General features: G+C 42.4%; 1 protein-coding gene across 5 annotated transcripts; it reads left to right on the top strand.

Annotated features, from left to right (window-relative positions):
• Nucleotides 1-60,503: 60,503 nt before the first annotated feature.
• On the top strand, nucleotides 60,504-143,023 carry NCALD (neurocalcin delta). Of its 5 annotated transcripts, none has more exons than XM_061604573.1 (4): nucleotides 60,504-60,834; nucleotides 130,799-131,195; nucleotides 140,605-140,710; nucleotides 142,912-143,023. In XM_061604573.1, exons 2-4 carry the CDS (start codon nucleotides 130,818-130,820, stop codon nucleotides 143,007-143,009), a joined length of 582 nt encoding a protein of 193 aa, XP_061460557.1. In that variant the 5' UTR covers nucleotides 60,504-60,834; nucleotides 130,799-130,817; the 3' UTR covers nucleotides 143,010-143,023. The 5 variants fall into 5 exon arrangements, with proteins under 5 accessions (XP_061460557.1, XP_061460556.1, XP_061460560.1 ...); XM_061604572.1 differs by having other exon boundaries at nucleotides 60,505-60,811; XM_061604576.1 differs by lacking the exon at nucleotides 60,504-60,834 and adding an exon at nucleotides 115,186-115,265.
• The last annotated feature ends 1,156 nt before the right edge of the window (nucleotides 143,024-144,179 follow it).

Raw genomic sequence — 144,179 nt, 5'->3', positions numbered from 1 at the left:
ACTAGGCAATAAAAAGGCATAAACAAGGGCTATCAAGGTGTTCTAATGTCATGCCACTGAAAATGATCAGTACATATTGGCTACATTTGGGCCTCACGATAAAGCATGAATGATAACAACAGGAACAAGAGTAGGTGAACTCTTGTGTACTCCCCTCTTCTGTCATGGTGCGAGGAGTTTGGAAGTTTTCACTCAATTTTTTAATTAACCATTGCTTGTTCTTTGTGTCTGAACTGAACAAACAGCTGTTCATCTTAACTATAGTTTGTTTGAAACAAGTGACCTTCAAACCATGGTTTATGAAGCTGGCTTATTTCAACAAACTACAGTTAGGTTTCAGATGTAACACTAAATTGAATTTGATAAAAAAAATGGAATTGAAAGCTTCCAATATTCTTGCAGCCAAAAAAGGAGAGAGGAGGCAGGGAGTGTGCAAAATGAGGCTCACCTAGACTTGCTCCCATCATGATAACTAGTTAATTGTGACATCCAAATGCAGCCAGAGTTTCTACTCATGATTAATTTGTAATGAAACAAACCATAAAGGTTGGCTCACATGTAATGCCAAGACAGCTGCTCTGTAGTTTGTTTTCCCATTCTAGAAAGGGAAGAGCAAAGCTGGGTGTGTACCAGCATGTAGCTTATGCACAGGCTAATTTGCCTTACTATGGTTTATGGTCAGTGTTATGTGCAAACACGGCCACTGTATCAGAATGTCTTTCTCATTCTATGTATTCAAAGAAATAGCAGGGATTCTGCTGGAAACTACATTCTTGTCACTGAATGATTTAGTTGATACAGTCCCAACCTCATATGGTTTCATTTGAGAATCTGAAGTGTATACAAAGTATATTCTCATTTTATTCTTTGGATTGCTGTCCAAAGATCCTGGGTGGAGTCATTGATCCGTCTATGTTTACCTGCATGTTCAAACAACAGAAGAAGCCAACAGTAAAGTTAGTTGCAAAGTTAGTTGCAAACTGAAGAAAAGTAATTCACTGATGATGAGTTTGTGGTCATATATAACGTTCAAGCATCAAGCTCAGACGTGTTCAGGAAAGAAGTGAGAAAGAAACTTCTGAATTTCTGATGAAAGTTGGAAAGTTTTTTGCCTTAAGGAAACAACTGATCTCTCAGTTGCTTCCCACTGATTGTTGTAGTTACTGTTTTGGAACTGGTCTATCTAAGCGTAACAATATCTGCAGAGCTGTTGTTTAGATTTATATCCCACAACTTCCTCCAAAGAAGCCCAGGGCAGCAAACATATCAGTACTAAAACAATACAATTAAAACTTCTTAAAAACAGTTAAAAACAGCCTTCTAAAAACAATGAAAAGCAATCTTTTAAAAACAAACACTCTTAAAAGAAATCACCTACTCTCAAACTAATAATTCCAGAGTTGCCAGGGATAAGACTTTCAGCTATCAAATGCCTGGGTAAACAAGATTGTTTTTAAACTTTTCCAAAAGTTAGTAGTGAGGGAGACTGATGCACCTCACTAAGGAGGGAATCCCACAAAAAGGGGACCACCACCAAAAAGGCCCTGTCACTGGTCACTGCCAGCTGGACAGCACCCAGTGGCATGAGGGCTTTCTCTGCTGATTTTAGGGGCCAAGATGGTTAATAGGGACATTAAGTAAGGTGCTCTTTTATTTACTTAGGTCCTAAGCCATCTAGAGCTTTGTATGCTAGTACTAATACTTTGAATTGAGCCCAATAGCTTACTGGCAGCCAGTACAGTGGTCTCAGGACTGGTGAAACATGGACCCAATGAGCTGCCCCACTTACAATCCCTGCAGTCTCATTCTGTACTAGCTACAGCTTCTGGATCGTCTCCAAGGGCAGCCCCACATAGAGCATAAGAACATAAGAAGAGCCTGCTGGATCAGGCCAGTGGCCCATCTAGTCCAGCATCCTGTTCTCACAGTGGCCAACCAGGTGCCTGGGGGAAGCCTGCAAGCAGGACCCGAGTGCAAGAACACTCTCCCCTCCTGAGGCTTCCGGCAACTGGTTTTCAGAAGCATGCTTCCTCTGACTAGGGTGGCAGAGCACAGCCATCACGGCTAGTAGCCATTGATAGCCCTGTCCTCCATGAATTTGTCTAATCTTCTTTTAAAGCCATCCAAGCTGGTGGCCATTACTGCATCTTGTGGGAGCAAATTCCATAGTTTAACTATGCGCTGAGTAAAGAAGTACTTCCTTTTGTCTGTCCTGAATCTTCCAACATTCAGCTTCTTTGAATGTCCATGAGTTCTAGTATTATGAGAGAGGGAGAAGAACTTTTCTCTATCCACTTTCTCAATGCCATGCATAATTTTATACACTTCTATCATGACTCCTCTGACCCGTCTTTTCTCTAAACTAAAAAGCCCCAAATGCTGCAACCTTTCCTTGTAAGGGAGTCGCTCCATCCCCTTGATCATTCTGGTTGCCCTCTTCTGAACCTTTTCCAACTCTAGAATATCCTTTTTGAGATGAGGCGACCAGAACTGTACACAGTATTCCAAATGCGGCCGCACCATAGATTTATACAACGGCATTATGATATCGGCTGTTTTATTTTCAATGCCTTTCCTAATTATCGCTAGCATGGAATTTGCCTTTTTCACAGCTGCCGCACACTGGGTCGACATTTTCATCGTGCTGTCCACTACAAACCCGAGGTCTCTCTCCTGGTCGGTCACCGCCAGTTCAGACCCCATGAGCGTATATGTGAAATGAAGATTTTTTGCTCCAATATGCATAATTTTACACTTGTTTATATTGAATTGCATTTGCCATTTTTCCGCCCATTCACTCAGTTTGGAGAGGTCTTCTTGGAGCTCTTCGCAATCCCTTTTTGTTTTAACAACCCTGAACAATTTAGTGTCGTCAGCAAACTTGGCCACTTCACTGCTCACTCCTAATTCTAGGTCATTAATGAACAAGTTGAAAAGTACAGGTCCCAATACCGATCCTTGAGGGACTCCACTTTCTACAGCCCTCCATTGGGAGAACTGTCCGTTTATTCCTACTCTCTGCTTTCTGCTTCTTAACCAATTCCTTATCCACAAGAGGACTGTGAGGCGTCCTTCCCTGGCTCTCCCTGTCAGGTTCCTACCTGCGCGTGGCTACTGCCTGTCACTAGGCACCACCAGGGACTCCACCAGTCCGGACTGTCCTTTTTTATTGTTTCTCTCCCCGCTCTAGCACAGATCTCAACAGATCCCCCTGCTAGGCAACCACCAGTCACGTCCTAATACTAGTATTCCCAGAGACTCTGAATACTGGTATTGTTATTCTCTTCACCGCTGCCACCATTTGTTACAGTTTCCCTTCAGCCTTGGTCATTACCTTACCCTCCCTTCTGGTCTGTGAAACCCCAGCCAAGGATCAGGCCTTTGGTAAACCAAATTAAGTATTTATTAAAGATAACAAAGCTAACAAGATTAACAAGATTTCTTCTTAAGGCACATAAGCATATGGTTTTACTCAATACTAATCCGAACTCCACCCCCCTCCTTCTCCACTCTCTCCTGGCAAACCACTCTCTCAAACCCACCAAACAACCCACTCTTTCTCTTCTCCCCCCAGATTCCACTCTCACTCTTCCTTTTATACGTTCAGCCATTTTAAACACTCAGCCAATCATCTAGCATTCTACTGCCCATTCACTCCCCCTCCTCTTTCACTCCACTTACCATGTATCTTCTAAACAACAACACTTACCATATATACATTAATATAGGAACATCACATTCCCCCCCCTTAAAACAACGGCAGAGTATTATTCCTGTTCCAGGATTTATACGTCGCGTTAACAATATAAACAAGTCTCTATGGGGAAAATGTCTTTCTTTGTTCCTCAGTCTGGTCACGTCACTGCAGTCCCGGCCACTTGCCTGGAAAGTCCATCGGCCAGTACATTGTCCTTGCCTTTTATGAACTGGAAGTCCACTTGATAGTCCTGTAGGGCCCAGGACCACCTCTGCAGCATAGTGTTATGGTTTTCCATAGTCTGCAACCATAACAAGGCCCGATGATCCGTAGTCACTGTGAATCTTCGTCCCCACACGTATGGGCGCAACTTGTTCAGTCCCCACACGACCGCTAGGCACTCCTTCTGGACCGACGAATAGTTTTTCTCCCTCGGCGTCAGCTTGCGACTCAGGTACGCCACTGGATGTCTGGTGCCTTCTCTCTCCTGCAGCAAGACGACTCCCAGTGCCAGGTCCGATGCATCTGTAGCCATGATGAATGGTTTCTCATAGTCTGGTGCTATTAATATGGGTCCTTGGCACAAGGCTTGCTTCAGTAGATCAAAAGCCTTCTGACATTCATCCGTCCATACCACACGCTCAGAACACTTCTTCTTTGTTAATTCATGCAAGGGGATAGGCCACAATTGCACTGCCTCTACCTTGCTCCATAAGGGGGTGATTTTCCCACTCCCCACCCCATGTCCTACACAGATTACTTCACTCACAACTTTCCCATTCACACAGCACGGTACAGATCTGACTGGGGCATGCTCTCCAGTATCAATGGAATATATAACTATACTGGTTCGGCCAGGTTTATTACTAAAGAGATTCCTATAGGTTTTCAAAACTCTCAGAATCTCTTCTTTTACTTCTTCCTTCACCTCCTCTGACCATTCCACTTGATCTACCCCTCCTTTGTCTTTGCTTTCCTGTACCAAATCTGGAAGTTCAGGCCCACTTCCCTCAGGGAATAAGGTAACTTGCAACACCTGTACATCCCTGGTATGGTAAGGCTTCAACATATTTACATGAACCACTTTGCTTTTGTTTAATTGGTCTGTGGTGATTACATACATCACTGTGTCAAGCCTTTCTCTGATGGTATATGGTCCTTCCAAGTTAGCCTGCAATTTGTCATGTTTCCTGGGTATGAACGCCATAACCATATCTCCCACATCATACACACGTTCCCTGGCTGTTCTGTCATACCAGTAACTTTGCTTCTGCTGAGCTTGACTGAGATTCTCTTTCACCACTTCCATCATTGATGTTAATTTATTGAGGAATTCCAATACAAAATCTACTACAGATGTTTTGTACTCTCCCAGGGTTCCTTCCCATGAATTTTTTAATAGTTCCAAAGGTCCCCTCACTTTTCTAGTGAACATGAGTTCAAAGGGTGAGAAGCCTGTTGACTCTTGAGGGACTTCTCTATATGCAAATAAGAAGCATCCCAAACGTTCATCCCAGTCTTGTGGGGGATCTTGAACATAGCTTCTGATCATGCCCTTCAAAACGCCATTGAATCTCTCTGTTAACCCATTAGTGGCGGGATGGTAAGTAGTGATCTTTAGATGTTTTAGACCACAACATTTCCACATACATTGCATCACTTCTCCCATGAATACACTGCCTTGATCCGTCAGCACTTCATGAGGGAAACCCAGCCTCATAAAGATTTTTAATAAAGCCTCTGCCACTACAGGGGCTTCTACAGATCTTAGTGCTTCTGCGTCTGGGTACCTGGTGGCAAAATCCACCACCACCACTAGATATTTCTTGCCATGCCTTGTGGGTTTGGAAAAAGGGCCCACCAAATCTATTCCCACTCTATAAAAGGGTTGTCCAATTATAGGAAGGGGCTTTAAGGGTGCCTTAGTCTTTACTCCACTTTTTCCCACCTTTTGGCATATTCCACAAGATAGACAATGTTGTTTTACATCTTTGGAGATGTTTGGCCAATAATAGTGTGCTGCCAATCTCCTCTTGGTCTTTTTTATTCCCAGATGTCCTGCACATGGGACATCATGGGCTACCTCTAGCAATCTGGTTCTGTATTTGCTAGGTACTATCAATTGCTTCACTGGTTCACATTCATCCTTTCTCTCAGCGGGCATCCACAGTCTATATAAAATCCCATTCTCACACACAACTTGATTCCTCAGTTTGTCAGTGAAAGGAATCTGTTGGGTCAGAGCTTGTTCCTTTATCTGCTTCAAACTGATATCTTTATGCAGCTCTTCCCTGAATTGCTCTGCTTCTTTCTTATCAGAGACCACTTGATACAGTTTGTCTCCTTCAGCAGGCCTACTAGTGGTTGCTATGGTGACCTGAGGCTGGTTAACAGATTCCACCCTGTTTGTTTCAGCCCCCCTTAATATGGCTTCTTTTTCTCTGCCAATTTGCTGTCTGGTCACTACATATATCTTTCCTTGGGCTCCCATTACATCTCTTCCCAGTATTACTGGTTCTTGTTGCTGGGCATTAATGCCTACTTTATATCAGCCCTCTCGGCCTCTCCAAGTCATTTCCACCAGGGCCACAGGCAAACTTTCTGGTTGACCCCTCGGATAGTCACAGTTTCCTGAGGTAATATTACCTCAGATTTTATTAAATCTGGCCTCAGTAATGTCTGAGTGGCACCAGTATCAAGCAATGCCCAATAATTTGCCCCTTGTACACTCACTTCCTCTCTCAGACTTGAATCAAGGTCTGTTACTTCTGTCCAGTTTATCTGGCAGAACTGAACCTTTTTCGCTGTTTCTAAAGCCTTGGGCTCTGTTTTCACTGCCCTTGTCTGAGCAGGATTACTAATGGGGTTGGCAACCTCACATTGAAAACGTAGGTGCCCCGGTCTACCACATTTGTAGCATAATTTCTCCTCACTTTTAGGGTACACAGATCCACTCTGGGGTGTCCTGTGCCCTTCAGATTTTACTGGAGGACTCACTCGCTGTCGCACCACATCCCTTCTGCCAGCATTATATGGTCTGGGTTTAAACTCTCTTGATGTTTTCCCCACCCAGCCAGTTCTATTGGAGGCGAAGTGATCCGCCATCTCTGCGGCCTCCTGCACAGATGTAGGGGAACGGTCTTTGACCAGGAGCATTATTTCTGGTGGTAACTGATGGTATAATTGATCCAATATCATGAGGTTTTTCACCTCCTCCACAGACTGAGCTTTTGCACTTGTCAGCCATTTCCCAAATATGTCCATCAGTTTTGCCCCCAGCTCCACGAAAGACCTCCCTATCTGTATCTGGCAGTTTCTGAAAAGCTTTCTAAAATAATCAGGCCCCAGTCTGAATCTTTTAAACACTGCTTCTTTGAATTCAGCATAGGTGACGGGCCTGTCTGAGGGGAAATATTGATATACCTCTGCCAATTCCCCTTTAATCAGGTTTGATAAATACTGCATGTATTTATCTTCAGGTAGCCCCCACAATTGAGCTGCCTTTTCAAAGGTTGTGAGATAGATTTGAGGATCTTGACCAGGCTCATAGACAGCAAAGTCCTTTGGAGTAATTTTTATTTTTGCTCCATCTCTGTCTTTCCTTGTCTCCGCAGAGCGAAATTTCTCTCTATCCAATTTTAATTTTTCTGCCTGCAATTCCGCATCCACTCTCATTTTCTCAGTTTCCATCCTCAATCTCTCAGTTTCCAACTCCCTCTGCTTATCTTTCTCAGCTGTTTCAAAGACCTGCTGTTTATCTTTTTTCTCAGCCTCCCAAGATACTCAATATAAGCGGGATTGCTTAAGTATCCTTCTGGGGTCTCTTCCCTGACAGGTTGTTTTTGCTGGGCAGTTGCAAATCCTATAAGTGCTACCCTCAATTCATCTACCCCTTTACCCTCGTGAGGTAAATTGAAGGTTATGCACTTCTCCACCAGCCCCTCTCTTTTCATTTTTATGTATTCAGCCATGGTGTTTGAGTTCACTCACTCTTTGCCACACACTCTTTGCCAGTCACTCTCACAAATAATCTTGTTTTGTTATTTCTGTTTGCCACACCACTGTTAGGGATTCTCTAGTGTTCGTATCTCACTGCTACAGCCAACACCTGTGACATAGTCTCCTTTGTTCATATCTGGATTCTCTGTTGTTCGTATCCCACCACTACTGACACCACGTGTGAGGCGTCCTTCCCTAGCTCTCCCTGTCAGGTTCCTACCTGCACGTGGCTACTGCCTGTCACTAGGCACCACCAGGGACTCCACCAGTCCGGACTGTCCTTTTTTATTGTTTCTCTCCCCGCTCTAGCACAGATCTCAACAGATCCCCCTGCTAGGCAACCACCAGTCACGTCCTAATACTAGTATTCCCAGAGACTCTGAATACTGGTATTGTTATTCTCTTCACCGCTACCACCATTTGTTACAGTTTCCCTTCAGCCTTGGTCATTACCTTACCCTCCCTTCTGGTCTGTGAAACCCCAGCCAAGGATCAGGCCTTTGGTAAACCAAATTAAGTATTTATTAAAGATAACAAAGCTAACAAGATTAACAAGATTTCTTCTTAAGGCACATAAGCATATGGTTTTACTCAATACTAATCCGAACTCCACCCCCCTCCTTCTCCACTCTCTCCTGGCAAACCACTCTCTCAAACCCACCAAACAACCCACTCTTTCTCTTCTCCCCCCAGATTCCACTCTCACTCTTCCTTTTATACGTTCAGCCATTTTAAACACTCAGCCAATCATCTAGCATTCTACTGCCCATTCACTCCCCCTCCTCTTTCACTCCACTTACCATGTATCTTCTAAACAACAACACTTACCATATATACATTAATATAGGAACATCACAAGGACCTCTCCTCTTATTCCATGAAGGCTAAGCTTCTTCAGAAGTCTTTGGTGAGGTACCTTGTCAAACACTTTTTGAAAGTCTAAGTACACTATGTCCACTGGATCACCTCTATCTATATGCTTGTTGACACTCTCAAAGAATTCTAATAGGTTACTGAGACAGGACTTTCCCTTGCAGAAGCCATGCTGGCTCTGCTTCAGCAAGGCTTGTTCTTCTATGTGCTTAGTTAATCTAGCTTTAATAATACTTTCTACCAGTTTTCCAGGGACAGAAGTTAAGCTAACTGGCCTGTAATTTCCGGGATCCCCTCTGGATCCCTTTTTGAAGATTGGCGTTACATTTGCCACTTTCCAGTCCTCAGGCACGGAGGAGGACCCGAGGGACAAGTTACATATTTTAGTTAGCAGATCAGCAATTTCATATTTGAGTTCTTTGAGAACTCTCGGGTGGATGCCATCCGGGCCCGGTGATTTGTCAGTTTTTATATTGTCCATTAAGCTTAGAACTTCCTCTCTCGTTACCACTATTTGTCTCAGTTCCTCAGAATCCCTTCCTGCAAATGTTAGTTCAGGTTCAGGGATCTGCCCTATATCTTCCACTGTGAAGACAGAATTCATTTAGCTTCTCTGCAATCTCCTTATCGTTCTTTAGTACACCTTTGACTCCCTTATCATCCAAGGGTCCAATCGCCTCCCTAGATGGTCTCCTGCTTTGCATGTATTTATAGAATTTTTTGTTGTTGGTTTTTATGTTCTTAGCAATGTGCTCCTCAAATTCTTTTTTAGCATCCCTTATTGTCTTCTTGCATTTCTTTTGCCAGAGTTTGTGTTCTTTTTTATTTTCTTCATTCGGACAAGACTTCCATTTTCTGAAGGAAGACTTTTTGCCTCTAAGAGCTTCCTTGACTTTGCTCGTTAACCATGCTGGCATCTTCTTGGCCCTGGCGGTACCTTTTCTGATCTGCGGTATGCACTCCAGTTGAGCTTCTAATATAGTGTTTTTAAACAACTTCCAAGCATTTTCGAGTGATGTGACCCTCTGGACTTTGTTTTTCAGCTTTCTTTTTACCAATTCCCTCATTTTTGTGAAGTTTCCTCTTTTGAAGTCAAATGTGACCGTGTTGGATTTTCTTGGCAATTGGCCAGTTACATGTATGTTTAATTTAATAGCACTGTGGTCACTGCTCCCAATCGGTACAACAACACTTACATCTCGCACCAGGTCCCGGTCCCCACTGAGGATTAAGTCCAGGGTTGCCGTCCCTCTGGTCGGTTCCATGACCAACTGGTCTAGGGAATAGTCATTGCAATACTCCAAGTAGGAGGTCACCAGAGCATGAACAACTGAGTTGCAGTGACACTAGCATGCAAGCTTGGGACAACCAAGGTGACTTTCCCAAACTTAATATACATTCATGCCTACAATCAAATGATGTCATTTTCTAATTTCCCATCTCCTCAACATCCCTAGGGAACTGAGGCAAGTATTGTAGCTACTTATACATCACCAAAAAAGAGGAAACAGGTTTGCATTAAATTTACATATGCTAATGTTTATGTATATATGCAAATTAAGAAAGAATTACTAAAATTTAAATAGAAATATAATACGTTTCACCCAGGTAGGGAAGACTGTGACCAGGTGATCTGTGTGCCTGCTCAGTCTGCAGTTCAGACACAAACTGTTGATGGGCAACTTCAAGCCTTCATGTGGTTCTGTACAGTAGGGCCCCGCTTATCAGCGTTCCGTTTTGCACCGTTCCGCTGATGCGGTGGCTTTCAATTCGGGGAAATTCCCCGTTTTAAAGCCGATTTTGCGACATTTTCGCGTCATTTTTGCGCGACGCAGCCCATTATAGTCAATGGGTTCCACTTTACGGTGATTTCTGCTTTACGGTGGGGGCCTGGTCCCTAACCCGCCATATAAACGGTGCCCTACTGTATCTTTAAACCAGGCATGGCCCAGACAGCCCTTCAAATAGAGGACTATCCTCTATAAAGTAGGACACATAGGAAGCTGCCTTATACTGAGTCAGACCTTTGATCCTACTAGCTCACTATTGGTGACACTGACTGGCAGTAGTTTTCCAAGATGTCAGGCAGGGGTCCCTCCCAGCCCTTCCTTGAAACGCCATGGATTGAACATGGGATCTGTTGCATGCAAAGTAGATGCTGTACCACTGAGCCTTGCCCTGCATGTCCAAGAGAGAGGTTGACAGTCCAGTCTAATTCCCTCCTGAGCAAAGCAGGTGCCTCAGTGAATAGCTTCCATCTTGTGGCTGCTCTTGGCTAGTGCATAGCTACACTAATGTTAGAGCTCAGGGTGGGACCACTCTGGTAGCCCTTTAAAGCAAAAATGGGGAAACCCGTGGTTCTCCAGATGTTGTTGCATCACAACTCCCCTCAACCCCAAAAAGCCTGGCCAGTGGTCAGGGATGAGGGGAATTGTAGGACATTTGCAACATCTGAAGGGTAACATGTTCCCCACTCTCTAGACCAGCCTTTTTCAACCAGTATGCCTCCAGATGTTGTTGGACCACAACTCCCATCAGCCTCGGCCAGAATTGCCAATGGTCAGGAAAGATGGGAGTTGTGGTCCAACAACATCTGGAGGCACACTGGTTGGGAAAGGCTGCTCTAGACTCTAATACGAAGTATATTTATATAGTTGAGTTCTGTTGAAATGTATGAGGCCAACTACCAAAGAGATGTATATCTACAATTAGGGAGCAGCAGTAGTTCTTCCTTTCCGCCACATCTTTTGTCCCAATAAATTCCCTTGGGCAAGTTCCCCAGGGCAAGTTCCAGGCTTTGTTGTGGCTGGGAACTTTTACAGAGCACATTGAGGCCAGGAATTGATCATGCCAACATAGTGCCTTATAGTTTGGGGGAAGGGCCATGGCTTAGTGATGATGTGGGTGCTTTGAATGCAGAAGGGTCTAAATTCAATCCTTGGCAGCTCCAGTTACAAAGGGTCCATGGTACTACTAACAGGAGGAGAAAAGACAGTCCTTTCTGCCAGAGATGCTGAGGAGCTGCTGCCAGACCTCCACTTACTCCAAGGAGTTCAGGGCACCACATGCTGGATCTCCCCAAGGACCTTCTGAGGTAGGTCCATCTTCTCAGCCATTTTTTATCATCCTGGCTAAGAAAGTTGAAAGTTTTTATTATTTAAATTAAGGTTTATTAAAGATGCATGTCAAGAAATACAAATAATAGGAACATAGGAAGCTGCCTTATACTGAGTCAGACCATTGGTCCATCTAGTTCAATATTGTCTACTCTGCCTGGCAGTGGCGCTCCAGGATTTCAGACCAAGGTCTCTCCCAGCCCTACCTGGAGATGCTGGAGATTGAACCTGGGGCCTTTGGCATGTAAAGCAGATGCTCTCCCACTGAGCCAATGCAAGTGAGGGGAAAGCATTCAAACATAAAAACATAAGAAGACCCTGCTGGATTAGACCAATGGCTCATCCAGTCCAGTATCCTGTTTTCACAGTGGCCAGCCAGATGCCCATGGGAAGCCCACAAGCAGGACCTGAGCACAAGAGCACTCTCCCCTAGGGTTGCCAGGTTCAGGGCCTGAGACTGATCCTGTATCTTTAGGAGAAGAGAAAGTCAGCCAAGTGCAGGTGTTCTTGCAACTCTGTAATGGGAAAAACCACAAGGTGGAATTCTCCCTTCCCCCTGCACAACATTTGAAGATACAGAAGACCTTTTGGAGGCTGGGCCTGGCAACCAAGAGGTCTTCTGTATCTTTAAAAGTTGTGCAGGGGAGAGGAAGAATTCCACCTTGTGGTTTTTCCCATTACAGTGTTGCTAGACCACCTGTACTTGGCTGACTTTCTCTTCTCCTAAAGATACAGGATAGTCTCATGCCCTGAGCCTGGCAACCCTACTCTCCCCTCCTGCAGTCTCTTGTATGCTGGTATTCAGAAAGCATACTGCCTCTGACCATGGAGACAGAGCATAGCTACTGTGGCATGAAAGGTCTTTGCATGCCCCTCCCCCCAGTTCCAGGCACGTTTTGCTCCAAGTAATGCAATCCTTCCCTTGTATTCAAGAGTTGGACAATAATTTTGTGAAGAATTGTGCATTCATTTCCACAGGCACTGAACCAGTATCTTTAAATGTAGCTGTGATATCAGTCTCCCCGCTCCCTGCTATTATCTCACCCTTTCTGTCAATATTTCAAGAGAGGAGCAGATGTTAGGTTCTTCACATTATTAAGTGTCTGAACTGTCATCTGTCAGGAAAACCTTTCTTTTCTTCCCTTCTGGCATCTTATTTGTGCTGACCTCAGGTCAGCTGGGTGCCTCCTTTGACATTTGGGCTTTGAGGAGCTTTGCTTTGAATAAGTTCCTCTCCTCCGTTTGTTCCATGCCCGTTTCAGGGGGGTAGGGGAGTGATTAAGTACAACACTTAGAAGTCCTGCCCTCTCTCAGGTTGGGCCCCCTTTGAAGAGGAAGAGATCATCTGCACTCTGAGACTCCATTTTCACTCGTTAGCAGTACAAAGAGATATCTTTGATGTACATCAGTAGAATTTTTGTATTGTTGCAATATATCTTCTCTCAGCGGATATTTGGAGCACATTGTCCAGCAAATGAAAAATATTTCCTGGAGCTGTTGCGTACTTGTGTTTTGTTTTCATAAGGTCCCTAAAAGTGACAGTCAATAATATACTACCATTTTTGCTACCTAATAAATCCCTCTCTGTCTCTCTCCCCATCCACTCTTGGGCCTAGTTCTTCTCACAAACAGCGGAGTCTTATTTGAATGTTACTGCTTCAGAGTAAACAACACTTGGCCGGATAGATAAATAGCCTGACTTGGTATCAGATGCCTTCCTATATTTCTAACTCTCCCAGCACAATCCTGTGCGTATTTTGAAGGAAGTCCTAATTTCTTCCCAGGTATGCGTGCATAGAATTGCCCCACTATAATGGGTAGGGTTGCCATATTCCAGTTCCACAAATCCGGGCAGGTTAATTTGCATATTATGCAAATTATTTGCATATTATTTGCATATTAATATTTGGATTGTCCAGTTGTTTTGTTTTTGTGCCTAGGAATTACCACCAAAAACTGGGGAAAGATGTGAGAAATCTTTTTTTTTAAAGCAACATTTTCAGCCTTAAATGCCTAGACTCTAGTTTCCAACACTATGGAGTATTTATTGATTGATTAAGAGAATTTATATCCTGCCCTTTTGCTGTTAAAAACAGAGCTCAGCACAGCTTACAAATATAATAAAAACAATAAAAATACACAATCAATATAAAAACATAATAAAAACACAAAATAGCAACAAACAAAGTAAGTCAGGGCAGCAGCACGGTTAACCATAACATATACAATATATTTCAGGGATGTGGTGGGTGGAGAAAAACAAGCCAAAACGTTAGGAAAAGGAGTCTTTCACACCACATGCTCAGTTCTAAATACTGTTGCAGCAAGTTTTACAAGTTCCTCCAGTATTCCACTGGTGCAGGCACTCAGACATTCAAAGTATCTGTATGTTTCTTAGGTTTTATAAAAGCAGAGCTTTGCTTAACTCAAAATTTCTCAACCACATCTACACAGGTTTCACCTCCATACTCAAAATGAAACTGGGCCTGGAAGTGTGCAACAACCCCACACATACCTTGCTAATTAGATTACCAATGCCAGGATGTCTGTCTTATCAACTACTCTCCTGCTCCCCCCCCCCACACCTTACGGCATCATGAAAGACCCAGTCCTGGGCTCAGAAAGAAAATAAATATCTGGTCCTCTTCAAAGTACTGATAAGCCTCTTGTTTTAATTGAAATAATAATTATACATTCTTGTTCTTATCACTATTGGGAGTTAATTATCTTGCATATGCTGCTGTTGCTTCTATGGCTGTAACGGAGTGAGGTTAAAGATAAGTGAAATGCAAATAGGAAAAAAAAAACACAGAAGGCAGTAACACTTTCCTAAATGTAATACCATACCAACCACAACAAGATTCCTATGAGTAAGGCAAAAAACTAAGCATCTCACAACCAGTCAGGATTCCTAACCAAAAACCAAAAATATGATAAATGAAGAAATATGTATATAAGCATGACTATCAAATATATTTATTATTTACACAAACTGTAAAGATATTTATAGTACAATCCTAAGTTTATTTATTCAGAAGCAAGTCCCAGCGTATTCAGTGGGGCTTACTCAAACAGGGACAGAACTGCAACCTCAAGTGATAAGCAACTTCATTCACACAACCCAAAATTCCGAATCATGCCACTTTACGCTGTTTTGCAACTGTTTATACTTGTTTTATGGTCATTGGATTTTAAACGGCTTTATTTCTTGTTGTGAGCTGCATTGGTTTCCAACCCTACCTCACAGGGGTGTTGGAAAGACTCCATACACGCACACGCACACACTGCAGATGTATAAATAAATACAGCCCATATAATAGTTTACTGTCAAACCAGTTGGTCATTGCAGAAAAATCAGTATTAGTTTTTAAAAAATCAGTATTACTTTCCTACAGAATAAAAACTGTAATACCTAAGTAAGCCCTGCCTACTTGCTTTAAAATTGGACTGGAGACAGAAAGAGTTAGAACACAAACATAATTCTTTTTCACATTCACTCCAAAGTCCCATTGATTTTCAGCACATTCATAACCATGTCTACTCAAAGTAAGTCCTATTGAATTAAATGGGATTTACTTTGGGCATATGGGATTAGCATTGCTTTTACAAAAAGCAAGTATTGGGAAGGTTTTCAAAACGCTGCCCAAGCTCTGACTCCTGCACACAAGAGGAAAAAAAACTGAAATGTATATACTTACCCAGTTTATGAGATTTTCAGATAAACGGGTGTGTGTGTGTGTGTGAAACCACCATTTTGTTTTCTAGACACTGCCTGAGGTCAATGAAACTGAAACACAATCCCTGATTGGCTGCAATGCTGAACGGGCGGGGTTAAAGCTGCAAAGTGCTATAGTACAGTACTGTTTAAAGAAAGATTTAACAGTCGAGGGGGGTGGCTGATGTTTTTATGTATATCTCGAGAACCGGACCACCTAGAAACTTAATTTTTAAAAAAAATTAAAGCTGAGAATCCGGGCCACGTAAGGGGCTAGCCGGGCGCCGGGTGGCATGCATAGAATCCGGGTAAAACCCGGCTATCCAGGCAATATGGCAACCCTAATAATGGGGCTTACTCCCAGGTATGTGCATAGGATATCCGCCTCAGCTATTAACAGAAGACGTTTCCAGATGGTTACTTTGGCAGTAGAAAATGTCTACAAGTAAGATTATTTAGTAGTATTTCACACTTGTTAATGCTGGCCAGTTGCCGTGAGTTTTTCTTCCTGTGGAAGGACACTCTGTTAGGTCACTGCCTGACAAAATAAAAGACATCTTTTATCAGGTTTGTTAGTTACAGCCATTCCTGGTTAGGGGATAGTCTCATCACTGGTACTCTCCGGAATAGACTACTGTAGTGTGCCTTATATGGTGCTGCTCTTGAAGATAGCCCAGAAGCTACAGCTTGTGCAAAATGTGGCTTCTAGATTATTGAATAGATGGGCATAGGGACGGTATAACACTGGTCCTAAAGGCCTTTGCTACTGGGCCAGATGTAAAGGTTCTGAAGTTAGTTTATAAAACCCTAAGCAATGTGAGACCTGAACACTTAAAGGAGCACCTTCTCCCTCATTGACCTGATGATAGGGATGGGGGAGAATATCCACTAAATTAGATTTAGTACCAGATTCTGACTGAACTTGACAGTCTGCCATCTTTTTGGACCAGCACTGATTTCTTGCGATGAGCTGCTGCTGTAATCAGCTCAGATTCTTTTCTGAATTTCCCCCCGATTTTACGTAATTATCTTCGTAATTTCATCTAAGTTGATGCATTTGTAACAGCGTGTAGGTGTGATAAATAGGAAAAAATAAACCACACGGAACACCGTGATCATTTACATAGGCATTTACATTAAAAATTACGCAATTTTTTTACATAACCCCCCCCCCCAAAATAATAGTGGATTTAATTGGCAAATTCCAAAACAAGTGGGAACAAAAAAAAGGGCGGATCATGATGGAACAATGGACTATCAGAATATAAGCGGTTTGGAACTGGACAGTGAACCCCATCCCTACTTGCTGCTGAGTTAAATTATGGCAGGGAGGCTGTCCAGGTTGTTCCAGAGCTTTTTTACAGGAACCTGGAAGGGGGCTTTCCCTGTTGTTCCTGTTAGCAGGATCATGTCTTCCTCCTGGCTGCCATTTTCAGCAGCTCTTGTAGCCACATCCATGCCGCACATTTAAAGCACTCTTGTACCACTTTAAAAGTCATGGCTTCCTGCAAAGGATCCTGGGAACTGTAGTTTGTCAAGGTTGCTGGGAACTGTAGCTCTAACAAGCAGCCAACACCCTTAACAAACTACAGTTCCCAGGATTCTTTGGGGGAAGCCATGATTTTTAAAGTGGTACAAGAGTGCAGTTCAGTCTTCAGCGGGGCTTGTGTAGGGGGATTCGAAACTGAATTCCAGTTAGCATGAGTGACTTCTGTTACATATTTACCCACAGAATAAGACCTCTAGATTTCAGCAAGATTGCAGTTTAAACCTTCAAGTCTTAAAGGGAAGCAAAACAAAATACCAAATGCTATAAGGCTTGCAGTAACATTTAGAGACTTGGCAACATAAAAGCAGCATTAAAATCCAGACAGAAACTCATGGGAATCCTTCCCAGAAGAACTGCCTAGGAGAGGTCCTGGATCAAGTCTTTCACTTGTCAGAGAGAAATGTTCCCCCCCCTCATTTCTTCTGTAACATAGCAACCTTCAGCCTTAATTTGTCAAAGTGCTATGCCTTCCTGTCAAAATCAATGAAAGTTAAAGCATCTTTCAAGAGCAGGTTCTTACAGAATGGGGACTATCGAAGTTATGCAGAAACAAAGTTTTCTCCAAACAGTATTCCATTCAGGCCCAGCCACATTGCTTATCTGGCTATTTGAAAATAAAGATCCAGCATTTGTTTCAACCAGGGAAATGTAGGAGAGATGTTGCAAGCATGTCTCTAAGAGCAGGGCCGGTGCCAGACATGCCAGGGCACTTGGGCACCAGCTTGCCCTGGGCCCTGGCACGCATGTGCGCACGCACACATACACACATGAGCGCGCCCAGGGCCAGCCCCAGACACAGTGGAGCCCTTGGGCAAAAGCCTGCCCCAGGCCTCAGCACTCCCCTTCTGCGATCCGCACATGGCTAGAGCTTCAGGACTCAGCCATTCCCTCGCTGAACTTACCTTGTTCTGCAGTTGTGCATGCAGCGGTACCCTTAAGAAAGATGGCAGCTGAGGTTTCCCCAAGGAGCTGAAGCCTCTGCCACCATCTTGGTTCATGACAGGGATGTGAGTGCGCAGCACGCATGCGTGCAATCAGCCAAGATGGTGGCAGAGGCTTCAGCCCCTTAGAAAAACCTAAGCCGCCATCTTTCTTAAGGGCACTGCTGTGTGCGCAACCGCAGAAAAAGGTAAGTTAAGCAAGGGAATGGTGGAGCCCCAAAGCTCTCGCTGTGCGATCCGTGGCAGCGATCCTGCCACGAATTGCGGAAGGGGAGCAGAGGGGTCCCTCAGGGGCTCCTGTAGCCTCAAGGGCCCTCGGGCCAGTGCCCCACCTGGCTGCCCCTTGGAACCAGCCCTGTCTAAAAGGATTCACATGACCCTTTTAATATGTGGAGGGTTCATGTGAATCCCCTCTATGCAAATACTTCTGTATGCAAGTAGAATTCCTGATGTAATTTGAAAATGCAACCATCAGGAGAGCATGGCAGCAGCCTATGGCATTTGAATCCTAGAATCCTAGAATCCTAGAATCCTAGAGTTGGAAGGGGCCTTGTAGGCCATCGAGTCCAACCCCCTGCTCACAGCAGGAAATCCACAGCTAGAGCATCTCCCGCAGATAGCTGTCCAGCCTCTGCTTGAAGACATCCAGCGAAGGGGATCCCACCACCTCCCTAGGCAGTCGGTTCCATTGCCGAACTGCCCTTACTGTCAAGAAGTTCCTTCTAATGTCCAATCTGAATCTACGCTCCTGCAACTTAAAACCATTAGACCTAGTCCTACCCTCTGGGGCAGCAGAGAACAAATCTGTACCCTTCTCTATGTGACAGCCCTTCAGGTACTTAAAGAGTGCAATCATGTCACCCCTCAGCCTTCTCTTCACCAGACTGAACATGCCAAGTTCCTTCAACCTTTCCTCATAAGACTTGTTCTCCATACCGGCTATCATCCTCGTCGACTTCTTCTGAACCCGCTCTAACTTGTCTATATCTTTCTTAAAATGAGGCGCCCAGAACTGAACACAGTATTCCAGATGAGGCCTGACTAATGCAGAATATAGTGGGACTATTAGTTCCCTCGACCTGGAAACTATAGCTCTGTTTATGCATCCCAAAACCGCGTTTGCCTTTTTTGCCTCAGCATCACACTGCTGGGTCATGTTCAACTTGTGATCCACTACAATTCCAAGGTCCTTCTCACACGCACTACTGCTAAGCCGGGTATTTCCCATCCTGTACCCGTGCATTTTGTTTTCGTGGCCTAAATGCAGAATCTTGCATTTGTCTTTATTGAATTTCATTTTATTAATTTCAGCCCAATTTTCTAGTCTATCCAGGTCCCTTTGGATTTTATTCCTGTCTTCCATTGTGTTAGCTATCCCTCCCAGTTTCGTATCATCCGCAAACTTCATAAGGCTTCCCTCCACCCCGTCATCTAAGTCATTGATAAAAATGTTGAAGAGTATCGGCCCCAGAACAGAGCCCTGTGGCACTCCACTTGAAACCTCCTTCCAGTCCGAAGCAGAGCCACCGACGACCACTCTTTGAGTACGGTTTTCCAACCAGTTGTGAATCCATCTGACAGTATTTCCATCCTGTCCGCATTTGACCAGTTTGCTAATCAAAAGGTCGTGGGGGACTTTGTCAAATGCTTTGCTGAAATCTAGATAGATGACATCTACAGCATTTCCACCATCTACTAAGCTAGTGACCCGATCAAAAAAAGAGATGAGATTAGTTTGACAGGATTTTTTCTTGACAAACCCATGACAAACCCATTTGGGGTTAGGGCTTGCCCATGCAGCCTCTTCATGACTCCTTCTACACCTTCCTTCAATGTGTGGAAGTGGTTGTGTGAACTCCCCCACAATGACACCAGAAATAAATGAAAACACAGAAAGTTTGTCTCACTCAATGCATTGTAGCACCTTTAACATTTACACAGTATTAAACCTAGAATTTCTGAAAAAAGTTATATCACTCATACTCTGGTGCATGTTACTACCAGGAAGATGAGAATGAGCCAGATAAATTAACTACCTGAATTCCAGGGCTGCAGTTTCTGAAAGAAAAATGTTAAATTTCACACAGGATTAGGGTGTTATCATGCAAATTATCATGCAAATTATCATGCAAATTATGGACAGTTCAGCCAAATACTGCCTCAGTGGAAAGTAGGGATGGGCGAATATGTCAGGTTTGGTTTCTCTTGGTTTCTCATTTTTCCAATTTTAAATTCAGTTTTCCACATTTCCACACCAGTTTGCATTTAAAAAAATGACTCCTATTGGGAGAAAGGGCAGGATATAAATCAAATAAATAAATAAATAAATAAATAAATAAATAAATAAATAAATAAAAAGCCCTTTGGAAAATTAATCAGCATCTGAATATACAGAATTTTCTATGCAATTCTGCCTAATATACACATTTTTCTATGCAATTTTGCAAACCAATTTTCTCCAGTAGAATGAATGTTTGTATATTATTTTCATTAACTGTATGCATTTTTATGCATACTGTATCTAGTATATGCATTTTTCTACACACTAATTGGGTGGAGAACTGTGTTGCAAAATTCAGAGAAGTACGAATTTTGAAGGATGGCTGTGTTTTGGTTTACACATTGTTTCAGAAAGTGTAAATTAGGTAGGTTCACCTATAAATGCAACTTGGATTGAATTTCTCCCCCAAATTATCATGGGTCTTATTTTGACCACAGAATAAAAAGATATATCTAATCACATTGTTTACGTGTTTATATTGTGCCTGTATTCCAGGAATAAGAAACCTGTTGGCTGCTTACAGCTCCCATTATCCCTAACCAGTGGGCTTATGGGAGTTTGATTCTAACCACATCACAGGTTCCAATGAGCTCAGGGTGGAATACGTATCACTCGCCCTAACCTCACAACAAACCTGAAAGTTAGAGTGATCTGGAATAGAGTGACTGGCCTAAAGTCTGCCAGAAAATGTTATGACCAAGCAGGTCAGAAGATAGCAACCCAGTGTGTGGCAGCTGTAATCCATGCTAGGGATCATTAGGAAAGATATTGAAAATAAAACTGCTGATACCATAATGCCATTTAGGGATTTGGTACTGAATTTTCCAGTTGCTTATTCTCTATCATTGCAGATCTGTAGCAATTTTCCATGGCTATTTTTGAGAATTAATTTTTTTAAACAAAAAAATCCACCTCTAAAATATTGATTTGTATATTAGGCAGAATTGTATTTTGTATTTTGAAAGGAAATATCAATACAATTATTGTTCTTGATATTAGATATTTCCTTTTAAATTATTGATACTTCTTTTTAAAATATCAATATTAATATCAATATTTTTTGCATGGGGGGAAAGGGGATCAATAAAAGCAGCAGCTAGTGGCCAAAAGATGAGCTCGAATGGATACCAGGCTGATAGGTCGACGGAAAGCTTTCAAACAGGCACTGGCCAATGGCTCCCATCCCTAATATAAATCTATGCTGCAGCCGCATTTGGAATACTGTGTATAGTTCTGGTCACCTTACCTCAAAAAAAATATTATAGAGCTGGAAAAGATTCAGAAAAGGGCAACCAAAATTATCAAGGGAATGAAGCAGCTATCCTATGAGGAAAGATTGAAGCATTTGGGGCTTTTTAGTTTAGAGAAAAGGCAAGTCAGAAGTGACATGATAGAAGTGCATAAAATTATGTTTGGCATTGAGAAAGTGGATGGAGAGGAGTTTTTCTCCCGCTCTCATAACACTAGAACTTGTGGACATTCAGTGAGGCTGAATGTTGGAAGATTCAGGACAGACAAAAGAAAATACTTCTACACACAGAGCATAGTTAAACTATAGAATTTGCTCCCACAAGAGGCAGTGATAGCTGCCAACTTAAATGGCTTTAAAAGAGGATTAGACAAATTCATGAAAATGAGGCTATCAGTGGCTGCTAGCCATGATGGCTCTGCTATGCCTCCATAGTCGGAGGTGGTATGCTTCTGAATACCAGTTGCTGGAAACTGCAGGAGGGGAGAGTGCTCTTGCAGTCGGGTCCCGCTTGCAGGCTTCCCTTGGGCATCTGGTTGGCCACTGTGTGAGCCTGATGCAGCAGGCTCTTCTTATGTTCTTAGGGCTTTGAAAATGGGTCTCTACAGTTCTAGTCCAACCTGCTAAGCACTCCACTCCACTGGCTCTCAAAATGTTTTCATTATTTAATATGGAGGAACATTTCCCTGTCGGACAGTATTGCATCAAAATGGCATTAAGTCAATGGTGATGAGGACTGAACTATATTACAACATGTAGATTAATTTAAGCTGCAATACAATACACGATTTTGTTGAAGTAAGTCCCACTGAACTAAGTAGGCCTTGCTTCCAAATAAACATGCAAAGAATAAGGCTGCACATCTATCAAAGTGGTAAATGCATAATCAGTAATTTGTCATTCATGTAAAATGTGCACTTAATATGTCATTATAAGAAACAACTAGTACAATAACAAAAATATGGGCAAATTCTGTGGATAACAAGGTTTGAGCTCCCAAAATATGAACCATCCATAACAATTATGAACAAGCAGCAGCCATATTCAGAGCACCTCTGACCTGGCACTTCTTAGCACATTCTAAAAACTGTGACAAAATCAGCTTCTATGAATGAACCCTTTAGGGAAATACCAGGTTATTTGCTTTCAACTATACAGAACTAAATGGAATTATCTGCTCCTGTCCTATCAATGCATTGGACAGGAATGTAAAATATGGTGTTACAGCGGTTAGAGTGTTGGACTACGACCTGGGAGAACAGGGTTCGAATCCCCACATAGCCATGAAGCTCACTGGGTGACCTTGGGCCAGTCACTGCCTCTCACCTTCAGAGGAAGGCAATGGTAAGCCATCTCTGAATACCGTTTACCATGAAAACCCTGTTCATAGGGTTGCCATAAGTTGGAATCAACTTGAAGGCCATTCATTTCATTTTTTTTCAACTGTAGCTACTACTTTGAAGTAAACTACCATACATGTTTTAAATGGGGAGCTGGCATTTTCAAGGCCTCTGGAAAACGTCACTGTCTTTCATCCTGAAAAAAAAATGCTTAAAATATATATATATAAAAACCTTAAATGTCACTTGGTCATCTTTTCTATGGAAAGTGTTGAAAAGGAATAAAAAAGAATAGTATGGTGGGTTTGATGGGGGGGGCAGGAGAACAGAAAAATCTTCTGTTCTTTGATGAGTTTGCACCTGTCAGGAGTTGCTGAATCTGTGAGCAACTACCCCAAGTGGTGAGCCACTGAACAGCAGGAGGCCACTTCTCAGTGAAGTACCTTCAGGCCCTGGACTCACTCAGGCTATTCAGACTGGCCACAGGAAGGAGTATAAGAGGGTTTCCTGTTCAATTTAAGCCTTGCTTGAGCTACAAGGTCGTCCTGAGTTCTGGTCTGTTCCTCTGTCCTTGGCTATTATTTACCTCATTGTGTGGCTTATTCCTTAATCCTGCTTCCTGGTTTGTGCACTGGTTCTGACTTGCTCTTTGGTCCTGATTTCTGGTTTGTCCCTTGACTTATTTCTAGGGATGGGGAGAAATTTGATTCAGTTTGCATTTAAAGGCGAACCTTCCTAATTTGCACTTTCCAAAACAATACAAGAACCAAAACTAAGCCATTCTCCAATTTTTGCAGTGATGTTTTGCAAAATTGCATACTAACATCTGCACTAAATTTGCACTAAAATGCTGATGAATTTTCATGAAGACTTTTTTTAAAAAAATCAAAAACTGATATGGAAATGTGGAGAAGTGAATTTAAGACCGGAGAAATGAGAATCTGAGCGAAACCCAAATCGACAGATTTGCCCATCGCTACTTATCTCAGGTCACTGTCTAGTAGCAGAATCTCTGATTCCAGCACAGGCTGCATGTCTTCTGTTCATTGAACACCTTTCCTGCAATGTCATTGCATCTTAAAACTGGTATCATCCTCAAAACCGGACTGATGCATTTAAAAACAATAACAAATGTATCTCATTGAATTAGGATTGCCACGTTTCCCAAAACATAAAAAGCTGGTGTTGCTAATCAGAATACATTTACATGTGCCAATTTATACAAAATTATTAGGAATGTAGGATGTTGACTTATACCAGATGAGACAATTTGTCCATTCGGCTAGGGTTGTCTACTCTGACTTACCACAGCTTTCCAGGGCGTTGGCCAAAGAGTAGTCTTTTACATCACCTGCCACCTGATTGGAGATCACTGGAGAAGTGAGGGATTGAACTTGGGACCTTCTGCACGCAAAGTGTATGTGGGGAATGATTTTAGTTAGGGCTATGACACAAGGGGGGGAAGGTTATTGTCCCTCTTCCTGTGTACTGCAGTTTTGATTCTGATCTGGAGTCCTGAGATTGCTCTTTAAAAAACAAACACATAGAGACATTAAAGGAAGCCATGCATTTAATGTAACATGCAGTTTAGCCCTCAGTTCTGGGGATTTCTTTAACAGCAATCCCTAAGAGGAACACTTGGCAAATAATGTGCATACACACAAACTCACATGACCAGTAAGCATTTTTTTTAAATTTTGTATAGTGCTAAGTAGATGGTTCCATCAGTGCTAGGATTTCTCCTTGCGCAATGGAATGATCTCCTCCTTTCCTCCCCCCTCACCTTCTAGAGCACATTTGAAGACAGTGCGGGGCACACGGAGGGCGAAGAGAGGGGAAATCCAGTTGTGCTAGCACTAGCTCTTGCACTAGTGCAACTTTTTAGTCAAATACCACCACCACATATCCACATATCAAATATACCGTTGTTCTTTCTCTTCTGCGGATGATGAAACTGCTCAAAGCAATCTTTTAATTTTTCAGAGCTGCAACATCATGTTTTGGTAAATGGCATTGCCTATTCAAATGTCTCCTAAAGCTTCATTGTAGTTATTTATATAGGCTGACAAGGTCAGTGAGGAAATGCATGCACATTTGCAAAGCTCTGTCCCTCATGAGCAGAATGACAATATCATCTCAAAGAGTTTGAAGGAACTGTGCCAACAACTACCTTCCCATGGCACATCCTTCAAGGTACAACACAGAGAATCCCTATGGTGATTACATTTGCCAATTCAAAATGCCCCCCTTTAACCCTCCCACTCACACACATGCCTTTAAACCTTGTGATAATTTTTATCATAAACAAGTTGAAAATAAGGAGGAAAAAACCCCCAAGTTTACATAAGAAATTACTACAATGGCACTAGGGGAATATACTATGAAATCTGAGTTCAGCAATGTGGTAAGGAACAATTATCTGAGTGTGATGACAGATGCAATGTAAAAAAGTGCAGGCATAGCAGGTTCGTCTCCTGCAGCAGGAGCCAAAACTCTTATTACAGATGTACTTATGCATGAATTGAATGCTTGTTTAACCATCCGTCTTACCCCATCATGTTTCAGAAGGACTCTTTTTAATTCTCTCTCCCCACCCTTTTTTTTTTAATACAAGCAACTAAATAGACATAAACCTGACATCAGAAATGGCAATATCTAGAAACCAGCCAGAGAGCATTTCAGCCTTCTAGGGTATACTCTGTAACTGGCCTTTAGGTGGCCATATTTGAACAAAGGACCTTTGAAGGGAAACTGCAGTAGGACACTGCTGAATTCTCAGGCTCAGGACTGGCCTTACCCACTCAAGGCAGGGATGGGGTTTGCTGCCTAGTTCTGATCCACTTGTATTCCGATAGTCCGCCGTTCCATCCCAGTCTGCCCTTTTTTTGTTCCCACTTGCTTTGGTACTTGCCAATTCAATCTGCTGGGGTTTTTTTAGCTGCGAAAAAAATTACATAATTTTTAACGTAAATGCCTTTGTAAATGATCAGTGTTCCACATGGTTTATTTTTCCTATTTATCGCACCTACACACTGTTACAAATGCATCAACTTAGATGAAATTACGAAGATAATTATATAAAATCGAGGGGGGAAATTGGAGAAAAAACCAGTGCTGATTACAGCCATAGCCCACTGCAAGAAATCAGTGCCAGTCTGAAAAAATACCAGACTGACGAATTTAGTTGGAATCCGGTACTAAGTCTGATTTAGCTGATATTCTTCCCTATCCAACTCAAGGTGGTCCATTGGGGCTGCCTAAATAGGAGGGACTGCAAAAGATTTCCTGTTTGGGCTGAAACTGCCTGAGCAAAATGTCCTTCCTGGCTCTGATGTGTTCTTTAGCCCTGATCCTGGCACAGCTTCTGAGACCCTGGTCCCCTCTAGCAGCTGTTTATTGCTCAGCTCTGACATTCACCAATATGTATACACATGTGCAAACCAGCAAACATTATTTAGTTTATTTATTATTTATTAAATTTATATTATTATTATTATTATTATTATCATCATCATTATTGTTGTTGTTGTTGTTGTTAGATTTATATCCCACCCTTTCTCCTCACTGGAGCCCAGGAGCAAACAAAGGGACTAAAAACACTTTACCACATCATTAAAACAGACGTTAAAATATGTTAAAATAAAACAACCATAAAAAACATATTAAAACAAAACATCTTTAAAAACATTTTTTTTAAAAGCTTTAAAAACATCTATTTTTTAAAAAAAGGTTTTAAAACATATTAAAAAGCAATTCCAACACAGACACAGACTGGTATAAAGCCACCAAGACATTGAGTAAGAATAACAGGGTCGCATTCCCCCTGTCCTTCTCCCAATAAAGGTCACCCATTAGGGCGACCTAGGCTGATTCACTCCCATAACCAAGCCTGAACCCAGACTAAAATGGGTCAAGATAATCTGTTTCATCCAAGAGAAGCTGCAATTGCTGTGCCACAACCCTCTCAATCACCTTCCCTAAGAAAGGGGTATTTGCGACCAGGCAGTAGTTGTCGCAAACTAATGCATCTAGGGTGGGTTTTTCAGGAGTGGTGGGATCACCACCTCTTTCAGGGTGGCTGGAACCACTCCCTCCCACAGCTATGCATTGACCATGCACTGGATCCACTTGGTCAAACCCCCTCTGCAGGCTTTAATAAGCCAAGAAGGGCAAGGGTCGAGAAGACATGTTGCTGGCTTCAGCATCACAAGCACCTTGTCCATGTCATCAGGCTGCATCAACTGAAACCGTTCCCAAGAAGTTTCAGTAGACGTTACACTGGACATCTCACTGGGGACTACAGTAGATGTGGATGAGGCATCAAGATTGCTATGAAGGTGAGCAACTTTACCTCAAAGTGCCTTGCAAACAATTCACAGTGAGCCTCTGAAGGGTCTAAAACTCCATTTCCTGGAGTTGGTGTCAACAGATCCCTGACAATACAGAGAAGCTCCAGTGGATGGCTACTTGAGGATGCAATGGTGGCAGAGAAGTGGGCCTTCTTCACCGCCCTCACCACTGCACAGTACACACAGTTATGATGCATTATTCATGCCTGATCAGCCTCACAGCACGTCTTTTGCCACTTGCACTCTAGCCGTCATCCAGCCTGTTTCATTGCCCTTAGCTCACTAGTGTATCAAAGTGCAAAGCGGGTTCCACAATGCCAGAGAGGGCGCTCAGCATCAACCATGTCAAAGCCCAATGCGCCTCGTTGTTCCACACCGTGACAAGGGTTTCAGCAGGGTCACCTGCTTTATCTACTGGGAACTCGCCCAGGACATTCAGAAATCCAGTGGATTACATTAATCTCCAGGGTGGACCATCTTAATCTGTCCACCAATCCTGCAAGGGAGGATCAGAACCATAAGTCTAAACTTCACCAGGAAGTGGTCTGCCATGACAACGGGGTGACATCCACCCCCCTTTCTCTAGACCACCCCTTCCTCCATCTGGAGCAAAAACAAAGTCAAGGGTGTGCCCTGCCCTATGCGTCAGGCCATTGACCACTTGAGACAGCCCCATGGTCGCCATGGAGGCCATGAAGTCCTGAACTGGAACACTAGAGGCAGCCTCAGCATGGACACTGAAATCACCCAGGACTATTGTTCTGAGCTCCTGTAAAACCACAGCCGAGACAGCCTCCACCAGTTCAGTCAGAGAAGCTGCCAGGCAGCAGGGTGGATGGTACACCAGCAACAACCCTAGTTTACTGTCTCCTTGGCCCGACACCAGGTGCAGGCTCTCATGGTCAGCTCCAAGATGGAGTAATTTCCTGGTGACAGTGATGGAGATTCTGTAGACCACAGCGACTCCTCCCCCCTTCCCTGCAGCCTGTGTTGGTGTTACACTGAGTATCCAGGTGGGCAAAACTGGGTCAGATCAACTCCTCCCAGCTCACCCACCCAGGTCTCAGTAATGCACACCAAATTGGCACCTTCATCCATGATCAAATCATGGATGAGTGTGGTCTTATTGTGTACAGATCTGGCGTTAAACAACAGCACACACATGCCAGTGGGCATAGCAGATGAGCAATGAGGAACCTGTCCATGAGAGGAGTAGCAGTGAGGAACAAGGCATAGATAGCCCTGCCCTGTCTTCTATGGTAGTTCACCACCTCTCCATGGCTAAACCGCCCTCCACCAGTGATCACTGAAATTGGGGTGGCATCACCCATGTTCCTCCTTACTAAGGCTCCTCCTAAACACCTCCTATGGACCCAACAAGAGCCCACCAACAAATCCTACCTGAGCCAATTATCCCAGTAGGCCTGTCTGTTTTAAATCTGTTTTTAATGTGTGTTTTATATCCCACCCTTCCTCCCAGAAGGAGCCCATATTTAAAACATATTTAACATATTTAACAAGAGTTGAAAGTTGCTTTTGTGATTGGGGGTGAGGGTGGGCTCATGACAGCAGAGGAGTAGAGGCTGGTTGATTAGGCTGGTTGAACAGGCCACCACCTCATCAACCTCAGTCTACCTGCCTTCTTACTTACAAGTAGTCCAGGGGGTGGCGCTAACTGTCCCTTCCTCCTTATACTCACTGTTGTACTTGTAGAACTGAACAGGGAAGAGGATGGGTACAGAAACAGAATTAGTTTGCCCTTCAAGCTGAATCTCCCAAATCTGCACTTTCTGAAAGAACATGAGGACCAAAGCACAGCCATCCTTCGAAATTTGCACATATTCAAATTTTGCAATGCAGTTCACCAACCGAATAGTGTTTACAAAACTGCATATCTTAGGGGAAAGTGTGCATAAAAACAAATATATGTGAAAATAACGTGCAAAAATGCATTATATGATAAGAAACGGTTTATGAAAATGTGTACATTAGCCAAAACTGCCAACAAAAATGTGTTTATTAGGAGGAAATAGCAATAAAATGCTGGTGATTTTTTGTGACGATTTTTTTTTAAAGAAAAGTTTGCAAATTGCTGTAGAAATGCAGAGAAGTGAGTTTAAGATTAGAAAAATGAGAAACTGAGAAAATCAAAATGGACGGATCATTCAATCCCTGGCTCGCTCACTCTGTTGTTGGCTCTGGCTCCACCTACTGTTGGTCTCCCTGCAGCATAGCACTAGCCAATGAGTATCCTCACACAATGAGTATCCTTAATACTACAGAATTGCTTTTTTAAAGAGCTGAAGACGTACTTGTGTTTACAGAGCAGCAAAAGGGCCTTTTCAAGATTGCATTTGTCAACTTACTTAAAGAGTTCATGGCATGATGTGCCTGCACATACATAAATGTATAGTACAAATGTATAGCACATGCATGTACACACACATACTTATTTTTAACATCGGCTTTACAGCAGAATTAGGCATGACTAAATCCCATTGCATTGCTTTTATTGGGGCTTAGTTGTAGCTAGTTTTTGCTGCAGTATGCCCTTGGGGTTTGCAAGGGATGGGCGTATTATTGAAAATGTCCAAATTCATCATAATGTTGAAGCACTTTTACCCCTTTCTTCAGCCAAAAAGGGTCCCAGAGTGACTTACAGAAGGTCTGTTAAAACCATCATTGCCTGCAAGCTTGCAATCTATTTATTATTTATTATTATTTATTTATTACATTTATACTCCACCTTTCTTTTCATGATAGAAACCCCAGGCGGCTTACATATGGTTCCCAGGCAGTCTTCCATCCAGGCACTGACCAGACCTGACCCTGCTGTCTTGTTTGCCTTCAGACCATAGCCTGGGACCAGTCTAAAGGCTACAACACAAAAGGAGAGAGGAAAAAGGAAAGCCAGCCACCAGTCCCTAAAGTGACATGGTTCTTAATAATGACCAGCTGGAAATGGCACAGTTCAGGAAAAGGAGAAGCAGGGCCTGCACCAGAATGCAGGGGCTCTCAAAGGCGGTGGCGATGGTAGCAACACAGTGGCACTACTACCACCACCAGGGGCTTAAATAGGCCCAGCCACATTAGTGTGTTAGCACGCTGTGTGTGCGTGCCTGCCATCATATTTTGATGCTCCCGCTGCCATCTTAGACGATAACAAGCATGCACGCCTAGTGCGCTTGTGACACTGAATTCTGTTTGTTTGACTGTTTAAATTAATAACATATTTTGTTCAATTAAGCTTTCTTTGCATAGTCAAAGTAAAAAGGAGTATTAGGCCTGTTTTGCCTGTTTTGAATTCATAGTAGAAATGAATTGAGAATCACATTGCTTGTGCTAAAATGCTGACGGTTAATTTACTTGTGTGTGTGTAAAGGGAAATGCTAGTTTGCTGAATTGCAGAACCATTGTTTGTTTAAAGCTGTGTCTGCAAAATAGATAACTGTATTCTCACAGGCTTTTAGTTGCAAATGCACCTGTGTCGAAGAAAGTATCAGACTATGTTGCAAACTATGTTGCACATGTACAAGGTCAATATGAACATAACAAGTGTGAAAAACAATCTCCTAATATGGTTACCAGGAGGAAATGGGCATGGATTAATGATGTAGTTATGATGTAGATGTGATAAGAACATAAGAACATAAGAAGAGCCTGCTGGATCAGGCCAGTGGCCCATCTAGTCCAGCATCCTGTTCTCACAGTGGCCAACCAGGTGCCTGGGGGAAGCCCGCAAGCAGGACCCGAGTGCAAGAACACTCTCCCCTCCTGAGGCTTCCAGCAACTGGTTTTCAGAAGCATGCTGCCTCTGACTAGGGTGGCAGAGCACAGCCATCACGGCTAGTAGCCATTGATAGCCCTGTCCTCCATGAATTTGTCTAATCTTCTTTTAAAGCCATCCAAGCTGGTGGCCATTACTGCATCTTGTGGGAGCAAATTCCATAGTTTAACTATGCGCTGAGTAAAGCAGTACTTCCTTTTGTCTGTCCTGAATCTTCCAACATTCAGCTTCTTTGAATGTCCACGAGTTCTAGTATTATGAGAGAGGGAGAAGAACTTTTCTCTATCCACTTTCTCAATGCCATGCATAATTTTATACACTTCTATCGTGTCTCCTCTGACCCGCCTTTTCTCTAAACTAAAAAGCCCCAAATGCTGCAACCTTTCCTCGTAAGGGAGTCGCTCCATCCCCTTGATCATTCTGGTTGCCCTCTTCTGAACCTTTTCCAACTCTAGAATATCCTTTTTGAGATGAGGCGACCAGAACTGTACACAGTATTCCAAATGCGGCCGCACCATAGATTTATACAACGGCATTATGATATCGGCTGTTTTATTTTCAATACCTTTCCTAATTATCGCTAGCATGGAATTTGCCTTTTTCATAGCTGCCGCACACTGGGTCGACATTTTCATCGTGCTGTCCACTACAACCCCGAGGTCTCTCTCCTGGTCGGTCACCGCCAGTTCAGACCCCATGAGCGTATATGTGAAATGAAGATTTTTTGCTCCAATATGCATAATTTTACACTTGTTTATATTGAATTGCATTTGCCATTTTTCCGCCCATTCACTCAGTTTGGAGAGGTCTTTTTGGAGCTCTTCGCAATCCCTTTTTGTTTTAACAACCCTGAACAATTTAGTGTCGTCAGCAAACTTGGCCACTTCACTGCTCACTCCTAATTCTAGGTCATTAATGAACAAGTTGAAAAGTACAGGTCCCAATACCGATCCTTGAGGGACTCCACTTTCATGATGAAATTGATGCATGAATAATTAGTAAAATAAAGCTTATAAAAAGGCCAGCACAACAGAGTTTGTCAGAACTGGCTTGGCCCTTCTCCACGTGCACATGTTAGAAATAAATATACTCTATCCTCCATCTTGTTTCGTTCGTTCTTGAACTCTATTGGGTGAGTATTTGGGAGCGAATCCTCAGCCACTAGGACCCTAAAAGGGACTAGGGCGTATTGTTTATAACAATTTGGCGACTCCGCCGGGACATCATCTTGTTGGCATTCCTCTTTGCCTTGGACGTGGTCCCTGCAGGGGGTTGGGGAGAGCGCTCCAGGCTATATTCAGCCTGCCCAAGCCTGTGGGAGCGGATTGGGGCGACGAGGTATTGCCATGATGACTCCCTTTTAAATCGAAACAAGGTTGGAGAGGATTGGAGAAGAGCAGGGGGTTTCAACGTTCCAACGTCTCTTCGAAAGGGGTAAGAGCCTACTGGGCTTAAGTGTGAAGAGAGTGGTGTGTGAAAGTGTGTGCATGAGACAGGGCTTATCCGCAGCGGTTTACCCTGAAGCGAGTGAGGACCGTGAGTAGCGCGTTTCCCTACCTCCGCGAGGAGAAGGGCCGCGAAAACCGGGAAGCGAGTGTTGTACGTCATTTGTCCGTTGTTTCGTTTTAGACATCTCCCCTGGTAGACAGAGAGGCTACCCGAGTGTCGTCTGAACACGGGAGAGGGGAAGGGTGCATCGGAACGTTATCTGTCTGTTGTTTTGTCTCAGACACTCCCCAGGTTAGACAGAGAGGCTACCCCCGGAGTCGTACGTCATCTGCAGAGGGCAGATAGGACTGGACACGGGAACATGGGGCAGAGTGCTTCAAAACAGGAAAAGACAGAGAAGATGGGACAGAGGGAAGTTAAGAAAGGGTTTGGAAAGAGTCAGAAGAAAAAGGGCGATTGGAAAATGACCCCCCTTGAATGTATTTTGCAAAATTTTACTGAGTTTAAGAAAAGTGTTGTTTCTTCTGGAGGTCTGGTCCCAAATGAAGACCAATTGTCAATGTTTTGTAATGAAGCATGGGTGGATCTGGGTATTGATTGGCCGCTGGGAGGAACGTTTAACATTACAAGGGGTCGGCGGTTGGAAGCCACCCTTTTTGACATGCTGCCAGATGAGTTAACATCGTGGTGGTATGCTAGGGGGTGGAGAATCATCTGCCTAGACCCACCTTCAGAGTGTGCGCTGGAAATGGCTTTGGCTCAATGCCAAATTAATAAGGGGAAGAAATTGGAAATAAAGTCTCCAATTCTTCAGGCAGAAGAAGAAGAATGGCTGGTTTTGCCTACGGCCCCACCTCCGGCCATTCCTTTGCCAGCACCACCAGTATTACTAGTGCCACCACAGGGAATTCAGCCACCACAGGCGGTCCAATTGCCACCAGCCCAAATTGGGCCACCTACCCAAGCTCAGGCTGAATCATCAGTTCAGGCTGTGCCATCGGTTCAAGTACAGCCCCCAACGTATCAACAGTCTATTGTTCTGCAGACCCAGTCCACTAGTTTTGGAACCCCTTCTTCTGGAAGTACAGCAATGGAACAATATTTAAGTCAATCACCTATTGCTGGAACTTTGTCTGGAACTGCAGTGACGTTCCAGGATTTGAGTCAATCTTTAAGGCGGATAAGACAAGAATATGATATTTTGGATCGTTATGCTTATTCTGTGCGACAAATCCAGAATTTAGGAGCTTCACCCCAAATGATTGACCCACGTCTCCAGATGATTGAGGAAGTTAGGAGGGAGAATCAAAGAATGGATGGACATACTTTGCGGAGTGGGCGCACATATAGCTCTACTCCCATAAGTAGAGATGAAGGCAGAAATAGTCTTGCATCAGAAGATATTTTGGCCAATGCCTCTCAACTTATGGCACCAATGCGAGAGATGTTGGATGGCCAGGGACAAGTTGCTTATGTGCATGTGCCCTTTACCACCTCCAATTTATATAATTGGAAAAATCAGATGCCAGGCCTGAGAGAAGACCAAGATAAACATTGCCAATTATGGGAGACTATTTTTGCTAGCCACCACCCTACTTGGGCTGATATTCAGACATTGATGAATACCCTTCTCAGTTCAGAAGAAAAGTCATTAGTACTTTCTCAGGCCACGGCTCTTGCATTGGAAGAGCAGAGACAAGGTGGCAATGCACCTGGTTTAGCCCCAGTACATGTTTTACCGACACAAGAACCTCGTAGATGGATTCAAACTCCGGGAATAGGAGCCCCTGAGATTACTAGATACAAAAGATTGATTTTACATGGACTTAAGCATGCCATTCCTAAGCCAATGAATGTGGCAAAATTATATGAAATTCATCAGGAGAAAGAGGAAACTCCCTCTTCTTTTCTTAATCGCCTTACTACAGCCATGCGAAGATTTACCACTCTTAATCCAGAGGCAGATGAAAATCAACGGCTTCTAATTTCCTTGTTTATTGGCCAAAGTTCTTCAGATATTTGGAAGAAATTGCAGAAGGTGGAAGGAGTGATGGGTATGAGACTGGGACAAATAATGGACATTGCGTTCAAGGTTTATGTAAACAGGGATGAACTAAGGAAGAAGGAAGAAGGAAAGCTAATGAAAAAGCAATGTAGTATGCTTGAAAAACAATGTGATCTGATTGCGGCAGTGGTTGGTGTAAATCAAAGAAATAAGGAAAGAGAGTCAGGGAGGAGGTTAGAGAAGGACCAATGCGCTAAGTGTTTAAAAAGGGGCCATTGGGCAAAAGACTGCAGAAATAAGGAGGCACCTAGACCTCACCAAGATGGAAGGGGAGGCCCATATGGCTATAGAGAGGCCCCTGGCTCTCGAGATAACTATAGGGAATCGAGGATAGCCTCAAATTCCGATTTAAATCCACCTCAGGCCCGAATCGCAGTTGCCAGAGGGCAGGAGGAAGAATCAGAATGAAGGTGGATGGGATATGAGGGCGGCTCGCGGGAAGAACCATATGTGTCCCTTACCCTGAATAATTCGGTGGTCCAAGGATTAGTGGATACAGGAGTGGCCTTCTCTATGATTCCACGAGCAATGTCCCGTCTACCCTTGACCCTCACTAAAGAAACTAAAGATGTAATGGGAATAGAAGGACACCGTCGTCGAGTCCCTTTGTCTCAACCCATCCAGGTACACCTTCCAGGAAGAGAAGATAAACAACAATATTTTACACATCAGTTTTTGATTTCGGATGGTTGCCCTATTGCAATATTTGGAAGGGATCTTCTAGCAAAGCTTCAAGCCCAAATTATATTTAAAGGAAAGACCTTGGAAGTGATGATACCAAAGCAACAAGAATGCACTTTCCAAATGGTCCTAAGGGGGGAGCTAGAAGTTAAAGAGAAACAACAATGGGAGCCTCCGGAAGGGATACATTCTGATGTTTGGGCCAGAAAGAATAATCCTGCTCGTGCAATCAATGCTGAACCAGTGAAGGTCAGATTGAAGCCTGGGGTAGGCCCAACTCCAGTACGTCAATTTCCTTTGAAGCTAGAAGTACGCCTGAGTCTGAAGGAATTAGTAACGGACTTTATCCATTATCAATGGTTACATCAAACTACTAGTCCTCATAATACCCCCATATTTGGCGTTCCCAAGGAAGGCCGCCCAGGACAGTATAGGATGGTGCAAGACTTGCGAACTATCAATTAAAAAGTTTTAGAAGATGTTCCAGTAGTGCCAAACCCACATACTCTACTGGCTCATGTACTTGGCGATACTACCCGATTTACTGTGATTGATTTAAAAGATGCATTCTTTTCAGTACCCCTTCATGAAGATAGTCAAGATCTTTTTGCATTCCAGTGGGAAGACCCAGTTGACCATCGACAATGTCAACTAACCTGGTCCGTATTACCTCAAGGATTTATCAGCTCCCCATCTGAATTTACTAAGGTATTACAGAAAGATTTAGGACCATGGTATCAACGACAACCAAAGTCGGCATTGCTGGTCTATGTGGATGATCTTTTGATCTGTAGCCCAGATAAGAGGAGCAATGAACAGGATGCTGTGAGCCTATTGAATCATTTGCATACTTGTGGATATCGAGTGTCCAAGGATAAGGTACAATGGAACCAGAAGCAAGTAACGTACCTAGGATACCAACTATCACAGGAGGGACGAATGTTATCAACTGAAAGGCGGACAGCGATTTGTGGTTTACCACCACCAACAAATGTTAGGGAGCTACGATCGTTTTTGGGTTTGGCTGGCTTTTGCCGACAGTGGATACCAAACTACAGTAGTTATGCCATCCCTTTGTATGAGTTATTAAAGAAGGAAACAGATTGGGAATGGACTAAAGAATGCCATCAAGCCTTTGAGAATATTAAGCGAGCTTTACAAGAGGCACCAGCTTTGGCTTTGCCAGATGGATTAAAGCCATATAGACTATATGTTTCAGAAAACAAAGGAACTGCTAGCGGAGTCTTGACACAGCAGTGCGGCCCTGACCATTTACCTGTGGGTTACTACTCGTCTCAATTGGATCCTGTAGCAAGAGGATGGCCAGCATGTCTGCGAATTGTGGCAGCTACAGGAATTCTTTTGAAGAAAGCTGAAAAGATCATGATGGGAGCTCCTGTAGAAGTACTAGGACCTCATGATTTGAAAAGGATCCTGGGAGAGAAGGCAGCTAAGGTCCTTAGCCCAAGTAGGCTTACCCAGTATGAACAGCAGCTGCTAGGACGACAAGGCTTACATCTGAAAGCTTGTAATACCTTGAATCCAGCAACACTACTGCCCCAACCGGGAGAATTAATACATGATTGTATCCAGACATTAGAATGTTCATTGAAACCTCGGATAGATTTGACTGATCAGCCAATAGCAGGACGACATTTATATGTGGATGGAAGTTCGAAGGTAATAGATGGACAACGGTATGCAGGCTGCGCTGTGTGTGAGGACCTGAAGCCTATAAAAAGTGTTAAATTGCCACCTACCTATTCAGCCCAGATGGTGGAACTGGCCGCAGCCATAGAGGCCCTGAAAGAATTGAATCAACAAGAAGGAAATATATACACTGATTCTAAGTATGTATTCCAAACTGTACATGCCTTCGCTATGTTGTGGAAGGAAAGAGGCTTTATTAAAAGTGATGGACACAGGATTGAGCATCAATAGATGATAAAGGAATTTTTAGAATGTGTTCAATTGCCAAAAAAGATAGCTGTTATTCATGTGAAAGCCCATGGAAAAGAATCAGATTCAGCTAGGCGAAAGGGGAATCATCAAGCGGATGAGGCAGCAAAGGAAGCAGCATTGAGTGGACAGCCGTTGGAGAAGAATTTAATGAGCATCATGATCCCATGGAGAGAGTTTATCCCTCAATATTCTAAAAAGGAAGAAGATGCTGCAATACAGTATGGGGCTCAAAAGTTATCCAATGGTTGGTGGCAATTACCTACAGGATTAATCTTTGTCCCAAAGGCAGTGCTTCGAGCTCTTGTATTAGAGGCTCATAAACAGACTCATCTTGGAGGCAACGCTTTAGGGGATCTTTTAATTAGACAAATAGTTGCACCAGGATTGTATGAAGAAACAAAGCGAGCAGTGTATGGATGTACTATCTGCGCAGCGACAAATCCTGCCCCAAAACCACCATCAGCAATGGGAGGAAGACCATGGGCCTACTATCCTTTCCAGCGATTACAAATAGACTTTGCAGAATTGCCAAGATGTGCAGGGTATAAGTACCTGCTAGTTGTAATAGATCAATTGACAGGATGGATAGAGGCCTTTCCCACGCGAACAGCAACAGCAATTACAGTAGCAAAGATACTGCTGAAGGAAATCTTTCCAAGATATTCTATGCCAGAGACATTTGAGTCAGACGAAGGCCCACATTTTGTGAGTAAAATAATTTGTGCTATAAGTGTGGCCTTAGGGTTCAAGTGGAACCTTCATACTCCATGGAGACCACAATCATCTGGTCAAGTCGAACGTGCTAACCGTACGGTTAAGACTTTATTGACCAAGCTTTGTCAAGAGACTAAGTTGAATTGGATAACAGCATTGCCATTGGCTTTAACCATCATAAGAAATACTCCAAGGGGGAAAACAAAATTGACTCCTTTTGAGTCTCCCATAGAGCCTGGGCCCCAGACAGAAATTAATGGGGAATTGGGGAACAGACAGTTATTGGAATATGTTACTGCCTTGCAGGGTGTTTTGTCTTCTATTCACAGGCACAATCATGAGTTTCAGAGGTTACCCTTGGATGTGGCTATCCACCAATACCAACCAGGAGATTGGGTACGAGTTCGGAAGTGGAAGCAAGAACCTTTGCAGCCCACGTGGGGACCACCGGAGCAGATCATTTTGATTACCGAATCGACAGTAAAGCTCGTAGGCCATAAGCGGTGGGTCCATGCCAGTAGGATAAAGAAAGCGGAACCTATAATTACCCAGGAACCAGAGAAGGGAGTAGCCAAGGACTCCCCACCTGGAGAGGCGAAGGATCAGACGCCTGAAGAAAAGTGGTTGTCGGAAACTGTACCGGGTTTCAACCTGAAGCTTAAGTTGAAGAAACAGAAAGACTGAGATTGTATGGGCGGTTCACGGAAACCTTTTCCCATCCAGCCTACTAGTATACAAGTACCAGGAGACCCTAGGAGGAAGGTTCCAATAACAGTAGTCCAAATTGTAGATACGTGTACTAAGGAAAGAAAACAACACCTACATACCATTGCTCGAACCTTTTTGAATTCTGTTCTTCCACCCGATATTGATCTCAGGACTGTATGCCTGAGGTGGTAGATGGGAGGGTCTCCACCAACGTTGCCACTGGAAGCATACCCTACAGATTGGAGATTTGAATCTGTTAGAACCTGGGGCCGTGTCTCTATAAATGTTACTTTGCCCCATGGTCCGTTGATTGCCGATATACCAAATAATCCTAGACAGTATTATTATCATCCTACTTGAGAGGCAAATCTTACATACCAACGACGTGTATGGCGTAGACGGGCGGATCGATACATCCTTGATCAAGGCCCTTAAGTCAATGGGAGGAAGTGTTCCACCTTCCCCATTAAGTGCAATAATAGCTGCAAGAAACGAAAGGAACTATCAAAGGTATCTTCGAGTTCCTGTAGTAGTAATTCAGAAACGACCACCTTTACTTGGTTCACGCCTTGATAGGCCATATCAGTGGCATACAGTGGTTCGGACTTGGGTGAATCACAGAATTCCAAACAGTGGTATTAGATTTGTGGCCTAAGTTGTATCTCATGTTAAAATGGGAAGAAACTCAGCAGATATTAATTCTCTGGGCTTTAAGCCTATCCTTGGTACTATTTTGTGTTTCGCTTCTTTATTTGTGGTATATATCTGCCTCCCAACTCCTTTTTCCACTCAAGAAATGGGAATATGTAGAGGTCAAAGGAGCTCATTCCAGAAGGAAAAAAGGGGAAATGTGTTTGTTGAACTCGCTCAAGAGGTAGCCAAAGGGTTTAACCTTACAAATTGTTGGATCTGTGGAAGTCCAAAAGGATTTTTAAAATGGCCATGGATAGGATTTCCCCTTGCACCCTACTGGCTTTTAAGTAACAAAAGTGAAGTACATGTTAATCTAAGCACTTGGACAGAGCCACATGAATGGGAGTTGTACAAATCAAGTTTGGGCAAATATTGTCTCCAACAAAATATTTCGAGAGTCAAATATGTTGGAGCCAGTAAATGTAATTGGACGTTGGGATGGCGAGAGTATTGTTCCATTGGTAATTGTCCAGTTACAAACTGTACTAAATTTGCTTCCCGATGGAATAACACACATGTCCAACTTGAAAATGGAACATGGTGTTCATGTATTCCTGATGCACGCAATCGGAGTTCATGTAGGTCTAAATGTTCGGATCCTTACACAGATATTCAATTGAATGAGTGCCAAGAAAGGAATCTAACGATTCCTACCGTCTTAAAAGATCAAGGTTGGCTATGGAAGCACCTTAATGGAACCGTTATTATGGGATTTCAGAATTATTGGACAGTATGGAACCAAACTAATAATGATACTAGATGTACATACAGAAATGAATCCCAATTATGGAAGTGTAATTTTGTTTTGGGACAAGGATACCGCATTGTCACAGGCCCTCTCGGTGCAAAGGATACATATTACATTCCTTATAATAAAAATTCTCAAATTCTACACAATACTACTATGCCTGCATTAAAAGGACACTATTGGATTTGTGATCAAAAGGCTTATGCAATTCTTCCCTTAAATTGGACTGGCATTTGCTATGTTGGAATCATACAGCCAATGTATACCATAAAAGGTGGAAGTCTAAATCCTTTAGTCCCAGTGTTTGATGGAGAACAGTCTGAAAGAAAGGAAAGGGCACTTGATCTTTCTTTAACAAAAGGCCAAGACAATGGTTGGAGAGATACTTGGCTCCAGAAAGGATCATTGAACATTATGATCCTGCTTCATGGGCACAAGATGGTTCAGCGGGTTACCGCGGCCCAATATACATTTTGAATCGCCTTATTAGACTTCAGGCGGTAATAGAGATAATAACCAATCAAACAGCTAAAGCTTTAACCTTGCTTGCTGATCAATCAACTCAAATAAGAGAAGCAATACTCCAAAACCGATTGGCCTTGGATTATTTGTTAGCTAAAGAAGGAGGGGTCTGCGGACTCCTTAATTTGACAGAATGTTGTGTGAAAATTGATGACAACGGCAATATAGTAAAAGACATTGCTAATAAAATCAAAAAGCTTGCTTATGTCCCAGTGCAAACTTGGAAAGGAATAACTCTTGGAGCTTGGGGAAGTTGGTTCAATTGGTTTGGAGGAATGAAGACAATGATTGTATTGGTTCTTCTGATTTTAAAGGGATGTATGCTTTTGCCTTGCCTAATGCCTGTAATTATGAATGGTATTCGCAGCATAATAGATAATGCAGTAACTAAAAGTAATATGCAGATGTATGGTAGAATTATGTATCAACAAGTGATTCAGAATGAAGAAGCTATATGATATGAATATCAAAAAGCTTCTAAGGGGGGAATTGTGACACTGAATTCTGTTTGTTTGACTGTTTAAATTAATAACATATTTTGTTCAATTAAGCTTTCTTTGCATAGTCAAAGTAAAAAGGAGTATTAGGCCTGTTTTGCCTGTTTTGAATTCATAGTAGAAATGAATTGAGAATCACATTCCTTGTGCTAAAATGCTGACGGTTAATTTACTTGTGTGTGTGTAAAGAGAAATGCTAGTTTGCTGAATTGCAGAACCATTGTTTGTTTAAAGCTGTGTCTGCAAAATAGATAACTGTATTCTCACAGGCTTTTAGTTGCAAATGCACCTGTGTTGAAGAAAGTATCAGACTATGTTGCAAACTATGTTGCACATGTACAAGGTCAATATGAACATAACAAGTGTGAAAAACAATCTCCTAATATGGTTACCAGGAGGAAATGGGCATGGATTAATGATGTAGTTATGATGTAGATGTGATGAAATTGATGCATGAATAATTAGTAAAATAAAGCTTATAAAAAGGCCAGCACAGCAGAGTTTGTCAGAACTGGCTTGGCCCTTCTCCACGTGCACGTGTTAGAAATAAATATACTCTATCCTCCATCTTGTTTCGTTCGTTCTTGAACTCTATTGGGTGAGTATTTGGGAGCGAATCCTCAGCCACTAGGACCCTAAAAGGGACTAGGGCATATTGTTTATAACACGCTGACAGGGTGATGCAGCCAGACCGTGCTGGTGATGATGGGATGTTGCCTGGGAAGGTGGATCCCACTCCACGATCTGCACCAGCATCAGGTCATAGGGCACATGTTCTGCGGCCCAAGGCTAGTGTGGACCACGGAGTGGGAGTTACATCCAGCCAGCTTTAGCATCAAGGGCGTCTCTCAGTGGCAGGGGCCCCTTGGCTGCCTGCTGGTGCCGGGCCTGAGAAGAAGCCAAATGGAAGTGGAAAACAAAATCAGGACTAGTTTAATTATCCCCTATTCTCCCTCGCAGGGCTTAAGACCCGTTGGGGAAGCCCTCACAGGTGGCCCTACTGTGTAGGCTCCCTGCTTATGTTTATGAGGTAGGTAAAGATCTTTCTTTTAAAGACATTATTTGTTATTTAGCTACCATTAATTGGTGGTTGCCTGCTTTATTAATGAATCATGGAGCCAATGTGGCGTAGTGGTTAAGGTGCTGGACTACGACCTGGGAGACCAGGGTTCAAATCCCCACACAGCCATGAAGCTCACTGGGTGACCTTGGGCCAGTCACTGCCTCTCAGCCTCAGAGGAAGGCAATGGTAAACCCCCTCTGAATACCGCTTACCATGAAAACCCTATTTGTAGGGTTGACATAAGTCGGGATCAACTTGAAGGCAGTCCGCGGAGTTTTATGCTTTACTGTTTTTAATTGTGGTATTTTTAGTTTCTGTATTTTATTGCATTTAGCTCCTATATATTAATATTATATTGCTGCCAGATGGCAGTTAAGGGTTGGGCCTAATGGAGCTGGACTCTGAGCAGAGCTGATGGAGAGGCCTTGCAGTCCCGACTCTCCCTCTTCTATAGGCTGGCAGAATGGCTGCTGCTAGATTTATAGCAGCAGCCTTTCTGCCAGGCTATAGCAGAGGGAGAGAAAGAACTGCAGGGCCTCTCCATCAGGCTCATGCCTTAACTGTCATCTAGCAGCAGCCATTCCATCAGGCTGTATAGCAAAGGGAGAGAAGGGAAACAGAGCCATTCCGTCGGCCTGACTGAGAGACCAGAAAACGTTGACTCCTCCTCCTCAAACTGTTTCTGTTCTAGCATTACAAGAACTCTGTAAGAATCAATACCTGTGTTTTTTCCTCCTCCCTCACAATCCCCTTTCCTCTTGTGTCATGTCTTTTAGGTTGTAAAGGTGCAGGCAGTATCATTAATATTTATAAGCCACTCTGGGAGCCTTTTTTTTTTTTTTTTGCTGAAGGGTAGGATAAGAATGGTTGAAGTAAATAAATACATTGTGTGCTTTTATTGCATAGTTTGGCCAAGAAGCTGGGTATACGTAAGGCAAAATGAACAATAAACATTTTAACAATGTTCTGTTGTTTGAACCCTACTGGACATTCCCAGTCACCCCAAATCAGATCTATTTTTGCTTTCCCTTGCTCCATAAATATAATTATTTACATTTTCAAGTAATTTTAATGAAGGAAAATTCATTAAATCATGGCAAATTTGCATCTGGGCTCTATTTGGTACATTCTAATTGACAGGAGCCAGATAAAGCTCTTTGACAATAAGTGAATGAAATTGCCTTTATTAGTCCTGATGACTGGCTTAGACAAAATTGCATCTCCTATTTTCAGCTTTGGAGAGTTTTTCTTAACTCTTATATTTAGTAAGCTATTGTTAGGATCAAAGATAACAATCATATTCATAAAAGTGTGAATGCTGACATCTCTTTTATGTTAAATGCTACATCTAGCTAAATATAACTGTCTAAAGTCTCTTCCTTTCTGGGGTAATATAATGACTCATTTTGACTCTCTTTAATATTTTGACCCTCATTTTCAGTTTTGCTCCTTTGCTTCCTGTGTTGTTGCTAATCAACAAAGAATCCAATAAAACTGGCTTCCTGGCAGCATGAAACTCACAGGCGCACGCATGCAGACTTTCTCTCTCAGTTAATTTTTCCAGCAGTTTGAATTTCAGATGTTTTCTCTGTTTTTCTAACGTGTGGTTATTAAAAGTTGCATTGCAGAGCATCTCTGAAAAGGATGAAATAACTGCCAGTCAAGCGGCACTTTTTACCTTTTATGTATTTGTGTTCTCTTGCTTCTTTAAATGTGCTTCTGAGTCTTCACACACGTACACACATACGCACACACATACACCCTCCAGTCAGGAATTAAACTTTGGTAAACAAAAAAGGCTGCGTTTATAGAAGGCGTTTTACAGCTAGATGTATGCATGGAAGAAAAATAAAATATTTGATCAGTTCTCTCCTGAATGAGTTTATGGTGGGCTCTAAATATGAGGCTGTGGGGCTTATGGGTAAATATTTAAAAGGAAGTTGACACAACGGAGACCTGCAGCTAAAGGTTTCGTTAGGCAGCTCAAATCAATATGTGAAATTTGGGTTGTTTCACCCACCCAGTGGCATGTCTCATCTTCTGTTCCTGGAAAAAAAGCTACTGTGATATGGGAGTTACTGCGGACTGGGGAGCCCAAGTTTAAATATCCACTCAGCCACAAAACTTGCTTCATGGGCCTATCACTAGGAATAGGGGAGAAATTAGATTCAATTCGCATTTAAAGCTGAACGTACCTAATTCACATTTTCCAAAACAATTTGCAAACACATCCATCCCTCGAAATTCACACTTCCCTGAATTTTGAAATGCAGTTCTCTGGCCAGCTAATGTGCTAAAAAATGCACATATTAGGATAAAATGTGGATTAAAATGCATATACTAGTGAAAATAACGTACAAAAATGCATTAAATTAGAGAAAATTGCTTTGCAAAAATGTGTGTATTCAGCACAATTAAGTAAAAAAGTGCATATTGGGAGAAATTTGCACTAAAAGCCTGATAAAGTTTCATGAGCTTTTTGAAAACACAATTTGCAAATTGATGCAGAAATGTGGAGAACGAAACTTAAGACTGGGAAAAAAAGAAATTAAGAGAACTGAAAATGACCCATTTGCCCATCCCTACTAGTCACTATCTCTCAGCCTAACTGAGAACCACATTCACACACTCCCAGAGTGAGGAACACAGGAAGCTGCCTTATACCAAGTCAGACCATTGGTCCATCTAGTCCCCTTTCCTTAGACCAGCCTATGTTGTCCAGAATGGACCTTTTGATAAGATGGTATCTGCAGGAGGCCCTCATCTGTAGGGCATAGTGATCAACTGGGTATATAAGGGATAATATGATCTTTCAGGTATCCTGGTCCCAAGCTACATAGGGCTTTGCACACCAAAACCAGAAGCTTGAACTTAGCCCAGTAGGTAATAGACAGCCATTACAATTCTTTCAGCAGTGGGGTGACATGTTTGCGATACCCTGCCCCAGTGATCAGTCACGCCGCTGCATTTTGCACCAGCTACAGCTTCTGGCCAGCCTCAAGGGCAGCCCCACATAGAGCGCATTAGAGTGATCCAAGTCTGGAGGTTACTAGTGCATAGACAACAGTGGTCAGGCTATCCTGATCCAGAAACAGCCGCAGCTATCTTACAAGATGAAGCTTGTAAAAGGCACTCCTAGAGCTGGGTATCATCAGCTGTTGAGCCTCTGCTCACCCACGAGGGCTTGCGAGAGGGAAGACATGAGCTTCAGACTCCCCAGCTGTCAGAAGGCGCGGAAGACGCAGGAGTGGTGGAGTCTCAACAAGACCTTGGCTGGGAGAGTGAGATTGGAGTCGGGCCATTTCCCACGGATGGCACGATATCCGGAGAAGAGAGCGCGCCACCCCCAGACAGATCAGAGGAGCAGTCAGAGGTTGCCTCTGAGTGTGCGTTAACTCCCTCGTCGCCGAGCGGCTTGAGGGAGCCTCCAAGTGCATCTCCGCCCCCTGACTTAGAGCCTGTTGCTAAGGAGCCTGCTCTTTCAGATGAGCCGCTGGAGGCACACACCCCGTCACCCTGCTCGCGCCGCCGCAAGAAGCGGACAGGACAGAGGTCGGATGTGCGCAGGAGTCAGAGATTGCGATCAAGGACTTTCCCTACTTAAGACTGCAGCTTTCCGGTTTAAGCTGCTGAGTCAACTTTCTTCACACGCTGCAGAGCATGTCTAGAGTGTAGTTAGGGAATTCTAGTGAGCTAGCATAGAGATTCTTATGAAGCGCACTGCTTTTGATGTATCCGTTACTTTAATAAAATAAGATTTAATTGCACCTGTGTCTCAGTCTCATGGATCCCGCTCTGAATGGGACATCAGCATACTGCTGACACCTTGCCCCAAATGTCCTGATGATCACTCCCAAGGGCTTCAGTATGGGGGACAGGATGGCACCCCACAGAGCAACTGCCAGGGGGCCAAAGGACAATCACCCAGTGCTATTCTCTGAAAACAACCCTGGAGGTTGGATTGGAACCGCTGTAAAACAGTGCCTCTGATACCCATCTCACCAGATCAGCCCAGAAGGATACCATGGTCAATGTTATCAAAAGCTGTCAAGAGATCAAATAAGAATAACAGGGTTGCACTCTCCCTGTCCTTCTCCAGATAAAGATCATCCATTAGGGCAACCTAGGCCAATTTAGTCCCATAACCACACCTGAACCCAGATTGGAATGGGTCAGGATAATCTGTTTCATCCAAGGGTACTTGCAATTGCTGTGCCACAACCCTCTCAATCACCTTCCCTAAGAAAGGGGTATTTGTGACCAGGCAGTAGTTATCACAAACCAATGGGTCCAGGGTGGGCTTTTTCAGGAATGGTTGGATACCGCCTCTTTCAGGGTGGCTGGAACCACTCTGTCCCTCAATGACACATTGGCCATGCGCTGGATCCACATGGTCAAACCCCTCTGCGAGCTTTAATAAGCCAAGAAGGGCAAGGGTCCAGAGGACATATTGGTGGCCGCATCATCACAAGCACCTTGTCAATGTTATCAGGCTGCATCAACTGAAACTGATCCCAAGAAGTTGCAGCAGACACTGCACTACACCTCACTGGGACTACACTATATGTGGATGAGGCATCAAGATTGCTACGGAGGTAAGAAACTTTACTGTCCAAGTTCCTTGCAAACAATTCACAGTGGGCCACCGAAGGGTCTAAAACTCCATTTCCTGGAGTTGATGTCAACAGACCTGACAATACAGAAAAGCTTTTCTGGAATGCTAACTGAGGATGCAATGCTGGCAGAGAAATGGGCCTTCTTTTTTGCCCTCACCACCGCACGGTAGGCACAGTTATGCCCAATCAGCCTCACAGCATGTCTTTCGCCACTTGTTCTCTAGCTGTTATCCAGCCTGTTTCATTGCTCTAAGCTCACTGGTGTACCAATGTGCAAACCAGGCTCCACAATGCTGATGAGGGCACTAAGGGGCAACTGTGTCAATGCCTAACAGACCTCATTGTTCCACAGTGTGACAAGGGCTTCAACAGGGTTATCCTGCTCTATCTACTGGGAACTGTTCCAGGGCATTCAGGAATCCAGTGGATTACATTAGTCTTCCCAGGTGGACCATCTTAATCTGTCCACCATCCCTGCAATGCAGGATCGGAGCCATAAGACTAAACTTCACCAGGACTTGGTCTGACCATGACAATGGGGTGACATCTACCACCCTTTCTCTAGACCACCCCTTCCTCCATCTGGAGCAAAAACAAAGTCAAGGGTGTGCCCTGCCCTATGCATTGGGCTGTTGACAACTTGAGATAGTCCCATGGTCGTCATGGAGGCCATGAAGTCCCAAACCAGAACACTAAAGTCAGCATCAGCATGGACATTGAAATCACCCAGGACTATCATTCTGGGCTCCTCCAATACCATAGCCCAGACAGCCTCCACCAGCTTGGTCAGAGAAGCTGCTGGGCAGCAGTGTGGACGGTACAACAGCAACAACCCTAGTTTACTGTCACCTTGGCCCGACACCAGGTGCAGGCGCTCACGGCCAGCTCCAAGACAGAGTGGTTTCCTGGTCAGAGATGGAAGTTCTGTAGACCACTTCTGCATTTTTTGCTCCCGTTTTAGTTTCTGTTGGAATTCTCTGACATCCCTATGAAGCTGACTAACAGCACATATAGTTTAGGCCTCCCCCTACCTTGACTAGCATTTTTGGTCCCTTTTTCGTACTCTAACTTGCCAACACTTTTGCAGCCTCTCCTGCAGGGAAGGGGAACCTTTCTCAGACCAAGGGCCACGTTCCATTGTGGGTAACCTTCTACGGGCTGCATGCCAAGGGGTGGTTGTAGTCAGGGGCAAAAGTGGGCTGAGCAATGGATGTAAAGTCTTACCTTTGTGCCGTTGGGTTTATTCCAGTCATGCAGCAGTCAGACAGTTCTACAACATCTCCCCATCCAGACACTCAAAAGGCATTATCACCTTTAAAAGACACATTCAAGCCAGGCAAACGTGCTCAAGGTGAGTGCAGAGCAGAGCTGGGGAGGGCATGGCCTGGGGAGAGTCTTGGGGGCTAAACAGAGAGGCTTAGAAGGCCACATTTGGCCCCTGGACCTGAGGTTCTTCACTTTTGCTTTCTGTTCATAGATACTATGTATTCTCCAATCTTCCTTTATTGACTCTTTTTTCAAAACGTTTTCTTCTCTCCTATTTTTATCTTGACTTCGATCACCTCTACATCTTCAAATAGTCATCTGCCACACCTGCTGGAGAAATGCCAGTTGCAATTCCATTTTTCTGGCCCAACACAACAGTTTCCATGGAAAATCCTCTGAGCTGGCCAGTTCTGGTTGCACGTCTGTTCCTTCAGTATTTTATCAAGGACTTCACACTATATGCCCTTAATCCAGTATCCTAAGCCAGTTCTCTTGTTTGTTTTGGATATCCTTCTTAGATATTTTAATATGTATATTTCCTCCTATCTAGATTATAGTATGCTTTTGTGTGTGTGTCAAGTAATTTCTTCTTTAATAAATAGGCTCACAGACATCTGTGTGCTCTCATACAAGCCAATAACTTTAGTGGAGAGTCAAATACGGGGAAAGGGAATATCAGGCTCTGTGAGATTTGGAACGAGTAAGCTGTGCATATCAGGGAGAATAAGAAGGGCAGCATGTTTTTAAAAACCAAATTTTTGCATTAGAAATTGTTGTTTAAGTGTTATTTTGCAAACAATTTATAAGGCAAAAAACACGCACCACAAATTAAAATATCCATTTTTAAAAAATGAATGAAATGTCATCAAACAAATGAATATTTCACATCATTTCCCTCAAGTTGACAGTTTGGCAGTCTATGCACTCTTTAGATAGAGTTGTTACTACCCTGCTAAATCATCCCTCCTCCCCAACATTCACCCCCATTTCAAAATAAAATAAAACTATGAAATGTTGATCATGGGGTGCAGATTGCAATAATCATTTGGAGAATTTTCTGGTACAAAATAAAAAAAGACAAAAAATTGATGCAGACATCTCTCTCTCTCTCTCTCTCTCTCTCTCTCTCTCTCTCTCTCTCTCTCTCTCTCTCACACACACACACACACACACACACACACATGTACAAAGTCTGGACAAATTCTTAAGTTCCTGCCTGAACAAAGATCAGATGAAAGGAGTTTGCCTTGCATGAGGGCTGAAGCCTAAATAAGGCTGAGCTGAACATTCCCAGGAGAACTGTTTTTCAGAATATTTGTAGGAGTCGTTGGGAGTCTAAAAGTGGTGAGTAGAAAGTTCTGGGGCTCCCATCCCATCCCCAAACCTGCTGTTAGCCTCACAAAGGGTGGGAGATGTCTTCTGAGAGGCTAACAAAAGCCTCTGGAGAATGATTCCACACTGGAAAATGAGGTCTAGGGCATAAGGCATGGGTGGGGAACTATTTTGCTTCATGGGCTCGATCCTTATCAGGATCGCCCTTGCAGGTGAAATTGGACAGGTGGGCAGGGCCACACATCTGTCAATCATGTGATGTCACACACCCCACTGCCACCATCACTCCCTGCTCACTTAAACAAGAAGCTCAAAGGACTTTAAGTCCTGCTCACCAGCAGTCAAGGTGGGGTTAAATGCTGCTGCCTTGGCTGTGAGATCCTGTTCCCTGCTGTGAACAGGCTGTGCAGCCAAGCAGGATTAAACCACTGATCATAAACCAGCTGATCGGCAGATGCATGTGGTTTGGGGGAAATGGCCTTGGTGGGCCAAGATTAGCCCATGGGCCAGAGGTTCCCCACCACTAGGATAAAGGCTGAGGGGTGTGTGCCAAGAGCTTTATGAAGGCTTACAAGTTGTCGCATTCAGAAAGTAGTGGGGAACGTTTCAGTTTCTTGAGACAATTTGTAGCATATAAACGTGTATGTTGGGATAAATTCAATTAAATGCTGATGAATTTTCACCAGGACTTTTTTTTAAAAAAAGCAAACTGATTGGAAAAAATGAGAAACAGATGGAAACTCAAACTGACACATTTGGCCATCCCTGTCTTTTCCTTGCATGATGGTAATTGCATGGGGGAAAGAACAATGATAGAAAGTGGCCCATGCTCATGCTGATTAGTTATTGTTCATTCTATTAATTCATTTAAATATTGTATCCCATTTTTCACTTCTGTAAGGATCTATGTAAAGTGATTTACATAATAAAACCAACAATAACATTTAGTCAATAAACTTTAATTTAAAAATCAAAACAAAAACAGAAGAGGAAAAAAGAAACAGGATCTGCACCAAGTCCAGAGTGTTGGTCAGGAAAATCACAAGGGAAAACATGTTTTTAACATCTGGCAGAAGCCATCCAAGGTTGGTGCCCAATTGATCTCAGCTGGGAGGTCATTCCACAGAGTAGGTGGTATTACTAAGTAGACCCTCCTCTGCACTGTGGCCAGACATACAGCTGTACATCACGGTACAGTCAGCAGAACTTCCCCCACAGATTGCAGTGACCTGGGAGGCCTGTATGGGAGAAGACAACCTCTCAGATAGCCTGGTCCCAAACTGTAAGCTTATAAGTCAAGAATAATACTTTAAAGCAGAAGTCTAGCATGGTGCCCTCCAGATATTTTGGACTACAACTCCCATCAGCTCGACTTAACATGGCCAATGGTCAGGAATACTGGGAGCTGTAGTCCAAACTTTCTGGAGAGCACCATGTTGGCTACTCCTGTCTTAAAGCTAATACCATTCAATTGACTGGATAACATGTAGTTTGGGCTGCATCCAGTGTTCTCTTTGTCCCAGTGCAAGGAGTCCTGTACTAACAGAAGAGTGAGTTTTAAGGCTGAGCAACAGAGGCATCCAATGCATTAGCTGCACTAGCAGAAACTTGTAGTGCAATGGATTGTATAATTTATTGTGAAACAAAGTTACCAGCAAACTGCTTATGCATTCTCTTGCACAACAACATTCTGCTGGCAGAAAACATTTCGCTAGTGAAACAAGTATACCGCTAAGAGATGTTAACTTAGCGCTACCTTTGTGTTTTGCATGGTGCAATGACATACTGACAGCTATTGTATTGTTTACCTTTTTAATCTCATATATATATCCACATAGGCGGCTTTCAGGGGCATACCTATCCACAGGTGGCCACTTCATGCATCTTTCAAAGTAGACTCCAGTCCATAAAAGCTTTTGCCTCAGTGAATGTGGTTTTGCTTCAATAAACATGTTGATATTTAAGGTGCCCCCACACTATGTGGTTTTTGCTACAACTGCCTAACTCAGCCACCACTCTGGAAGAAAGTATGAGTCATTTAAGGCTAGTGAATGGGGGCTGTAGATCATGTTTCTTAGCACTTAGCACATTTTCTGCAATGAACCTTTTGGCTTTTGAGCATTGCAGGTAAGAATATCGTTTTGCCAAACAGGAAGAGAAATGGTCATTTCATTGAAACCCCAAACCAGATGCCTCATTTTTTTCCCATTACTGTTTCTGCTATGAATCCTGTAGATATGACATTTTATCTATTATCTGTGCAAGGGGGGAAAAGCAAATGAGGGAGCTGATTGAAATAATGCACATACCACAGAAACACACAGCACTGTGTTGCACAGAATCCTTTCCTTATGGAACTAGGAAGCACCATTTCTGATTTGCCAAGATGGACTCTGTTCTTTCAGACTAATTTGAACGGCAGTGGTTGTGTAATGAAAAGGAAGGAAACCAAGAAACATTTATGATTTAGTCTGACAGCTGGAATGTACTTATCCAGCCAAAAGAGAAGAGCAAACTACAGTTGCCTTTAAGAATATGAGTCAAAAAAGCAGCAATGTGATCAGTACCAGCAAGAAGAAAGCAGTTGATTGCTATACCCAAATTCAGTACAGATGATATTTGCCTTCCTTAGCTAAATAATGCCTTAGAAGACAGAGTGAAAGGTCAAGACAGATATAATCAAGTGAGACAGCAGTCACTCCATTTTCTCATAATAGGGATTCCATTGATAGTTTACTCACACATCTCCACAAACTAGTTTGAAGTGACTCCAGATGATTGGATGAGTTCCTGGCCTTACTATTGATCCAAATGGGTCAACATGGTAATTGTAAGCCATCCACATTAATTATGCAGATATCCTACAATGGAATATAGAGAAAGCAAATAGGTAGAAGAAAAAGCCCTGTTGAATATGCTCAAGGTGGGCAACAAAGTCCTGATGAATGGCCTTTGCAGGCCAGTGAGTATTCAAAATCACTGATCACTTTCCTGGATGGGGACTGGTTGCAGACGAACAGTTCTGGCAATTGTAAGATACATGAGAAAGGTAGTCTGAGGTGCCTCCAGACTGTCAGTACTTTGTGGGAGCGATTCAAGTATATATTGCAACTTAAGGTTTGCTCATTTCAAGTGGATTAAAGTGCTTTTCTCCTTGGTTCAACAAATCTGCTTTTAAAAAAAGAACTGGCCATTTTGCAGTTTGGAAACTAATGGGGTAAGGCACTGAAAATTTGAGATGAAAGAATGACTTATGGGAAGCCGTGTAAATACCCTGCAAGCAAATCAGGATAAATTTAGGACAAATGCTCATCGTCATATTAAAAATGTAAATGTACTGTCCTCAAGTCGATTCTGACTTACGGCAACCCTACGAACAGGGTTTTCATGAGGCTGAGAGGCAGTGACTGTCCCAAGGTCACCCAGTGAGCTTCATGGCTATGTGGGGATTTGAACCTTGGTCTCCCAGGTCGTAGTCCAACACCTTAACCACTACAGATCCACCTTATAAACAAATCAGAACTAAAGCACAATAAAGACGACATATTTTTTGTGCAAACAAATTTGGATGAATGCTCGATAGGTTGTCTGAATGGCATGGTGCTTGCTAAGAGGCTTCTGTCTAGTAGAAACAGCTAATAGAAGGCTAGCCAACATGGTGCCCTCCAGATGTTTTGGACTACAATTCTCAGCATCCATGAGAATTGGCCATGCTGGGTGGGCTGATGGGAATTGTAGTCCAAAACATCTGGAGTGTGTTTGGCTACCATGTTGGCTACCCCGTTCTATTGTGATTGACATTGATTGATATTGTGATCGATATTGTGATGCTGAATTGAAGTTGGTTTGTAGTTAATACTGTCAGACTGTATGCTTGCTTCCCATCTCCTCAACTTGTATCTTTCAAAATGGTTTTATTTATTTATTTCATTTATTTTATGAATTGCTTCCCATAAAACATACTAAAAAAATTTAACAATAAAACATCAACAATTAAAACATATATAAAAACAGTTTCAAGTTCTTTACTACAAACAGCATCATAAATGCCTGTATCCTTCCCCTAGAAGAAAACTGATATGAACAAGGCTGCCTTAGAACTTCAGCTCAATGGAGTGGGGTGCAAAACCCAGCTCCATTGCAAACTTTGAGCCCCTCCAGATGTCCTTTTTATTGCACATTCATGATGATTTGTGCTCATATGATCCAGTTTTCATGCCTTCAAAGGTTTTGGGGTAGTCACGCGGCTTCCTTTCCAGTCAGTGCATATCCTATAACTTCCTGCTGAAACCTCATAATGTTTTATACCAGAAATGTTCTGATTTATTTTGTTCCACTTTTTTTGTTCTATGAACCCTCCAAAACATCAGTAATGTGGTAGTACTAGGGAAGCATAGCAGAACAACTAATAAAGCAGAATAAATCCACCACGAATGTACTATTATTGTGTCAAGAACATACTGCAGAATACACTTGCAATACCTCACCAGTCTGGAGAGGCCCTCTATGAAGAAAGTTAGATTATGCACCCTTCAGAAGTTAGTCTGAATAAACAAGTCTTACCATTTATTTTAGGATTCTTAATTAGAGTTTCATTAGTCACCCATGTCTCTAAAAATTAGATGAAATCCTAAAAACAAAATAAAAAATAGATTGGGTAGTTCTATCTATCTATCTATCTATCTATCTATCTATCTATCTATCTATCTATCTATCTATCTATCTATCTATCTATCTATCTATCTATATGCACAAACCCTGTTATTACCAGCTGTTTTCTCTCTGCAGCAATCTCACTGTAAGCCACAAATCTCAGAAGCAAATACATTTGTCACATTGCCAATACACTTGCCACAAGATATGAGGAATAAAGTGACACGTGTTTCATCCTAAGTGGGTTGTGGACTTGGGTATGTGACTCTTTGACCAGCCATAACACATAAGTGGTGCTGTTGACCACCCATGAGCTGGCTGCAACATTTCTATGGAGACTTTAAAAAAGAAAATTGTTTCTCATTGCCAAGAGCTAATCTGTCTTTAAGTGCTTTTAGAGTAATGGAAAGTATTGTGCCAGAAGCAAGAAGGGAAGCATAGCATGACATGCTTGTTTCTGGATGTGGTCAGTTAAACATAGCAGCTAAAAAGGCTTCACTTGCTTTCTTAAAATAAAAACAGGCAATTCATAGGCTAGCTTTATGTAACCATGATGTGCAGCTCTGTGACGAGAAATTTCATTGCTTGCAAAACAGAAAGTGAACATTAAGAAAATTCAGGTAATAGCTGCACTTGAAATATGATCCACACCAATATACAAGTATATTACTACATTATATAAGTATAGGTAAGGCCAGTCCAGAAGACCACGCTGATGTCAGATAAACAGGCAGCAGAGAATGAAGACGGGGGCAATGGAGTGGATATTTAAAAAAAAAAAATCACCCAATGCTTTAACTGAGTTAAAGAATTTTTTATGGATTGAAAATATGAGTTTTAGTTGCTTCCTATTTATCAATTAAATTTGCATAAATTTGTTTATGGATAAAACAATATTTCTGAAGCAAGAACTACACTTCTGTTTTTAGATGATGCTCATCTGTATCATAACACAATGGTTCCCAATCCCCCCCCCCATGGACCACTTGAAAACTGCAGAGGGTCTTGGCAAATCACTTATTTTTCTGCCTGTTGTAGCAATTGTAATGCTCTGTGCTAGATCCTGTACGATTTTAATTGTATTTTTATTGCTTCTTTTATTTCTTATATATTGTACTTTATTGTATGATGATTTGAATTCTGTAGAATTAAAAACGAACACTATTAAATACAATTAAGAATACAATTAAAAATCAATATAAATATTTAAGGCGCCTTCAACCACAAATTCACGGAGATGCCATGGATCACCTGAATGAAGCTTGGAGACCACTAACGGTCCACAGACCACAGTTTGGGAACCCTTGACATAGCAGGCATCATCTTAGAAGAGCCCTTTCTTCCTTTCGGAGAACGGCCATACCTTAGTAACAGAGCATGCATGTGGCTTCATTGTCTAGCATCTCAAGGGGCAATCCTCCTGTCTAAAACTCTAGAGAGCCACTGCTGTCACTTTAGACAATACCGAGCTACATGGACCATTGGTCTGACCTGGTTTAAAGCAACCTCCTAAGAGAAGGAAAATTGGGGTTGGGAATGCCTCTGATATGGTGCTTGTTGCCACCTACAGTTTTTATAAGCGCTTGTATTAAAAAAATAATTTCTTTATGAAAAAAATTATGCTGCCCAATTAATCATGGCAGCTTTTTAGTCCATTAAACATTTTCACCAATTAATGTAACCAATTCATGGATTAACAATGGAGTACTGCTTAAAATGCAGCCCTGTCTAGTCAGACTGAGATTGGAGATAGGTAATAGTCTTGACAGTTGAAAAGTTGCTTTGCTTTCCACGCTGTACTGTACACCACCCTTCTCTGACCTGGTGCTCTCCAGATGTTTGGGTCTACAAATCCCAGCACAGTTGGCTGGTCTGAAATATCTGGAAGACACCAGGTTGACGAAGGCTTATTTCAGCAGTGTAGCGCCAATTTCAGAAGTGCAGAGTCCCTTCATGATAGTCATGCCATGCCCTGTCAAACACGCCCCCTCACTCTCTTGCTCTCCATCATCATCTTCACACTCCTCAGTCTTTCCCATGCATGCCTTCTTCCACAACAACAGATGTCCCTAGGAGCCAATCGGCATGAAAGGGGAGTGTGTTAGCTACTGAGAAATGTCTTTTCAGTGTCCAACTCACATCCTTTCACTCTGACGGGCTCCAATCACCAGGAAAGGATAAGAAGGTTAGAAGACTCTTCTCAGTGTCTAACACACTCCCCTTTCATGCTGATTGGCTTATAGGACTCTGGAGACATAGGGACCCAGCTGGGACCCTGCTCCCAAAAAAGGTAAGTGATCTAAGACCTCTTTGAGACCCCAGACGACTATACTCCCGGCTGGTTTACACACATTCTGAATTATGGTGCTTGTTTCTCATTATACCATTTTAACACCTTAAGATAGGGCAGCTCTCATCTTACAAAAAAGATTTCCAGCTGCAACTCTCCTGCAATACAGCTGGTATGTAACTGTATGTACAAATGATTGCTTATCTGAGAACAGCTCTCTCCCCGGGAACTGAAACGAGTGATGCTATAGCCGGGAACCAGAATGGATAGCATGGGATTTTTCTTATAGTGCTGTATTCATGGGGAATTACCTTCCACCTGAGTTGATTCAAACAATCATTCTTTTACTAGTCAATATGCAATGTATGAAAAACTGTGAAGTGTTTTACAGCTTTTGTTGTAAAGCCTTCATTGCTGAAAATGCCTTCTTAGTTTGATAAAATAAAATGTATTTTCATATTGAGGGCGTTCATATATTGTGATTGTATAAAATCCAGAATGCCGGCATTCTCTCTCTCTCTCTCTCTCTCTCTCTCTCTCTCCCCCCCCCCATGATTTCTTTATTTCAGCGAATCCAATAATGCCATTTTAGACTTACTGCCACTGAGAATACCATCAAATCACACATTAGTTTTGGGTACAGAATATTTTGATTTAGTGCAAAAAAAAAGTTATTCTTAATAGTTGTTTTATTTACTCAGTGTTTTCCCTGCCAAGTACTTTTAATATTTTTGAGCCATGGTTATTATATAAAATGAAACAAATACACACTTATGGGATTCGTGCTCTCCAGATAGAAGTATCTTTTTATTACAACACAGCTCCTGTCTTATATTTAGTTTGAGGGCATAAGGAAGTAGAAAGTGAGGAACGGGCTGGTCAGCTGCTCACAAACAGCAGGTGAGATAGTAAATTTGTTCCTTGGCTGCACCACTTCAGAATGTAGGTAATGAGTAGTGGAAAACACATTTCTGAACACTCTTCCATTTTTTTAAAAAGTACTTCACATGGAAGATGAACATGTCAAGGAGGAAGTTACAGCTAGAATTATTCTCCATAATATCTGTCTGCATCTGTTGATGGGCCTTTCCAGGCATCCTTTTTATTGTGCATTCAACTAACCTCTTGGCAGCTCCACCTCCCTTAGAAGCTTGGGGGGGGTGGCGGCCCAGGAGAGGGCATTCTTTGTGATAGCCCCTAAGTTGAGGAACATAAGAACATAAGAAGGGCCTTCTGGATCAGGCCCATGGCCCATGTAGTCCAGCATTCTATTCTCATTGTGGCCAACTGGATGTGTCTGGCAGCTTCACTGTACCGTTTTCAGCAAAGGCTGAAGATGCGGCTCTTTACCCTGGCCTTTGACACCTCAGATGTATATTTAGGACTTACTCTTTTTTTGTGATTTTTTTGTAAGTTGCTTTACATTGTTTTCTAGGATGTATTTTAGATTATTGTAACTTGTCTTGGGACCTCAAGGTGAAGGGTAGGTTGTTGTTGTTGTTGTTATTATTATTATTAAATACTACTACTACTACTACTACTACTACTACTAATACTAATACTACTAATAATAATAATAATAAATGTTATGAGTATGGGGGGTTGGAATGGATGATTCCTGTGGGTCCCCTTCCAGCCTCTGATTTGGAATCCTGTGCCTTGGAATGAGGACCTCGCTCTGCCGGTCAGATGAGTCTTTTGTTAAACAAATAGAGTGGCCAGGTAGGATAATGGGTCTATTAGGTGCCCAGCAACTGATGAATGAGCCAGGAAGATCCTTTTGTCATTGAAACTCTTCAGGAGAGCCCCCCCCCCGGAGCCTAGGAGAGGTTTGTGTTTTTAGTTGTGGCTAAACAATGCCTGGGAACTGGAGGCAGCAGAGAGGCTGGCTCTCTGCATCATGGATGCCTCCTGTAATACAGATGGAAAAGCTGGATATGGGACTGCTGATGCCTTGAACCGCCTCCATCTTAAGCTCAGGTTGGAATGTGTGTAAATAAATAAACCATATTTCATAAAGACACCGCAGTCTCCGCTGAGCTTCTTCCCAAAGGAAACCAAACCCTGGAGGAGCGCAGGGACCCCAGAAATCTCACTGCTCGGAGATTGGGGAGGCACTCAACACTAATAGTAATAATAATAATAATAATAATAATAATAATAATAATAATAATAATAATAATAATAATAATTTTATTTGTGTTGATTATGGTATAGAGGCAGTTACATGCATTCCCACTCTTAATACTGTTTGTGCCTGCAAACGTTTTGGACAAAGTGCTTGATTTCTAATCTGTGCATGTTCTGTAACTTCCTGCTGAAATCCTGTTGCTTTTCATATCACAAATGTTTAGGGAGGTGGAGGGTTGGTTCCACTTTTGTTGCACTTATTCTGGACGGCAATAATGCAGTAACATTGGGGAAGTATCGTAGAATGATATGTGGATGGTCCAGTATAAATCCATCACTAATGCACTATTATTGCATCAATTGCATGTTGCAGAATACACCTGCAAAACAACAACAACAACACCAGTCTGAAAGAGCCCTGTATCTATCAATCTACATCTATATCTTTCAGGAAGATTTTTATAAGGGGGATCATTCAGTCATGTGGTCTGCCACCTGCTTCTGAAGTGGCCCAGTCCAGGAAGAGGTTTATTACTTCATCTGTGTTTCAGCAGAGGTTGGTGGCTCTGATATCATTGGGACAATGATTCCACTCCGAGATTGAGTCTGAACTTTCAAGAAACTGTCCAAGGTTCAGACTAAAACCTGGAGCAGATTCACTGCTCCACTGACATTAGAGCCACCAGCCTCTACTGCTGTGTGTAGACCAGTCCTCAGTGAGAGCAGCTTCTCTATTGTCATCCAAGAAAACTACAGCAGCTTCTGTACTGACATTGTGAATGTTTAAAATCACTACTTAAAAAAAACAAAAAAACAGAATACAGAGAAGCAGCAATCAGGAATGTAATGGACCCCAATTTTCATGAATTTTGTGGAAAAAGAGATGATTCAAATGAGGGTTGCAAGTTGGATGGGATTCAGTTGTTTAATCAATGGCATCTTTAACTGATTCATTGAAGAAGGTCAAGTTTAATCACTGGGCCTGTGAGTTATTTTTTTCTGGGTTGTGTTGAGTCTCTAACAAGGGATGAAAAACAAATTATTTCAGATGGCCTTTCTTTCTAACACTGACTAGTAGGTTTAGTTCATTAAGTTGCAATCAACTAAAACTGGTTTGGAACTTTTCTTCCCAACAAAATATCAGTAACAGTGTTATGTCCAAATCTCTTCATCATGGTAATAAACCATAATACTTTGGGGAAAGTATTTTCTTCTGAGAAAGTATTAAGATGCAAACTAGTTTGTTGACGTTTATTTCAAATGTCAGGTGGCTGGACCAGCATTTTTCTGAAGGCTGTTCGTGACTTCACATTTTGTAATTCTGGTACAGGTATCCACACAAAAGCACATCACATAATTTGTGAGTGGCACACCTGTTTAAATTAGAATGGTTGTCCAAATAAAGGACTTTTTTGTTGTTTTGAATACATCTGGCTATTTATTTTATTTGTGCCCTGCCTTCATTCCTTTCCTGGTGACATACATGGGGTTCCCCAGATGGTCACTCATCAAAGGTCAGTAGATCTCCTTAGTTTCAGCCATGCTGGCGCATCATATGCCTTCAGATCAGTCAGTGGGACATTCTACTAATTCATTTTTTTCTGAGAATGTATATCCTGTTTCTGAAGTTTGTCATTTACTTATTTATATTAACATGTATAAGCTGATTTTACCTTGTACCAAAAAGGGTCTTCAGAGCAAGATAGAGCATCATAATAAAACATACAACCTAACAGGAATTTTAAATTTTAAAGGACAATCATTTTAAAAAAAAATCAGAATGAAACATAGAATTGAAATCAGCAAGATCGCCAGCAGCCTCATCACACCCATGTAAATTGGTGTGCGTGCGAGTGCTCCTCCCTCGCTATGGCTATGAGCTAAATGGAAACTCCATGTTCAGAGGCAGCAGGCAGTATACCTCCGCAGCGCTGGTTACAGGGAGGCAAACGAGGGAAAGGCTATTGACATATGGCCTGCTTTACTTGTGGGCTTCCGGGAAGCACCTAGATGGCTATGGTGAGAAACGGGATGCAATGCTGGACGGACCTTTGAACTGATCTGGCAGGGCTCCGCTTACTGTATGCATTTAAAACAAAACAAAATCCAGTCTGGCTTGCACGTTCCCGTTGGTAGGTAAGCTAAGCAGGGATTTGCCTGTTTGTTTAAAGATCCCTCCAGGGCAACATTTCCGGTGTTCTGGAGGAGTCCGGTCAGCCCCGGATGGGTTCAAACGTGCACACACACGAGTATGACAAACGACCTATTGAAGTGGTTTCAGACCGCGGTGCTGCGGTTGCCACGACAACCAATGCTCTTTAGCTTTGCATCGGGCCATGTGACAGCGACTTTGACGTCAGCCGGAGGCAGGGCATGTGGCTGGAGAGTCTACGGAGCCAAAGCCTTGTGTGAGAATCTCTGGCGGATGCTGCTGGGCTTATCTCGCTCGCTCTCTTGCTGCTGCCGCCGCCTTCCTTGGGCTGCCAGAGCATGGAGTATTAAAGAACTGCATTTCTGCGCTGCGAGGTAAAGACTCTTCAGAAAATCTGGTGCATGAGTATTATTATTATTATTATTATTATTCCTTCCACCCTCCTGATCCCGGTTGAGTAATTTTATTTCAATCTCTCTCTCTCTCTCTCTCTCTCTCTGTGTGTGTGTGTGTGTGTGTGTGTGTGTGTGCCCCCCCCCGCTTTCCTGCCCCGTGTGCGTTTGTTTTGGCCGCTTCGCAAGTTCCCCCCTCGAAGAGCAGAAGGCGCTTCGGTGGTTACTATCAGGCAAATTGCAAAGCGGCTTTCCGCGGACTTGAACCAGCGGCAGAGGAAAGTTAAATACGGATTAGTAGACCGTGGAAAGGAAGAAAACGTAGGGACCCCCGGCTGGACACTTTTTAAGCCTCCGTGGGATAACGAGTGCTGTGGGTGAGGGATAGCGTTCAGGAAAAGTGATTTCTCTCATCAACTCATACTCCCCGTCTCCAGCACAGTCTTTTCAGGCTGCGGGGGAATCTTGGACCTTTAGGTCGAGGTTTAAATATGCGCTTGAACTGAATTCCTGATCCGTTTTGGAAGCTGGCGCTTATTACATAGTGGCTTTGGTTCCGCTAGGTTTAACTTACGAGGGCCCCGATCCTGACACATTTAAACTTAACAGCACCATCCTCCCCTGCACATCCGCTCAGAAGGGAGTCTCATTGAGTTCAGTGGGACTTGCTCCTAAGTACGGAAGTAAATTCAGTTGATGTCAGTCGGACTAAATCGCCGTCTTAGAAGCTCGTCCCATTGATATCTGATGGATTTACTTCCAGTGGAGGTTCTAATCGCAGCCAGGCCTCCCCTCCACCCCTCCCCCGCCATGCTGAACAGAGTTACTTGGAAGGAAAGACCCATTGAATTTCCCGGGAGCGAACTTCTAAGTGCCTGAGAATGTTCGAAGCTACTGCCTGTTATAGCTGGAAGAGAGGAGAAAGTTAGACTAGCAAAAACGCCGTGAGCTACATTCGCCCTATGTCTTCCCCACCCCAAAGGCTAGATTATGTTACAAATTGCAGTAGCCTCTCGTTTTTGCAAGGAGGCACGTGTGGCAAACAGGCTGTTGTAAGCAGGAGGGAAAGGAAAAGGATCTCAGGAGCAACCTGACAACATCATTGAAATGAGCCGAAATACTAGATCAGGAGTAGGGAGCTCTTTTCCCACTCATCCAGTCCAACGTGTAGCTTTGCCTTTCAGCTCATTGTGTGGCGGAAAAGTGAGTTGCAAGAGCTAAAAAAAGAAAGATCGCTCACTTGAACAATATATTCTTAGTTGAAAAATAAATGACTGCCTTCCCCAGCACCTTTTGTCTAGGAAAGGGAAGGGGAACTAGTTCTTTGGGCAAATACTGTTGCCCAAAATGCTGATATCTGATTCTGAGTTATGTTTGAATGGGAGTTAATATGGATGCATGGTTGCCCACAGGCCTGTAGCCAGCCTAAAAGTTCTTGGGGGGCATCAAAATAGGGGGGATATATAATAAATTTAATGTTTTTTATATTTTTGGGGGCTGGAGAAATTTTTTAAGGGACAGGCCCCCCCAACTTATCTGACTACAGCCCAGGTTGCCTGTGTGTATTGTTATCCATCTTCAGAACTGGGAAAGCCTCATGAAACAGAACAATGATACTGTTCACCACTAAACTTGTCTCTTTATAACCAAAAGTGTAGGGCTCGATTCTTAATTGCAATAAAAGAAACTGTATATCTTTGAAAATGTCTTGTGGATCTGTATTCTGCATTTGAAACATAGTCAGCAGTGTAAGCACATATACATGTGCAAGTTCAACTAACGAAGGAAAGTAATGTGGTTGGAGTTTTTCAGGGATGCTAATGAAAACAGCTTTGAAAAATTACTGCAAATTGATGTGATGGAAATAGTATGTGGAAAAGCATCTGTAGATTTGATTTTCTGGGAGGTGGAGAAATAATGTACTGTCTTTATCAACGTGCTTATGCTAAGAGTTATGCAAGTTATTATTTTTTATTAACTTGTGGATGATATTCCAGACTCTTTTGTTAAAATAAAATATTTTTTTGGTGTTTGCTTATCGTAAACATTAAGGATTGCTGCCCAACTTTTTTGCTTAGGTAAAATGTAGCTCAGCAACCTTTCAGACTGCAGCAGTTCCAAAGTACCATTACAGTCAATGTAATTTTTCTGATCTATTAAAATTCGACATGAAGTTCCTCCAGGGAGAAACAAAGCCTTTTAAACACCCCACTGTGTGTATTCATCCATTCCTAGACTTGAAGGCAGGACTGTGAGCCACTTATGCTTTCAAACACTAGACAAGTTGTTCTGTTATAGGGAAATATGCCTTTGAATAATTGCTTTCAAGTGTAGCAAGTGTATACAGTAGTCTAGCCCTTTGACTTCCTGAATTGTTGCACAGTAGCGGAAATCCACAATCCTTTCTTTGCTACAGAATAGTCCTGCTGGGTGGCATCCTCAGCCCTATATTTACTCTGAAGTAGTCCTGTTCTGAAGCAGTGGGTTATGAGATTGGATTGACTGTAGGAGTTAGAGCAACTAGTTCAACATTTATTAAAGCTCAGACATCTGGGCTTGAGGCCAGATCTTGTAAACTCACACTGTTGAGTCCAGCTGCACTCTGCATCTGAGGTTCAGTTGAGCAGGTGAAGAAAGTTATCTGGTTTATCAACTATAGCCTTTTTGCAGCTTGGGCACCTTTTGCCCTGTGGCTCTCCAGAGATTGATGATGGACTCCAATTCCCATCAGTATGAGCCAGCGTGGACAGTGGTCAGAGGTAATGGAACCTGTAGCCCAACAACCGCTGGAGGGCCACAATTTCCGCACCCCTGATAGTGAAGTGGCTGTTTCTCACTGTCCACGCTGAAGACCAGATTGAACGCTTTGTTAGGGGAGAGGGCCCAAGAACCAATGCATGCTGTTGTAGTTAATTGCCAAGTGTTTGGTTTGCTGGCTGGGAGCTGGAACAACTAGGGGAGCCTATATTCTACAGCCAAACTTAGCCTTCAGACACCAGAATTCTTCCACACTCCCAACTCCTGTCCCATAATAAACCCGTCTTAATGGATGTTGTAAGGGGGAAAAGTGAGGTTGTGGTTTTTTGCAGGGGTACAACATCAAAGCCTGATAGGGAATGTGAGATGCAGTGATGGGGAAGTTAGACCTGTTGAATTTCTGCCAGTCATGTCCTGTTAAAGGTGCAGAAGCCAGAAAAAAAGTGTTCTTCCTTATTGTGTGGCATGACTTGTTTACTTGAGACATCTCTCTTTGTTCTACTAAGGTCATTTGCAGATTTGCAAGTGGTTGCATAGTTACTAACAGTAACAATAACCCATTTCTGAATAGTGGGAATTCTGTCTGAAAGGCAGTCTGCTTCTCATTTGTCAATTTGCATAGTTAAGCTCTATGCCAGTACCACATTGTCCCTGGACTATTGGTGCTGGCATGGAGCCTGTCCATGAGACTGGGCAATCCAGATAGGTAAAATGGTTATCTACTTTGTAACATCCATGTTGCAGCATCCATAAGATGCCCTAATGCAGCCTGCACCAACCTGGTGCCTGTGACGGAAGGAGATGCTCAGGTAGCCTACTTCCTCCCTTCCTTTGCCCCTTCATACATACCTTTTTCCAAGACAGGAAGGATCTGGAGGGTCCAATTTAGATCAAGATCCCAAGAATCCTGGACCAACGCCTCTTCTGTTTCCAGCCGATCCCTCAGTATTTTCCTGTGAGAGCTAAAGACAGCACCCGACTCTTCCTGTATCATACCCAGCGATCTGAAGAGTCTGCTTTTCTTTTGCCCCTCCCACAAATCCTTTTATTTGGTAGCTGGAGTTCCCAAATGCCTTAGGCATGGTGGGCTCTTACTGATTTATGAAATGTATATCTTGCCCTTCCTTCCACCCAGAAGGAGTCTAGGGTGGCAAATGAAAACACTAAAAGCATTCTAAAACACCCTGAGAGTTTGACAGCCAAGTACACTGACTTGACTGTCCAGTTTATATCCCATTTATTAAGAATAAAGAAGGCAAAGAGGGAAGGGACAACGGGAACAAGCAGAAGGTTGAAAGGAGCTCTCCAGCTCAACTATCTAGCCTTGCTACTTACAAGACAGGTTTCTGGTCTCCTCGTGTGTAAAGCTGCTTGGCTGGTCAAGTGCAGGGTTTTTTTCTGATGGAGGGTGAGGGACAACGGCTGCATATCACAGCCCACTTTTTAAGGATTTATCCTCCCACATGGGTTTGAGGGGCACCTGGCTCCCTTTGACTTAAGTTGTGTACTGCAGGTAACAGGGGATTAACCTTTTCGGAGGAAGGAGGGGATGCTGGACACCCCCTGCACAGAGGAAAGGGCCATGTTCCTGTCAGACAGGAGCACATTGGCTGAGGCTGATGGGAGGTGTAGTCCAAAGCATCTGGAGGATGCCAGGTTGGTGAAGTCTGGCAGAAAGGTACTGATTTGATAGGGAGCCACCTTGTATCTCAGTGGTATCTGCTTGTGAGATATCCCTGGACAATAATTGGGTGGATGTGACTTGGGCAAGCATGTTCCATTGTGGTTGGCCCTCTTTAAATTCTTGGTGGTAGGACTAGGTGGCATCCTTTCTGTATATTTTAAATTGTACTATACATGATTATTATTCATGTATCATTCTGTTTGGTTTTATTTCCATAATGGCCATAGGATATAACAGAAATGCAAAAATACAATACATAAAATTATGATAAAACTCATATTTTGCAGATTGTTACTATGGGCAACAGGTGGGTCAACCAAAATTAATTGCCATTACAGTACTCACAACATGAAACTCAGTAAAAGGTGCATGAGTTTTAAATAATGTTGAATATAAGCTGCTGACTTGAGTTATACTTTGTGATAACTGTTAGCTAACAAAAAAACCCCAACCGTATCTTTTGGGAACCTGATCAAATCATTATTAAGCATGATTAAGTCTGTTTGGTTTGTTGTACTAATAAAATAGGTGCCTTTTCTAAGTGAACAATAATCAACAAATTCTCATATTTACAATATATTTGAAAGCTAAATGAGTTGCTTCTTTTGGCTGAGTTTGCACATAACATGAAACCATAGTTACTGTTTAACTATGTTTTAACAAAACGAGCAGCATCCCTGCTTTACCCGTCCCCTGCTTCTAACCATGCTGCACTGGGAGAACAAACCACGATTTGGCCTTTCATGTCATCCAAATTTGGGCTCAGGATTTGTTTCCCCAAACAAACCATGAGCAGTAAGCCAAGAACAAATCTTGGCTACCGCCTGTGGTTTGTTTGGGGGAAAACAAACCACGAGCCCAAATCTGGATGACATCACTAATCAAGACATATGGTTTGTTGGTCTTGGTGTACTGCGGCCCGGAGTGGGGGAGGAGAGGAGTGAGGACTTTTGAGCAGCATTAGCTACGGTTCACTGATGAACTTTAAACATTAAACTTTGATGTGATGTGTGAACCAGGCCATATGCTAGAGATGAAGGGCACAACTAACCAAATGCTATGCAAACTTCATTAATTTCAGTGGGCCTTTGGTACTAAAATCCCATTATAATGGAGGCATTATAAAATCCCTTTATTTATTAAATTTATATTCTGCCGTTCCTCTCAAAGGAGCTCAGGACGGCAAACAAAAACACTAAAAACACTCTTAAAACATTTTGAAACAAAAGACTTTAAAATATATTAAAATAAAGCATCTTTAAAAACATCCTTTAAAAAAGAAACCACTTTAAAAACATCTTTAAAAGCTCGTGCCCAATCAGCCTCACAGCACGATATGATGGAAGCATTTGCAGTGTTAGATGAGTTGGGCTTGTAGGCTATGCTCTTAAATTTGTGTGTGCTCGGAGAGCCCTGGTGATCACTATGTAGCTCTGCCAGCATCAAGTGTGTTTTCAATGTCTGTATAATTCAGGTGTTCTATGGTGTTTTATAATTATGGCTTCCTATTGCTACTACAATCATACAAAACAAGCTGTGGTCATCCAACAGTGATATGTTAAAGACAGAGCTGGAACAATCCCAGGTGTATGGTTGCCCAACAGCTAATTATTTGAAGCTGTTGCTTTGGAATTTGACTGCTTTGTTCAACTCTGGATGGAGTTAGTCCCCAAATAATGCAATGATGGTTCCTAGTTTTTATACTTCTGGTCAAAGCAGAGTGGAGTGGGTGCCCTTCAAGAGTCATCAGTATTGACAAACCCAGAACACTAGTGTTGGCCGTGCCATAACAGAAGCCTTGCACCCCAGCCCAGACAGAAACCTCAAAGGAGACAAATAACTTATGTGAATCAGATTGCTTATCAGAGAGTGAAACCAAGTTTGTCTGCAAGTATTGGTTCCTGCAGATGTAGCCCAGGAGGAAGAGGCATCACATCACTTGTGCCTCTGAGGGATAATGTATCTTGGAAGGAGAAACACCACATTGCCACTCTATGTTACAGTGCAGGTACCGTCTGGCAATCACGCAGGTGTATACATCTGTCTCCTGAGCATGTATGTTGGTGCGGGGATGTACTATAGAAGTCAATCCACTTGACTGTGCATCAACATGACTTTTTAGCCTAATTTGCAAGTAATGTTGGGTACTCTAGGTTTGTTAAGAGTTCTTCACTTGTTTCAGGGCTTGCTTTTGTGGCAAAATATTGAGTACTTAGGAAAAGTGGTCTTGTACCAAGGCAGACCTTTGGTCAACTTTGCTTAGTGTTGTCTACATATTTTAGCTTTCCAGCATTTCTGCAGGGTCTGTCTCCCCTGCCAGCCTTACCTCGAAATGTCAGGGATTGAATCTGGGGCCTTTTTATGCAAAGCATTTGCTCTGCCACTGAAATACAGCCCCTTGTCTTATCCCACAAGGTGCTGAAATGTGGACATTTAACACACATGGTGAAAAACTATGAACTTGTTTAGGTTTAAGGGCAATTTTTAGATTGGGCCATCAGTTCACAGTCTTTTAAGATTTTAACCTAGAGAACCAAAGATTACCCCATGTGCTCTTCTAAGGGGAAAAAAAGACAATGGGCTTTTTAAACGTGAAAATTTGAAAACAACAGCTTGTTAAACAAACCATATCCAACAGAATTTTTATAAAACGCAGAGGTTCACTGATCAGATTATTTTTAAAATACCCTGGTTAATTTTTGCCTTCATCTGCATAATCATTTGAATCAATGGAATCACAAAAGCATTTTACATTTAGTGATGTTTAATGTCCGCACGTTCCACTCATTTTGAGGTGTTGTTGAGAGCCCATGATTAAGACCTGCTACCTGTTGAGGCCACACAGGAAGCAGCCTTACACAGAGTCAGACCCCCAGTCTATCTAACTCGGTATTGTCTACACTGACTGGCAGTGGCTCTCCAGGATTTCAGACTGAGTTCTCTTCCAGCCCTACTTGGAAATGCTGGGGATTGAACCTGGTGCCTTCTGCATACATAACAGATGCTCCCTATTGAGTTATAGACCTTCCCTAAATCCAGATCTCTGTAGCATTCCACTATGTACCATGTTCTCTAGTACACGGCTGTGCAGCCAAATAGAGTGCACTAGGATTCTTCTCTGAGAGTGGCTTTGAACATTATGGAATAACAGGGTAGGCAGAGCTTAAAGGCCCGGGGGGGGGGGAATAGGAAATTTTGAAGACCCCCCCACTTTTTTCCTGTTTTTTCTCCTTTTTTTTTACAATAATTTTTATTCAAATTTTCATAAAACATACAAAACAAAATCATAAAACATTCAAAGACAAAAAACAAAACAAAACAAAAATGATTAAACAAAAAAATAAAATGTTGACTTCCCATTTGTCGCAGATCAAATCAGTTATAGGTCTACAATATATAACAATCCTGTCTCTTAAATTATATTATAAAATCACTTTCCTCCAGTAGTTATCTTAATTAATCATCAAATCTCATAAACATTACTTTACTCTTTCCACAAAAAGTCAAAGAGAGGTTTCAATTCTTTAAGAAATATATCTATCAATTTTTCTCCAAATAAACATGTCGATTAATCCATCTCGTTAATAATTATAATAATCTTATTGTCATAACCATAGCCCAAATAAACATATCGATTAATCCATCTCATCAAAATCTGTTAGGTCCAATAATTTCAATAGCCATTATTCCATTATCCCTATTAATTCCATCTTCCATCTTCAATAGTCCTGTTAAGTCCAGTAATTTCAGTGTCCAATCTTCCATTATCAGTATTCCATAATAATCTTGCTGTCATAGCCATAGTCATATAATAAGAGTCTGATGGGAATTTCCTCTATCCCAAATATTTTCTTGCCATCAATTCTGAATAAGTTGCTGAAATATTGTTGTAAAGTCATATCTGTGTTCTTCTTTTTTACAAAATGCACTGGCTCATCTCTTGAGAGTTTTTCCATTGTCACATGGCTGCAGTTAATTCCATAGATTTTCTGTATATCAAACTCCATCACGTCATTGCAGTCCAGAAGATTATCCAAGCCATTGATAACTTTATCTCTAATATCTTCATTAATTTCTTCAGAGATAACGTTAAATTCCAAACAGTAGATTTTATTTCTAATATCCATAAACTCCAGATCTTTTTCCAATTCCACATTTGTTCCAATCTCCAGGGCTTGTATCTTCCCTTTATTTTTTCTTTTCTCATCTCTGATCTCATTCTCCTCTCTCACAGGATCCCCTATTTCTTTAAGCTCCTGCGTCATTTTGCTCAGTTCAATTTTCAGCTCCTTACTGCCCTGTCGCAGGGTTTGTTTCGTTATCTCAATCTCATCCATTATTTTCTGAAACATAATTACTTCCAGATTCTCAGCCACTTTCTTGATTGCCATTTTTAAAACCACAAAAACAAAACAAAACAAAAATAAAGAAGAACCACTTCTTATTTCAGCAACAATTGGGTTAATATTCCAGGCTTGATGACATCACAGTATAAACAGAGCAGCCTGCCTTATCTCTCTATGTTCAAGAATACAAAACAAATTTAGTTCCCAGCATCAAAACAGTTAGCGGCGTCGTGAAGAAGCAGATTCGTCAAAATAAAATAGACCAAAAAGAGAATAGTCCCAGATAATATAATGTTCCTCGGAATAGAAATCCCTCTTCTGTTTATATCTTTAGAATGCACTTCCAGGACAGCTTTTTGCAATAGAAACAGAGATAAGCTGTTAATTTCGTGAATAACAGAGAAGAGTTATAGCTCACCCAGAAGCTCTTTAAAGCTGATTAATTTGACAAATCTCTTTTTGCTGCAACAATTTAAACCAAGTAAAAAAAATAATAGAAAGAAGGGTGCTTGCCTGTTAGTCTGTTTTCTCTTTGAAGAAAAGATAAACGTATCGCATTAAACAGATAGAGCTTGTTCGGAAGTCCGTCCGGCATTGCTGGCTGGACCTTTTCTCATAAATTAATGAAATCCAGTCCTCCCAACAAAAACAGGCTTTTGAGGTTGATCTCTACGTTTCTCCCTGCCCGGGAGAAATTTCATCAGTCAAAATAGAAAATGTTCTGACTGATTTATATCTGAATAAGCTTCTTTTGAGGCGGGAGCCCATCTCAAAAGCAGGCACAAGCGAAGTCACCCTTCCCGGAAGTCCTCCTGTTTTTTCTCCTAAACAACTGAAAAAAAAAAATCCAGGAAAAAACCCCATTCCCCCCCCTGAATTTTTCCATTTTTTTCTGGGCCTTCACAGCTCTAAGGGTGGGGAGGAGGAATTTGTATCCCAATATTAGTACTTGTATGACATATGCTAAACATACAGCAGACCTTGCACAGCTTGGTTCACAGTGAGATGAGCAATCTCTGACGGCAAAGCCAGCTTTCACATTTTGCTGCAAGATGTTCAAACTCTGGGTTGTCTCCAGCTGAATTCTACTCAGAGGAGACCCACTGAAATTAATAGGTCTAAGCTGGCCATGCCCATTAATTTCAATGGGTCTACTTTTGGTAGAACCTATCTAGATAGAGTCCTCTGCTTTGGATCGTCAGAGTAAATACATGGGAAAAAGAAGCGTAAGGCTTCTGATTCCTCTCCTTGTCTCCATGTCTTTGGCTGCTTTGAGGTTTTCTCTTGATGTTCATACAAGCTCTTGTGGCTCATGAGATAAGAGCTGACCTGCACAATCAGAAACAAATGTGATACTGCTGTCCTGATCATGTAGTCAAATGCTCCCCTATGTCAGACACTCCCTACACGTATAAAGCTAACACATTGGGGGAAATGCTAGGTGAAAGCCCATTGCCCACACTTCCAGCTTTCCACCGGTAAAGAGAATTTGATGTGGAGAAATATTTGACCATAAGAAGAGCCCTGCTGGATCAGGCCAAAGGATCCTCTGGTCCAGCATCCTGATCTCACAGTGCCCGTGGAAAGCCTGCAAGCAGGACCTGCGTGCAACTGCACTCTTCCCACCTGCGATTTCTGGCAACTGGTATTCAGAGGGATATTGCCTGTGACAGTGATTCTTTCGCCCTCAGAAATGCTATTCTACCTGCTGTTCTTCAGCATGTTGGTTGGTTCTCAGTTTGAATATGGGATAGCAACAACTTCTAACATGGTCTTCTGAACCAGACCATTTTCTCACTTTTGCTCTAGGAATTGGAACAGCAAAAAATAACTATAACGAAAGGATAAAGTTGCTTTTTCCCCCTTGAATGTGAAAAATCTGCTCAATCTGTTTCACTTCCACTGGCTTTTTACTTAATGCACCAACATATATTACTTGGTCACCCTTCCGTAGCGTATCGGTTAGTCCAAATAAAGTTACTACCCTACTGAGGATTGTGGATTTCCCCACTTCTGTGGACTAACATGGCTGTCTCTGCTTTTTCCAGGTAATTTAAAACACATTCCTCCTTTTTATTTGGCTTACTCTGCAGGTTATACAACACTTTGGCATGTGTCACTCCCATTAGTCTTAATTCGAGTTGCATGTGCCAATCCTTTACACTCACTCTGGGGTGAAACTGACTGCTTCGCATATAACCTCTTTTTATCCAGGGAGATGACAGGCTCTCAGTCATTCTTATAACAGAATCAGAACATGATATAGGGTTTAAAGCTAGAATGAAACGTCACTTGGTCTTACACATTAAATTAGTCAGAATTTGCAAACAGGCACAAATTCTTCACATTATCTGGTAATTTCTATACTACATTTAATGTGTATGTATGTGTGTGATAACCTTTGAAAGGAAGAAGTCAGTGGCAACAGAGAAAATGTCAGTCTGCTTTCACAAATATATAAAAAGCTGCCTTATACCATTGGTTCATCTAGCTGAGTAGATTGCCTGTATTGACTAGCAGAGGCTCTCCTGGCTTTCAGACAGGAGAATTTCCTAGCCCTACCCAGAGATACCAGGGATTGAACTTGGGGCCTTCTGCATACATCACATATGTTCTGCCACTGAGCTTCAGCCTTTCTGCAAACAGCACAAGTAACCTGCACATCTGTGCACTGGATCAGGGCAGAACTGCTGAATACCACTATGTGAGGTATAGAAGGGCCTCACATTTATGGTGATTCCTAGGTATATTGCCGTGCGCTTGGCATAGCCATTGGTGGCTGGTGGCTCCATGTCAGTGGGGTGGTGGAATCCACTCTGGGTTTTAGTCCCAACTCTCAAGGACCTTGCTTCAGCACCTTGAAAGTTCAGGCTAAAACCTGGAGTGGATTCCCTTACCCCACTGACATGGAGCCACCAGCCACTACTGGGCACAACATACACCTAGCCAAGGCTGGCATGAGATAAAGGATAAAAAGGACTCAATAGCATTCGATGGGTATCTGCCCCTGTTTGTACATAATGAATCATACATACAGTTTACCTTAAATAAATGAAAAAGGCTTTCAATCCTACTTTTTGTTACGCTTCCAAAAGCAGTTGATTCTTTACTTAGTTTCTCCTGTTTTATTTATTATTTCTTCTGAACAAACAAAACTAAGCTGTTATAAACAGGTTCAGGAAAATGAAAATAACCCAATACTTTTTGGTGTTTTATAAAGAGCAGTTATTTACTGCCTTTCATCAACATTAGCAAGAACCAGTTTCAACAACTGGGCATCTGAAGAGTCTTTGCAACAATCGAGACTTTTAAAAACCATTCCCAGATGTATGCATATGGTATTGTAAATGCAGATTCAATTATTACCTCATGGTCTCTAGGAGCTTCAAGTACAAAAATCGAACCCTGGAATGTTTTTGGTGTTCTTCTGCTGGAGAGACTGTTCTGCAGGGATGTGAAGTCTCTACTACCTTTTATTGATGCAACAGTTGAAAAGAAAAACAGTCTGTTTGGGCTACGTTCTTGCTGCAGTTTCACAGAGCAATCTTATACTCTCATTACGGTGGGGGGCAGTGGGGAATGGCCCTGTCAATACATTGGCAAAAGGGCTGCCATATCTTATATGTGGTCAGGGGGAAAACACACAGCTAGAAAATACAAAACTGGCAGTCACACCATCCCTGAAAACCCCGTCCTGCCCCCTGCATCCCTGGAAACCTTGATGGTGTCCACCAATCAGGAGCTGTACTGGCAAGGATGGTCACACATGGAAAGACTCAATGAACTCACAATAACAGGGACATATCCCCAGCACACATCTCTGCATCACCGAAACATGGCAAGATGATGTCAGTGGCACAGCTAGCAATAGGCCCAGTACTGCAAGTCCCCAGTCATCGCCACCGGTAGGGGTTTATATCCCCTTATTTTGCTCACAAGCATCAGTTTGGAGCCCAAGACACAAAGAGAAGGAAGGGGAGAGTCCACACAACACAGCACCCATGTACTTCCCTGGGCAGAGCACATGCAGCTTTCCTGGGAGAAAGGTATGAAGCCCACACAAGGAGGGAGAGGCTCTTTCGCCAAGCGGCCAAAGGGTGGCTCCAGAGCAGGCAGCAAGGGCAGCCACAGGAGGACAGCAGCTGCCTTCAGTGGCTCACTGCATAAGGCCGCAGGGTTGGGAAGCAGGAGATGAGAGCCCCACCAAGGAGAAGGGGACATGCCGCCATTCGCCTTTCACATGCCTGGAAAAAGAAGGCAAAAGGGAGGGAGCTCTCAGGACTCAAACCCAGACTGCAAATGTAGAATAGTTCCCAGCCACAGCAGTAAATGGCTGTCAGATATCTCATGAAGTATTTGTCTTCCCTTCAGGATCCAGTCATAGACACGAGGGGCTGCAGAATGGGGCTGAGTTCTTCTTCTTTCTTTCTTTCTTTCTTTCTTTCTTTCTTTCTTTCTTTCTTTCTTTCTTTCTCTCTTTTGCAGCCCTGGGCTCCTTCTGGGAGGAAGGGCGGGATATAAATGCAATAATAAATAAAAAACTGAATTTATACTGTATGCCATCACATTAAAATATACCATTTAACAGCATGGTTTTTAGGCACTGCCCAATGGGTTCCAAAAGACACAAAAGAGAAAATCAGTTCAAACTAACCATAAAATCAGAAAAGCTTACTCAAAATGCCTACTGAATTTTTTTTTTAAAAGGGGGGGGGGAGTGGGGCCTGTCTGATCTCAGCCGGGAGGGATTTCTACAGAAATTGGGGCCACAATACTGAATGCATGGCTTCCGGTGGATGTAAGCTTTGCTTCTGAGCCATGGGGGCCCACTAACAGCGACTCCTTCAAAGACCTCAGTGATTGGCCAGGGATATAAGGAATCAGCAGTCCTTAAGGTATCTTGGACCCAGCCTTGTAAATTAATATGAGAATCTTGAACTTGGCTTGGGAGTTTATGCCCTGTGTGCTGGAGTTCCCTGATTTTAATCCAGGGTACAGCCCCACACTAAGAGAGGAGGAAACATCCTCCACAATAGCAAACCCATCAGCAGGAGAGGGGCTCCCCTTTTCTGGCCCCTCCCCCAGAAATCCATGTGACCACTTGGCATTTTCCTGGCCATTTTCCCCAGTAGGCCAGGCCTGCCAGGTAGCATCCTGGTACATCTAAATGCTCCTCTGCCACTGATGTGTCCCACCAGCATATCTGAGGTGTTTACTCATCGATCTGTCTCGGCAGTAGCCAGGAAGCTTGGTGTCGACTTCTACTAAATACCGTATAGCCCCTCAGCTGGTGACTCTTGAGTAAGGACTGCACTCTGAATTTATCTTCCTAATTAGCAGGGAGTAAAAATTGAAGCTAGAAGATCAGCAATTTTGTAATTATTTTATACCCATCCAATAATTTCTGTCATCAAATTTGCATTGCAGTCAGAGATATGTTATGGAAATATAATTAGAAACTGGAGCTCAGGAATGATGGAATGTAGCATTTCCCAAAGGAAGCCTTGTGGAGAAGCATCTCTCATTTTAACAGGAGCTGAAATTCTATAGTTAGAAGAGAAGAATTTGCTATTCTGGTATTCTTTTCTTTTCTGTGATCTGTGTGTTTCTTTTGGGTGATGTATCTTCATCCTTTGGGGAAACCTCATATCCACAAAAACACGTACTTAACATTCAAGCCCCCCCCCTTCCACCTAGGCATTCACCTGGATGTCTGTGACTGGATTCCAGTCATCGGTATAGTGCTGAGATAATGTTAGGAATTTGACTTACAGCCTGATATTAGTAGTTCTGTTACAATCTTCCAAATTATGTTTTGGTGCAGTGTTGTGGTGCATAATTTAGACCAGGCGTAGCCATAGTGGTGCACCACATACCTTGCTGGACTACAACTCCCATCATCCCTGACCATTAGCCATGCTGACTGAACCTGATGGGAGTTGTAGTCCAAAAACATCAGGAAGGCACTTTGTTGTCCATCCCTGATCTAGGCAGTTTTTGTTTCTGATGGTGGATACATTGCTGGTGGGAGAAGGAGCTCCCAGCATTCAAGAAGTACAGAAATTGTTTGGAAGTGGCTTGTGTTAGTGCTAAGTGTGGTGTAATGGTTAGAGTTTTGAACCATGACCTGGGAAACTGAGTGACCTTGGGCCAGTCACTGTCCCACAGTCTCACAGGGTTGTTGTGATGATAAAATGAAGAGGGGAGAACCATGTACATCACTTTGAGCTCCTTGGAGGAAAGGTGGGATATAAATGTAAAGAGTAAATAATATATTGCCTGGCACCTGTAACACTGCCGTAACATGTGACACACGCCCCTTACGTTGCTCAGTTTGAAGATGAAATAATACACCATTTATTTTTAATTTTATTATGTTTGTTTGACACCTATAAATGATTCTGAGGCATTTTTCAAAAATTAAAAGAAGCAAAACTACAGTGAACAATGCAAACAAAACCATACAAAAGTGCAGTTAATAAATGGAGGGTTGTAACCAGTGCTGTCCTTTTGTTCAGGGAAGGCTCTCAGATCCAGCAGAAGCTCTTGTGAATAGAAGGCCCAACAGCATGGCCCAATAGGAATGATACTGTGCATGACTGGCCAGTGGGTGCAGCCACTATTTCTTTACACACGTCTCCGAGTATAATGCCATGTCATGATTCATGATGCAGCCTTGCTCCCATTGGGCCATTTTGCTGCCAATGAGGAACGCTGCTGGACTGCTGATTGTACCCCCAGCATTAGGGGAAGAGACAGCAAAGCTTTCCCCCTTTAGTAAAAGAGAGATGGAGAGCTTGTGGTCCTCTGTGTGTTATTAGACTCCATTTCCCATCAGCCCCAGCCAGTATGGTCAATGGTTTGGGTGATGGGGCTTGTAGTCTGACAACATTTGGAGGGACACAGGCTTTCCACCCCTGCTCTAAAATATTAATTAGAAGAAGAAGTGTCAAAAGCCAAACAAACAATAAACGAAAGTGTCCTTATTAGCCCTCCAGAGGTACTATTAGGCAAACCAGTAGTCTGTTCTATTTCATCCTGGGTGACAGTTGCTTGCAGGTTTGGTTTTAAGATGATTTTATCATTGTATTGTTCATGTTATTTATTTGTTTTATTGTTTCATTTATATCCTGCCTTTCCTGCAAGGAGTTCAAGGTGGCATACATAGTTCTCTCTGTCTCCATTTTATATTGTCCTCACAAGAACCCTGTGAGATAGATTAGACTGAGAGGCAGTGAGTGGCCCAAGGCCATCTAGTGAGCTTCATGGCCATGTGGGGATTTGAACCCTGGTCTCCCAGGTCCTAGTCCAACATTCCAACCACTTCGCCACACTGGCTTTTTTGCGTACACTGCTTAGAAATATGGGTGATTAAGCAGTGTATAAATAAATAAAATGCAAGGCACAGGGGCTCACATAGACAAAGTGTTTGGGAACTAGACGTGGTCTGCACTCATTTATGCAGGTATAGAGAAGGTCAGAAACAGCAAGAATCTCTCTTGCTGCTCAAGAGATGATTCCTGTAGTTTCTTACCTGCCTGGAAACTTCACTGAAAATTAGTCCTCCAGGGTGGCTCACCAGAGAGCTGGCAGCACTTACCCTGGGCAATCTGGAGCATGGATTTGTGAATGCCTGGTAAAGTGTGTTTATGTAGTGGTTAAGGTGTTGGACTACAACCTGGAGCCCAGGGTTCGAATCCCCACATAGCCATGAAGCTCACTGGGTGACCTTGGGCCAGTCACTGCCTCTCAGCCTCATGAAAACCCTATTCATAGGGTCGCCATAAGTCAGAATCGACTTGAAGGCAGTACATATCATGTCTTGCTATATTGGGCAGAGAGACTGATTTGCATCAAACAGAAAAAGTGTTGAGCAGGCCTTCGCAGCTTCTGACCTCAAACAATGAATTCTGATGGGGCACTTTTGGTGGTTCCCCATGCCCCTGAGTTTTGGTTGGCCTCCACTAGAGACTGAGCCTTTAGTGTGGCAGGCCCTGCCAACAGAGGTTCGGCAGGAACCATCCCTTCTTTCTTTCAGGTGTCTCTTGAAAACCGAACTTTATAGGCAAGCCTTTCAACATGATTTTTTTCCCTTCCAACCAATGCTGTATTTGCTGATGCTTTTATAATTGTTTTTAATGATGTTTTATTGGCTTTTAATTGTATGTTTTTGTGTGTTGTAAGCCGCCTTGATGTACTTTTATGAAAAGTGTGTCTTATAAATACTTTACTAAATAAAATAAAATAAAATCCAGCCCATCTGCCATGTGTTTGTTCTGTTACTTGACAATTCCTCTATTATTATTTTTTGTTTTTGTTTTTGTTCCTAGTCTCAGGCTGACAATAAAGCAAGCCCCATACATGGCTACTGAGCTATGTTTGGCCTGGTAGGTCATAAACAGGCCTAGCCTAGCATATCATATGCATAAAGTTATCAGTCAGTTTGGAGCCCTTGGGAAACACTCTCTTGAGTAAACACGGCAGAGCCATGTGCCGATGGATGTGAAAGCCTGATGATGCCATTGGGCTGCCTACAGAGAATGCTATTTCATGTTTCAGTAGTCAAGCTGCATTGCTTTTCTGGACTCAACTCCCATTTGAAGCATAAAGCTGACTTAAAGATACGAGAAAGTTGCCCAAACTAGTAAACTTTTATAGCTTTTACTGAGTTGCAAATCTAGAAATAGCTCAGTGGTATCTTCCTGGGAATGTTTAAAATAGAAATGTGAGCATTTGTTCCAGATCTCAAAAAACAGTAGTGAACTCTAAACATAATAGCTCTAGGAGGTGCTGCTAAAGAACCAAGAATTTGCCATTAAGGGGTTCATGCTGGTTTACAGGCTTTTTTTTCTTTAAAGAGGGGGAATTTGAAAGGACATAATTAATTGTAGGTATCAATTATATTATTTTAGATAAGCAAATTAAATAATTCCAGTTGCCAGCACTTGTGCAGCTGAGTGGAACATTTAAGATAGAAATGTTGGATCTAGATCATTGCTATTTTGGGGGGTATTTAGGGATCTTTTTAGTAGCAAAGGCAGCAACATGGAAACAAATGTTTCAAACTAAACTATGACAGGGTTTTTTTTTTTAACCCAGTGTTTTAGATGTTCCAAATGCTCCTCAGGAAGTTGAGCCCTGGAAACATTTTCCTTCAAAAGAGACATTCCTCATGAGCAGATGTGTTGGGTGAGAAATTCACAAGCCAGTTTCATGTTGTTGGAAAACATGCATTCTTCAACTCATTTAGTCGCCGTCCATTCCATTATTCTTTCGTGCTGAGCAACAGCATTATAATACGGTCCTCAATCACTAGCTTTGTCATTTGGGTTACTGCAGGTCCAATTAGAGCAATTATATTTTATAGTTTTTACTGAGTGAAGCTAGACTCTGCCTTCTGTCAAGGCTTAACCCCCATCCCAGTTGCTTGCTGAGTCACTGAGAAGCCATTTTGGCCTTACCTGTGTAACCTCATTGACAAGTTTATTTGTGTCCTTTATGCATGGACTCCTGTGGCTAAGATCCAAGTATCTGGTTGTATTTGGAGGAAGAAGGTTTGATCACCTCTTTTGTAAGGAATCTAAGCCCTATTCTTGCATTCAAAGAATGTGTGCAGGCATCAATTTTGGAGAGATTGTGGGATCACACATGCCGGCCTTTGCCCCCAAACATCCCTGTCCTCACCAACTCTGCCTTTGACCTTCCTGCATTAAGCGGAAAGCTCCGAACCAGGATTCTTCATATTTTTGGCTGAACATGCTTACAGTCCTTCCCCTGCATTTGGGAGCCCTGCATTATAAGACTTCCCAACTGCAGGGAGGATTCTAGTCAATGCCTAGCCAAATGCCCTTTGACTGTCCACTCACTGTGGAAAGATCAGGGTGGAGGCAATGAGGGCAGGACCACTGGAGCCAGTAGCAGCCCATGTGGAGGGGTGGAGCCACCTGTCAACATGAGCATCAATGCAGCTTAACTTGAATGGGGCTGGAGCAGGGCAGGGTGGCGGTGAAGTTGAGGCTCGGCAATTGGGTCTCCGAGAGAGTCAATCCAGCACTCTTGCCAGTGTGTCCATGCAACCCTAAACTTGCCTCTACTCTGTCCTCCCCAGTACCATCCAGGGAAGCTGTAGCAATGTCATCATTGGGAGGGTGGTTCTGCACCACTATTTTATTTATTCATTTAATTTATATCCTACCCTTCCTCCTAGGAGGAGCCCAGAGCGGCAAACAAAAACACTAAAACCACTCTAAAACATCTTAAAAACAAAATACTTTAAAACATATTAAAGCAAAGCATCTTTAAAAACATATTAAAGCAAAGCATCTTTAAAAACATATTAAAGCAAAGCATCTTTAAAAACACATTAAAACACCTTTTAAAAAAAAGCTTTAAAAACATCTACAAAAGTAATTCCAATACAGACACAGACTACACAGACCGCTACTGACTGGGGACAGGGCTGGTGTGTGCAGGCCCGTCCCCCTTCCCCACTTTATGCCCACACACATTCCTTGATGAGAAGTGCCCTACTTAAGTCCAGTTCACACAAGGTTTGTTGCCACCCACTTCATTTCGGTTTCTCAGCCTGGCTTGAATTGGCCCGTAGTGACTGATTGTATAAATCACTGTATGAATATGTTATATTGGTCTCCCAAAGCACCTTCTATCAATCAGTAAAAGAGACCTAGCCCTAGCCCTCAGGCTTACAAACTAAAACAATTTAAAAAAGAAGAAACAAAACACAAGGGAAGGGGGGTAGAGGAGAAAGGGAGATGAGGGGAATCAGTTTGGCAATGCCTGAAGGAAGTTGCAAACAGGCTTTGATTTCTGTCCAGTTGTTCCCTTGTTTGCATAGACCCCATAGTCCTTCGTCTTCCGTCTTGGTGCAGAGGCTAGAATGTCTTTCCCGTCAGTGAGTGGGGGACAGGGGATGTAACCAGAAGTGACTCACCTGGTGGGGTGGAGCCAAAATGTTGGCTTCTCAGCAACAGTATTGCTGCTGCTTCCCCGGGAGGGAGAGGGTTGAGGTGGCGGGAAGACTGGATTGGCTTTGCCGATGCACCTGCAGCCCTGCACTAAGCTTCCCACCACCTCCATCACTAGCGATGCTGCTGCCCAGAAGCTAGTGTTTTGCAGCTCCTCCCCACTGAGTGAGCTTCTTCTGGATGTAACTTCCCCATGCCTCCGAGACTGTCTCCGACACTGGAGGCATTCAAGAGGCAGCTGGACAGCCATCTGTCGGGAATGCTTTGATTTGGATTCCTGCATTGAGCAGGGGGTTGGACTTGATGGCCTTATAGGCCCCTTCCAGCTCTACTATATTCTGTGATTCTATGTCCCTTCTTCCTCTGGCTTATGGTAGAGGCCAGTGTAGCCTTCCTCATGCTTGGGTCTCAAGAACACACACCATCAGCAGCTTGTGGTTCCTGGCAGGCATTCTAGTGAACTGAGCTCCTGACAAATGTTTTCACATAAACGGTTACTATGGACTGACTCAAGCTGGGTTCACAACAACAAAAAAGAACAGTTTGAAATAAGCCTTCCACCGCATAGTGATTATCCCTGAAGTTTGCTCTTAGAAGAGAACATTCCTCAATCACAAGAAGATCCTTTTTTTAAAAATAACCCCTTCTATCTTGCAAGGCTGAAAAGAGTTTTACTGAGAGAAAAATTGCTTGTAGTAAATTGCAAGGGGGGAATATAGTGCTCCATGGTACATTAAATCACTACTGGATTTTTCAAAAACATCTGAGTACCGATGTAAAAGTCTGTAAAGTCTCTATAGCCTATGATCTTCTGTCTCAACATTGGCTACAGGCATATATTCACACAACCTGCTGGAGACATTCTTCACCAATCTTTCCTTTGTTCTGTAAGATTCATCTACAGCACCATCCTTTCATTTAGGCTTGTCTCATTTCTTTATCTATTGATGAGTTTGAAGACTTATATCCCAACTTTTGATCACGTGTCTCCCCAGGCAGCTCATAACAGACTGTAGTAATCCAAAACAAACGAACAAAGCCCAGATACATAACCCAACATCCCTTAATCCCCTTGCCAATGGATGGAGCCGGCGTGTGTGTTCTTCCCTCAGCTTTGTAGTCCCAGGGCAACTGGCAATTGAAGAACATTATTTTGGCAGAGCAGGAAGAAGCAGCTGCTCCTTTTGTGGCTGATGGTCTTTCCTGATGGCCAGGCTGGCCTTTTCCTTGCCACAGTGTTCTTCCTGGGGGCCAGGGGGTTCAACCTTCCAGCTGTTGTTAGACCTCTGACTGAGAGATGGAGCCAGAAAGAGCTTCCTTCAGATCTGCATCCATTTCTTAGTAAGCTCACTCTTAGGCCCTAACCTGTCAGTAAGATTTTTCCTACATACCAAACTTATGAGTAGCCCTTATCACAGGGATGGGGAACTTTTGGCCCTCCAGATGTTGCTGAACTACAGCTCCCATCATCTCTGGCCATTAGCCATGCTTGCTAGGGCTGATGGGAGTTGTAGTTCAACAACATCTGGAGGCCCAAAGGGTCCCCACACCTGCCTTATAGGAAAGACTTTCCCTGCTTTTCTGTTTCTTCTTACCTCTTTTTATTATTATTATGTATTTGTTTACAGCATTTATAACAGTCTCTCCCCTCAGGCTCACAATCTTAAGAAGGCAGATGAGGAAGAAAGGATGACTCAACAAACACAAAATGCTTTGGTCACTGTTGATTTAGGTCCCTGAGTGTTAGACACAAATGGTGGTTAAGAGGATACATGCAACAGTCATGTAGAATAGGGTACCCTGAATTAGTGTTGCCAGGCTCAGGGCCTGAGATTGATCCTGTATCTTTAGGAGAAAAGAAAGTCAGCCAAATGCAGGTGTTCTGGCAACCCTGTAATGGGAAAAACCACAAGGTGGAATTCTCCCTCCCCCCTGCACAAGTTTTAAAGATACAAAAGACCTCTTGGTTGCCAGGTCAGGCCTCCAAGAGGTCTTTTGTATCTTTAAAACTTGTGCAGGGGGGAGGGAGAATTCCACCTTGTGGTTTTTCCCATTACAGTGTTGCAAGAACACCTGCACTTGGCTGACTTTCTTTTCTCCTAAAGATACAGGATCAGTCTCAGGGATTGAACCTGGCAACTCTACCCTGAATCCCTCTCAGTTTCAGAATGTATTCTGCTTTGTTGTGGTTTGGGACTCTTACATGATGGTCAATTGAGCCCTGATGAGGGTTCCCAAGGGAAATTGTGTGGCACAGGTGTGGGGATCCCTGTGTATTTCTATTCTTGGTGCTTGTCTATATGATCCTTTTGTGGGGTGGGAGGATTGAATTTCATAGCTGGAGGGGAAGCCTCTCCTGATTTCAGTGGATCACAACTGAGGCCACAGATTATGCCTGTGCAATCCCTTTTTACATTATGTCTGGTCAATTAGGCAATCTGTATATTTTTAGCTCTCCCTTGAAACTCTGGAACTCACTTGAACCCCTTTGGCCAAACACAGTGAACCTATGGTCCTCCAGATCTTGCTGGACTACAACTCCCGTCATTCCTCACTACTGATCATGCTGGCTGGGGCTGATGGGAGTTGGAGTTCAATAACTGGAGGGCCACAGGGTCTCCAATTTGGCCTTAAGGGCAATAGTTTTTGCTACTACACTCCTTAAATAGGTGGTTTACCAGACAGCTACTGTCCTCTCTGCCAGTTTCTCTAGTAAACTGAGAAACCTACAGGTTTTGTTGTTGTTTTTTAATGGAATTGTGGCACATTTGTATCAAAACATCACTGTCATGAGTGCCTTGAAGAATGGAGCATAGTAACATTAGCCACTAAATATATATCTAATGTATCTGCAATGATTTGAAATTACCAGGGCTATTGTTAACAATATGATCAGATCTTGCAGCTCTGTAACAATGACAAGAAGAGAAAATGAACATGCACATAACCTTTTTCAGCCCTTTCTACATGAGTTAAGATTATGAACTGCTGGTTGCTCTCTAGAAAATGAATCTGATTATTCTTCTGATGACAAAAGCCATTAATAACTTGTTTTTGTTTTTACCTTTTGCTCAGAACTTCTGGGCATTATAGAATTGTATGGGGTGATAAGACATCATAGAAATAATAGGGAATGTAAATGATCACACCAATCTATTCATTTACATAATTAACATCATTAATGGATATATTTATCATGTAAATCTGTTGGCTCTTTTCCTAAACATGTTTCCACCTGTGCTTTCAATGCCAGGATATACAGAGTGGTTTTATTAATTTTGTTTGAAGATCATTTAATTTTATTTCCCTGCATAGATGAAAAGGCATCCCTCAATGAACAGGTGCTTTTCTTTATCATTCTAAGGATCCACTTTAAGAAATAAGCAAATACAGAAACATGAACATAAGCAATTAAACGGTATCACACTCTTTCATTCTTTGTAGCCGTTCCACAGAAGGCTATTTTTTAACATGTTGTCATGATAAATATGTTTTATTCCATAAAGATAAGGGCTCATTTCTCCATTTTCCATTCCATTGATGCAATATAGACTCACACTATATTGTGCCCCAACTTGGTTTAATATACATTGCAACAAATGTGCATGATCTGTTCTGTGTTTGCAGCATTCTATGCATCTCTCTAATATCAGTATTTGAGTCCACAGAGAGATGCTGAATGCTATTGCCAAAGTATGCACAGCAGCAGGTAGTGGAACTGGCAAAATATGGGTTTTCTTAACCACACCCACATTTTTTAAAAATTGCCTTAACCTTTGTTTCCTTTTCTAGGTTTGTAAGCAATCAGATAGCCAATACTCAAGCAATGTTCATTTTGTCCAATATAAAGCATCCACTTGCTATTTTAAATGGAGCATCTAAGACTGGAGTCCTATGCATGCTTTCCCGCACTTACGTCTTTCATAAACATGGATAGAATTGGGCTGAAAGGCATGAAATGTCTGTTGTTGTAATGGGCAGTGGCTGAAGGGATTGATTGTAGGGTTCCTGGATTTCAGATCTTGTGGACTGCAGGCCCATAAGTGAGCCGTGCAATCCACAACTGCACATAAACTGCAGGTGGAAGCCTTCTCAGTAAAGAACATTCTGGACTGACTCTGCCCACCCAGTCTGACCATCAGATCTTTTGGGGCAGGAAGGAGTATAAAGGGCTACCTTTTCCAGAGGACCCTTGCTTGAGCAGCAAAGTCTTCCTGAGTTCTGGTATATTCCTGTATTTTTAGTTGTTCTACAGTCCTGGCTTACTCTTTGATTCTAGCTCCTGGCTTGTCCTTCAGTGCAAGCCTAGCCTCAGGAGTGGGCAAGCTGGGTGGTTACTTGGGGTGCCATGCTAAGGGGAGTAACAAGCTGAGCTCAGTGGCTGTTTTTTTTTAATGTACTATCTGTACTGCGCTAGGGTGGCAAAAAGCAAGTATCTGTAACCTTTTTCTTTCAAGGTTCTACAGGTTGTTTGGATACGAACTACAAAAATGATCTTCCTTTAATTAGCTTTAAAGTATGTTACTTTTTCAGTTTCTACTTTGATGTCATTTGCGCTAGGTGAAAATCAGTGGAGTGAGTGAATGAGTAAACACCACCTAAGATTTCCAGGCAAATAATTATTTCCAGCAGTTACCACAGGGAAGGGTATAGGAGTGGTGTGACGCCAGGCCTTAAGGGACGAATCCAGCTTGAGTGGTGGAGAAGGCCAGCAGCAGGCCAGAACTAGACGACCTGTGAGGCGGAACCCCAGGAAGCAGAAAGAAGCTCTGCCAGAAGGGGGCTGGCATTTGGAGGAGGTACTCAGGAGAAGCACAACCCGATCCCTATTCCCTTATCCCCATGTAAGAAAAATAAAAATAAAGCACATCTCTCATTCTGCTTGATCCCAGGGCAGAGAGGAGCCTCAGGTGAAAATTCTTGCATGTAGTCCATGCATGTAATAATTTTCGCATATGGCACCCAGCTTTGTACTTGTAGAGGACCGCAGCATCACACCTGCACCAGGCCCCATAAACTCCCTGGATGGCCCTGGAAAGCTGACCATGGGTGGGTGGGTGTGCCAAAGGCACTGCTGGCTCAGAGCTCCATTTATCCTCGGGCTGAGCCTGTTTCAGTGCTGCCTTGCTCTTCAGTCCTGACTTGCTCTTTGATTCAAACTCTTGGCTCTTTCTTTGGTTCTTTGCTGACTTACTCTTTGATTCCGACTCCCAGCTTGTCCTTCAGTCCTGCCTTCTTCATTGGTTCTGACAACTAGCCTGTCTTGTGGCTCCTGGTTCCTGGCACTTGACTTCATCTCAAGCTGCTGCCTGTGGCCGAGCCCTGACACCCAGTCTGCCTCTTCACACAAACAAGATTGTTGCCATAGTCATTTTACTTGGACTCTAAAACCACTGATTGGTGACCCTGAGATTTTTCAAAAATATAAGTATTTATTGATATGTTCAAGAAATAATACATTTCAACCAGCATCGGACACTGATATGTTGATGCCCTGTGTGGCATCTACTGTGCTGCTGGTGTTCAGTAAACGTTTTTGTTATCAACAGTAGCAGGGGAAGCAATATCCATTTTAATGCTTCTGAACCAGAGGTGGAATTCTAAATCAGGAAGAAGGGAGGTCCCCAAGGGGTGTAGCCCAGGGTTGTGGGGGGTTGTAGACCCCTTATCTTTTGGAGATCAGGGCCCCAGCAGGGTCCCTGTGTTACAAGCCAATCAACATGAAAGGGGAGCATGTAAGCCACTGAAAAGAGTCTTCTCACTTGGCTAACAGCATGCTTCCTTGCCCTTTCATTCAGATTGGAGCCAATCAGAGTAAAAGGAAGTGAGCTCAGCCGGTCACTGAAGATTCTTCTCAGCAGCTAACACATGCCTGCCCTTTCATGCTGATTGGCTCCTAGGGTTAGAGAGAAGTGAGCTTCATGGCAAAGTACCTTTGTCTCCCAAATCCTAGTCCCACGCTTGGCTTCATTTTAGAATTCTTAAACTCAAAAGTTTCTGGCAACATTTAGCCCCCAGAGAGAGTCTGGGGTCAGGGTAGGGGTAGGGAGCCTGTGCACACAGCAGTTTTATTCTGGTTCTATAATTCTGTAATTGCAGAAGAAATGGTGAATCCTGGGGGCGTGGTGTGATTATCGTGAAGAGACCCTACATTTCTGAATTTGCCACTACACTACAGAACCACAGATATATGAGGCAACCAACACATTGTGTTAAACTGTGGCTCCTTGCAGACTATCATTCAGCCTTAAGTACCCAGGCCAAGAGAAAAGCCAACCAAATATATGACAAAAATAAATAAATAACAAGTGTTCTGGAGCTAGCTGTAGTCTATTTAATGTGTGTGTGTGTGTGTGTGTGTGTGTGTGTGTATGTGTGTGTGTGTGTGATTAACATGATAGATTTTATTTATGTAGCAAAATGTTTAGTCTTCTGTCTTTGTCTGCTCCTCTGATATACAGCATATATATTCTATTCACATGCAAAGGGTTAAATACTGAGAGCCCAAGATTATGATATGGAGATATATTGGGCCTACCCTTTAAGATAAATAGGTAGACTGTGGACCCCACAGTGCAGGTTGGCCCGTATGGATGAATGGGGCACTCCCCCACCAACCTCAGCCAGCCTCCAGCTGCCGGCCTTCCTGTTTGCCGTCAGTCCAGGGGATGGCCCTGCCTGTGAGCTTCCTCCCCCTTTGCCTCAGCATTACCCTTACAGAACTGAGCAGGGAGAAGGATGGGGGCCAAACGAGAATTAGTTGGCTCATTGACTCAGGCTCTGCCTACTGTTGGGCTCCCCAGTATTTGCCGTGCCAGTCCCAGTGGGCACAAATTCTACTCCTGTTCTGAATCCAAACTTCAAAAAATACTAATTATGCCCCCTCCTTTTTTAACCAAGTTGTTTATGGTTGCTCCCACAGGAATGAAGGGAGATTTGGAAACAATCCCTGGCACTGATAAATTTGGTAATAAAACCTCATCAGCTACCCTTCCATTGGTGTGTTAGTACACATTGTTCTTCACATATTTCATTTTGCTAGGGCCTTTCTGTTCAGCTGTTAGTATTACCCAACTTACAAATGATTGGCTGTCTGTAGCTCGCTATTCCTTGCTAATTAAGCCTACCCGCTTTTTGCAGGTGGATAATTTTGTTAAATTTTTACGTTGTTCTAAAGCCATGCATTTCAACAAAATGGTTATGTGCTCCTCCTCCCTTCTCCAATATGACGAGAATTCAAAAACAGTTTGCTACTTATTTCAGTGTTTCTGAGGTTGAGCAATGGCACCTTTGGAGGTGAATATTGGAGATTTTCATTCGAGGCTGTATGAACGAAGCACTCCACAGCTATGGTCCAGCTCAGTTTATTGTCCATCCAATGAAATAGGCAAATTTCATTTATTGAAAACATTTTTGACTCCACCTTTCTACAACAGCTTTCTACTACAGCATACTTGGTGAATACCACTGGAACTAAACCACAACAAAACAATAAAACTTAACTACTCAAACAAATCTATATAACAAGACGGTACTAAAGAACTTTCCTGACAAAGCCACTTTCGGCAGCAAACAACAGTTGGCAGCAAAGAGCCAGGATTATTTAGTGCCCAAACCTGTTCTGAATCAATGGGTCTCTCATAACTGTCCAAACTACACATCTTGCAGGATGTAATTCCACAGGAATGGGCCACTGCTAACCACTAAATCTGGTAGTGGTAAATGTGGTTGTTGTCATGCATTCCTCCCCGTTCACATCTTAAGTGTGGAATGGATGTAGAATTTAGCCCCATCTGCACTATATATAAAGCGCTATTATACCATTTTAAGAGCCATGGCTTCCTCCAAAGAATCCAGGGAACTGTAGTTTGCTAAGGGTGCTGAGAGTTGTTAGGAGACCCTGTTCCCTCCCCAGAGCTACAATTCCTAGAGTAGTTTCACAATCAATCCCTCTTCCCAAGGAATTCTGGGAATACCAGCTCTGTCAGGAAAATATGGGTCTCCTAACAACTCTAACTACAGTTCCCAGGATTCTTGGCAGGTGGGGTGGGATCGGGATGTTTAAAGTGGTATGACACTGCTTTAAAAGTATAGTGCAGGTGGGTCTGTACTTTATTATTACTTTCATAATAAAAGGAGAGTGTGGGAGAGAGAGGTGCCAAACATTCCCTCATCCATGCCTTAACATTCTCACAGTCCCCTGCTCTAGCTCCAGTGGTGCATGTTTGTGTGTGAGAGAACATTAGCCATGTTCATTGCTGGTATGTGACCCCTGGAGGTGTTGTAATGTAGTCTTTGGGGTGAAAAAGGATAGTCAGTCTTGTTCTAAATTATGTACGTCCCAGGTGGTGATGGGCTTTGATGTCCAAAACTAGTACCTTGAATTGGACTGGGAAAGCAACTGTTAGCTTGGGCAATTGCTGCAAAATCATCATATTGACCTGCACCCATCCAGAGGTCTCCAGCAGCATTCTGCCCTACTTGGTGAATATGATTTGGCCAAGATGGTGGAAATGTGCAATAGTCATGGAATATTTGTCCCCAACAATTTTTTTCCACATGTGAAAACAGAGGAATTCTAAGATTCCCCCTGTCACTACCTCTCCTCCACCCAAATGCCAATGAAGCCAGATTTAGCCAGGTGTGTGTAAATTAGGGCCCGGGGGCTGAATGCAGACCTCCAGACCTCTCCGTCTGACTTTGGGACCCTCCCTTGGCCACACTGCTCACTGGCACAGCTCTGCACCCTTCTCACATGCTTTGGCTTGGCTGGATTCTGTCCTTGAGTTGGGAAGATGCCTCCGGCTTGCCTGGATGGATGGAGAGAGGTGTGCAGGTATAGAAACCTCTGGCTTTGGCATGGGGGGAAGGTTGTTGCCTACTGTACAGTGGCAAGAGTCACATCAGTAGCTCTGCCCAAGTTTTGCCTCTGGCCTCACCCATCACTGGCATGCGACCCCTGGAAGATTGCCCGTGAGGGAATGTAGCCCTCGGGATTGAAAAGATTCCTTGCCCCAGGGTTAAATGGCTGAAGCATGTCTCTTCATCTCTGGTTTGCAGTCCACTGAAATTTGATTCCAGCTCTCATTGTCTCAAATGGACAGCAGTAAAACTGCTTGTTGAACAACAGAGAAACCTTGTCCATAAAGCATGCTTAAACTAATTGGGTTTTGGATATCTAATGGGAACATTGGATAATTCAATTACACTCTCCCTGTAAGACATTGGCATTAGTTTGACTCATTTACTTTTTGTTTGTTTGATAATGGCTCTTTACTAAATGGGTAATAGTTGCCAACAGTTCCTCCCCCTTGGAGAAATTAATGAATTTGGGTGGTGTTAGTTTGCCAGCAGGGATGCATAATGTTCAGCTGCAGGTGCTGGTCCTTTCTCCTGTGTGCAACCAAGTTTAACTTCAGGAGTTGGATTGCTATTGATTTAACGTCTATTTCGGTCAATGACCCTAGACCAGCTTCAGTTGTAGTACTTTGGAATTGTTGTTTTAAATTCAGTCAGCTCTATTGTGCTGGCTCCATATGCTTGTAAAATAGCATCCTGTTCTATCCGTTTATTCTAGGAATGTGCTAGAATTCAGCCCAATTTGCAGTTGGTACCATATTTCCCATTAATTTGCTTATTCTCAACTTCTGAGGATCGGATTTTAATACAGTGAATTTCCACGCCTATGTTTGAAAACAAACTTAAAAAAAAAGAGATTGTAAAAATGATAATTTATCAATATTGCCTTTAAATATATTGATATTAATATTGATATTTTTTTCTGAGTGAAAAAAAACATGGATCCATAAAAGAAGCGGCTAGTGGATACAGAACAAACTAAAGTCTATGCCAGCCTGTTACGTTGACAGAATGCTTTCAAACCGCCACCGGCCAATGGATGCAGTCCCTAGTTTACACTAAATGACAATTTGTGTGCCGCATAAACAATATTGATAACAATTAGGGAAGGGCCCTGGCTCAGTGGCAGAACATCTGCTTTGCATGCAAAACACCCCGCATTCTGTCACTGGCGTCTCCAGGTAGGGCTGGGAATGTCCCCTGTCTGAAAGCCTTGGAGAGTCGCTGCCAGTCAGTGAGGACAACACTGAGCTGGATGGACCAATGGCCTGACCCAGTATAAGGCAGCTTCCTGTGGTTCACAACTTAATTTCATGTGATGGGGTGAGAGTGGGGGAGCCTGGAAGGTGAGGAGGGAGAGGGGTGAGAGGGGAAAGTGGGGAATGACCTAACGGTGAAAGCAATGGAAGGAGGGAATGAAAGTCCTCTGAAAAAGATTGGTTCAGATTTATGGCAAGGGAGGAGGGGGACAGGAGAAAGCCATAATGGGTGAGTGATGGAAGCAGGTGGAGTCTTCTGTAAGTTATCAATGCAGACCACTGGCAGGAGTGACATGTTCCTTCCCCAGCAGCCTTCTCAGCAGAGAGAAAAAGAGAGGGGCAAGAAAAGGAGGTGACAGAAAGAGAGAGGGGGAAGTGAAAATTGGAGGGAGAAATATCAGTAATTTAAGATATGCACACGATACGATACTACCAGCCAAAACCAGTAATGATTTGAAACGAATGCGATGAAAGTTAAAGAGGAAAGCACAAAAGCAGGACTACAGCTGAACATCAAGAAGACTAAAGTAATGACAACAGGAGATTTATGTAACTTTAAAGTTGACAACGAGGACATTGAACTTGTCAAGGATTATCAGTACCTCGGCACAGTCATTAACCAGAATGGAGACAATAGTCAAGAAATCAGAAGAAGGCTAGGACTGGGGAGGGCAGCTATGAGAGCACTAGAAAAGGTCCTCAAATGCAAAGATGTATCACTGAACACCAAAGTCAGGATCATTCAGACCATGGTATTCCCAATCTCTATGTATGGATGTGAAAGTTGGACAGTGAAAAAAGGGGGTAAGAGAAAAATCAACTCATTTGAAATGTGGTGTTGGAGGAGGGCTTTGCGCATACCATGGACCGTGAAAAAGACACATAATTAGGTGTTAGAACAAATTAAACCAGAACTATCACTAGAAGCTAAAAGGATGAAACTGAGGTTATCATACTTCGGACACATCATGAGAAGACATGATTCACTCGAAAAGACAATAATGCTGGGGAGAACAGAAGGGAGTAGAAAAAGAGGAAGGCCAAACAAGAGATGGACCAATTCCATAAAGGAAGCCACAGACCTGAACTGACACGATCTGAACAGGGTGGTTCATGACAGATGCTCTTGGAGGCCACTGATTCATAGGGTTGCCATAAGTCCTAATAGACTTGAAGGTGCATAACAGCATCAAAGCTCTCAACACTTTATCGTTCAGGGAATGTAAGTTGACAGAAAAAAGGTTCCCCACCCCAGCCTTACAGCAACCCTCCATGATAGGCCTGTATTATTACCGTTGTCGTCCAGACTTGGGATGTGGGTGGGCCTGAGGAAGCACGGTTTGTCAAGGCCATCTAGTGATTTTATAGCAGAGGTGAGATTCCAGTTAATAACTCACTGAGCTCAAGTATGCCCCACACTGTATGCAGTGGGATTTACTTGTGAGTAAACATGCATATAATTCCACTGTCCTACTGCTATACCACCTCTCCCATTTCTTCTCTGTACCTTTTATTTGTGATGTTTCCAGTTCAAAGCAAGTAATGTCAGAAAAGAGAACACATATTACAACCCAGTGTGATGGCTTAGACTGGTAGCTGCCTTTGAATCTCATGCTTAGGGGTGGAGGAGAGATTTGATGCAGTTCGCAATTAACATCAAATCTTCCAAATCTGCACAGGTTAAAACAACATGCAAACCAAAAAAACACAGACATCATTCCAAATTCACATTTTCCCAAATTTTGCAGTGCAGTTCTCCAGCAATGTAATGTGTACAAAAATGCATACAAATGCTGTTACCAAGGTGGCAGTTATAGAGCTTTGAGGATGGAATGCTCAGAGGGGCTTCATTTGCAGAAGCGAAGTGATGCTTGTATTGTCCTCCAGGTTAAGGCCATGCGGTGCCAATGTGTCCAGAGAGTATATCCAAAAGTTCTCCCTTTTGGTCAGTGCTGCTGGATCTGCTGGCATCTCTGTCGCTGTAATGGAAATGTCCAACAGGCTGTGACCCTCGATGTTAAAATGCTTTGCAACTGGTTGCTCCACTTTTTTTGTCAAGATTGCCGACTTGTGGTTCCTGAAGTGCATGCATAGGTCAGTTGTGGTCCTTCCTACATACTGGATATGACATCCTGGTCTTTTGCATTCGATAATGTAAACTATATTGCAGGACTTGCAGGTGATGTTCTGTTTGATGTAATATGTCCTGCCTGTGCTAGTGCTTGTAAAAGTGGCTGTCTCCCTGAGGTACACACAGGTGATACAGCGTTTGGAGTGACAAGGATGAGACCCTGGATTGGTGATAGGTGGCTTAAGCACAGCTCTCACCAACAGTCTGTGCAAATTAGGAGGTTGGCGAAATGCTATAACAGGAGGCCTGTTGATGGCTCTAGTAAGATGTTCAGAGTTTGACAGCAATGGGTAGCTCTCCCTGATTGCTTGGTGATAGGAGATGCTGGATGGAAATCTACCACAAACGGAATCCGTTGCTCTCTGCTCTTTGACACCTCAGTATGATGGAGGAGGTTTTCTCTGGACAGAATGGAGGCTCAGTGGATGTTGCAATTGATAATATGTGGAGAATATCCTCTTAGAAGAAGGTGTTCTTTAAGTTCACTGATCCTTCTCTGGTATTTATCTTCAGTGTTGCAAATAAGTGTGATTCTCAGAGCTAAGCTATACACAATGTTCTTCTTTATATGCCTAGGATGGCAGGATTTCCAGTTTAAATATATATATACATAATGCACTATATTTGGTAAAATTGCTTCATAGAAATGTGTATAATTGGTAAAATTGCATGCAAAAATATGTATATTAGGAGAAATTCACACTAAAATGCTGATGTTATATTCTAAAGGGACTTGAAATGTAGGGGTGCTCCCCTGTCACATAAGTGTGAAATGAAAAATGGCCCTGGACTCTCCATTGGAAGATATTTTGGAGAGGCAGGCTCCATTCCCATTGGTTTACAAGGAAATTAAGGTTGCAATTCTATATCCACTTACTTGGGAGAAAGCCCGATTGAGCTCAGTGGGACTTACTTCCAAGTAGACAGCTAAGGATTGCACTGCCAAGTCCCCAAATGCCTTAGTCTCTATCCAAACACAGTTTTGAAAAATGTTTCCTTGCGGTGCTTGCTCGCCAAAGTGTCACTGAGATTGTCAGATGAAACTTCTAACACAACATAGCAGCAAAGTCTGCAAGCACGTATTACAAATGAAGAACTGCAGATAAATCAATGAAGCTTTAATAACAAAGAGAACTGTCATTCACCATCATGCCTGTTTATTCTAAAATAGCCACAGAGTGTTTGCATCTGGCTTTTAGGTTTCTGAGATGTGAAGTGGGCATCAATCAGTCTGTCCTGGCTGTCTGATACACCTTTTGCCTGAGTTAACGTTGGAAGTATGTTTGACTGTGGCCTTTGAAAAGGTTACTTTTGGAGTGGGTAAAATTAACCTGCCCTCAGAGGAGCAGAACTGTGGTATCTCTGCCTGAGTCACTATTCTGGGCTTTCCTCCTTTAGGGGCAGATGATTATGTTGCATTGGACTGATTGATCCAGTCTCTCTCAGTGCAGAAACACACACACACACACACACACACACACACACACACACAGAGAGAGAGCAGAATGGAAAGGAGGCAAGGCCAGAGTAGCACTTTCACTGCAATCCTATGCATGTCTACTTAGAAGTAAGCCACATTGGGTCCAATGGATCTACCAAACATGACTAAGTCTAGATCTAACCTAATAGGGTCTACTCCCAGTTAAGTGTGTGTAGGATTGCAACTGGAATCATGCAGAGATACAACAGGCACACTCCTCTCTGGTTCAGTACCTTGGCTCATCAGATATTTATTTATTTATTACATTTATATACCGCCCCATAGCCGAAGCTCTCTGGGCGGTTTACAGCAATTAAAAACATTAAAAACAAATATACAAATTTTAAAACACAAAAAACAATTTTAAAACACAATTTAAATTTTTTAAAAAACAATTTAAAAACACATGCTAAAATGCCTGGGAGAAGAGGAAAGTCTTGACCTGGCACCGAAAAGATAACAGTATTGGCCCCAGGCGCACCTCGCCAGGGAGATAATTCCATAATTTGGGGGCCACCACTGAGAAGGCCCTCTCCCTTGTTGCCAGACTCCCAGCTTCCCTCCAAGTAGGCACCGGAGGGGGGCCTTGGATGTTGAGCATAGTGTATGGGAGGGTTCATGTCGGGAGAGGCATTCCATCAGGTATTGTGGTCCTAAGCCATGTAAGGCTTTATAGGTTAAAACCAGCACCTTGAATCAAGCTCGGAAACATACAGGCAGCCAATGCAAGCGGCCAGAATTGGTTTTATATGTTCGAACCATCTGGTCCCTGTTACCAATCTGGCCGCTGCATTTTGCACAAGCTGCAGCTTCCGAACCGTCTGCAAAGGCAGCCCCACATAGAGTGCATTGCAGTAATCTAACTTGGAGGTTACCAGAGCATGGACAACTGAAGCCCGGTTATCCCTGTCCAGATAGGGGCATAGCTGAGCCACCAACTGAAGTTAGTAGAAGGCACTCTGTGCCACCAAGGCTACCTGAGCCTCAAGTGACAGAGATGGTCCTAGGAGAACCCCCAAGCTACGAACCTGCTCCTTCATGGGGAGTGCAACCTCATCCAGGACAGGTTGGACATCCACCATCCGGTCAGAGGAACCACCCACTAGCAGCATCTCAGTCTTGTCTAGATTGAGCCTCAGTTTATTAGCCCTCATCCAGTCCATTGTCACAGCCAGATACTGGTTCAGCACATTGACAGCCTCACCTGAAGAAGATGAAAAGGAGAAATAGAGCTGTGTGTCATCAGCATACTGATGGCAACGCACTTGAAAGCTCTGGATGACCACACCCAATGGTTTCATGTTGATGTTGAACAGCATGGGGGACAGAACTGACCCCTGTGGAACCCCATACTGGAGAGTCCAGGGTGCAGAGCAGTGTTCCCCAAGCACCACCTTATATACCCCGTCAGTCACTGTGCTCTGAAAGGGAGGGCCTCCTGCAGATACCATCTTACCATGAGGTCCATTCCACACAACATAGGTTCTTCTCCTTTCAACTAGCCTTTTAAGATCTTCAGTAGGTGCCAAAAATATAAGGAGATGCTGCCTGTCTTAAATTTAAGGGGAGGGTATTCCAAAGGGCAGGTGTCACAACATTAAAGGTCCACTTCCTATGTTGTGTGGAATGGACCTCCTGATTGACAGGGTATATAAGGGGTAAGGGGTAAGATGATATTTCAGGTGTCCTGGTCCCAAACTGCACAGGGCTTTGTATGCTAAAAACAGAACCTTGAACTTGGCCCAGTAGCTAATGGGCAGCTAGTGATAATGCTATTTTTAAACATTAATTAGTTTTTTTCATAGCACATTTAACATTCCTGTTCTGGCACACCATTGTCCCCGACACACTGTTTAGGAATGACTGGCATATTACAAGGTGTCTGTTACGTAAGACTGAGCTGAAAGTTCTTCGCAGAGAATTTTTGCTTTGAATTTTGGAGTCTCCAAAGGTCAAAAGAGGGTCTGAATCCCTGGTAAGTTTCAAAGGGTGTGTGTGAATTTTTTATGGAAAACTCCCCGCACTCCACCACTAGAGCATCTTCTGCTGGGTAGTGGCCACTGATAGTTTCTCCCCAAAGCCCAAAGAAATGATACTACGTGATGCTGTTGTGTTGCTCTGAAGGAGGATTTTTTTTGGGGGGGGGATGGCAGCCTTCCTTGGAGGAACTCTGTCAGAGGACACCCTTAAACCAGCAAAAGTTGCTGTGCAAATCAGGCAAAATGCCTGCCCCATTTCACTGCCTGTAAATGGGATGGAGACATGGGATAGCCCATTTCAACTTTGGTCCTAGTGTTAAATGAAAAATTAAGCTAAGGCAGAGTATAATTAATGGCAGATTGGGCACAGTCCTGCCCAGATTAAGCATTTTAAAGTTCTATTGATTTCAATGAGAGAATTAAGCATATGTGTTATTGACCTGCTGTTGTAATCAGTAGGACTCAGAAACACTTCACTTTGGCTGAATTGTGTCCATTGGTTTTGCAGACTTGGACAATGCATTGTAAAAAGCCACCTTGGTGCCAAAGATAAGGCCTGTGCTTTTCTTTGAGATTACCTTAAATCCTAATTTCAATTAATTTTTGTACTAATGGCATTGCTGCTTCTAATGCTCTCTAATGCTTGAAGAGACACAAGCCAACTCTTTTGACCTTTCCACTCCTCTTTGACATGCAATCATCCTCTTATGTAATGCTATCTTTGCACTTCCACTGCAATGCTGTGTTCATCGGCTTGCAAAGATTGGAAGCCTGCCCATTGCGGGAACAGTGTATAATAAGACCAAAATAATAATATCCAATGTGTTACTAGTGCTGGGATGAGTGTTGAGTGACAGTTGTCATGGTTAATTTAGGAAGCTCTGCAGAGGCAGCTCAACGTAAAGATATTGCTGTTTTGCGGATAATGGTCACGTTTGCAAGTCATTTCTGGTTTGTGGGTTGGAAAGAAAAAAAATGATTGCCAGCCAGTCTCCAAGTTGCCTCCTACACAGAATTTTTTTTCTGTATGCTGATTTTGTTTGAAACTGTAGTAGTTGGAGCTTTACACATTCATTATTGCTGATTACAGGAAATTATAGGGCCCCTGTTGCATATTTTTCTTTCAGTATAGATATTTGCCCATAATTTTCCCAATTTGTGTGCTTTTCTTATTGAAATCTCTATCATGTCACTCTGTCTGTATGTTCTTTAATTAAAAAAAAAAGGTTGCTAAGACCAAATTGAACACATTTGCTGCCAAGCCTTAGATATCTTACCCAGGAAGATGTAGTGTGACCTCAGATCCATTGTAACTCTATGGCCCAATTAAGATATAACGCTAAAATCAATGAGAACACGTTGCGATAAGTCTGGAGCCCAAGCCCTTTGTGGACGAGGGGAGGAAATATAAAGCTTCTGGTTGCAATTTGTAGGAAAATGCAGTTCCCCATCTCATCCAAGAAAGAGAAACTGCATCAGAAACTGTATCATATGAAAGCTAGCATGGTGTAATACAGTGGTGGGGAATCTCCAGCCCACAGGCCTAATTAGGCCCAGGAGGGGTCCTAGTTTGGCCCGTGAAGCAATTTCCCCCAAACCACTCCCAGCTGCTGTCATATGTAATGTCAGGTGAGAGGCAGGTGGAGACATGGCTGCCAATATACAAGCAGGCGCCTTAAAGTGCACTCCCCACTGCACTGGCAAGGGAGGCTTGCTCTCACCACCAGTCGGCTGATTGGTGGTGAGAGCAAGCCAGCTAGGATTGGCTGATCCCAGCAGAAAAGCAGAGCTTAAAGTAAGCATCTATCAGCTGATTGGCACACACTTCAAATTCCCTGAGATTGGATGCGCTACAGAGTTCCCTGTGGGAAACTCTATAGCGCAGCCAATCCTAGCTGGCTTCCTCACCAGCAATTGGCCGGTAACTGCCTGTGCAATCTGGGGCTGATGGGAGCTGTAGTCCAAAACTATCTGGAGGGCACCAGCTTAGCAAAGGCCAAGCTAGTCCACAGCATTCAGGCTGTTTGTTGAGTAGTCTATCTCTGTGGTTTTCAAAACACAAGCACAGCTGGTCCTTCCATTTCCTGCCATGCTGGAACGGCAGAAAAGGAAACGGCAGACACAGCCTAATGAATCCACAACAGACGCCCCCATCTCCAAAGTGTTCCTTATTTTTAGAATGAAGAGCCATCAGGGACTTAGTTCCAGATCTCTTCGCACACACCAGCTTCCTATTGGTGTGTGACCCCATGCAGTAAATAATAAAAAAGCAAGCCCTAGGTTTCCTAAAGCTCCTGAGCCCTAGGCTAGACTGAGGCGCTCAGGATACTGTAAGTTTGTGGAAGTTCCCTTGCTTAACTCCCTCAGCACTAGACTGACCTGACCAGTACTGAAACCTGCAACTGGCTTTTCTGTTGCATGAAATTGGAAATACTTTTTTGTGTTAAAAAAAAAAGTGAATGGGATCTATGGTTAAAAGAAAACAAAAGTTGCCCCAAAACAAAACCCAGCCCTCACCTTCTTGACGGAATGAGTTCATGTTTCAGTTTGTTATAGGCATCGCTAGGAGATTCAGCTGCTAAGCCAATACATTCACTGACCTAATTTTGAGAATCGCAGGCGTGTCAGCTAAGCGGTGAAGAGGGGGAGGGGAGCACTCACAGCCTACCATTTTCCAGATTCATAATGCTAGAGAGGAGCAGGAAATCCAGGCTTCCCCTAGGTAGCTGTTAAGTTGCTAGAATGTTCTCTTTGTTGCTATAAGAGGGAAACATAAGTTGGTCTTGCAGGAGGAAGTAAACAAAGCAGCCCCCCCTTTGCATCTAAATGTCTGTTCTAACTTTTGACAGCTCAGATGTGAAAGGGCAGTAGCAGGCGCTCCCTGTAAACAAAAGTCATTCCAAACCTCTCTCCATTCAAGTAAACTGAGGTAACAATGTTTTCTTTAAAAAATTAAAAGATTCAGAAAACACACACACATACAACTTGTGTTGTTTTATTCTTTTATTTCCACCCTATGAAGCTGTTGTATATTGAGTCAGGCCGTTAGTTCAGTGTTGGTCTACTCTGATTGGCAGCAGCATTTTGTGGATCTTGTCAGAAAGAGGTCTCCCCAAACCTTGCTAACCTGAGATCCTTTAACTGGAAATATTAAGAGACTGAACTCATAACTGTGTAAATGAAAAGCATATATCAGCCACCAAACCACAGACACTCCTCATAGCATCAATTTCTTTCTATACCACATTTCCAGAAATACGCCTGTGCTAGGGATGGAAAGATCTGTCTGTTTTGGGTCTCTCAGTTTCTCATTTTTCCAGTGTTAAATTCAGTTCTCTACATTTCTGCAGCAATCTGTGAATTTTTAAAAAATTCTCGTGAAAATTCTCCACCATTTTAGTGCGAATTTCTCCAAATAAACACATTTCTGTAGGCAGTTTTGACAAAGATACACATTTTTGCAAGCCATAACTCATCATTTCATGCCTTTTTATTTTCACCCATGTATTCATTTTTATGCATACTTTCTCCTAATATATGCATTTTTATAAATGTTGTTTAGTTGGTGAACTGCATCCCAAAATTCTAATAAAGGCAAATTTTGAAGGATGGCTGTGTTTTGTTCTCATATTGTTTTGGAAATTGCAAAACTGATAAATTCTGCTTGAGATGCGAACGGAATCGAAATTCTCACCCATCCCTAATCTGTGCTGAAAGTGCTTCATATAACAACAGTCTAAATACAATAATACAGTAATGATACATAATAAAAAGTATCACAACAACAGAACACTAAAAAACCCAACAATTAACAGTATACCAAAATTTAAGTGAGCATGAAGCTCACCAATAGATAAAGGAAAAAATTCATTCACTTTTTAGTTTCGAGAACAGGCAAATAAGGTGTTGCGATAGAAGTGTATAAATTTATGCATGGCATTGGAGAAAGTGGATAGAGGTGTTTTTTTCTCCCTCTCTCATAACACTAGAGCTTGTGGACATCCAACGAAGCTGAATGCTGGAAGATGCAGGACAGACAAAAGAAAATACTTCACACAATGCTTAGTTAAACTATGGAATTCACTCCCACAAGAGGCAGTGATAGCCACCAATTTGAATGGCTTTAAAAGAAGATTAGAGAAATGCATGGAGGATAAGGCTATCAATGGGTACTAGCCATGGTGGCTAGGTGCTGCCTCCACAGCTGGCAGCAGAATGCTTCCAAATTGCTGGAAACTGCAGGAGAGTGCTCTTTGCACTCAGGTCCTGCTTGCGGGTTTCCCACAAGCATCTGGCTGGCCACTGCGAGTACAGGATGCTGGACTAGATGGGCCATTGGCCTGATCCAGCAGGTTCTTCTTATGTTCTTAGCATCACATCCAAAAGTAGCCCCAAAGCTGATGACATTAATGCCTAACAACCACCCCCTTTTTAATGTCTCCCCAAAGGCTAGAAAGTCCCTCAGAATTCTGTTGGAAGCAACTCCCTTACGGAGGCTGTCAGGACTGGAAGGTGGAAGTACTTTTCAAGTCTCCCTATGTGCTTTTCAAGGGTCAGGTGGAAACAATCATCCCCTGATGGCAAACCCAGAGTCTTTCTCCCCTTACATGCTGTTGCACTCGTCTCCTGTTTGTGGCCTTCTCCAAGGCATCGGTTGGCCACACTCCGAATGGAATGCTGGACTAGACGAGTCTTCGGTGTCCATCTTCTTACACAGCGTGGTGTTGTATCACCTGAAGCAGATGTACCAATTCAAGGAAAATCGTTTGGTTTGTTATGTTAAAAAGAAAGGGGTCTGTATTTAGTCTTCTGTGTTATTTTTTGGTGCCCGGGGAAAAAATTAGATATTTTACCTTGAATTGTAGTTGCATTTTTCTCCTTATTGCTTAGGCTACTGTGTCTGTTACCATGACTACAACCTTCACCACACTGTGCTTATTTTATAGTCATTAATAAGAGTAAATGAGCAGATGTATAATTATGCTATTCTTATTTAATCCATTAGATTGCAGACGACATTATAAAAACCTTTCCATTTAAATGAATGCATTTTGACTCTCTGTTTATTAATTCTGTACTGACTGATGAGTCACTTAAAGCCAAAAGTACTTGTAGAGTAATTTCTACATACGATGTAAGGGTGAAAGAAACACACAACATAATCTGCTTGCTCTCTTCCCCAACCCCAAAAGCGAAAAGAAATTTAAGCCTTAAAAATCATCCTCTCTGCTTCCAGCATTCACACTGTGACTGCTGGGACGGATCATTTTATTTCTAGCCACATGTGTTCATTTCCTAAATCTGTTTCTGCAGTCAATCTGTAGTTTTTTAAAAATTGCATGAAAATTTGTATTTAAATACATATTTAATGTGTATTTTATCTTATCACAAAATGCACAAGTGCACATTTTATCTCAGTGCACACTTTCCTAAATGTATATTACCCTAAAATAAACATTTTAGTGTGGTTTTTGAGCTGAGGACTGTATGGCAAGAGAAGTGTGAAACCAGACGTGTAAAAACATTCTGATCTGCACATGAGTCTGCTGTGTGTGGCTCAGATCGCCTTGCATTGGAATTCACGGAAAATGAATTCCTCAGGCATCCCCAGAGACTGCAACTGCTTATGTAGCCCAAATGGCACCACCAATGTACAAGAGAGAGGCATCAAGATGCTTGGGGGGAACTTTGAGGTTTGTGAAAGTTAAAAACACATATTTAGGAAAAAGCTATAAAGGGGGGAAGAACCCCTCCAAACTTCCCATTGAGCTCAATGGTCACAGACTGCTGACTGACTGTTGAGTGTATGTGTGGGGGGAGGAATTCAGTTCAGTTCACATTTAAAGCTGAATCTATCAAATTTGCCGTTTCTGAAGCAATATGAGAACCAAAACAGCCACCATCAAAATTTGCACTGATCTGAATTTTGTGATGCAGTTCTTCAACCAAAAATGTTTACAAAAATGTATATATTAGGTGGAAGTGTGCATAAAAATGAATACATTGGTGAAAAATGCATTATATTAAGACAAATTGCTTGACCAAATGTGTTCATTAGTCAAAACTGCATATAAAATGTATTTCTTGGGAGAAATTCACACTACAATGCTGAAGAATTTTCATGAGGATTTTTTTATTAAAAAAACTTGGAGATTGCTGCAGAACTGAATTTAATATTGGAAAAATGAGAAACTGAGAGAACAGAAATTGACAGATCCTTCCATCCCTACTGTTCGAGGTGGGGGGAGGAAGTGAGAATCTAGTGTAGTGGCTGATATTCTGAATAGCATCCCACACTGTAGTATTTTGCAACAGATCCTGCTTGTTAAAAGACAATGGGTTCTGCTCAGCTAAGTCCTACTCATTAGACCCATTAAAATTAATGGACCTAGGTTAGTCATGTCCATTAACTTCATTGTGTCTACTCTGAGTAAGACTAGCATTGAATACCATCCTAATATTTATTGGAGAGATGGAGAAGAATCAGTGTTTTTTTTGTGTGAATAGTGTTTTATTGAGATTTCTAGTAAATATAACAACAAACAAGTAACGCAACAATCAAAGTACAATATGCATGTCACTCTATAAAAATTAGAAAGAGTATATTCAGCAACAGAAGTTTTATATATAGAATAGAAATACCAGAAAGCAGAATAATAGAATTAAAAAGCAGGATACACATTATTATTATTATTATTATTATTATTATTATTATTATTATTATTATTATTATTATTATTGAAGAAGAGAGAAACTGGGCAAGCGCAGTATAGTGAAGAATGCAGTATAGTGAAGAATGCGACAAAAATCATTTCAAAAAGCTGAGATGATTAAGGACAAGGTTTGTGAAGTCACCTGAACTCACATTTTCACATTTGCATTTTTGGTTACTATTTTGTCAGTGGATCTGGTTGGAGGTCAGCCCAGTCCTAACTCTAATTCATCTCTTATTTCAGAGCCTCCATAACTTTCTTTCTTTAGTTTTGCTCCTACTTGACATTACAAAGACAACAGCCAGGCAGATCTGTAGCTTGAAGGTTATGTCAGGGCTCATTCAGTTCTTGAGAAAGCCGCTTTGATGGTTAATCTCAGATCTGCCCTTTCCCGGGAGGTTTGTAAAAGCCTCCTGTGTCTGTCCTTTCATGCTGGCAAAGCACTCCTGCCAGGGCTTGGCAGTGCACAGTCAGGAGGTACCAGTATTACAGAATAGATCTTGACCTCCATTGTTCAAGTTCTCTTGCCCTCCAGGTAGGTAGGGATGGGTGAATATGTCAGTTTTGCTTTCCATTTCTCATATTTCCAATCTTAGGTTCAGTCCTCCTCATGTCCACATCAGTTTGCAATTTATTTTATGTTATTATTTTTTAAAAAAGGGTCCTCATGAAAATCCAATGGCATTTTAGTGCACATTTCTCTTGTTTGTTATGTCCATTCAAGTTGGTTACGACTTATGTGGCGACCCTATGAATCAGCGACCTCCAATAGCATCAGTTATAAACTACCCTGTTCAGATCTCTTAATATACACATTTTGTGTGCAATTTTGCCTAAAAATGCATTTTTGCGAAGCGATTTTACTTACTATATTTCCACGAATATATGCATTTATATGTACACTCTATCCTAGTATATGCATTTTTTAAACATTCCTTAGCTGGAGGACTGCACTGCAAAATGTGGAGAAGGATTAATTTGGAAGGTTGGCTGTGTTTTGCTTTACAGTAGGACCCCACTTTACGGCGTTCCGCTTTATGGTGTTCCGCTGATGTGGCAGCTTTCAATCAGGGGAAATTCCCCGTTTGAAAGCCGATTTTGCTGTTTTGCGTCATTTTCGCGCGATGCGACCCATTAAAGTCAATGGGTTCTGCTTTACAGCGATTTCCGCTTTACGGCGGGGGCCTGGTCCCTAACCCGCTGTATAAGCAGGGCCCTACTGTACATATTGTTTTGGAATGTGCAAATTAGGTAACCCTTTAGGTAACCCTTTAAATGTGAACTGAATCTCCCCTGTCCCTACCTCTAGGGCAGTCGTCATCAACCTAGCGCCCTCCAGATGTTTTGGACCAGAACTCCAATCAGACAGGAGTTGTAGTCTGAACATGGTGGGCACCAGGTTGGTGGAGGCTGCTCTGGGATGTCATTTGTGTCTTTCTCTTTGTTGCATGTTTTCTTTTCGTGTACTTGTGCTTTTTTTAGCTAGCATGGGACAGGAAGAGACGCAGAAGAGAAACCGAAACGACGATGGAGGAGGGCTTTTTAGTTTAGAAAGAAAGATGAATAAGGGGAGGATGGGCAGCAGAGATTGATGAATTCCAAAAAAATATGCTGCTTAATGAAAAAAAATCCCAAAATCTCTTGTGGTTTTCATAAAATGGTATTAAACATTCATTAAAAACTGCAATTAAAACAGTGGACAATTATCCAAATATAGATAAAATATAAATAAAACCAACAGTTTAAAAACACACAGATGCAGGGCAGTTCGGCAATGGAACCGACTGCCTAGGGAGGTGGTCGGATCCCCTTCGCTGGATGTCTTCAAGCAGAGGCTGGACAGCTATCTGCAGGAGATGCTCTAGCTGTGGATTTCCTGCTGTGAGCAGGGGGTTGGACTCGATGGCCTACAAGGCCCCTTCCAACTCTATGATTCTATGATTCTATGAAATGTACATAATAAAATTGCATGTCTTGGCAGCCATTCAAAACAATACAGTGAATGTGCCTGCCTAATTATGCTGCCTCACTAAAAGATTAATTTCTCGCAACTGCTGACCAAACATTATGTGGCACTTGTAAAAGTGCCAGTTCTATAGATTGAAGCAGTCAGGTGGGCACATAATCTATAAAGTGTGGAGAAAACTGATAGAACAAACCTTCCCTCTTCCTCTGTCACAGTACTAGAAATTATCAATTAAAGTAGGAAGCAGTAGATTCAGGTCCAACAAAAGAAAGTTCTTCATACAATATGCAAGTGATTCATTAAATTTGCTGCCGCAAAAACTCTCATCAGGCATCCAGAATCTGTGTAAAGTAATCCTGTGCAGGGAAGTTGAGCACAGTAGCTCCGCCCCTTGTCATTTTCATTGTCCTCCGCAAGTTTCTTATTCCCTGCATGGACTACATGGGTAGAAGGCCCACTGTTGTGGAGGGCAACAAAGACAACTGAAGGGGGGAGAGCTATGATGGTCATCCCTATAGCCGCCCCTCATGTGATTATTACACAGATTCTGAATGCCTGGAGAGGGCTAAGATGGGTCAGAGAGCTTTAATAGGGGATTAGACAAATTTATGGAGGAGAAAGCTATCAACGGCTAGTAGCCATGATAGCTAAATGTTCAGAGGCTGCTCAGTACCACTTGCTAGGAGACAATACTTGGGTGGGCTAATTCCTTCATGCCCTACATTTGTCCTTCATGGAGGAATGTGGCCGGGTGTGGTGGAAACAGGATGTTGGATTTGATGGACCTTTGGTCAGAGCTAAAATGGGACTTGCACTCACTTGGCCTGCCAGACCTCCCTATCGGCCCTTGATGCCATTTTAATGAAATCGTGCCCACCTGCACGTAGAGATGCATCTACAGAAAAGAGGGTTCAGTCCTGCTAGGTGCTGGCACAGCAGCCAGTTTCTGCTGTGAACTGGCTGGCATGCCCAAACCCTGCACAGAGCAAGACTGAAACAGCCCGGCCCCTGCATGCATCAGCCTAGGCATGTGGAATACAATCCTGTTTTTCAATCTCCCCCTACCCCCATGAGCCCACTCTGACAGATAGGTGGGACAAGCCACTGCCAATCAACTGACCCACATGACATCAGATGATTGACAAGGCTCTCCCAGGCATTTTAGCATGTGTTTTAAATTGCTTTTTAAAAATGTGTTTTTCAAGTTTGTATATTTGTTTTTAACGTTTTTAATTGTTGTAAACCGCCCAGAGACCTTCGGCTATGGGGCGGTATATAAATGCGATAAATGAATAAATAAATAAGGCTATGCCCCTGTAAAAGGGGTTGTTTGCTGGCTGTATTTGGGCTACCAAGCCCACCTGGCACTGGCACTTCTGGCAGTAGGCATCAGATGCCGCCCTCCTAACCACTCGTCCATCAAGGCATCTGCTGAGTGAGTTGGTGAATATGCCAGTTTCGCTTTCTGTGTTTGTCATTTTTACAATCTCAAGTTCAGTTCTCCACATTTCCACATCAGTTTGCAGGTTTTTTTAAAAAAATATTTTGAAAATTCATCAGCATTTTAGTGTACAATATATACATTTTTGTATACAATGCTTTTTAATGTACACATTTTCCAATGCAAATTTTCCTAATGTAATACATATTGGAATGCAATTTTCTCTGTATGCATTTAATTGGTACACTTTACCCTAGTATATACATTTTAGTACACATTACTTGGCTGGAGAACTGCATTGCTAAATTCAGAGAAGTGTGAATGTCAAAGGATGGCTGTGTTTCAGCTCACATATTGTTTCAGAAAGTGTGAATTGGGTGGGTTCATCTCTAAATGTGAACTGAATCAAATTCCTTTCCCATCCCTGTGAGTGCGACACTGTAGGATCCATGCATTGCGTGGAGGAGATAGGAAATGTGTCCCATGGTGTCATCGTGATGCCCCTGCCAACACTGCATGTTAATTGGGGCCCTCCCTGCCTGGGTACTGTTTCTGCACAACATCACAATCAGGGAGTAGCAGTAGAGTTACCAGAGACACTGCAAGAATGGCTGTTGGTTTTGTTATATTATCTCTTGTGAGGTTTTCTTTTTTACTTTGCTGCTGGGAGTTTGCTGGTTTGCAACAAATTCCATAACGTTGGTGCTGCAAACTAAGTAGCAGCAAAGAGGTAGACCCAGTGTTGCTTCTTCACTGTTATTTCTGGGGTGGGATGCATCTGGAACAGGTGAATAAAGCCAGATTGCTTTGTATATCGCACAATACATTTTCAATGGTTCTGCAGAGCACTCATTTATTAGAATTGTTTGGGATAGGATCTATCCCTGAGCTAATGGTAGTGTTTATTAAATACATGAAGCACAAGCTGCACAGTGAGCTTTTCTCTAATGTTATAAGCATCTTTGTCTCTCTTGCTAGCCTTCTTTATCAAGCTATGCTACTTTCAGATATAGGGTGGAATATTTTTAGGATTACTCTCTGGTAGTTTTGGTGTATGGTAGATACGGGGAAATCTGAGGCCGTCCAGATGTTGTTGGACTTCAATGCCCACCAGCCTAAGCCAGCCAGTGTTGATGGTGGCTGTAGTCTAGCAACTTCTGGAGGGCTACACGTTCCCCACTCTTGGTGTGTGGGGAAGGGAGTGGGCCAGACGCACTGAGCCCACATGCAGAGAATAGACAACTGCTTATGGTGTGTGTGTGTGTATGTGTGTGAGAGAGAGAGAGAGGGAGAGAGAGAGGGGGGGGGAGATTAATGTTCTGGAGGAGCAAAGTAACATGCAAAGCCCATTGGCATCACAGGAAATATGCTGGATGGGAGAATAATGAAATACTATCTACAAAAGAACAAGTGCTTAGTGCTCCAGAATCCGATAATTTAAAGGTACTTTGAAACTTCTTATTCATTCTTTAAGTACACCTTTGGGCAGAGCCACACGAGTGGCAGCTGGAGCCCTTTAAAACTGGTGGGGCTGCTATGAGGTCACAGGGGCATGGCCAAGGTCTGATTTTCTTCCCATCCTCCTGCACTGAAAGATTCTGTGGATGCTTAAACATTGCAGTTTGACAAATAGAACCTAAAGAAACTGAAAAAGTGTCTTGCCTTGGTTTAGAAGGGGTCCACAAGAGGCAATAAAATTATCAATAAAACAAAATGAGCATTTATATATGTATAAACGCAATGATTAGAGCATTGGAACAGCGTTTCCCAACTAGTGGGTCACCAGATGTTGTTGGACCACAATTCCTATCTTTCCTGACCATTGGCAATGCTGGCTGAGGCTGATGGGAGTTGTGGTCCAACAACATCTGGTGGCCCACTAGTTGGGAAAGACTGGACTAGGATCTGGAAGATCCCTGCTCAGCCATGAACAACACCAGAAACTCTTACGTCTCTCTTTATGCCTGCGTGCACACTGTGACGTCCTTCCCCAGCACCACCTGTGAAGCTCTCACTTGTGGCTACCAGCAGACAGGAACGTCAGGTTTTCTTCTTACCCTTTACAGCTCTAGCACAGATTTCACCAAATCCCCCTGCTAGGCCTTACTACCCCACACTCTGTATCTCTTATAACCTTTAGACTGTGCCTTAGTCCTTGCCAGGCTATCTCGATACCTTGTGTCTATGGGCATAGGTAATTCCCAAACCCCCCTGCAGCCTCTTGGCTCTGAAGCATACAGCCCTGGGTTTCTCTGTGGGACTGGATACTCTTTCCTCCGATCCGCCGCTGCCACCATTCGATACAACTGTTCAGCCTTGGTTACTTTGCTATTCCACCTGGCATGTGTTTCCCAGCTGAAGGAATCAGGCTTATGTTTAACCAAGAAATATTTATTAAGAACTAGAAATAACAAGATTACTTAAGGAATGTTTCGCAAGCATATGGTTTCATATATGTTCTGACACTTGACTTCTTACTAATTGCCTCAGAACTCCGACTCACTCTCCACAACATCCACCTCTCCAGCCTGCACCTCACAATTCACCACCAAACACCACCTCACTTCACCACCTCCCAGATTCAACTGTCATTCTTCCATTTATACTCCCAGCCATTCAAACGCCCAGCCAATCATCCAGCATTCTACTGCTCATGTACTCCCCCCTCCTCTTTCACTCCACTTACCATGTGTCTTCCATATAACCAGCACTTACCATATTTACAATATAAGCAGGAACATCACACACACACACACAGTGGCCACTATTTTCTTTCGTCTGGTTACAAGCAAAACATCAATCACCCTCCACACACACACAGAGCAATCCATTTGGGTCTTGCTTTTCCCTCCTCCCCCTCCCCCTCCCATAATCACCAAAAAGCCCATTAGGGCCAAAGTCAAGGCCCACCCCTCCACCACTGCCATCCTCCTTCTCCCCTTCCCTTTCCAAAAGTCAGCAAAAGGCCTGTGAGGGCCAGGGCCAGGTTCTACCCCCCCATTGCGATCCTCCCCCCCTCTCTTCTCCTCCAACAATCAGCAAAAGGTCCATCAGGACCAAAGAATGCCCCCCATACCACTCTGCAATTTTCCCCTTGCTCTCCATGCAGCAACATACACCCACCCACCTACTCTGCACTATCAAATACTAAACTGAACTCACACAGAAATGTTACTGCTGCTTTCAAAGGCTGGCTGCAGGGAAAGAATCATGCTTCCTGCTGCGTTAGCCTGCTGCTTGCAAAAGTGAGGGAATAGCAACGCAAACTCAGAGAGGAGCCAATGCAGGTTGCAAATGCATGCATCTAACTGACTCAGATTGAAGTGTTCTTCATAGCCCTGCCCTAATGCTGTGGAACTTCCAACGTATTTCTGAGGGACTCTTTCTGATTGGTTAGAGCTTATTCAATGGATAATAAAATCAAAATGGAGGTCCTGGAGGTGCTCAGGGAACCCTTGCCCTCCCAAAGCCACTCCTACTAGAATGTTACCCCTGGAGACAGGACCATAGGACCATAGACATGATTGTGATTAGCTGTGCTATTGAGAGATGATTAGCCAGAACAAAAGATGGACAGAAACAAGAGTGTCTCTAAATGTGAGCTACTATATTGAATATGAATGTAAGGAACCTTGGGCAGATCCACACCATGCATTTAAAGCACATTCAAAGCACATGAATTCCAGCACATAATCATGGGAACTGTAGTTTGTTAAGGGTGGTGGGAACTATAATTATGAAGGGGAAACTACACTCCCCAGGATTCTTTGGGGGAAGTCATGTGCTTTAAATGTGAGTTGGATGTGCTTTAAATGCATGGTGTGGATCTGTGCAGGTGTCGGAAGGCAGAGCTGGGGTCCCAATCCCGGGTAGCTGGATCCCGGAGAGTTGGGAGAAGAGTATTCGGATGGATGGCAGAGGGAAGGGGGAGGAACTTCCCCCCTTTGGAGCGAAGACGAAACAGAGGAACTGCCAGTCATAAGGTCGCTTAGCGACGGGGAGCCTGAGCCCTCCCTGGACATTCTCACGCCTCCCCCTCTTTCAGGCTCAGAGCAAGAGGGGAAAGAGGGAGGGCTGCTCACAGCCGAAAAGCGGGGAGGCAGTTTACCATCAGCCCCTCCCCTATCCCCCATCCTGGAATCGGAAACTTCAGAAGAGGAGGGGGTGATGCTTCCCCCCTCACCGCGCACACGCAGACAGCTGAAAAGACAGGAGAGAAGGGGGGGAAGGCGGGCAGTACCTGAGGGGCAGTTAAGGAGGAGCGAAAGATTGCGCGCCCGTTTGGCCCCTTCTTAAAGAACAGGCGGGAAGAAGTCCCTTGCTCTGTCAACTTTCTCCCAATGCTGCAGGACCTGTATCCCTGTATTGCTTCATGAGAAAACGCAGTCTTTGTTTGGACATTACCCTAATAAAACACGAATTAACTACAGCCGTTGGTCTGGTTCCTGAGTCACATCCTGGGCCTGACAGCAGGGAAAGGACACTGGGCTATAGGTAATATATTGAATATGAATGTAAGGAATAGAGAAGGGACTGGGCTATAGTTTTGGAGGTTTAGGGTGGTTAGTGTGGGCAGCGCCCCAACTGCCCTTAATGAGGGGCCTCCACTGATCCACACCATACATTTAAAACACATCCAATACACATGCAAAGTGCATAACTTCCCCCAAAGAATGACTGGAACTGTGGGTTTCCCTTCACAGAGCTACAGATTCCCAACACTCATGATTCTTTGGAGAAAGTCATTTACTTTGAATGTGCATTGGATGCACTTTAAATGTATGGTGTGGACCTGCCCTAATAAGTCACTGTTTTCCTGGTTATTTTTGTTAGCAATTGTGAAAATATCTGTTCTTCCTGCATTTCCCTCCCATTATGCTGCTGCTACTGAGGGCATTCCTTCTTCCAGCACACATTTAGGATCCGCCATAATTTGGGAAAGTGGACATGCCTCCCAAATGAGTTGCTGCATTACCCGTGTTTTCCTGTGGTTAAAGGCAGAAGTGGAATATTCTGGGATATGGATGTGGAATACCATGCAATCCTGTGCATGTTTTCCCAGAAGTAAATCCTATCGAGTTCAATGTGTCTTACTCCCAGGTACATAGGTATAGGATTGTAGCATGAATGCATGAAATAAGTACAGAATAAATGGCACAGAATGCTCCTCCCTATCGTTACAGTGAAAGAGAATCAGGGGGAACCGTTTAGCCACCTTGAAAGTGTAAATTAAGTGGTTGTAAAAACTGTTAGTGTGAATAATGATCTTCAGAAAAAGCAAAGGTAGTTGTGTTAGACTACAAGAAGAAATGAAACTATTAAAAAAAATCAGTTAGGCAATGCCTTTATTAGAACCAACCAGACTTTCAACTTCTCAAGAACTGGGCTCCTGTTGGGAGGAAGGGCAGGATATAAATCAAATCATAATAATAATAATGATGATGATGATGATGATGATGATGATGAAGAAGAAGAAGAAGAAGAAGAACTCTTCATCTGGCACATTGGAAGAGGGAAGAGGAAAACTAAAAACCGAAGAAGTACACACACACCCCCAAAAAATGGCAGGGTGTTGCAGCCATAAGGTCAGCTTTAGACTCTGTTCCAAGTTGGCAGTTGCAGGCTGAATAAGTTTCTGGTAGATGTTGCTGATATCAGGTTGCACACCTAGGATTTTGGGTAAAGAAGCAATGGCTACTCCCCTTCTCTAAGAACATAAAGCCTGACTGTAACCCTGATCTGTCCCAGACCTTAAACGAAACACACAGCTTCCTGGTGAGCCAGACAGAGAAATACAGCAGTCTTTATACCGGGAAAGCTGATATTTTATTCTTTTGGGGTTTTAATTTTTTCCTTATTTTCTCTTCCCCCCTCCCTTTGCTTTGTCTTAACATAATGCCTGATGAAGCATTCTAGAAAGCTTGCTGATATTTTGTGACATTTTGGTTAGTCCTAATAAAGATATTGCCCAGCTGTAGACTTAACCCAGGAATTGGGAATCTGTGGCCTTCCAGATGTTGCTGAACTCCCAACTTCCATCAGCCTAAGCCAGCATGGCCAATGGATGCGGGAGTCAGAATCCAGCAGCGAGTGGAGGACCACAGGTTCCCCATCCCTGACTTAATCCCTTTCAGGTATCCTCAGAATATGGCCTATAGCAGGTGTGGGGAACCTTTGGCCCTCGCAGTGTTCCTGAACTACCTCCCATTAGTTTCAGCAAGCATGGCCACTGGCCAGGGATGATGGGAGTTGTAGTTCAGCAACATGTGGAGGATCAAAGGTTCCCCATAGCTGACCTGTGGTACAGCATAGAGATTCAAATCCACATAACAGATTTTGATGAATATTAATATTTTTCCCAGTTTTTTGAAGGTTACATTACATATAAATGAAGGCTTCTCTGTATCAGGGCATCACATATACCTGGACCCAGTTGTTCAGTGGACTACTTTTTTTTTTTTAGTTAAAACCAGCTCTGAGGCAGGATTGCAGTTTTCTTGGTTCCCTTCCTCCCATGCCCCCAGACTCATATCTTTATTTATTATTTAATTTATATCCCGCCCTTCCTCCCAGCAGGAGCCCAGAGTGGCAAACAAAAGAACATAAGAACATAAGAAGACCCTGCTGGATCAGGCCAGTGGCCCATCTAGTCCAGCATCCTGTTCTCACAGTGGCCTACCAGGTGCCTGTAAAAAAATTTAAAAAAAAATTAAAAAAAATAAAAGCAGTAAAAACACTTTAAAACATCAGATCTTTGTGGGAATGGCTGAGGCATCATATAAATTATGAACTGTAAAATCTGTAGAGCCTTAAATAACTTTTGCCAGATGAAATGCATGATTGTGAATGTTCTGATCATTCTAGAAGGTTCAAGGCAACTTTTTCAAACTAGCACTCAGTGTTTCCAAAGAGAGTATTTGCACTGAATAGCAATAAGATGTGTCTGTGACTCTGTGTAGATTAAATGCATTACTGATCATGGTGAATCATAATCAGAACAGATACATCATCGTTAGTCTTGGGATTTGCAAACTGTGCTTCTTTGGGGAGGGGGGTAGATTTTCTTCCAAGTCTTGAATATTAAAATGCTAGGTTTTGACTTGCAGACAAACAAGGCGAATTTCCATACCTGCTTGAAGCAATAATTGGCTTTGAACTTCCCCTGCACAACAGAAGGCCTGGGGGCAACTGTTGCCCCTCCTTCCCTGTCTGTTCCAAGTCCCCAAAGGGATTCTAAATACACAAATATCAGTGGCCTTTCCCCACAGCTGTGGGAAGCATCAAAAGCTCACTAGAAGTGGGGAAATGCCTTTCTTGCTATATCTGCTTTACTCCCCTCTCCCTAATTTAAAGGTACATGGTGGAGTTCATAGAATAGTAGAGTTGAAAGTGGCCTATAAAGCCATCGAGTCCAACCCCCTGCTCAATGCAGGAATCCAAATTAAAGCATACCCAACAGGTGGCTGTTGAATGCCTTCAGTGTTGAAGAGCCCACCACCTCCCTTGGTAATTGGCTCCATTGCTGTACTGCTCTAACAGTTAGGAAGTTTTTCCTGATATTCAGTTGAAATCTGGCTTCCTGGAAGTTGAGCCCATTATTCTGTGTCCTGCATTCTGGGATGATCAAGAAGAGATCCTAGTCCTCCTCTGTGTATCAACTTTTCAAGTACTTGAAGAGTGCTATCATATCTCCCCTCAGTCTTCTCTTCTCAAGGCTAAACATGCCCAGTTCTTTCAGTCACTCTTCATAGGGCTTTGTTTCCAGTCCCTTGATCATCCTTGTCGCCCTCCTCTGAGCCTGTTTCAGTTTGTCTGCATCCTTCTTAAAGTGTGGTGTCCAGAACTGGATGCAGTACTCAAGATGAGGTCTAACCATTGCTGAATAGAGGGGAATAAATACTTCTGTTAATGCAGTCTAAGCGTTCATCTACATGGGACATTTCTTCCTAGGAAACACACTTCTTTTACCTTCTCTTTTCATTTGCATCATCCGCAGTTCCTGCTCAATGTTAGCTGCCAATTGCTTTTTCCCATTCACAGTTTTCCCTGTTAGGATACAGCTGAAATACAAATATTTGTTATGCTTTTGTGCACAAGTTAGGGGAAAAAGAAAATGAAGACACTGTTTGCAGCAACATAAAAAAGGCCAGCAGAACATAGGAGAGCAGCTGGAAGTTGCTTGTCAGCATACAGGAATCAAAATGAAAGGAGGAGGAGATAGTAGGCTTGGGGAGGGGAACGATTGACACACTCACCTAAAAGCATCGGAGCTAAGCGTCTGCAAGTACTAGAGATACGGAGTGAAGACTTTTTTTCTTCCCTTATCATATTATCAGTGGATTGGGTTAGTACGGATTTACAGGGGGAAAACTGTGTGATAGCTTCTGTTTGCCAGTAACGTCATATGAACCATGCAAATTTAAAGGAGATGTAAGTAGCACAAAACACACAGTAAACCACCATGCAGATGAGCCCTAAAATAGCATTTTCAGCCTGTCACAGCCTCCTTAACTGGGATGAATTTCAGTGCAATCTTATACATTTGGACACAAAAGTAAGTCCCATGGAGTTCATTGGGGCTTACTCCCAGGTAAGTGGGTATAGGATGGCAAGCTGAAAGATGTCAGTGGTATTGCAGCCAAACTCATCAAGGAGGAGTAATTTGTAGTGGTTGGTGGGGCAGTGCTTACCTGACCTCATTTTTCCATTGTTGCTGCAGCTTACCTGGAGGGAGAGAGCTCAGCATCGTGGAAACACACCAGCAGGAGCACTGGCTTGGTTCTACTGGTGCATTTACATACACTAACCTCATTGCTGCCGCCTCCTCTCCCTCTTGGTAAGTTGCAGAGATGTTGGTGATGGGAGGTCAGGTAAGTGCCACTGCCCTGCCCCATCAACTACTAGAGGGAGTAGGGATGGAATGGGCTTTGACAGAGATAAAGAGAAAAATAAAGACTGAATGGATGGGAATTGAGAGGTGGGGTGCAGAGCAGTGATGTTCGTTTCCTGTCAGACGTTGAATTGGAAAATATTTCTGTGTACATTAGAAAATTTTCTGATGCCCTCAAAAGTGACCTATTTTGGAATGTTTACTTTACCTGTATTTAGTAAAAAAAGCTAAAAACTTGGAAACCACCAAGCCTGACTAATATTTATTTGCAATTGGCATCCATTTGTTGGTTGGCTACCAATGAACTTAGTAAATGGAAGATTGTCCATGGGGAAATTAAGCATTTTCCACCTCACATCACTGGGGTAGTGAAATAGAGAAAAGGTGGCAACAGATTAGGTGAAGAGAGACCTTTCCTTGTGATACCAAGAAAGAGTGCTTTGAGCTGCAGAGAGAAAAAACAAGATAACAGGAAAGGGGGTACAGAGAGATCCATGGGTAGGGAAACAGAAAAAGAGAATGCAGCTGAGAATGCTCTGTTAATGGGAGTGGTCTCAGAGATCATTCTAAATTTCCTACTGATTAGCTGGGTGTGCATGTGTCTATGCACATTAAAATTAATAATTAATTTTTAGAATTTTGGGGGGCAGTGCCCCCTCCACCCACCCACCCACCCACACACCCACACACACACACACGCACCTTGGGCACCCTTGGAGAGCGGGGTTCACTATGGAGTGCAGGGAAATAAGAGATGGTGCTACAGCATGAAGACAGCAAAAGAAAAACACAGTAAGAGGTCCAGAGACATCTATAGTGGTACAGACAGAAGAGGGCCCACATGATGACACATATAGGAAAATAAGAGAAAGGACTGAAATAGAAAACAGTTGGTTAAAATTGTAACGAAAATGCTTCCTCGCATCCATGGTTAATGCAGTGGCGTTAGTACAAACACAATATTGGCCTTCAGAGGGATTTCAGTTGTGTACCCTTTACCCACACTAATAGGAACTTCAGGGCAGTAACTAGACAATTTCATTGTCATCTGCAAAGTGATGTTGGCCTCTCACTTAGCATCAAAAAAACCAAAGTGCTTCATCAGCAAGTGCGAACCAATCAATCTGTAGCACCATCAATCCAGCTTAATGGTGAGACGCTGGAGAATGTCGATCACTTTTCCTATCTTGGCAGCTATCTCTCTGTAAAAGCTGACATCGACACTGAAATTCAGCATTGTCTGAGCTCTGCGAGTGCCGCATTCTCCCAAATGAAGCCTAGAGTGTTCGAGGATCGGGATATTCGCAGGAAGACCAAAATGCTTATTTACAAAGGAATGATTCATCTGCAAAGTGCAAAATATTGCATTAGCTCATGCAAATGGATTATTATTATCAATGCTCCAGCACGTCTGGTTCAGCAATGCTGTGAATTTGTTAAAAGTCTTTTTAAAAAGACCAACCTAGAGCCAGTGTGGGCTCACAGCTGGAACGTAGGACAGCCATTGAAGGATTCCTATCTCATACTAGCAATCGACAGAAAACAATATCCATGTTAATCTGTGGTGGCAAACACAGCAGTTATATCTGAAAGTCTAGTAGTGCACTCCTGTGCATGCTTAGTCAGATGCATGCAGGGCGGTCAGGTGCAAAAGAGGATAGGGCTCCTGCATCTTGAATGGCTGTGTAGAAGAGGGAAATTTTGCAGGTGTAACTTGGATGAGAAGTCTGCCTCTTGCTAATCTTCAATTAGGAATGTTGGAGAATTCCATCGGAAACAGCAATGGGAGTGGAAATTGCCACAATTTGCATGGTTAGGAATGGAAATCACACAAGCAAACACACGTGGTATTCTTTATTTTCTTAGTCCACAAACATTACATAAAAAGGTTATATTCTTGAGTTTTTTTATATATTTCCCTTCCATTGAAATGCATTGAAGTTAATTACATTCGTTTCAGCTATAGCGGAGAGTGAGATAGTGCTTTTTTTTGGTGAAAAATAAGGGGCAAGGGCTCATATCTTAATAAAAGTGCCACGGGTGCCAGCATAAAATAGCTGCCATGAGCAGGAAACAAAGAGATACCAGTACCGATGAGTACCATATAAAAAAAGCACTGGTGAAACAAATAATGTAGGTTTCAATGGACACCAAGCTGTAGCAGAATGGAAAGAGTGCAGATTGTGACAAACAGAGGATGGGATGAAAACCACTGCCTCCTTACATCCTTATTGATGACTAACTCTGTTTTTCATGTCAAGGCTCTTTGGAGTTGTACAGTTGAGAGACAGCTTAGGTTTATTCAGAATCAGGTCCATAGTTCGGGGCAAGAACCCCAATGGCTAAGGGGTGGCCACTTATATTTATGCTTGCATGACATCTAGTCTGGCATTCTGTCAACCAGAGTAGCTTACCAGGACAGCACGTTAGCAAGGACAGTGATAGTACTGTAATAGCAGTACTAATAGTAGTACTAGTAATAGACATTTTATGCTACTGTCCCCGAACATGTAGGTTCCATTGCTCTGCTATGATTAATTGCCATAAGTATTGAGAGGCTTGTAATATCATGAAAATTTGGGCTTGTGTATAGTGGGGTAACTCAAGATTTACCCAATCTTTGAAAGTTTCTTGAGAGATCCCCCAGCTTGGCTCATGTTAGGAATGATTGATCTGGTACAGAGTCCACGCTAAGTTATGGCCTCACAACTCCCTTTGCGAAAGGGATACAGAGATATCACTAAGCACCAAAAAGAAAATTGAAGATCTGAATCAACCTCAATAAGCATAGCACCAATGATAAAATTTCTATGTCAGGGAGGGGTTCATTGAGCCAGTGTTACCGTCTGGGCAGGAGTTTGGGGCTGGAGCTCAGGGCTCCATTTACCAGATTGAGTATTGAGTAGGAGGGTCTCCAAATGCAGCTGGTCTGGCTTACCATCAGTGGAGACTGGTGGCTCCAATACCAGTGTGGCAGTGAATCCACTCTGGGTTTTAGTTCCAGCTTTCAAAGAGCTGTTAGCACCTTGGACAGGTCCTTGAAAGTTCAGACTGGGACAGATTCACTGCCCCACTGACATTGGAGCCACCAGTCTCCACTGCTTATCACATTTTAAAATGACCAAATAAATACTCATTTTTAACATCTAAAGAGAGGGCTCCCTGTAAGACGTCCAGAATCTAAAATTACCTAACTAAACCACTGATCGAGTGCCAGTATTGGATTCTGAGCCCTTGGAAGTGTAACTCTTGGCCATTTGGAAGAGCCCTTTAAGAGTTTTCTAAATAATTTTCTATAGCTCATCAGGTTCCTAAGCTTTTCCTATCCTAGAAGCCAAAAGGAATCACATTTTTTAAAAGCGTCTGTCACTGTGGCCTTGATACACAGCCTTCTATTGAAAGAATGGCACAACATAAAGTCACCGCCAGCTGGAATGAGGAGAGGGATTTTGCCAGCTCCCCTGCTGTGATCTTAACATTCCTGCCTTGCCTGAGCTTTTGCAAAACAGATGAAGGTACAAAAGTTGTGCAAGTTCCCATAATACAGTGTTATGGTTCAACAATCAATTTTGTTCCATGTAATGATCTGTCTGTAGCAATGGATTCTATAAAAACAGCTGAGTTTCTAACATCTAAAACTCAGCTCTCCAAGAGACAGAATAGAACTTTGCATTGATTTGCATGATCACATAGGATTCCTTTAGAGCACTGCAACATTTTTGCTGCTTGGGTCTTAAATTCAGAATTTTAGCTATTTTGTTGACTTCATTTGCTGATATTTTAATGCTGTTGCATTAACTATTGCTTGATTGTGTTTTTATTATTAGAGTAATTGTTTTGAGTTTTATTCTGGTGCTTTGAACATTGCACAGTTGAAAAGCTACGCATCAATACTTAAATAAGTTTATCCCTCGGGACTGCTGTAACATTGAACGGCTCATCATCCCATGGATGCTGGCCAAGTGACAATTGGCATAGTAAGAATCAACACAGTTGCCTCTGCCCTCTAGTTTCCAGTCCATGTTAATCCACACATTTAGTTAGTTAGTTAATTAGTTTAATTTTATTTAACAAAATTTATATACTGCTTGAATGTAAAGACCTCTAAGCGGTTTACAAAAAACATTAAAAATATCATTAAAACAGTGGAAAACAAGTAATTTTTTAAAGATTAAAACAGCTACTAACTAAAAAGGTTAAAACAGATCAACATTTGTGTGTCTGGATAGCCTTGCCTAATCAAAAAAGTTTTAAGCAGGTGCCGAAAGGAATATAGCAATGTCAATAGGCGGGGACTTCCAAAGAGCAAGTGCTGCCACACTAAAAGAACAATTTCTTACAAGTGCTGAATGAGTATTATGTGGAACCTGTAACAGTTCCTTTTCCACCGAGTGAAGTGCTTGAGTTGGCACATATAGGGTAAAGCGGTTTCTCAAGTAAATACATAAATCTGTTTCATTCATTTAGTCCATCTAGCCCAGTATTGCCTACTTGATTGGCAGTGGCTTTCCAGGGTTTCAGGAAGGGAACATTCTGAGCTCTATCTGGAGATGCCAGAGATAGGGCCTGGGACCTTCTGCATGCAAGGCAGATGCTCTACACTGAACTTTGGCCCTTCCCCATTCATTTCTTTGTTCAAGGTATAACTTCTGTGGCTTTACATTCTTGCATTCCCTGCTACAAAGTAGCAGCAGGAAATACGTGTACAGAATGATACACCTTAAACCACTGGGAACAGAAGGTCACCCTGTAATCTCCTCTGACCAAAAGCAGGACCATTCACCATCTATCTCCCTGCACAATTAACAATACAAATCCAATTGCGCTAGAGGCTCCAAATGTCTCATCCAAACAAACCAACCCACATGTTGTTGAGGAAGGTATGCCACTAATTTGGCCTGGAGAGCATTCCTTCAAATAAAAGGATGACTCAGACACTGAGCATGGACAATACTGGAAGTGGTAGAAACCACTCAGTTCCACTCTAGAAAAAGTTTGGCATCCTAGGATTTTCTCTCTGACGTTCTGGCAGAATCTGGTTGTCCATGAGTAATCAGGAGGGCATATTTTGCATCCATGGCAATACGGAGTGATGATGTCCTCGTGCTGGGTACGTACAGAAGCCTCCTCCATCAGTCTGATGCAATGCTGCCATTGCATTGCACCCATACTGAAGGGCTCTATGTACACCTAGTCTGGCTTTCTACCTTGCCCCATCAGTGCAATGATCTAGATTGAAATAAGTTCCAGTTTCAGTTCAATTGCAGTTCTGCAAGAGGTGAAAACTGAATCCAACTTTCCCACTGGTATGGAATTCAGTGGCATCTTAAAGCAAAAACCATACATTTTTCTGTCGTCTTGAGAATACAGCTGCCAAGAAAAGTCAAAAGAACTGTCCCAGCCTCCCTAAGAGAGAAAGACAGATGGGTTTCCTAGCAGTGCTCATTTTTGCTTTCAACCTGACATCAAGCATACCTAAGGGAGCAGGAGGAAGTGTACCCATAGGGTCCACAGCTTGCTGCAAGGCTCCTGGGAGAGAGGATCCTATAGAAGTAAAAGGCACCCAAGAACAGATGGCCGCTTTATTGAACCCCCACACTGACTGTTAGAAGCCAAGGTTGGTCAGTGACTTAAGAATTGTACTGATAAGAAATGGTTTGGCACTTTGCACCCTGAGCCAATCAAGACATAGACCTGAAGGTGACAGGGAGGAGTTTCCTTACTTACACTGTAGACTTCTGTTGGTGCCATTGGGAAATAAAATCCTGGGGTGGGCTGAGCTGGAGATCTATAACAGAATTGCCGGCACACTTGCCAAACTACAGTCCCCAGGATTCTTTGGGAAAAGCTGTGACAGTTACAGTGGCATAAAGAGTATTGTAGATATGCCATAATGGTGACAGGCTTTGGGGACATGGGTGATTTTTAGTAGGTATACCAGTACACATTCCTGCTTTCTTGCCATTTCCATAGTCAGGAAATTAGAGAGCGAAATTAAGTCTGAAGAGGACCACACTAAGTTGTTACCCCATATGCTTGAGAGAGGAACAGATTTTCATGAAATCTGCCCAAGCACTATTTGGGGGATCAGGCTAAGATTTTCAGGACTGAACTCTGATTATAACAATATGGTGGGTTTTTCTCTCTGTAAGCTTTATTCCCAGTGGAGAATGTTAACTCCATATGCTCAAGAATGCCAATTTAATCTCCAAAAAGTACCATATTTGCTTAATGCCAGAGGGGTAACTGTATTCATCTATTATGGAAACACTCACACATACACTCACACTCACACACACACACACACACACACACACACATACACACACACACACACACGTCTAGTGGAACCATAAAAACTAACAGATTTATTGTGGCATATGTTGCATGAAAATGTTGCCCTCAAGCTTTTGGGCCCCACTGTTTACAGTGCCCCCCTCCCGATATCCATGTGTGTCTGCACGCACGCGTCCATGCGTGTCTGTCTATAACGCATCATGCGCCTGAGGAAATGGCCTCTATTCCATAAAAGCTTCTACCACTGTGTGTCTGCCTGTTAAGTTACTGATGCCTTAGAAACTATTTTTTATATTTTCTTAGAAATCCTGAAAATGGATTAAATCTCCATCAGAATGCAGAGCTCCAGATTTTTTTATCAGTGACCTAACAAAAATGAAAACACTGTTAGAATTATATTCCAGAAGAACACTGAAATTAGAGAGGAGCTGGAATTTATCAGAAGGCAACATTTTTTTCTAGTAAAATTTCTAACCTCTTTGGGGGGGTGGAAGGGGAAAGGCCACTTTACAGAATTTAACTGAACTTTATCTGTGCTTTTTGTGTGTGTGGTGGCTGCCCATTCTCTTCCTCCCAATACCCAAGAACGATGCAAGGTCTTTGGCACTGTGGAAGTTGCAAAAAAGTGGACAGGCTGACAATACATTTCCTGTACAAAAAGAAAACTTATTTTTTTTAAAAAAAGAACCCGTGCTAGTGCCACATCTAATGGTGAAATTGTTGGGATAATTTCTCTTCCCTCTGGAGAAAGTCATTAAAATGGAGCCCCTCCCCAATTTCATGAGGCCACTTGAGCACAGCCCTAGTAGAGTCTGCAACAGCAAGATAACAGTATGGCATGTTAGGCGTTAACAAGTTTAGTTTGCAATAAACTGTGAGGCAGCCCGTTCTGCTTGTGCTCAATGCCCGTGTCAGCACTTGCAAGAGTGTTTGGGGCTGCCAAAGAATGATTTGGTGGAGGTCTAATTTGCAGTGTATTGCCATCCTATCATCTCCTCTGCTGCTCCTCTGCCTTGCCTTCTATTCGACTATGCCATAACCATGAGTGAAATAATATTGTGAGTGAGTGAAATAATATTTAATATTGTATCTTTAAATTGCTGTAACCCGCCCTGGGACCTTATGGTGAAGGGCAGGTAATAAATCAAATAAATAATAATTAAAATAAATAATCATCAAGTGAATGGTGAATATTAAGAAATGTTTTTATATGTATTACATTGCGATAAATAGCAACAAATCCTCCTGGGGGGGTGGAAATCAGACTTTTTGCAATAAGAAAAGTAACAGAAAATCTACAGTGGAAAGTGCAAGATGTGACACTGCAGCGATGCACAATCTGCACAAACTTTGAGCAAAACAAATCAGGACAATGACTCAATATATGTTTCACCAGGAAGCGACCTATGTGGCTGCTATCAGCGAAGTCCAAAACCCCATTGCCACACTGCACATCATGATTCTTCCTGATGCTAAAGCTACTGAGGAAAGCACTGTTGCCTTCAGTCTCCTGCCAGGAGAGCACAAAAGAATGATAAAGAGAAGTGGGAGATAGCATGGGGCAGCTGTAGCATATCTCTGCCAGAGTAAATCTAAAGGGACAAAGCCTTCTCTTCTGATGCTGAAATCCATCAACATCTCTAAGCTTGTTAGTAAAAACAAAAAAGAGAAGAGAGCGGTGCGCAGCTGCTCCTGTTTGGACTATCCCTTTTTTTCCTTTTCTTTCTTTTTAAAATTTGGGTGCTAAGGGTGGAAGAAAAAGGTTCACTTTCAGGTTATACAACATGAGCCAATATTAGCAGATGACAAGGTACAATTTCAATCGTGCCAACATAGTCCCTGCCCAGAGGGACTGTTAGCACGTGCACTTTTACTGTGTGTAAAAACTTTCTTCCTTATATGATGTCACTGCTTTACTTACTGTGTTACTCCAGAGAGTTAGGGTATAGACGTAGAGAATAATGTATGTAGAAATAAAATGTTTTAATACAAACGTGTATGCTGGCAAATAAAAATACTCATAAAAGTGCACATACAGTAGTACATATAATAAAACAAAAGCGGCCAAAGGACAAATTCTATGTAGGACCCATGTCCATACAAGATAGAGGATGAGAAAATAAAAACAGTACCAAACTGTTATCCTAAATTGACTACTAAGCAATGGCCTATTAGCAAAACTCAATACCCAGAGAATTCAAAGTGCATATGTTGGTCAGACGCGTTTCGACTGGAAAGTCTTTCTCAGTGGCCTTGCAGATGGATGTTGATTAATATTTATATTCTGGGATATGGACTGATAGTTGGATAACCTGTAGATACAATTTGTTCATTTCATTTTCTCAGTCATTCTCGAATCCCATTAAAAGATTTTTTACCAACGCAGCTTTACTTACTAACATTTTATTGGAGTTTTAAGGGGGACACTCTATGCATGGTGTGAATTGTTGCTAGTTGGTTTTTAAATGTCTTAATTTGAAAATCTTTTAACTATTTTCATATAGCCTCCTTTAAAGTATATATTACTATTCCAGCAATTTTGCTGCCTGGTCTTGATTCATAGTGTACAATCATCTAAATGCTTAGGATAGAAAATACTTTATTACTACTTAGTTGTCTCATCAACTGTATTGTCCTTCCAAACACCAAGGAAAATTTTTGCTATACCTGATCAGAAATCTGGGAAACAGAGACCCCATTCAGGAGATGTGCACATAAGAAAATAGAACACATAAGTGGACATGAGCACATGAGCTGTCCACCCTTCCATCTACAGCAGGGAGCCTTCTGTACTTGTGGAGATCCTCTGTGTGATGTAGGACCCATATTTTCCAGGGTTCTACATCATGTGCGGAGCCTATGCAAGTAGAGCAAACTCCTCTGCTGCAAATGATTGCCTGCCAATTCATGGAAGGTCATGGAGATGGTGATGGGGCAGTTAATTTGCCTGTCCCCACATTCCCCACTTGCATATTCTACTTACCTGCTAGTAGAGATGGACGTATCGGTCAGTTTTTCTCATGTCCTCATTTTTCTAATCCTAAATTCAGTTCTCCACACTTCTGCAGAAATTTGCAAAAATTGTTGTGCAAACTCACCAGCATTTTCATATGAATTTCACCTAATAAAAACATTTTTGTATGCTGTTTTGATTAATATACACATTTTTACAAGCAATGTTTGCCTAGTATAATGCATTTTTGTATGCTACTTTCACTTAACATATGTGCTTTTATGCACAACTTTCTTCTAATATGTGCATTTTTGTACACATAGTTTGGTTGGAGAATGGCCTCACAACATTCAAAGAAGTGTGGATCTTGAAGGCGAGCTGCATTTCTTTTTGAATATTGGTTCGAGATTCACAAATTAGGTAGTTTTTCATTAAAATGCAAACAAGATTGATTTTTTTACCTTTCCCTGTTTGCTAGTATAACTTCTGAACAGGGTTGAGAATAATGTTATTGGGTTCAACATGTAGCAAGAAGCCACAGATGATGAGCTTATCAAGTGGTTATGTGCAGTGTGTTAAGTTACCACTTGCTAAGTGGTTATGTGTATCCCCCACCGACAGTTATGCTGGTGTAATCAGTGCTCAAAGCATAACGATTGCAAGAATGTTAATGCCAACACTATAGGCTGATATTCAGGAACACATCTATAACAGGAGGATTTTATTGATAGGAGGATTGATATTCCCTGTGCTGTTGGCCACTATGGGGGCTGGAGTCCCAAATATTTTTGCTGCTGTTAGAAAACAGAACATTGAAATTAAAGGCTTCCCATACATTATGAGCTATTGCTTTTGTTTAAAGTACTTTTTCCATAACCAAGCTCAGTTCTCCTCTGAAAACACTGGGCTGGAAAATTAAGCAGGCCTCTAGAACTGTGTGGAAATTCTGGTATAGGTTTGAAGTACATTTAATGGACTGAAGCATTTTATCTTGGGAAGCCTTTCCAGATATCGTCTGCAGTTTGTTAGCTGTGGTTTAGTTCAGTGTCCCCTGAAAGAAAAGTGAGCAGCTGGAAAAGGTGATAATATCCTTAGCTTATGAGCAGTGAGAAGAAGAAAAAATAAAATAAGAGAAACTGGAGTGCTTGAAATGTACTCTGGTAACCTGTTGTGAATTACTTACACACATTCTTTTGGATCGGTTCACAGTATTAATTGTCAAATACAGCTTCCTACTTTGGAGAGCAAAAGCTTGTGGAGTCCAGTGGTGTGATGTGCATGATGAGATGCAGAGCACTGACTGTGCACTGTTGAAGTGGGTTTGCATTAATGATCAAGTCCTGGCAACATCAGGATTAGAAGTTATTGGGAGAGAAAGGAAAAAGCTGTTCGAAAAAAATGATGTTAGGTGCTTTGTTTGAACAGGGAAGCCCTGTTGAGCATCATCAAGCAGCTAAAAGCAATTAAATATAAAGCAGTGAATGCTACAAAGAAAGTGTGTATTATATACAGCATTTAGTTCTGCAAGGGAATTACAAGGATTTTAGAAGGAAACGCTGAACACACACTTTCCCACAAATTGTTGAGGTTTACAGGTATTGGGCACTTATCACAAAAGGGCAATATGGTATCACAAAAGGGCAAAGTTCCCATAGAGGTATAACAATCTCTGGGAATTATAGCATGGAGAGGGGAATAGGGACTCCTAACAATTCTCAGCATCTTAACAAACTACAGTTCCCAAGATTTATTGGGGAAGCCATGACTCTTTAAGTGGAAGGGTAGGATACAAATTCAATAAATACGTGTTTTAAATGTATGGTGTGGATATAGCCTTGCCCAAAAGTTGTGAAGTGATTTCTATTCATGAAGTGGGATCTTTCCTGCATGTGGCTGGCTCAAGATATTTTGCTGCCTGAGGTAAAGGAAACGATCACACACCCATTTCAGAAATAGATGATGGTTTGGCTGTTAAATTTTATTTTTACACTGGTGATGGGATATCATATTTGGAGGGCCACACGCTAGGTTAGGAGGCACAGGCAGGCTGTCTTCCCAAACCTTGCCACCATTCCCTACCCCCACCATCTGCCGCCTGAGGCAGCCATCTGGCTTTGCCTAATAGTAGGACTGGCCCTTGATCTTTGGATATCTTGGGCTCGTTTGCTGATTAAACACACCATCAGAGGTGAGCACAATTAGAAGTGTCATCTTACTTTGCTTCTGTGCCCATTGTTTTGCTTCTTAGCTTTTGCAGCGGGTTATCTGACCGCTTTCTATGAGGTAGGTTCTGCTGAAATGTGGCATTTGGTTTCCTCGTTTTGTTTACTTGCTTCCTTGACCGGTGAATTTTCTGAAAGATGAGCCTTTTGTGGGATCTGGTTGGAGAAGTAAACTGATTACCATCCAGACCTGTCCTGTTCCAGCTCAGCTTGAGGCTCCCAGGAAAGGTTGGATTGAAGCAGTAGCGCTTACTGGAGCAACAGGGTCACATCCAGAAGGGCAAACTGAAGTTAAGGTAGGCCACGCCAGATCATCACCATCAGAACGCTTCCTGTCAGGCTCTTAGTCAAGCCACTGTGTCTAGAACTCACCCAAAGAGAGCTGCTACCTTAGTAGCACACAAAGCCTTATGAATGCTGGCTGCTCTGGGGCTGCTGTTAACCCCACCCCATCTGAGGAGCTGTTGGTGTCCCATAGGGCCATTGTCTAATTCTGCAGCCGCTAGCTTCTGTGGTGTGGAAGTGTGAGGACTGCACTGGGTTGGGTGCCCTCTGAGTATGAGGAGTCAAGTAAAGCCTGTCCTCTGACCTAGATAGTCCTGAAAGGGGGTGGGGATGCCACCTCCCCACAATGCTGCCTTCGCTTCCCAGTATTCCTCTTGAGCCAGCAGGGTGGGGTGGGGGTTGAGGCCAGAGGCTCTGACAAGATCTGCTTTGAAAGTTAATAATGTTGTAAGCAAGAGTTCTTGAGCAAGTCACCCACATACCTGTGCCAGAGTGCTCATATACCACTCAGGGCTCCTTTGGACAGAAGGGTGGGATATAAATTGAATACATAGTAATCATAATGATGATAGAAAGTTAGACTGCTGTGAGAGTTTGGTTGCAGAGAGAGAAAACCAAGGAAATAAAGACAGAATTTTCACACACGTTACCCATGTTTCTTAGTCTACCCTAACATACTTTTTTAAAAAGAAAGAAAATGTAAGAAATAAAAATTAAAAAGCCACTAAGAGCCAGTGTGATGCAGTTTAAAGTGTCAGGCTGGGACTCTTGGGTTCAAATCCATGAAGTTCTCTGAGTGACCTATGCTGCGTCAAACACCTTGGAGGAAAGGTGGGAAATTTATGGAAAGAGAAAAAATATACACTCGGTTGTATTCAACTAAATCCGATTCACGAGTAGATGCATTGAAATTAATGAACCTGTTAGTCATGTCCATTAACTTCAATGGGTCTACTCTGATTATGATTAGCATTGATACCATACACTGGGTTCAATGTTTTTGCAGTCAGTGAACACAATTTGTGGATGGGCCCCGCATTAAATTACACATGCTTTTAATGCATATTTTGTAGCATTCATTTGTTCAAGGGCTTTGATTATGTTCATTAGTTTTACTAGGGACTGTTGCCCTTGCTTGCTTCACTCGCCAGCCCCGCCTAGACCCTACCCTACAGCACCCCCAAGGCCTCCCTCCACTCCCTCTGCCAGGCACCCCTTAGCTATCTCTCCATCCTCTCTGCCATGCTGCACGCACCACTCCCACCACCACCTCTGCCAGGTGCCCCTAGCCATCCCCCATCCCCTCACCAACCCCACCCCACATGGGTCAACAGAGCCCCCCCATGTGCACACTGGTCACCAAAGCTCTCCACCTGCCCCTCCAGGGGCTCCCAATTTCTCCTCCCTCCACTGGTCTCCAAACCTCCCTCCTACAATGGTCTCCAAGCCTCCTCCTCACTCCCCACTTACTACTCACTCACTTGCTCACCCGCCCACTAGGCCCGGGCTCGAGCTGACTAGGCCCCGCCTGCTAGGCTCCCCCTGCCACCTCTCTCATCTACACCACTGCCACCACCATCACAGCCTCTCCTTGCTTGCACAGAAACGTTCATAGATAGCATGACACTTACAAAAATAAAATATAATAAGATTAGGTTCTGGTAACAAAAAATGGTGTTCCATAATGCAGCTATGTTCTGTGAGACTGCAAACCAAACTGCTAAGAAATAATCAGTATCCAAAGGCGCAATTTTTTTAAAACCATGAAACTGCGGGACCTCTTCTAAGTGCCCTCTTTTTTTAAGAGCTCTTAGGAAAATTAATCAAAGCACACTTTGAGAGCGACAAGTTTGGCTTCTAAAATAATGTTTAATGGCAAAAAGGTGCTAATCTTTGCTAGACCTATAATACAATGTGGGTGTAACAATTTCCTTTCAATGAAGGTAACAGTGACAATTTAATGGAAAAGTTGGGTATTAGAGCTCTATTTGGGTATATTTTTGAATAGTTAATTTAAGAGAAAAATAGTATAGTTTTATTGTTGTTTCTTTTTCAAGAGACTTCAAGAATCTTGGCTAAACCAACTGCATTTAAAACAAGGATATAAAGGAAATGAAAAATATATGTCATGTTTAATCCTTAAACTTCTGTCATTATGACATCCTCTAATTTCCACCTTAAAAGAACTATGCATAACAAAAAACTAACTTCATGAGCTTCGGACTATAATATTTATAGGAACTTGATGAAGAACATAACCCTTGTACTGGTATTAAAATAACATTCCACATTCTGCGTCAGAAATGTAGCCTTTATAGCAGATGAACAGGGCTAGACCAATTGAGGCTTTATATGATTTTGCAAAAATTCCTAGACTGCCAAAAGAGCATAAAAATCTGTTTAAATTCTGAATCAGACCGCTACCATCCAGCTCAGGGTTTTACAAAGTTTGCAATGGCTAGGTTTTCAGCTGGGAGCCCCACTCCTATTTGGAGATTTCAATCTGTGACCTTTTGCATGCAAAACCTGTGCACTAGCACTAAGTAGGTTGACCACTTCTGCAAAACAAAAAAGGAGACGATATAAAACACAGATTTATGTAGAATTTGTGTATGCTCATTGATATGTATAGCTGCAAATGTAAAAATAAGGACTCTAATTTAAACAGAGATGCAATATATTTCATTGTAGTGGGGGAGACTGACCAGGTGACCAGTGTGCCTGCTCAGTCTGCCGTGCAGGAGTTAGCTGGGCAACTTCAAGGCCTCATTCTTTAGGCCCTAGCCTAGAGAAATTGCCTTTGTTTGCATGAAGAGAGCAGAAGAACTGTGGAGCCATGGTTGTTTGGCCAGAGAGACTAAGAGACAAGAGAAGCAAAATTTTACATATTGATTCAAAATTACCAGCGGGCAAATCTTGAGAGCAGGCTTTAGTTTAGTGGTAATTTTTTTTAAACTAGTATTTTACTGAAGATTCCTTATTGTTGCATTCTGTAGAAACATGCAGTGTACCATATTTTACCGTCAAACATTAATTAAAGTGTTATCCCCTTGCAACACATGATGTTTATGGCTGCCATCCACAAGCAATTCTCCAATTTGATTCTGAAGACGCATGAAACGAGATATAATCCTAGAGATCTCGTCAATTGTTATCTGTATTTTGGACACCTTTATTGTTTCTTATATTGTGGCTCCAGCTTGGAGAATTTGTATTTTTTTAATTTTATAAACATATACTCACATATGTTGACAAGTATAGTTGTTTATGTTTGAATAATAACCTTTTCTGATGTTGAAACATGAAATGTGCCATAGTTTACAATCAATCATTCATTAAAGTGTTGTCCCCTTGCAAGGCATGGTGTTGTTCACCAGGACATGCCTAGCTGCTTCTTATTGCAGCCTCTCATGCTCTCCTCTCGCCCACAAGATTCTACTGAAGGTCAGAAACACCACCCCATACAAGCGGCATTCAAAGGGGCTGCAGTTGTCAGAAGTGAACATCATCTACTCCTCATTTGGGAGCAAAGGCATCTTTGATATCCCAGCTTGAGATTATATACTATGGGCCACCCTGAGCTGATTCAATTGAAATGTTAATTAAGAACAAGAAAATGATCCTTTATAAGATTGTTCCGAGGCCCACAATGTTCATCATCAGCTGCTGGTTTTGTAAACAAGAAATTAACTGGCTTTTTTTCCTCCCTGGCCCTTCATTAGGTAAGATCCTGACACCAAAATGGGGAAACAGAACAGCAAGTTACGCCCCGAAGTCATGCAAGATTTGCTAGAAAGCACAGACTTTACAGAACACGAAATCCAAGAATGGTACAAAGGCTTTCTGAGAGACTGTCCAAGTGGACATTTGTCCATGGAGGAGTTTAAGAAAATCTATGGGAATTTTTTTCCTTACGGGGACGCTTCTAAATTTGCTGAACATGTGTTCCGCACATTTGACGCTAATGGCGATGGAACAATAGACTTCAGAGAATTTATCATAGCCTTGAGTGTGACGTCCCGAGGGAAACTGGAGCAAAAGCTGAAGTGGGCTTTCAGCATGTATGACCTGGATGGAAATGGATACATCAGCAAGGCAGAGATGTTGGAAATAGTCCAGGTAGGTACTACTTATGAGATGTTTGTTCTTTCCTTTTGAAAAAAAATGCTGGTGTTTTACAAACAATGAGGAAGCCGTAAATCCTTCAGTATTCTTGGCCTTCCATATGTTCATTATAAAAATATAATACTTTAAAATTTGACTGTTTGACAGCTGCAGGGTGGGGAAACCCGTGACCCTCCAGATGGTGTTGACCCCATCTCACTTCTGTCTCAGCCAGCATGGGCAGTGGTTAGGGATGATGGGAGCCAGAGTCCAACAATGTCTGGGGGGAGGCACAGGTTCCCCATCTCTGAACTACTGGTTAGAATGGAACAGAAAACACCTAAACCTGCCTAAATCTCTGAATGTGTGCCTCTCTGAAATTCTATCAGTTAATGCAAATGTACTCTAAGAGTATATCTTATCAAACAACTTTCTCACTCTGATGTTAACACATCAAGCTAATAAATTGTAAGAATTCCTATCTTTGTGACCACAGGACAGATCTCTGTTTGTTTCAGCAACAGGGATGGAAGAATCTATCAATTTTGGTTTCTCTGTTTCTCATTTTTCTGGCCTTAAGTTCAGTTCTGCTCATTTCTACATCTGTTTGCTAATTTGATAGTAAGTTTGAATGAAAATTTCACCTAATATGTTCATTTTTGTACACCATCTTGCCTGGTATGCATTTTTGCTAGCAATTTCCCCTAACACAATGCATTTTTGTTCACTGTTTTCACTACTATAGGCATTTTTGCTAACATATGCTATCTTGTTCTGCATTTATTTTGTTGGAGAACTCTGTTGAAACATTTAGACACTTGCAGATTTTAAAGGATAGCTGTATTGCTTACTGGTTTGGGAAGTATAAATAGGGCTTACAGTGAAATGGAAATGAAGCAAATTTCTCTGCAATTCCAGTTTTGAGCATAAGAGTCAAAAATTAGAACCCTCCATTCTGGGTTTGGGCCAGTCCGTGATTCCATCAGGTGGCTGTTGTGTGTGTATGCAGTGAAGTCAGTTAAGGGCTAGTGTTGTACCCAGAGCTTGGAAGTAATTCATTACAAGTAACAAATTACTTGTAATTCATTAGTTTTTTGAGAAACGAGTAGGTAATTCCTTTACATTTTGATTGTAATAGACCTAGGAGTAATTTTATTACTTTGTGGAGTAATTGTAATGTTACTTTTGAGCATAACTTGGGGGGCGGGAAGCAGGGAAAGTCTTCTGCTCCTCTGACTTGTGGATGAAAATCACATGCCTCAAACTGGTCTTCTGTGCAGCATTGCTCTTCCTTTGTGCTCTGTGGGTGGGTAGGAGGCGACAAGGGAGGAGGTGGAGAGCGAGACGGGGTGGAGTGGGGAAAACAATTGTTTAAAAAAATGGATGGTGGTGATGAAGAATGGAGTGGAGGGAAAAAGGAGCCGAAGGACAAGAACATGGATAAAGGAGGAGAAGGAGGCAGCAGCAGAATGGAGATAAAGAACTGTGGAGGTGAAAGATGTCACCATGTGTGTGTGTGTGTGAATATGTGAATACTGTGTTTGCACTTGGCACACAAAGTGACCTCCACCACCCTCTCTGGCTACTGTGCTGCATTTGCAGTATTTTAACTTTTTAAAAACTTTTTTGCATCTCAGGGGAAAATGTTTGCTTGGGTGAATGTCCTTTAGTTGGTGGCAGGGCAGGGTCCGGGAGGTGGTTAAGTGAGAGAGATTATGCTTGCTGGCTGAGGGGGGGGGGTTGCACTTGGTTTGACGTGCAAAGATCTGAATAGTGGCCTCTCCCTCCCTCCCCACCTCCCTTACCAGCAGAGAGACCACCATTGCTATCTTATGGATAAAAACAATTATTCTACTACCTCTGTGTGTGTTTATTTTTAATGTTGTTTTAGGCAACGTAGATGTGCAGCAGCCAAGGCCAGCACCTTGTAGGTGTTTTTTTTTTTTTAAGTAACTGAAATGTAATTATATGTATGTATTTATTATTACGGTCAAAGACCCAACAGATATAAAATTTAACCAGTAATACAAGAAGTATAAAAACAGTACATATTAATACAAATATGTTCGTAGTAAAAAAATTTAAAACGGGGAAGGCTGTCTTAACATCTGGGCTAGATTAAGAAATTTAGCAACAGATTGTGTCATCAGTTTATCAACATCTGATGTGAGGTATTGCAAATACCAATTAGTGGATCTACCAGGATAACGATTGATTATAGGAAAAATAAGTCTAGATCGTTCTGGATTATACAAATTACAACGGAACAGGATATGAGCCACGGATTCAGTCTCAGTAAAAGTGCAGGGGCAAAGGTGCTTCTCTAGAGGGATACCTTGAAAGCGGCCTTCAAGGATTGCGGAAGGAAGACAATTAAATCTTGCTCTAGAGAAAACCAGGCGGTATTTCGAGATGGACAGATTTGACAAATAGGCAGCATGATTAGGAAAAGCAAAGTTCAAGCCTAGCGACATAGGGGAGCAAATGGAGTTGGCTCTCGATCTTGAATATTGGAGATCAATATCTTTAATACGTTGTTCTATAATGTGATTTGCTGAGACCGGATCGATAATAGATAAAAGCTCTAGTGAAAGGCCAAACATCTTTAATTTGTTTTGAAAGTTCTTTGACCAGGAGCTGGTAAAGGGGTTTTTCCATAAAAGAGGTAAATAGTCCTTAGGGGGTCAGCATAGATCACTTTGATCCAATATCTAAAGGCCATGAGCCACGCCGTGCATTCAGTGGAGTAAAGCCCAGCCTCAAGACGGAGACCAGCAGCGGATGCACAGCGGGGCATACAAAAAATAGTTCTCAAAAAGCGAGATAAAACTGATTCGACCTTGGCATTAAAACCGGGGGCCCAAATCGGGACCCCGTATAGAAGTTGAGAAAGGATTTTATATTTGAAGACTTGAATCGCTGCTGGAATGTATTGCCCTCCCGTGGTGAAAAAGAAACGAAGTATGGCCTTAGTGGTGTTCAAGGCAGATTGAACCGTGGAAGAGATATGGGCAGTCCAAGAGAGTGTAGCCTGGAAAGTGACCCCCAGGTATTTGAACTGCTTGACTTGATCTATTGAGTGTAATTGTAGCGATTACTTCTGAGAAAAAGTAAAGTAATCAGTTACTTTCAGAGCAATAATTGTAACTGTAATTACTTTGGGGGGGCATGTAATTGTAACTGTTACTTTCTACTGTTTATTACTTTTTAAAAGTAATATTCCAACTCTGGTTGTACCTGGGAGATTGGGGTATTAATCCCCACTCATCCATGAAGCTCAGTGAATGAGCCAGTTACCGTTTGCAACCTTACCTAGATTGAGATAGCTTGACCACAATTACCCATGTTCTGGTAACTACTCTGGTCGATTAGGACTGAGTAGACGCCATTTTAATTTTTCACAAAGCCCCTGACATAGCATCACCCTGGGGCACTGTGGGAAATTTAACTGGCGGGTGTACTGGGGCTGCCATTTTAATATCCCACAGTGCCTCAGAATAATATTACTTTGGAGATATTATGGGAAAATGTTAGGCCCCAGCAACAACCTATGGGTGTTGGGTGGTGATGCCAGGTCTGGTTTATTTAGTACATTTGTATTCCACCTTCACCTTGAAAAGTATAAAGTGATTTAAAATCACATTCCTAATCAAGCAGCTTGTAGAGTCGGACTTGTTTAGCTTTAGCAGTAGAACTTTTGGGACATTATATTTCATATTGTTGTTTGTTTAAAGCATTTTTATCCCATTTTTAACAACACCCCCAGTCTTCCATAGCAATTTCTAAAGATCAATAAGAAGATAGTCCTTTTCTTATTATTGCAAAAGACATAAGGAAAAGGGATTGGGAGGTAGAAGGAAAAAAGCAAAATCAGGCACTAGTGCTTAGTTACACAATTCTTGTAACAACCACCCAGAATGGAATGAGGAGCCAAAAGTTGCTGGTGTGTCCCCCAAGCTGTCATTGACCCCCAGCAGTCCTATAGTTATAGTACATCAAGTAGTACTGAAAGGTGGGGGAGCCTATTTTTTGATGTTGCATTTTGCTACTCTTTCTGCAAATCCCTCCACAAAACCCACCTTTTCCACAACCTCCTAGTTTCTATACCCTACTGTGGATTAGCCCTATAGCAAAGCTGAAGCATATATAACTGATGCCCCTGCCTCCCCTTCCACAATTGTTCCCCAGAGTCAAGTTTTATACTGTAAACTTATTAGGACAGGGCCCTGTGCTCTTGTTTACTGTAAAGTGTAATGCAGATTCCTGGCATGAGAATTTTCACAGCTGGAGTAGTTTGAGGGACAGTGTTCAGCATAGGATTCATCTATTTGATGTGGTTTGTAAGGATCAGATGAACTTATTTATTACATTTATCTCCTGCTATTCTTCAGTGGAATCCAAGACGGTGGAGGTTTTCCAGATGGTCTCCTCTCCAACCCTTGACCAGACTCAGACTTACTTAGCTTCAGCAAAATTCTTGTATTGTGCGCCTTCAAATCAGGCTCTGGGACCCTGATCTATTCCTGGAAAGTACTGTAAAGGACCTAACAGTGCTTTCTTTCTTTCTTTCTTTCTTTCTTTCTTTCTTTCTTTCTTTCTTTCTTTCTTTCTTTCTTTCTTTCTTTCTTTCTTTCTTTTTCTTTCTTTCTTTCTTTTTCTTTCAACTCTATAAGTAGAGCTGCCTCACCTGTTGGAGGCAGCATGCCTCTGAATGCCAGTTGCTGGCAATCACTAGCAGGGAGAGTGCTGTTGCACTCAGGTCTTGCTTGCAGGGATCCTATAGGCATCTGACTGGCCACTATGAGAACAAGATGCTGGACTAGATGAGCAATTGGCTTGATCCAGCAGGGTTGTCCTTATGCAGTCAGTTCTATCAAGTATCCTGAATCCCATTTCTAATGATGGCCCACTGCAGTTTTAGCTGTTGTAGCCTCTCCAGTTGGCACTCGTTTTCTGTTGAGTTTCATCGATTTTGTCAGTCTGTGTCATATTGGGTGGACATTTCCCAAGGGAATGGCAAGAGCTAGGTGAGAATCTGTTCCTGCCCAGTAAGTAGCACTCCCCGTCTTTCGTCTTTAACCTATGTGGTGTAACTTTGTCTATCTGTGTATATGTATATGGCAGCCATGGGTTGTGGGGGGCCACTTACACATGAGTAAAAAAGAGGAAATGTATCAACAAAAAATAAGATGAAAGATGGCAGCAATTTGCATAAAATATGCACATGATAATATATATGTGTGCAGATGCAAATTTAGAAACCATTACTATAATTTAAAAACTCTTAAAATGGTTAATGAGAGAAGGAAAGCAAAAGCAAGAGAGAAACATGGTCAGAACCCTCAATGCAACAATACAGTGACTAGTACATAGGGACTAAGAGAACTATTACAATAGTTATTGTATAGAAATAGAAGAGGCAACAGAAAGGGAAGAATGAGAGCCCTATTCCAAAAGATTAGAGAAATGAAAGGGAAATTTAAACCAAGAGTAGGGATGTTGAATAATCAACAGGGGAACACACTGACTGACCGAGATGAAATAAAAGGAAGATGGAAGCAATACAATGAAGAACTCTATAAAAGAGATGCCAGGATGACAGTTTCATTCATGGAGGAACCGTATGATGAAGAACCAGAAATTTTAGAATGTGAGGTGAAAGCTGCTCTTAAAATACTTGGAAGAAACAAATCACCAGGAACAAATGGCCAATAGAGGTGCTACAAGCTACCGAGACTGAATCTGTCCAAATTTTGACAAAAAATTGTCAAGAAATATGGAAAACTAAACAATGGCCCACAAACTGGAAGCTTTCAATATATATCCCAATTTCAAAGCAAGAGGATCCCAGAGAATGCAGTAATTATTGAACTATTGCCTTAATATCCCATGCAAGTAAAGTAATGCTCAAGATTCTACAACAAAGGCTGTTGCCACATTTGGAGCGAGAAATGCCAAGACATCCAAGCTGGATTTAGAAAGGGAAGAGGCACCAGAGATCATATTGCAAACATACATTAGATAATGGAACAGACCAAGGAATTTCAGAAGAAAATCACCCTGTGCTTTATAGATTATAGCAAAGCCTTTGATTGTGTAGATCATGGAAAAACTATGGCATTCTTTAAAAGAAATGGGAGTGCCACAGCATCTGATTATCCTGATGCGCAACCTATACTTTGGACAAGAGGTTACTGTAAGGACAGAATATGGAGAAACCGGTTGGTTCCCAATCGGAAAGGGTGTGAGACAAAGGTGTATTTTATCACCCTATTTGTTTAATCTATATGCAGAACATATATGGAAAGCGGGATTGGACCAAGATGAAGGAGGTGTGAAAATGGAGGGAGTAATATCAATAATTTAATATATGCAGACGATACCATACTCTTAGCAGAAACCAGTAATGATTTGAAACGAATGCTGATGAAAGTTAAAAAGGAAAGCACAAAAGCAGGACTACAGTTGAACGTCAACAAGACTGAAGTAATGACAACAGAAGATTTATGTAACTTTAAAGCTGACAATGAGGACATTGAACTTGTCAAGGATTATCAGTACCTCAGCACAGTCCTTAACCAAAATGGAGACAATAGTCAAGAAATCAGAAGAAGGCTAGGACTGGGGAGGGCAGCTGTGAGAGAACTAGAAAAGGTCTTCAAATGCAAAGATGTATCACTGAATACTAAAGTCAGGATCATTCAGACCATGGTATTTCCGATCTCTATGTATGGATGTGAAAGTTGGACAGTGAAAAAAGCGGATAAGAGAAAAATCAACTCATTTGAAATGTGGTGTTGGAGGAGAGCGTTGTGCATACCATGGACTGCAAAAAAGACAAATAATTGGGTGTTAGAACAAATTAAACCAGAACTATCACTAGAATCTAAAATGATGAAACTGAGGTTATCATACTTTGGACACATAATGAGAACACATGATTCACTCGAAAAGACCATAATGCTGGGAAAAACAGAAGGGAGTAGAAAAAGAGGAAGGCCAAACAAGAGATGGATTGATTCCATAAAGGAAACCACAGACCTGAACTTACAAGATCTGAACAGGGTGGTTTATAACAGGTGCTATTGGAGGTCGCTGATTCATAGCGGCACCCTAAGTCGTAATCGACCTGAAGGCACATAACAACAACAAACTATAATTTAAATAGAAATGCAGTACATCTCACCATAGTGGGGAAGGCTGTAACCAGTTGGCCTGTATGCCTGCTCAGTCTGCTGTCGAGATGCTAACTGCTGATGGGCAGCTTCAAGGTCACAGCTCTCCAAGTAAAGGACTGTCCTCTGTAAATTGGGACTCATGACCACCCTAATATGTTGCAATTTGAAGAAAATAATCTGCTGCTGCAGAAGCATTGTAGACTACTTTAAAATAGACTTGGAGATTCCACCTCATCTGAATGCACATCCCCTTTATGGATGCAGACCTGCTCGTTTATGGAAAATAACAGGACTCTTTGTGGGTTGAAGAACTCTGGGTCCTGTGACAATGACAATTGTTGAGTCTGGTACAATTTTAGCATGCTTTGGCATCTTCCTAATTAGAACAATAAAAATAATTTTGATTTAAAAAAAGATTAAAATTTGGTACGTTTTTATTTGTTTTGTTGGTTTAATTGTCATCTTTTGTAAACTGCCTTGAAAATGTTAATTTAAAGACAAGATGTAATAACACTTTTAAATAAATAAAATAAAATAGTTCTGTGCTGTAAATAATGGTCATTGTAATTGCAGAATGCACCAATTGTTTCTGCACACGGCTGTCATTAATTAATGTTGATATTTCATTGCTCATCCCATATTATTTCCTATAACTTTTGGATGGCTGAAGGAAATCTGTTGCTATAATGTCAATTTGTGATGGTGGGCAGGCAGGGGTGGGAGAAATACTTGGTTGCATTCATCAGGCATTAATGTTCCATTAAACCAACAAATGCCTTTCTGTGTACATAATGGCCTACTCTGTTTAAAGGACAAAATACTTGGAAGGTGTACTGGATCTGTAAACAGAAGCAAAAAAAGCTTGAAATCTGGGGAAGCTGTGGGTTGAGTAGGAATTAAGGCTGCAGTCCTGTGCATACTTACTCGGGCGTAAGCCTCATTAAATTCAATAGGGCTTGCTTCTGAGTAAACATCCATTGGCCTGCAGACAGAGTTCTGTGATTAACGTCTCATGATATGTGCTTTAATTTGCTATCCTGCATCTTCCAAATAGGATGATTTAATGGGGGAGACTGGAGGACTGATGTTCTATTTGGTGATTACAATGACAGTGTTTGTTCAATATTTGGAATAATTAACTGAGTGGCATGGATGTTTTGGATCAAATTTTGCATGAAACAAAACCTGACACTAATTTGGAAGATCCCCTGGAACAAAACATTATAATGGAGTTATTTAGGAACTGTTGAGATTTGTTCCATTCAGCTGATTCCAAGTCAATAATCTAGCAGCAGTCTTCTTGACATACTGAAATTTCTCAAGAGCTTTCTGGACCTGTTGAAAATTCCAAGAGGCTTTCAAAGGCAGCCACACACATAATATATTGCAATAGTCTAATTATAATGTTATCATAGAATAGACCAGTCGCTGGGCTGCTGTGCCATCTTGAAAATATGTTATGGAAAAGTGGCATAAAATATTTTAAATAAATAATTAGGAGTCAATATATTCTGCACTGAAAAGTTTTTTTTTAATTCCTGTTTCAAGTTAAGTCACATATTGCACCAAGGAGAGCTGCTGCAGCCGGTTTAAACAAAACACGCGTGCTTATTTTAGAGACTTATGTATGTACAGTATGTATACATTTCTACAGTGTATTGAGATGACTTGTAATGTAAAATTCAAGAATAAAAGAAATAATCAGAGGGTTTAAAAAAAAATACAGGGGAGATGTAATGTAACAGCATGATTTGAAAACTATCTCAGCTAAGAAAGAAAGGTGTATGTCTGCCTACAACAGTTTTATTCATTCAGTGTTCTTGGGAACCCTTGTTCATCTGGGTATAACGAAAGAGGCAAAAGGGTCACAACTAAATTTTGAGCTTGACTCCTAAAGCAATGCCCCCCTAGAGCAGGGACATTGCTAGGTACTTAAATGGCTCAAGTCACCAGTCCATGACACAAACAAGCATAACATTGATTATGCCTTTGGACATATTAAGCTGGTAGGTGGTCGGGGTCTTGCCAGCACTGTAGTTTGTAGTGTGCCTATCTGTCCTGTAAGCAAAGTAAAACAAAAATATTTTATTTATTTATTATTTGGTTTATATCCCACCCTTCCTCCCAGCAGGGGAGATCTTGGGCCTGATGTAAAAGACTGAGGCTCAGAACACCCCCCACCCCACCCTAGAGCAGTCTCTGGAATCATGATAGTGATCAACACTTTGTCGTATCCTGCTTCTTAGGCAATCTACAAGATGGTTTCTTCAGTTATGAAGATGCCAGAAGACGAATCAACACCCGAGAAAAGAACAGAGAAAATATTTCGCCAGATGGACACCAACCGGGATGGTAAATATCTCTTGGCCATGATCTCCTTAACTTGCTCAATTCTGTTTGTTCTGGTCTCTCAGATACCTGTCAAAGAGCTGGATTGATTGAATAAACAGAAGGATGTCAGGACTAATGATGCCAATGATATGTAGATAGCAACTGGACTGTTAAGGATCTGTGTAATGCTGACTGTTTACATTATTATAAGAAAGCCGTGAAAGGCCAAACTATGCTTTTTATTACTTTTGCAGACTTGCAGTTTGGCCTGTTATTCACTGAAGCAATAGCAGTTGAATTGGAGCCAGCAGGAAGCACAGGGCTCTAATGGCAAAATACCAGGGCTCTGATGGCAAAACAGAGGCATAGCAATAGACTTCTTCTTCCTGCCCTTCCAAAGCCCTGTCTCTGCTCCCAAATCAAGTGCTAGGAAACAATTCTACATGATTTTTTTCCCACCTAGTGAGACCCAAGCTTGTTGTCACTTGGAGCAGAATCACATTTTACTAAACTCTGCACATTTATATGGGACTAATTCAAGCACAAATTTCCTTTCTAAAAGTGGTGATGTTGCAATCCACAGCCAGAAATACAAAATTAAAAGTATGTGCCGTTATGAAAGGTGTAATTGTGAAAGAAAGAAAGAAAGAAAGAAAGAAAGAAAGAAAGAAAGAAAGAAAGAAAGAAAGAAAGAAAGAAAGAAAGAAAGAAAGAAAAGTTGTAGGAGTTTTTGTAATGCCTTGGCTGACTCAAAACATTATCTTTCCCCTGGACTACAGATAATTTCTAATGCAGCGGATCAGTTTCAGAAACGCTTTTGAGACTTTGAAAAATATGCAGTAGTTTTCCTGACCTAAACCATATCTCCCTGATTCAGTGTGGGAGATCTATCTTCAGCAAATGGTTTCTGTGTGTGGATCTGACCTACTGGCCATAAAAATGGCTGTTCTGAGGGTGACTCTGTTCCTGCCCCTCCATTTTTGCACCAAAGAATGAATGCGTAACTAAACACATAGCCATCACTGATCATTTTTTTGCGGGGACTGGAGTACTCCCATAGCTGATCAGCACTGACAAAGGTGATAGTGCTCATTAGTTTAGTGATGGGAGAAAGCTTTGTGTTCAGCAATAGGCTTGCAAGCGGCTATTAGGGTTGCTAAGCTGCAACCTGGACGCATGGGAAGGGCCATAGCTCAGTAGTAAATCATATGCTTTGCATGCAGGAGGTCCGAGGTCCAATTCCTGGCATCTCCAGTTAAAATGATCAGGTAACATATGACAAGAAAGGTCTCTCCTACAGACTCGGGTCAGTTGGTGCAGAGATTAGATGATACCGCGCTCAATAGACTGACCTGATATAAGGCAACTTTCTCTGTTCCTCACTCTCTGTACCTTCAAACTCACCACTGAACTGGGAACTGAGGCAACTGTGGCTTCTCTTGGCCAACTCAACACCACCAATCATTTCTCCTGGTCTTTTCCCTATGTGGTATTAGTGAATGGAGCATCAGGTTTGCCACACGTCGCAGGGGCAGGAGATGAAGCTGAAAGGAACATAGGTAGAGGTAACGGGGGAAATAGGTGTAAGCAGTTGTGATCGCCTCATCTCCCCATTCAGTGATTGATTTAAATATACAGGGAGGCTCTCTGGGTTTAATCTGTCATCCCTACTCAATGTAGGAATTCCTGCATTAAGCAGGGGGTTGGACTCGATGGCCTTATACCGTAGGCCCCTTCCAACTCTATGATTCTATGAGAACAACTCTGAATTGCTGCTTTTTTTTACAAAACTGAAAATACTCCCCCCCCTCCAATATTTTTGTGACAGCTAAGCACTGATAACATTTCTTTGACTGACTGGCACATGGGATTGTGCAATCAAACTGGTACAATGAAGATTGCTTTGTTCAGAAGGGTACATTTTGTTTTAGTTAATGAAGGAAATCCAAAACTTGCAAATAATTAGAAGGTTGCATAATCAAAAATGTTACACTGAGAGGGTGCACAATGCAGAGGAAATTGTGCATTTTGTTAGTAAGATGTATTTGTATGAATGGAAAATAGTCACCCATGCAACATTTATGTAAGGCAATATATACAGCCTTTCTCAAAACATGTAAGGGAAAAAATGTCATGTCTGAAGCAGCTCTTAAACTCTTATGTTTAGTGCATATGCTTTGTCCATTTCGGAATTCTAACCAGCATCTCTATTTATTTTCTAGGAAAACTTTCTCTGGAAGAATTTATTCGAGGAGCCAAGAGTGATCCATCTATCGTCCGTCTCCTTCAGTGTGACCCCAGCAGCGCTGGGCAATTTTAAAACAGTTGCTTGGATTATTTTGTGTCTCTCTTTTTGTTTCTTCTCTCTCTCTCTCTCTCTCTCTCTCTCTCTCTCTCTCTCTCTTTTTTTGCCAAAACAACATTCATGATGGTGTTGCCTCTGTATGGCCAACTATGCCTTCTTTTGTGGCACCTTTAGTTTTGTTGTGGCAGATCAGTTAGAAGTTATGTTCAAACACTCTCCAAAACTCATCCGGGATACAGTGAGAGTTGTCTGCACAACCATGTCAGTTTTCAAATTCTTGTCACAATCTGCAACCTGATCCTAAATATATTTACCTGAGAGTAAATCCCATTAAATTTGAACAGGACTTACTTCCCAGCTTAGGAACTGAAGCCTTAAGTTTTGTTTTGTCTGTCACTTCCAATATAAAAGAAAAAAAGGAAGGGACATGGGTGTTCTTCCACAACTATGTAGGATTCTGTGGCACACATGGATCCATGTGCAAGAAATGTCCACCACATTCACTTCAGTACTAGGGGATGCTAAAGAACATTCTCTGACGCTGTAGTGAATGAAGAAGCCTCTGATCTCCAGGAGCTTCATGTGTGTACCAGTGATGCTAGTAGTAGGGTTTGTATCACAATCGGACTCAGGCTCAAGCAATTTGATACTGACATTTTGTCTCTAGAAGTAGACTGCAATGACTGTGGTAGATCCTTGCTTATCTCTAATAAAATGATCTCTGGTCACTGCTTAAGAGATAAGCATGCAGCTGCTTAGAGTTAAAGGCAACCCTTAGTTCGTGTGCACAAACCCTAAGTAAACCGTCCCTGGCAGGTGTGAAATTTGCTGTTCTAATCATTGGACGAGTCACCCATTCAATCTCAATAACACAACCAAAGGGACCATGTGGCACAATGGGTTCAAATGTAACCTGTGCACAATAACTTTATTGGCAAAGGTATGAGTTACTGTAGATGGCAGGACAGATAAGTAATAGGCACTTGTGCTGACATTACTTCCGCAAAGAACAGCACACCTCACCCATCAGAGGTGCCGTCACAGCATTGTGAGGCTCTGGATGTTTCTGTAAGATAAATTGGGGAAGAACAAGGTTGTTCAGCTGCCTTTACTGGGTTATGCAACTGATTTTTTTTAAAGCAGGGTATTCATTTGGGGAGAGAGTAGAAGAGATTGTCAAACAGC

This window comes from Rhineura floridana, chromosome 1 (assembly GCF_030035675.1).
Source record: "Rhineura floridana isolate rRhiFlo1 chromosome 1, rRhiFlo1.hap2, whole genome shotgun sequence".
NCBI classification, from domain to species: Eukaryota; Metazoa; Chordata; class Lepidosauria; order Squamata; family Rhineuridae; genus Rhineura; species Rhineura floridana.
Note: the sequence above shows the minus strand (reverse complement) of the source record. Positions and strands in the feature narration are given on the sequence as shown.

Coding starts and splice junctions, on each gene's coding strand:
- NCALD (XM_061604573.1), top strand. CDS start 130,818: ATGGGGAAACAGAACAGCAAGTTACGCCCCGAAGTCATGCAAGATTTG. Junction 131,196..140,604: donor AGATGTTGGAAATAGTCCAG/GTAGGTACTACT, acceptor CCTGCTTCTTAG/GCAATCTACAAGATGGTTTC. Junction 140,711..142,911: donor GATGGACACCAACCGGGATG/GTAAATATCTCT, acceptor TTTATTTTCTAG/GAAAACTTTCTCTGGAAGAA.